This window comes from Rhizophagus irregularis, chromosome 7 (genome assembly GCF_026210795.1).
Source record: "Rhizophagus irregularis chromosome 7, complete sequence".
NCBI lineage: Eukaryota > Fungi > Glomeromycota > Glomeromycetes > Glomerales > Glomeraceae > Rhizophagus > Rhizophagus irregularis.
This window is the reverse complement of record NC_089435.1, coordinates 3,104,857-3,221,336: the sequence shown is the minus strand read 5'-3', so window position 1 is coordinate 3,221,336 and position 116,480 is coordinate 3,104,857. Positions and strand designations below refer to the sequence as shown.

The window sequence follows — 116,480 nt, the reverse complement described above, 5'->3', positions numbered from 1 at the left end:
CAAGAACGTAACATGCCAATATGTCACCATGAATATTATGATATGCAAAGGTTATCTTATAGAAGTGATGAAAGTGCGCTCTCTCTTTCGATGATCACAAAAAAGAACTACAAATGTGATAAAATCTTTGGATTGTTTTAACTTTTATCACGCAATTTTGCTCAAGTCCAACATATAGTGCAGTTGTTTTTGGTCAAATTGTGCACCCTCTCTTTTGATGATCACAAGAAAGACTACGGACGTGATAAAACCTTTGGACTGTTTTTCTTAGCCTTTATCACGCAACTTAACATATGTGGGTGTTTTAGTCACAATTTTTTTAAAATTTTCGCAATACAACCATTTTAATTGATTACTATGAAACGCTCTCGAACGAACAATCTGTATTGTAAGGTACAAATGATCTTCTCATGGATTAGCTGCTACAGCTTATAATATTTACCGTGGCGTAAATTTTTTTTCATTTATTAAAGAGATTCATTAGAAAGAATATGTCATTATGAATATTATAATATGCAAATCCTATCTATAGAAAATGAGGGCGTTAAAAAATTAATTTAATTTAGCCATTAAAGAAAATTAAGATAAAAAGAATTTTTTTTTTCTCAAAAAAGAAAAAAGGTCCCTTATCGTTCCTCCCCATAAAACATTTATCCTGTGACATATTCCGTAAATGCAAATTCATTTACCGAATAATTAATATAAGAAAAAAAATCTTCAAATCGTTATAATGACAAACCTAATTGTGGTAATATAATACCGGATTTTAACCAACAATAAAAATAATAATTTTTATTTTTATTTTTTTTCTTGAACCTATCTCTTACAAATAGTTCTTTCTTTTTTTCAAATTTCCTCTTTTCTCTTTCGAAACACCTTTCTCTTTTCCTTTTTTTTTTCTTTTAAAAATTTTTCGTTTTTTTTCCTCTTTTTTTTTTTGTTTTTTTTCATTCTTTCACCGTTTAGATTTTGGTTTTTTTTTCCAAAACCAAAAAATAATTATTATTTTCTTTTTTTATTAAATAATCTTTTAAGACATATATTATTTTTTTTCGGTCTTTTTTTCTTAGATCATAATATTTTCAGAATTTTTTTCGGTAAACCGATTTCTTTCTTTATCCTTTTTCTTTTTCCCCAATTTTTTTTTCTTTTCTTTCAAATTTTTTTTATTTTTTATTTTTTCCTCTTTGTCTCTCCCCGCAAAATTTTTTTTTCGTTTTTATTTTTTCGGTTATTTTCCGGTTGGCTTTTTTTTCCAATCCGAAAATTTTTTATCCCCTTTTCCTTTTTCGGTTTGACTTTTTTCCTTTCAAACCGAATTTCTTGGTGATCAGATCAGCCACGACAATTGCCCTTTTTCCCGATTCTTTATTATTAATAATATTTTTTTGTATCAAGCTCAATAATATACTAACATAATTACTTATTTATTTATTTTTTGTAACAATAGATCGTTATAATTAATTTCTGGGGAATATTTTTTTTTTCATGACAATAGATTGCTATAATGAATTTCTTTGAGATATGGTAACAATATATATATATTTTTTTCAACAGAGGATGTAATTTTTAATTTTTTTTTTAATGCTACAATATTTTTTAAGATAAAAAAAAAAAAGATTTTTTTTTGTAACAATGTAACAATAAACTACTTATATAAAATTGTTTTTGTAATGAATTTGTAAATTTCACAGTACTGCAACATTTGTTTTGTATGATAAATAAAATTTACATTTAATAATAATATTTCATTTACTGTATAACACTTGCACACAATTCATTGTTATTTGTATAATCATATAAATTGTGTAATTTATTATATTTATTTCCTACTAATGCCATCATAATAAATAGTAAAAAATTAAGACTTATTCACACTGCATGGCAAATAAAATATAAGTGTGTTATTATTACTCTCTTACTTGATGGGCAAGTATCATCCCCGGCGACGGGTTACCCCTAGTAAAATATTAAAATAATTTATTTTATTTTATTTTATTTACGAAGGATGGTAATATGATAGATTAATTGGTGATCCGCGAGTCAAGTAGCGAAAACGATAATAAAATTTGACGGAAATTTATTAATTAAAAGCCGCATTCCGAATGTGGGGTTGTTCATGAATTTCTCTAGCCAAATGTTTAAATAACGCCATTTTTCTTTAATGAAATAGTTTTCCACAGTTTTCCCACCAATCTCATGCAAAAAAAATCATAATGTAACATTGGAAAAAAGTCCAATTTCTAAGAGATCTGAGATTCGAAAGACAAAAACTAGTTTTATCATACCATATCACTTGTATAATGAGTGTGAAAAAGTCTTGAATTTGTCGAGTTAGAAGTTATTACAGCATAGTTTACTAATAAAATAAATCAAAAATAAAGCAATATGCATGAAAGTTTAGTGAAATATAAAAAAATTTCCATAATTTGTACTTTTAAAACCTTAGTTTACCTAATAACATAGTAAATGCCGCGTGCTTCCAAGGTAAACTTCGTCAAAAAAAAGTTTTACACTTTGTAGCTTTGAAAAATAAAAGTGTGACATTTACTTTATTGTTTGTGTTATTTTTAGTAAACTATGCTTATAGTTTTTGTTACATCAGAAATCATTAAAGTCGGCGTATTATGACAAATTAGTATATGATTTGCGTCAAATTTTATATGTAATTTCTCTAGTTGACTCGCGGATCGTCAATTAACATTTAAAAAAAGTAAATCAAGTAATTATGTAATAAATATTAAACACAACCAACCCACATAAATCTAACATATTAAAATAAAAAAAAGCAGGATTACGTTGAATATAAAGTTTTTAAATAAAAAATTATTTTGTTAACATATTAATGAAAAAAAAAATATGGAAATAAGTTAAAATAACAACGCGTTAATGTTTTTTTTTGCAGGTCAAGAAAAGAACATTTTTGTCATGCATAATCATTTTGACTGAGTCAAGAACGTAATTATACATTAATTTATACAGAATAATCTAAATATAGCCTAAAATATAATCTTCACTTCTAGAAGGCTTTCTAGGTGAAAGTTGTTGGTAAAAAAAATGACTTTATTTAATAAATAGAATAATTTTTATAAACTAGTTATTTCATTAGTTCAACTGTTCAAGAAGTCGAAATTATTTTTGTTGGTTTGTATCTACTAAAATGAGTAATTATGAACCACGTTCTCGATCTTTAAGTTTTTCTTTGTTTTAATTTTAAAAGTGTGAATTTACAGCAGAGAAATGTATTTTAGAATTGCCACGCATTTGTAATAACTGCCTTCATGAAATTTTGAAAGACAAGTTTTTGAGTTGGGGAAGTGGTAATGAATTAATTGATGGATTTATACAAACAACGCAGCTTTTATCCATATGGACGATATCCCGAATGGGTTTCATACAGCTCTTTGTCCCAAATGGGACAGATTGGCAGATTGGCGAAGGTGGGTTTGGTACGATATTTTCTGCAATATGGAGCTGGAGAATTAAAACGGAAGATAAATTTATGCATTATAGAACTGGTCCATACATGTAAAGTTGCTCTAAAGAAATTGAAAGGTGAAATGAAAATTACGGAAGCTTTTCTTTCAGAGGTATAATTTCAATAAATTATAATTACCATCTCTACGACATTAATTTGCTCATTACATATTTAGGTTCAAGCCCAATTCGATTTTTGTCATTTCGCTCCTCCTGTATACAATAACTTATAGAAGATGTTGGGATTCCGATTCTCAAGAAAAGCTCAGTAAAACAATATTATCTTCCTGTTTCGAAGTAACGTTAATAGTCATTAATAACAATAGAGAAGTGGATGTCATATTATTATCGTGTTGGACAATTTCACAAAGTGATCATATTAGATCTAAATGCACCTGGGTGTGAACAAAGTGAAGAAAATCTTACAGCAGAAAATCAGTCCATGAAATTGGAAGTGACTATTTAGATATGTCCTGTGGCTAGAGCAGTAAAACTAGATTCATGAAGCGAATCCTTCGGGATTCCATCTAGAACTGGAGAGATTAGGAACTAAGTTTGTACAGAAAAATGCTCACTAATCAATAACTAGAACATTTTGGAAATTTTCGTTAAGAGTCACGTGAAATGACTATGAACTTGTTTCCAAATACTAAATCACGTGTTACTGTGCCATATTGGCCTCATCGTTTTCGGCTAACTATTGTCACGGGATGATTTTTTTATTTTTTTTATTATTTGTTTATTTTTAGTATAGTTATTTTTAGTTATTTTTTTTTAGTGATCGCCACCAGATCGCCACAATTGGGCGGGAGGCAATTCTGTTCAGATGGCGATTCTGTTCGAAAAGACAGTGTCGTATCAAAAATCTAACATTATAAAAAGGGACCGTCGTTGATAGTAGTAAAAGTTCAGTTTGAATTCGTTTAGAAAAAGTTTAGTTAGGTTTATTATCAGCCGATAATATACGGATATTACAGAGCGCCGATAGAGCAGTAATATCGTATTTTGTTTCATTGTTAATAAACCGCCGATCTGTTTCCGTATTGTACATTTTATATATTTTTTTTTTACACTGTTTATTATGTATAGCAAAAATCAACAAATGGTAATAAATGATAATGATAGTAAACGATAATAAACGATAATAAACGATAATAAACCATCGTTGATTTTCGTATACATCGTATAATTAATTGCTTTTATACACACACCACTTGATCTACCTTAATTTATCGCATCATTTATTATCGCTTATAATCGTTCATTATCGATTTTACCTTATCGATTGTTATATATTGTTATATTACCTTACCACTAATAAACCGATCCTTATTTTTCTTTCTGTTACTACCTACCGAACGTCAGAAACTGGTGGTAACACTATTATTTTTTTTTTACTTTACTTGCAACAGCAAGAACGTGACCCACTAGATTTCTTTTCATTCCTGAAAAATTTTTTACTACCATTATTGATAAATAAATCATTTGTAACATCACGTAAAACTTATAAAAAAAAATAAAAAATTAGCAATATTTATAATTATAAAACCAAAAAAACCCCATTATGTTCATTTTTACTGGCTTACCTCCCGAAGAACATATCCATGTTATCGTAAAGTCACCACGTAAGTTAAATACCCCAGAGAGCATGGAATTTTCTTTGAGAATATAAACTCAACTCGGTTTTCTTTTTCAATTCTAGAAGCGTTATCCTAGTTGCGCTACGTCAAAGACCACTACGAAAGTTAATGGGGGACCACCATCAAAGTACTCCTTTGGAGAAACCTTTTCGATCAAGTTAATAGTTACCGCTTCGACCAGCCAAACTTTGAGAGTCCAAAATTTGTAGTGAAAGAGATAGTAAATGAAGAGGATGTTCATGTTGCTATATTTGTATGAGTAATACGGAAACCAGTGGTGTAGGGTCAACCTCACGTGTGGTGTATTACATAAAATTTCATGTGTATGATTTGTAAGGAGTAAGGACCGATGTGTATTGCTATTTGCTAGTAACTTTGTATGAAATAATAATGTGATAATCATGACATCACAAAATAATAAAAAAAATTTTTTCTTTTTTTCTTTACGCGTTACGCATTTCACGTTAAAACCTTTAAACATCTCAATAGTATTGTAATAAAATCAAGCTCTTTCATACTCTTTTATATAAACTTTTATTATAACTTAAAAATGTCATCTATAGATATTAATGAAGTGGATATTATATATGAAGAAGATTTAACTATGGAGGTCCAACAAGTGAAAATGGAGTTGCAATAATCTATTACTTTTAATTTAAATAACCAACTTATTTACATAAAATTATTTACATCTTTAGCAAATGTGCAAGTCAAAAAATCTTTAAAATCAGTTCCTATCAAGCGTAAACAAAATGCACAGTCGAGTAGTAGTAAGAAACGGTCCAAGAAAGCTATTGTGATTAATTCTTATACTGAAGATCATGATGATAATGATGATAAAATAGATAAGGAAAATAAATCATTCTCCAAACTTAATGAACTCGAATATCAAGAGCGAGTTCTTGCTCTTAAAGAACGCAAAATTGCTTTAAGAGAACGGGAAGCTGATATTCGTATCATGGAGTAATAAAAATAAATATTTCGCGACTCCATTAGTTATAAATATTATTATATATTTTTACTGACAAAAATTTTAGTTAGTTTAATTAGTTTCGTTCAAACATAATACTATTATTTTTATTTACTTATCAAAATAAATGATATTAGCAACATTTTGAAATGTTATAAACGCCATGAAATTGTTTTTTTTAAATAAATAACTGAAGGAGCGAAGGTTTTTTAAAAAAAAAGCTTAAAAAAGCAGTTGTGTATAAAATATTATACACCACATACTTTAAACGCTAATATATATATATAATATTAACAAAGATAAGTGTGGTGTATTTTATACACGGGTCATTTTTTCGTCATACACCACACAAGTGGTTGATCCTACACCACTGGTTTTCGTCTTACCTATTTGTATGTTCCTGAGTGGTCTTATACGCCATTCGAGGTTGCCTAAGTGTTTCCGATTTCACATGCTTTATCTTGCAATTTATTGGTCTTGACGATGACGATAGAAGTAAAGAGGAAACACATTTTACAAGAGATTGGGCCGGGGAAATACCCTTCCCAAGTTTTATCGAAAGAACGAAAAGGCCAGAACGGTAGTTCAACAGATCTTCAATTACATGGGGGAAAATAACCTCAAATATAGTGTCCTCTCTACGTACGACAACTATTGGTTTTTAAAATGAAGCTTTGGATCGTAGAATTCTTAAGCTTTATAAATTTAATGATGACGCATCAAAAATGCAAAAATAAAAGCAATTGTAACAAAAATCCTTCAATTTTGAATAATCTTCGTTTTTACTTTTTAAATAGAGAAAATTATGACAACTAGGATAATTTATTTCATGATCCTTGTTTATTAATAATAAAATTATAAAAAAATAAATACCAATTTAAACTAAGATTACAACCAAATACTAAAAATATGATAAAATAAACTGAATAAATTTCTACATAGCTAATGATCATCTGACAACAATAACTCTAACATCCTCGTTTGATCCTCTTCTTCTTGTATATCCGAAGCATTTGCGCGATATTCTAGTTTTTGTTCTAAAACAAGCTCCCAATTTGATTTAATATACTTTTTACAGTAATCTCTTAATCGAGTTGCTTTGGAATCCTTTGACCATACTAAACATTCACAAACATTGATGATACTAATATATGATCCATTTATAATTTTGCTTTCTACTTCATCTTTGAGTTTAACACCATGATAATCCGAGATTTTTAGAAGATTTAACAAAGATGTTAAATAGTAAGATTCATAACTTTCTTCTTCCGAGGTAAAATTTTCACGCTTGCATAAAACAGATTTTGCTGCATCCTCAAAAGATTGCCCGTACAACCATTGAAGTAATATCCAGAATGTATCTGGTTCAAATTCCTCTAATGGAATTTCAACATCTCTCATTGTCGACTCTCTTAAACCACCACAAAACATCTTCTTAAAATGCTTTGAAACAGCTATATAAAATAGAAATTTAAAACAAATATTAATAAAGAATACATATTATTTAATAAATTAAAAACAATTTAACGTACCCGAAAGCACATATCTGCTAGCACCAATTTTTACTTTCTCTTCACCAACAACAAAAACAACATCATTACATTGACATTCAATATCGGACTGACTTATAAGCTTGTCCAGCAAAGATTTAAGCACCACTTCTTTTTGATCATCAGGATCAGGAGCTGGAACTGGAACTGGAGGTGGTCTTATTGTACGGGCCCCAAGAATAATCAATAATTCCTCATAATCTATCAAGCAGTTATTAACTTTATACATTCCCACTTTGATATCTTCTTGTATTCCAAGTATAAGTTCTCCTCCTGCTACCCAGCTTTTTTCATCGCTTTTTTCATCGAACGGATCATCTCCATTTAATAATATCTCCTTTTTAGGGCCAATTTTCGTTTTAATCAACAAAATATGACTTTTATTTTTACAAAGTTTATTCAATATTTCATAAATTTCATTAATTACATTTTTTAGTTCCCTCTTGTTATCTTTACTCCATTTTTTTTCTTTAGACATTGCCACGATAGCAAACAAATGATCAATAATATTTTCTGTAGTTGGAAATCCGATTTCTGAATGCTTCTCACTAAAACTAGTAGTTGGTTCAACATCATCATCAAATAGTGGACATTGAGTCCAGCATATTTTCTTATATTTATGAGAACAAAGATCTTCAAATGATTCAAACCCTGAAGTCTCTTTTTGTCCTTGATAAAATTGATTTTGAATATTTTGATGATTCTTTTCTGATGGAACAAATTTGATTCCTAGAATTTTGTTCCATTGTTCAGTATTGAAGTTCAAGGAATTAGTATGTTCATATAAATATCTTACTAAAAATTTTGCACGATCTTTAACCACATTTTCTTGAAACATATTATACTGAATCTGTGATTTCTGTGATTCAATTTCTAATGCACATTCGACAAATTTGTCATAATCTACTTCACGTTTAAGACCCATTCTTCCTAGAGCTTCTAAACAAGCAGGATTGTTTTGTAATTCTGGCGGTAAAAATTTGTCTGTGTTGGCAAAGATTCTGCGAAACAACGGATTATTCGCGTCATATAAAGTATCGGCCCTTACTAAAGAAGAAACTGACTGTTCAGTGCCTGGTTGGTTTGGTACTGCTTGATACAATCTAAGACATTGTTCAATTTCACGATTTCTTAAAGATAAAACACTCTGCAAGAAATTAATATATTCTTCGGAAGGTTCTGGAAATTGTGTAGTGAGTACTGGTACTATATAATGTCTAATGTATTCTAATTCATCTACAGGATTGGCACCCAATTTAGTAAGTACATTGAAATCCGACTCGTTATTACATCTATAGAAATTTGTATCTTGATTAAAGGAAAAAAATGGAAGCTTGTAAGTAAGAAGATTTCCAGATATGGCATCATTGAACCTATTTTCGGAAGAATGCATTGGCCATATGGGTAAAGATTTTAAAGTATCCATAAAACTTCGATCTTTTTGTCCATGCTCTATTAAGATAATAAAAAGGTAAGTATATAAAATATTAAAATACAAAATTTTTTAATCGTTCCTTTAAACTCACCGATCAAGGTATCAATTTCCGCTTTAATAAATGCTCTAAGCTTTTCATAGTCCACATCTTCCAGATCATTCTTATAAAACAATTGTTCCATATCCGAAAATGAAGAAGCACATGCTCTCTTCAAAGCATTAATTATGTTTATAGGAGTGTATTTTTCGACACATTTTTGAAGGTTTTCGTGAGCATTTTCATGAAATGACATGTTAGTAAAACGCACTTCTAGTTTTACTAATGTTGGATATAAAACATGTCCATTCTCAGGAATGTGTAAAAGTGGATCATCCATGTCAAGGCGAATAAGCATATTGGAAGGGTTAACCATCGGTAAAAGAGGATATCTAGAAAGTTCATTGAAATCTAATTTTTCCGCTGATTTGTTCAATATTGACCAGATTTTATCAAGCCAAATCTTATTCGGGATAGATTCTCCATCGGGATCCCACTCAAGTTCTTTTACGAGCTGTAATTCATCCATTAAGAGATCTACAACAACCGAGGCATCAAACTTTTTGATATTTGTACATGAAATAAATTCATCATCATTAAAAATTTTCTTTAGATTCTCCGGTAATTCGATGGAGATAAATTTTGATGTTCCACTTTTTGGGAACAATTTTAAATGTTTGTCTTTCCCGATATAATAAACTTCACCAAATTTACCGACTGATCCGTCATTCAATGGAACTAATGGTAATCCGGCAAGATTTTTAAAAGAACTTTTATCTTGAAGAATAAAATCAAGTAATTGGAATAATGAATCGTCGGTATTAAAAGAAGGCAACTTAAATTTCCTCATTTGTAATTCATTACAAATTAATTTTCCGTTTATAGGTTCATAAGGAAATCTTGGATTGTTCATGGATTTAATTTCATCAAGTTGTTCAATTTTATCTTTATCAAGTTTCACAGCTGAAATTCCTGATTTAACCAACATATCTACAATTATTGCTTTCTCTTTCTCAAAAATTCTAGCATCTTTTAATGAAATAAATTGACCTTGATTAACTCCGGTCCAGAAGATTTTGCTTTTAAGGCCTAATTTTCTAATAACGTTTAATCCATAGCTTTTGTATGCCATGATCGAATTTTCCCTAGCAGGAATGGGCCAAAGATTATTCATGGTATGTGATATAAAATCTGTTTTCTTTTTTGTCTCTTTGTACCGAGCTTCTTCAAGCTCCACAATATATTCAATTAATTTAACGTGTAAATCGGATAAAACGTCATGCATAATATATTTATTCCATTTTGCATCATCACAATCGGCTAGTAAAAATTCGTTGTCAGACTGTAGAACGCCACTTCTTGCACTAGATAATGAAAAGTCCCCATTTAGGTGAACCCCCAAATTGCTAGTTATTGATAGAGATAAATATGAATAAATTTTTCCTATAAGATCGGGAGGATTTGGAAACTATAATGCAAAAATTAATTGGGTTAATACTTGATAGGCAAATATTACAAAGAAAGAAAAAATTTTACCGAATCATCTCTTAATTCCTTCAATGTTTTTTCATTAGATTGAGCAAGCAAAGCTGCAACTCCACCTCTTGGCTTTATTAAATAAATAAAAAAATATGAATAAAATTTGATAAAATATTATTTAATGTTATGAGAATGAAAATGAAATAGTGTATAATTCGTTTACCTTCAGTCGTTTTTCCTCTGAAAATTTTTTAAGCTTTCCTTCAAGTTCCCTTGACTCCGGCTTGACCTTGTTATGTCCTCCCGTACATACAGCCCATATCTCCGAAACTTTTTTGTTTTGTACATAATTAGATTTATCAATATTCAATTGATAGATTTGTTCTTTGTCAATAACTTTTCGACGAAATTGACGGTGTTCTTTTGTCGTAATTTCCTCTTCCCAGAGCAATTCAGGTTTTCTACCTTTCATGCGATATAGACCACACGATTCTATATTTCTTAAAAATAGCATCTCATTATTATCCTGAATATTACTGAATAGTTCCATAACTTTATGAGTACTAATAACTTTGGTTGATATATCACTATCTTTTGCTAATTTATGAGTTCTGAGTGGGAGTCTAAATAAGGTTCCCTCGAATTCTCCTGAAAAATCACAACCTCCTGTTTTGTATTTATCTGGAAATTTATTCTTAATAAAATTAAATATCGCTTCATATGGGTAGCATTGGTCTGGACAATTTTCTTTTAAATTCTTGGCAACGAAATCAAATCGAGTACCTTTTGGTCTTTTAAGAGGAAATCCTGTGGGAGGAAGATATTTTGCATGCGGATCTAAAAATGCAATATATTGTCCGCTCAAGACGCTAGGTAAATCTGTGAAATGATACGCACAATTGAATCCTATCCCGAATTTTCCAATTTTCGTGTCATCATTAGATTTCCCTCCAATGCCAAGATTGCGCAAAGATTTAAAGTCATCATTAGGAGCAACAGAAGAAAATACTGCAGAATTATAAATCCATATCGCAGGACCTTGCCAATCTTCCATTTTTTTTGAAATGAATTCTTTATTAGGAAAGTTAAATTGTCTTTCGTCTATGATTACCAAAAAATGTTCTGCTTTAGCGTCATCTGCATTCTACATTTGAAAAGTTATTTTCCAATATTAATTTAATTTTGTTTATTTCAGAAGTATTAAAATTACCATATAACTTACTTGAAGAAATTCTCTAAATAGATAGCCCATCCAATAGTCCTACTCATGCCAAATACAATATTTAGTAAATTAATATTTAATGCGAATGAAATAGTAATTAAAGGTTACCTTGAGAATATTTTTTATTCTGGTAGTCAATGACTCGTCTTGTTCAAAGATTTCCCAGTCAGAATTACCTAGAAATTAATATTAAAATTAGTAAATTATTACATAATCTATATTCACTAATATTAATTTGAATATTATAGTTTATTGAGATTACCATATATTTCTCCTATTAAAGTTTGAATTTCTAATTTCGTAGCAATATCCGAAGTTATATTGTAATGAGCAATATGTTTAATAGAATATTCGTTTAGTTCGTTTAGTCCGTTCAGTCTACCTTCCATATCATCAAAATGAATTTCATGAAAGTCAACAAGTACATTTTTATCGCTTGGAATCAACAATCCCTCCAATTCTTCCGTATCATTTTCATTTCCTTCTCTCCTATTATCCTTTCGTATCCTGGCGATTTGTTCAAGGATCATAATAACGCTGTCTACTTCATGTGTATCTAAGGCTCTATTTTTATCTTCCTTGACCATATTTTTAATAAAATTAACCAAATCTTTGACTCCAATTTCGTCTCGAACTCCCATATGTTTAAATAAATCTTTGAATCTATAATACTCCATAGGTAGTTTAACAATTAAAGAATCATTATCCTGAAATCTATTAGGAAGATTGATGACAACTTTATCACTTGAACGAAATTTATCTCCGCATAAAATCCATGATTCATTTTTTAAAGATTTATTGATAAAATTAAATCTTTCTTTTGATGTCTCGTCATTTGCTTGAAAAGCTTCATTCATATATTCATAAATAGCGTTACAAATAGATCTTAATTCCTTTGGTGGTCTTTTATTATTCACATCACTACGACAAAATTCCAATTGTTTTAGGACAATTCCAACATCGGGACAAGTGTCCCACTTTAAATATTTTAATAAGTTACGATTTCTAAGATTATATTCTAATACAGGTGCAGCCAAACAAACTAGATATTTATATTTTTTACCATAACATTCTCTAGGTTTCGAAAAAAACTTTTTTCCAGATTCGTCAACTGTAGGTATCCATTCTTTTTCTAAAAGAGCTTCCAAGGACGCATTACTATTTTTAGTTATCTGATCCCATTTATCATCAATATACTTTAAAAGCCTATCTGCCTTGATACGAACGAGTTCTTCATTGGTAGTTTCTCTTCGTTTTATAATAGCATCGATTCGAGAAATAATATCATTTGGGGTAAGAACTGATTTAATTCCTAACAACTTCAAATTTGGAAGGTACTTTTGCGGGCTACCATATCTACCGGCAGGAAAAAGTTGCTCATCTTCAAAAAATAGATCAGTCACTGTCTTTGCTTTTGGATCAAAAAGTTCCATTGGTTTGGCCAAAATTATAACATTAGGCGTTTGTTGTTGTTGCGACATTCTAATTGTACCAACGGGTACAAAAGATCTTCTTCCAAGATCATCCTTTAAGCTAGCATCAACATCAAGTAAAGATGTTAATCGATCAAAAAGTTTGTCAACAACTATATCTATGTCTCCCGGTATTTGTGATTCAAGAAATGGTATTACATATCTTCTCCAATAATCATTTACAGTTAATCGAGGAATTTTAATAATATCTTCCAATATATAACACATATTTTGTGAGATAGTATTAATAAATCCTCCCTTATCACTTGGATAAATAATTTTACCATATGATTTTTCTTCTTCACGAGGTAAAAGATACCAACTTTTGTTTTCAGGTTGTAATGGTAACAATGGAATTGGTGAAGTATGGTCAACTTCGATAAAAATAGGAAGATGTTTAATAACATCAATATGATTTCGTATTAGATTAGATTTATTAGCAAGCCGTAAATAATTAGATAAATGTTCAACGAGCGCTGTTGCTTCGCTACTCTGTAAATTTATTTTCAAATTATCTGGATATGATGCATTAGCACGGAAGGAATCCAAAACCGATATAATGTTATCAGGCTTAATAATATATGGAGATATTCTGATTATATAAAAAAAGTTTTTAGTTATTTTTTTTTTTAAAAAAAGATGTAAAAATTTATTTATAAAAAAATACTTACTTATTCCATTCTGAAATTTGTCTATCAAATTCACTGTCAACGAAAACAGCACCAAATTTTTCGAAAATAGAAATTAAAGAATTGTTTGAGATATTTTTACCCGAAAAAGTCTTTCTAGGAGTCTTCAACTTTCTAAGAGTAGAATGATTTGTCGGAATTAAATGAATATCTTCAAATTTAGTTAAATCCCAATTTCTAAATTTTAGGTTATCCCATAATTGATAAATCCATTCATAATTATTTGGCATTGGTATTTCTTCAGAATCTTGTGTATTCTCTGTATAATTCAATGAATATCTAATCATATCACCAACAGCAAATTCATCCAATATTTTTATATTTAAAATCCATTTTGCTTTTGCATTTTCATGTAAGCAGTGATATAGTGTATAATTGTTAATCGATTTATCAATGAACTTATTCAGTTGATCTTTGAAAATATTACATTCATCGTTTTTATGAGTTTTAAGAATTTCATCTGGGCCAATATACGCGTAAGAATTACCAGATTGTGTTAAAGTACCAAGCGTACCATCTGCAAGCGGAATCATTTTAAAACCTTCTAATTCATCAAACTTTTTGTCCTCTAATATATATTCAAATAAATATAAGATTTCTTTTCTTGATATTACACCTTCCTGCCATCTATCACTATTACACCTTAAATAATTACGAATGGTGGCAGGAGTAAAAAAATGGAGGGAATCTTCGTGTTTAGTAGATTTTTTTAAGGCGTTGAGGATGGTAGGTAAGGTTGATATGAATGGAAACCCAATACTTCCAATTATTTTAGGTAATTCATAAATTCGCGATTTTTCATCCTCCAAATAGCCATTTAAAAGAGAAAGCCAATGAAATTCGGATTCTTGAAATAAGGGTGTATCATACGAATCTGCTGAAGCTTTAGATACTACTCCAATGGTATTTGATGAAGGAGGTCCTCTGAATACACGATCATCAATATTAAGATTTTCTATGACATTTTGTAATAGATCCTTACAAAAAGAACTAATGCTAGAAGTTCCTTCATTATCTCTTGGCCAGAATTTATGTAAATCACCTGATCGAAGATTAGAAACTTTAAGCGGAAGTTCATTAAGAAATTTTGCCCAAGCTTTAGGTAAGACTTTTTCAAATAAATATTTATTCCATTCAACTTTCAAACGCGCTAACGCATCAACCGCCTAAAAAATTTACGTTTAATATTTAATAGTTTAGAAATATATATACAAATATTAAAAAAACAAATTGCGTATTTATGAAGTTGATTATTTACTAGGTCTTCATTGTCGGCAGGCGACCATAAGGTACGTCGATTGGTGCTAACCTGTTAACCAAACAAAAAAAGGTATTATTTTATTATTCATCATAACAATATCAAAACTTTATTGATTCTTACCGCAAAGTATCCATGTACGGAAACGAGAAAGGGCATATCAATAGGAAGAGGTAAAAAACAGAATAATCTTCCAACAGCATCCGGATTATTCAAAGGAACAGCTAAACCAACATTAGGAATAAATTTATAATCTCCTATATATTTATTAAAGTTCTCATAAAAATATTTTTCGACTTCAAGTAAGTCATCAAGATAATTTAAAATTAACCATGAGCTAATTTCTATAGAATCATCTTTTCGCTTTCGAGAAAATGATGCAACATAAGAAGTATCTAACTGATTATTTCCGTTAAGTTCTCCTAATTTTAATGATTTCATCATTGGTACAATTTTTTCAACTATTAACCGACGTTGTTGTCGAATGTGGTCATCAATATTTTCCAACTGAATTGTGTAAAGTAATTCAGGTTCAGTAGCACCTTCTTTCAATTCATAGAATTGAATACGTTCAATATATTTTAAAAACAATAAACAATTTACGCTTTCTTTTTCATAAAATTTATGAAACATCTCTAAAATTTCATCAGGTTTATATACTTTATCAGAAATTTTCGAATCAATAGAATCTTCATCAGTACGGAGAGGATAACGAAAGAGGGTGCCTTTAAATGATCTATCACATGGAATTCCGAAGGGAGCGAATTGATCCGGGTATTCTTCGGCCAAATTATCATCGACAAAGTTGAATTTGACACCACCATCAAAATACCATTCGTGTGGATCAAGAATGACATAATTTTCACCAGTAATAAAAGAAGGTGAATCGGTAATATGATAAATCGAATTAAAGCCGACACCCATTACTAAATTTACATGAAAATGACAGAAAGTTAATAGACAATATCAATATTATTTTAATCATATAAGGTAAATAAAAAAAAATTTTTTTACCTCCAATCTTATCAAATTGATCTTGTTTCTCACTATCAGCTAATTTCAGCAAAGATTCAAAATCCCTTTCCTCGAAAATAGTATTATTCTTAGCTAAAAGTGCTGGACCTTGATATCTATCAAGTTTTAGATTTGTTCTTTCATAGCTATCCTCCTCTGGTTCAAGTAAACTATTTGATGGATATGTATTATGATCCAAAATAAAAATTTGTTCGGTACTCTTGGAATCATCGGAATTCTGAAGAATTTCACGAAGAACCTGTGAACCATCAGGATATTCATCGAGAATTTTACGTAAACGATTAGTGTAAGGTTCTTTTGGTTTGAATCCTTTTCCTTTTTTTCTTCTTTTAGTAGCGTTAGAACTATTCATTTTACGTTTTAAAAAAATTATCTAGCTCAAGAACGATTTATATTGATATTGAGCGGCTATTAAATGAATTAGCAAAAAAAAAATTTTTTTTTATTTAGATAAAATTCAACAAAATAAAAATAAATAGTTTTTGATTGTAAAATTTTAGTTTTAAATGATGCATAAAGTAATTTATAGGATTTTAAAAAACTTTGTTTTGTTATTTTGTTCTAAATGATTATTTAGAATGGTTAGGAACTTATAACCTAATAAAGCTCACAAAAGTGCACTATCTTTCAAATCAGGCACAAGATAACGCAAAATCGGAAATGAAAGTCCGAAGCAATCAATCTCAGTATACAAGTGTTACTTAACATATTTTATGAATATTGACAATTAATAAAATTTTTATGAAAAAAATTTCGACATTTAGAAGTTTCATTTAGCAAAATAATTCTTGATGATTCCTGATTGGATAATGTGACGTATCAATATCATTGAGTTATTAACAAAGTTAATTGTTTAATAGAATGATGTTTATGTTTATCACAAACATTGTACAAAGGATAAATAACTTTATCTTTGAACTTTCGGTAATACCCATTAAACATTGTACCACATCAAATATTATTATTAAATTTTATTTAGTTAAAAGAAATAAAAGAAATTAATTTTTAATTGTTCAAATAATAATATTATATTAACCATCATAATAAATAATAATGTATTGTTTTGTTTTATTAAAGAATCGAATTTTTAGTCGGAATTAAAAATGCGAAGAAAAAATTTCAATTTTGGTCGAAAAAGGCTTCAAATATTTAGTTAGAAAAATAATTAAATAATTAAAATATCATCATATTATCACCGCAGTATGAATGGACAAGTAATTTTATTGTACACAAAATTAGCTTAATATTGAGCAGATCTTCCGTATAATCCTACTTTGGAATAATTTTTGTGCTATTAATAGAAAACCTTAGCTTATTAGCTTATTGATCATTCTTGTGGAATCTTCTATTTATTATTATTTTTTTTTTTTTAACTAATCTAACCAGGTTATGTCATCATAAGGCTTTTTTTTGGAAACTCTTGTATATATCGGATTTGTATATATATGCTTAATATAAATGCGTCCTACCTGATTTTCGAAAATTTTATTTTTTTTTTATTTTTTTTTTTAAAAAAAAACATGCAAGATAAAGCAGAGTTTAATAATACTTCATTACATCCTATAAATAATATTATTCCTACCTCAGAAAATTTAGTCAACCTACCGCTTCCGAGTAAAAATCAACAACTTGGAAAAAAAATCGTTAAAACATTATTGATTGAAAGTGAAAATGTCGTATCGAGCACTCAATTCAATGCTCGTCCTAAAAATGACGATAATGGTGATATGACAATTACGACAACTTCGAAAGACCTAAATGATGATTCTGATAAAGTTCGTTAAATTCAATTTTCACATATTTATCACTCATATATTACATTGATGTTATAAATTATATATACCTTTTTTATAAAAAATTATATATATATATTAATAATAATTATTTCTTCTATTTTTGTAGTCAAATCCAACAGGTTTAAGACGTGTGATTACAGTCGTTAATTATGAGAATCGACAGGCTTCAGTTAATGTAGGAGAATTTGAGAGTAAACTTCTTGGTTCTCCTAATACTGGATCAATAGAACAAATGACATGCGCGTCCATGTTTGGAAAACAATATTTATTAATTGGAAATGAGAATGGATTAAGTGTGATCGATTTTTCCGTTAATTCTGAATTAATTAAACCTAAACTATTAATTCGAGGATGTTCTTTTAGAAAAATTCAGATTTTAGATGAATATGGAATCATGATTGCAATTGCTGGAAAAAAACAAATGATTCGAATTTATCAATTAGATTCTTTATTACATTTAATTAAATTTATGTTACAATCGAAATCAGATAGACCCGTAGATTTTTCAAAGACACCCAACTTTTTGAAAAAAATTACTGATTCACTACAAAGATGTGATGTTTGTGGAAATCCATTAGAGGAAAATATTAATTCAGAAGGGCAAAAAAGCGGAAAGACAATATGTAAAAATTGTAAAGAGCTCAAACGAAGATCAGCCACAAGTATTATTTCTACAAGTTCAGAATCTAATTCTTCAACATCAGGGAATTCGTTATTTCCAGGAAAATTACATCAACGTACTTTATCAAATTTTACGTCACAATTAACGGATTATATTCAGCAACATCTTTCAAATTCTTTAGATAGTGTTGATATTAGCGCGGAAGAAAAAATAAATGCATGGAATTGGGCCACTGATTATGTTAAATTGGACGCCGCTAAAGATTGTACTACTTTTGATGTAAAAGAGACGAAAAGTTATATTTATTTAACGGTTGTAACGCTACATAATATGGTTCATCTATTTCATTGTGAGGTTAGCGCAAAAAATACTCCAGATTTTAAATTTGAATTGGCTAAAACTTTTTGGGTTCCAGAAACTCCAGATTTTATTAGTGTAGCAAGAGATCCTTTTGTAATTAACAAGATATTTACTTGTATGAATGGTAAAGCGGCATCTATCGACGCTCACTCAAGTGTAGTGACGGAGATCACCATGCCAAAAGTTCTTGTTCCTAGATATGTTGAAAATCCAGTTTGGCGAAGTTTTACTCCTCTTCCACATACATGTTCATTAGAATTTCTTATTGAAGATCCCGTGGAATTTGATACGCAAATTTCCGTTATCCCTTTATCACTGAATTTTGATGCTCCACCTCTTCCTAATTCATACCTTCCTAAGTCACCACCTACATCACCGACAGCATCGATACCTCCAGATTTAACAAATCATGCAAAGTTTGTTAACGAATTAAGAAGTAATCCATTAAGAAGATCAACATTCAGGAATCGTAAAAGTATTTCTTCTTCTAATGACCTTCAATCAAGTGGTACAAATTCTTACAAAAAATCACGTAGAAAATCAATTGTGACAGATGATACTATAAATTCAGTAAATTCTCCATTAGGTTCTGTAGCTTCTATGGTGTCTCAACAGGAAGATGGACAAGAACAATTAATAAATAATGAATTTATTTCGCCACCAATTTCACCCACTTATACTAATTTATCTAGTATTTTGGCACATCGCGAAATTGTACCAATTATGCAACAATTACCACCAATGATGGCTCAATTAGATTATGTCTCATTTCCTGCTTCTCATGCTTCGTATGCTTCTCATGCATCTGAATCTTCTGGATCTCCCGGATCTCCTGGATCTTCTGGATCTGAATCATCATCACAATTCTTTCACCTTCACAACCCCTACAATCCCCAAAATAATAAGATAAACCCAACTTCTTCAGAAAACAAACAAAAAACCCCAATAGAAGTACCATCCCCATCAAATCTGTTTCTTGCGACTATCTGTAATGTTTCTCATTTAGTAAATAACAAAGGTGAACCGTATAAATACAATCGTCCGATACGATGGTCCTTACCTCCAAATGAAATTTCATTATTACCTAGTTTCAATGATATTTACATAGTAGGATTTCAAAACACTATTATTGAACTAGCTTCAATGAAATCTGGCAAAGTTATAAAAAAGATTACAAGTGGTTGCCCCGTTAAGTTTTTAGGTGAGTCATGGATAAAGAAAAATTTTAATAATAAGATGGGGAAAGACATTAGAGAAAAAGATAAAAAAGAATTTGACAGTGGAATGAAGAGGAATATTTTTTGGTCGTGTGAATTAGGTGAAGAATATTATTTTTATCGTGGTAGAATTCATAATACGTAGGAATATATAATTTTTGTAAAATATTTTAAAAGCATATTATATACTTTATATAGTTGATATACATATATATATATATATATATATATTCACCAAAAAAAAAATTTTTTTTTCATTATCAATCAAATTTTGTGTCTTTTTGTATTATATGTTACACATCATACATCATCTTCAATAAATAAATATATTTCGTTATTTAAGTTGGTAATTATGACAAAAATCACTAGATTATGACAAAAATGATTAGATTATTACGCGTTTTCGGAAAAAATTAATTACGTAATATAAGATCTACAGCTCATATATAAATACCCTACTACCTCAACTTGTTTTTTTCGTTTGTTCATAAAGTCCCTTCTCTAACGATTGTTTGTTAAATAAAATTCGTTAAATATATTTTTTTTTTAAAAAAAAAAAAAGAAAATGGGTTCAAAAAAAAATAAAAGTTCAAAAAAGAAAAATTCAAAGAAAAACGTAGTAAAAAACGGTAAGTATTTTTTATAGATCACGCTTGAATTAAAAGACAAATTCTAAATCACGTACTTAAACAGACAAATCCTCGTATCATAAAAATGAAAATTTCAATAACAAATCGATTGAAGATCAAAATAAAAGTATAACCAGTCAAGATTATTCATGTGACACAAACGAAACTCTAATTTCTTTCAAATCAATTTCAATAGATACTGCTAGTTCCATCGAGATTAATACACAAATTCGACAACCGCATAATATTACAATGATTTCAAAAAGCAATCTTGATAGCGAAAGACAATCGGACAACTTGAATGAAACAGATGATAAATCCGATGACCTCAAATTTAACGAATTATATAAAAACACGTTAAGGAAGTCTAAAATTGTATCTGAAGCATCTATTTCAAGTGATATTGATCATAAAGATTTACAATCTATAAGTGAAACAAAAAGTTTTGATATCGAAAAGATAGTGGATATACAAAGAGATGATTCTGCACTAAGATCATGTGTACGCAATAGTAGATCATCGCAAGACGAAAATAGTTCAACATCAAAATCAAAAAGCGGTCGAAAAAAAGTAGTCAAACATCCGACTATTGACACTTTGAAAGAGGTGGACATTAATGATGATAATTCACAATTCGATTCTTTAAAAAACCAAAAAAATGAAAGTTTACAAAAGATTAAGAAGGGTTATATAGGAAGGGAAAAGATAAAGCATCAACTTTTAAGACCTGAAGGATTACATAGAAGTGAGTTTTGGCATAGCTATGTGAATGAACCAAGATCCCCTGTTTATATATTATGCAGATTTCAAATTAAAGAAAGGAAGATATCTCAGGTAAAAGAAAGGAAGACGTAAAATTTCTTAATTTAATAATTTTTCTTCTGGGATATTAATTTATTTATTATAATACAGGAGAGATCGAAAAAGACTTTAATTAAAAAGGTTCGTTTCTACAAATTTGTCGAAGTGAAACAAGTTACCGGTGATTCCAAAGATAGAAAAGGTAATATAAAATTAAAGACTCAAAATCAGGCAGTAAAAATATGGTTTACTGGGATAACAAGAACGAATACAACAAATAATAAAAAACCAGAGGTATTAAATTAATAATTTGTTTAGAAACATTTACGTCTTCTGAATTGTTATTGATACTCTGTTTGTTATTAGGGAAATCCGGTCGTCACAAATATAGTATGCGAAGACAGAACTTGTGATATTCATGTATTTGATCCATTTTCTATTGAAGAATGAAAAATGTGTATATATAAATCTCATGTTTACATAATTCTTAATCTGTTTTACGTAAATTTTTTGTTGAACTAAATTGTTTAAATTAAATAAAAAAATCACATTCATACATGAAAACGGCGCAGTGTTTATACAATAACACCAATAATACTTCAATCATCATCAAATTGTTGACAATACATCATTTTATTTACCATGGGTAAATACGGATATAATATATCGGGTAGAGTTCTAAAAAAATATCCTGTTGGGGCGTTTTGTATATTTGTATTTTTTAATAATATATACAAATTAAATATTATATTTACTCTTTTTTAAATATACGCTTATATATAAATATTTTTTATTTATTTTATTTACATAAATAATTGAACATCTTTGTTATTGATACTTTTTTTAAAGATAATGAAAATATATACTTATATATATATTTTTTTATACCGCGATATAAAAAATATTTTTTAATGTAACCAAATATATTATTCGTCATCAGATTAGCAGCAAATATCTTTCACAATCTAGAAAAAAAAAGGATTGTATGAATCAAATAATAATATCAATGATTTGGGAAAATATTAATAAAGTAATAAAGTATTACCTTTCCGTAACACAAACATCATTCACCTTATTTTATACCACAAAGGTAAAAAAATTTTCTTTCACATTCAATAGTAAATTGACTAAACTTTCAAAGGCAAATGTTAACGGATAAAATTCATCTGTCACGTGTTTCATATAAACTCCGGTATAAACAAATTGAAAATCATATACAAATTAGGTAAATTTGATATTAGTAGTAACTATTATAAAATAAACCTGTAATGATTTGTTTTTTTCGCACACGAGTTATCTTAACTTATTATAATTCAAAAAACTTTTCCTTTCATGCTTTTTATGCATTTCATGCAGAGCTTTCCAATTTTCCAAAATATTTCATACTGAAAAATTTTCTCTTCCCCCTTTCATCAACTTTAATTATTATGGACCTCTCAACGTTATATTCGCATCGTTTATTAAATCGAAAAATTAAAGTTCATCCACAAAAATATACAGAAAACTATATTGAAAATGTTGAAACTAATAAAACCATTTCAAATACGCGTCCTACAAATTTTTTATCCCTAAATGAACAACATAAATCAAGTTATCTTTCTTATGAAGAAATTGTCTTTCCTTCTCGCTCAAGTTCCTTAAAACAATATCGGCAAGAGAACAAAAACGTTTCATCATGTGATTCATTAAATAATTCTATCACTCCAAGGTTGGAAGAGAATATTAATATTCGTCAACAGCAAAAAGACCTTTCGGAAAGGGTAGCAGTATCTAATGATACGACACCTCCCAAGGTGGCGCAGAAAGACCAGAAGAAAAATTTGTTTGAAGAAATAAAGAAGATTTGCTTTAAATTAATGGGAAAGATTGACGTATTTAAGATAATGACAAGAAATAGAATAGTGAAAGATCATTGGAAGGTAATTTCTTAAATAATGTACAGCTTTTTTTCAACTGTTTATAAAGTTTTCCTTTTCCAATGAGTTTTTTTTTTTATTTATTAGGAAGATAATACGACAAAATGCTGTAGTTTTTGTAATCGAAAATTCACAATATTTTTTAGAAAACATCATTGTAGAATGTGAGGTTTCATTTTTTCTTGTTTAAAACTTTTATCCTATTTCTAATAGAATTCTTATGACTTTTTTTAGATGTGGCAACATATATTGTTCATCATGTTCGTCTGGTAGAACACTTCTTGATCCAATTCTTGCAATTCCAGCACAATATGTTGCCGTTACGACTTCAAATAAAAACGTAAAATATAATCGTAATTCAGGAGGATTTGAATTCGATGGATTCGAATATAATTATCTTGATTATGAAGAGTTCGATCAAGAACAAGAACAAAGACATTATGGTCTAGAACATGATCAATACCGGGACTATCAACAACAACAAAATCAAAGGCACGAACTTGACTATGAATTTGACTACGGATCACGTCAAGATTATGATTATGAACAAGATCAATATGAGTCTGAACAAGAATTTGATGAAGAATTTGATGAAAATTATATAGGTGATATGAGTGAATATTCTGTTACGAATTGTTCAGATTATAACTCAGATTCTAGTTCACTTGTCGATTTAAATAATTGTACATGTGATATGATCTATAATGATGATGATTCTTTGACAGTGAATGATAATGACGACATCAATTACGTAAGCGAACCTGTACGTGAGAGAATTTGTATAAATTGTCATAAAATTTTCGAGTTGGATGAAAGAGATTGGCCTCGGTCGTGATCGTAGGCATAGTATCTCCTTAATATTATATTAAAAATTATTTTAATATGTGCAAGAAGAATATTGTAAATCAGAACTTTATCAATCGAACTTTATCAATCGAACTCTATTAAATCGAACTTTTTTTTAAATATAAAACTATGTACTGTATATAAGTAAAAAAAAAATCTATTCATCGAATAGCGATCAGTATATATAGATATAGTGCAAATTCAAACTTTTTTTTTTTTTACTTTTTCAATTATAATAAAATAAAGATGTTGCATCAGATACCTTAGATGTCGATGATTTGAACATTTTATATAAATTAATGTGTTTGTACCCATGTTTTTGACCTGTAATCCCAAAATGATAATTCGTGTTTTAAGATTGGCTTATCCCACGACCTGTCGACCTGTCCAATTATTCTTAGTGCATGTTCTTGCAGAATTCAATTTTTCTTTCGATCAGCGGATTTGATTAACACATGCTAACTTTCTTAAAATATCGCCCGCAGCATGTAAAATATGATGTCATCCGTTACCTTAAGTGCTTATAAGTACTTATCAATCAATACAACAAATAAACTGACACGAAATTTCATCACATCTATTACATCTATTACATAAATATAAAATACTAAGTATACTCTAAATCATTGTAATACAAAGTTTTATTGTTATTTAATACGGAACATAGCCAAAATAGTAATTTACCTTACGTTAAATAATTGTATAAATATAATTCGTTTTCAGATTTTCTTGTTTCTCTCCATTATCGATTAATTACTTTTTCTTTTATTAAACGGAGAGTATCTAAAGAAAAAAAAAGGAAATTTCAATGAAAATTTTGTTTTATTCTATTCCTCTTCTAAGGAAGGTCTTATTTAGGAAAGCAACTAAACAAGACCCTATTATTGTTAGGATTGAATTACTTGAAGAGTTTGATAACATTATGCTCGCCGTAAATGAAATAGAAGAATTTCATGATGTTCAATATGAAAGCCCAAAAGTAGACTCTTTCTCACAAACAAAATCATTTCCTAATCCTTTCGTTGAAGAGATTTCTACGCCTATTATCAAATTACCTAAAACGCGATTTCTTACTTGCGCAGTAAAAAATTTTAAATTACATGGTTACAGTAATTCATCCTTGACCGATATTGAATCACACTTGAATAATTCTTCTTATCTTTCCTCAGAAAATGAAATATTTCTTACTAATACTATTACTGATTCACAAGATCTTGGAGAGATTTCTTCACCTATTGTGAAATTACCTAAATCATATTTTCTTACTTATGCAATAAACAACTCCTCTGTCTCTACTAGTAGTAATTCAACTTTGACTGATACAATCTCCAATCCACAAGAAATTGAATTACAGTTGGATACTACTTCTATACAAAATGAAATATATTTGACTAGTTCTGTTATTGATTTACAAGAATTTGAAGTGACTACTCCTATTGTGAGATTACCAAAAACACAATTTTTTACTTATACAGCTGCCAACTCTTCTGTCATTGAAACACACACTACACACGCTGATAACTCATTTTTATCTAATATAATCTCTGAACCGCAAGATCAATTGAATGTTTCTTCTTCCAATTCTCCACGAAATGAAATACAATTGATTACTACTATTGATTCGCAAGACTCGCAAGACTCGCAAGACTTTGAAAAGATTTCTTCACCTATTGTGAAATTACCTAAAACGCGTTTTTCCGCTTGTGCAATAACCAATTCTTCAACCTCTGAAACACCTACTAGTAATTTATCTTTGGTTGATATAAATTCTGAAACACAAGATGTTGATTTACAGTTGAATGGTTTTTCTTCTAATTTCCAAAATGGTACCAATACTACAGATAATTTGCAAGATGATGAACTACAATTAAAAGATGATGAACATTTAACCACTTCTTCAGATTCTTTTTCGCAAACCAGCGAGGAGCAGACTGTCAAGTCTTCTTTATATGAATCAATAGTAAAAGAAGAGAATGTGTTAGATAATCACCAGGGAAAAAATGTATTGACACCATATTTAACGTCATTATATAACCACCAGGTACATTCTTCTTATGGATATTATAATCCCATTAATAATTATGTTGGATATGGCCTATATTATGACAGTTCTTTTGGTGGTTATTATCAACCTCAATATCAATCGATTGAGTCTAATTATCCAATTAAGAAAGGAGATTGGTTCTGTAATAAATGTTTTCAACACAATTTTGCAAAGAGAAATAGATGTTATTTTTGTCAAGTAGATAGAAGGGGTATAGTTATTAATGTGAAATGTGTCGGGTACTAAATTTATTATTCAACGGATTATTAATCAAATAATCGATTTTTGATAATATTATTACGCATTTATTTTGAACAGATAATTAATTTTTAGTGGATTTTGTATCTGGGATTATGTATTCATATTATTACTTAGCTAATAAACTATCTTTTTTTCGTTATAAATGAAATATACGTTTGACTTTCAAAATGTTTTTCGTTAATTCGCTTGAATTTTTACCGATGTTTATTTACAACGTAAAGTATGATATTTCTGATTTCGATTCTTAAATAAGTTAATAGAAATTATGTAATATATTCTTAACTAGGCTCTAGAAGCTAGCAGCACCGACAAAAATTCCATGATCACGTGATTGCGAAATTTTTGTCGGTGCCGCTGGACTACATACGTATTAGTCGTATTACGTATTACCAGTGTTAGACAAACGTCTATCGGGGATTTGTCCGGGATTCACAATTAATTTAAACCTGAATATTGTCAGGATATTCGATTAAAATAATAGGTATGATGTTCTAAATGTTATACAAAGAGTCAAATCAAAAAAACAAAATCGGTTAGGATATTTACAAAATAATATATTTATTTGTTCGCCTATTTTTTTTTTCTTCAATTCATTCATTTAATATCATGAAAATATTAAAAAATAAAATATTTAAATTTTTATTTAAAAAGAAAAGTTCATCTAAAGTTCCAAAAAATGAAGAAAATGATAAAAATGATGATATTAATGATATTAACGTTTCAACAAATGATAAAACCATTAATAATAAAAAAGATGATGATGATATTATTAAACAAATGGAAAAAATAATTGAAAATTATTCTAAATTCTTTACAATTGGAAAATTAAATAAAGATGTAATTATAGATTATTACAAAAAAAATGGAAATTTTAATACAAAAGGAATAGATCCATATGAAATGTCTAATATGTTTAAATTATTTGATAATTGTTTAGAATGTGGTAAAACAAATACTTATAAATATTGGTGTCAAGAATGTAATTCTCAAAGATTTCAAAAAGATTTTTCAAATTGGACGAGCGGAAATAAATTTATTGATAATTTTATTCAAAGAAGTCAATTACAAGCAAGAAATAATAATGAAGTTATGGAATGGATTCCATATAATCGATTTAAAGATATTAAATTTTTAGCTCAAGGTGGATTTAGTACGGTATTTGAAGCAATATGGTTGGACGGTGCGATAGAAAAATGGGATTATGAAAATCAACAATGGTGTAGACAAGTTCATCTTATTGATAATCCCGACCATCCTGATAGTGGTATTCCCGTAGTTTTTAAAAGCTTAGATAATTCGTCCGATATTAGTGAAGATTTTTTATATGAGGTAAACAAAATATTAAATCTTTTATTATTAAAATATTAAAATGAGTAATAATATTTATTATTTATTTAGTGGGAAACATGGTTAAAAGGTATTCATAAATCAATGAATGATACGACCCCATTTATTCAAATAGTTGGTATAACACAGGATCCTGATACATTAAATTATATGATCATAATGTTTCTTGCGCCACTCGGTAGTTTAAAAAGTAATTTAAAAATTAAAAAATATAATCCAAATGATAAATTTACTAATTTGTTTAATATTTCAAGACAGCTTAACGCTATTCATAAATTAGATTTAATTCATGGAGATTTTCATAATGGGAATATTCTTTTTTTTAATTATGAATATGGATTAATTAGTGATTTTGGATTATGTAGACCTGTTGAATCTGTTGCGAGTGATGATGTATTTGGTGTTCTTCCTTATATAGCACCTGAAGTTTTACGTGGTAAACCATATACAAAAGCTGCGGATATTTATAGTTTTGGTATTATTATGTGGGAAATGGTATCGGGGATTTCTGCATTTCATAATATTACTCATGATTTGAGTTTATCGTTGGAAATTTGTGAAGGTTTTAGACCAAAAATCGTGAAAGGAACTATGCCTGAATATGTAAAATTAATGAATAGATGTTGGAATAATAATCCTGATAAAAGACCAACAGCAGATGAATTATCAAAAATATTTGAAAAATGGTCCGACAAATTTCCAATCGAATTAGATGAAGAAAAAAGAAAACCAGTTCCAGGTATAAAGTTTTTTTTTTTCTTGATTTCAGAATATATTTATTTTATTTTATTTATTAATAATAATTATTTGATAGAAAATGAATCAGAAGTAATTTATCATCCCGAAGCCTATTATATTAGTAGGAAGATAGATTATACAAATAAAATTAATGAAATTTTGGCACAAAATGAATTAAGTGATAAAATTGAAATTTTAGATGATAATATTGATGATAATGACTCTTTAGGTATGTATAAAAAAAAAATACATCTATATACGAATTACGAAAAAAAAGAATATTGTATTTCCTTTTACTTATCATCATTGTTTTATTTTTATTAGAAAATTATATAATTGAAGATGATTATTATTAAATGAAAGTAGGGATTGGAACCGATTCTGAAAAAAAATAGTAAAATCGATTCGATTCAACATGTAGCGGCATTGTAGCGCTGATCATTTTGCTAAAATCGGGAACAGATTTTTGACGCCAGGCTGACCGTCTATGGAAAAAAAAAAAGATTCGATAATCGATTTCAATCCTTAAATGAAAGGAATTAGTATGTCTCTAATCATTATTAAGTTAAGAAATTTCGTTAGATTTGTTATATAAATTTATAATTTTAACTATCCAATAAAAGGAATTATTAATAAGGATAACTTCAGAATACTGATGGTCATTTGTATTATTGTATTCTAACCTAAAACCGATTATCATACGCTGTCGCATTTTTTTTACTAGAGATTTTAGATAAATTGGAATATCTACCTATTTCTAGTGAATTTTAAATGAATATTGGGTTTGTAGCGTATTCATCTAAAAATAAAATAATTTTAATAAATTAAAATATTTCACTGTTAAAAATCGAAAATGAATAAAAATTTAAAATTGACGTTTAGAACACGTGATTTTTCTTTTGCTAGTAAAATTAAATATGTACATGGGCCGATAATTTAGATGTGCGAAAATTTCGTATGTTTGATTGTACATCAAAAATATGCCGTAAAGAAAATTAATGAAATTTAAAGCATTAGTTTCATTTTATTATGATTATTATGAATGATTCCCAGTAAAATTAATTAGAGTAAGTAGTAAAATTTATCGTAAGGAAGTTTGTTTAACTTTGCATTGAAGTAATAAAGTTCGTTTAACTTCGCGTCGAAGTAAAATTATTTATTATTACTTAATTTTCAATTTTTAAAAGTTAATTTTTCATGAAAGTTATACTTTATTTTATGATGCTTGCAACATAGAATAAATTTAAGTAAAATTATGATTAAAATTCAAGATATTTAATACATTATATTTATTATAGTAGGTTATTGTTTATTAACACTTATAAGTTATTGCGTGCTTGGAAAAGACGGTCTTCACGGTCTTTTGGTGTTGCTATTAATAAAAGCAAATAATAATATTTTATTAATTATAATCAAAAAAAAGAAATTAAACGAATTAAGATTTTTGTTACTTACTACAAGTGATGGAAGTGCCACGTTTAAGAACTAAAGGTAATGCGAAACATTCCAAAGTAGTACCACAAGGGAAAAGTACGAATTTATTGACAACTTTGCCATCTTCTATTGTTGGAGCACACATAGCAAAATCTTTATTAATACAGGCTAAATCATTAACTTGACAATCTTTATCCGGGGTAAATGATGCGAATTCCTCTTGTAATTTTTCGGCTTCATCAGCATTAGCTTTACGAATTGTGGCAATATCATCTGAATTTTCTTGTCTAATAACTAAAGAGGAAGAAAGGGTGGCGAAAGCCAAAATTGCAATAATAGCTGTAATTACGATGATTTTCATTTTTAATTGAAACATGTTCAATTGGTTGGTTTATGAATTTATGAAAAAAAAAGAAAAAAAATGTTTTTTAAACTTTAGTGTTATTAAAGCAAATCTTTTTTTTTTTTTTTGTGAAAAGGATAAAATTATTGATCTTCTTAAAGAGTCGACTCTTTTATAAAAAATGGTTTAATTCATGCGTGAAGTAAAAAGACTTGGCTTGTTATATCATACGATTAAATGACAATCAATACCCCTTTTTTTTGCAATATGAAACTTTTTTTGAAAAAGACCTTTATTAACGGATGCTTTTTTGTGGTTGTAAATTGAAAATTTTGAATTATCATATGCATGATAATTTTATATGTTAGAATTTATTATTGGTGATTTTTTTATTATAATTTCTATTTTAAACAATGATTGACTTATTACCTATAAAATTATTGCTGAGATTAATTAATTGACGACTTATTATGAACAAATCTACATCCCCCGTAAAATCCCCCGCAAAAAAAAATTAATAAAAATAAAGTGATATTGTACTTTTTGTATCAAAGTAATTGAATTGATCAAATGATTTTTGAAGGGGGAATAAGAACACTTTTAAAGAGGCGCAGCGTTCACACTTTATTTAATAAATTGTGTATATTATTATAAATTTATGATGAAGAACAAAATAATATTGTTAAAAAATTACTTCTGGTAATTTTTACCTTTGTTAAGTACACTATAAAATCATCTATTATAATATATATTTAACATATCGTATACTATTTTATTGCCATATAACAATATTAAATATAAACTAAAAATTTAAAATAAGAAATTGATATTATTTTTATTCTTTATAATTACTAATTAAAAAGGAAATTCTTATGTTTATACCACTCACCCCATATAACTCTCTCTCTCCTTCACGTGACTAGCATAGTTTTGTTGTCATGGTGTCATGGTGTGATGTCTTACGCTGACTAGCCATAAAATAAATAAATAAATAAATGGTGTGATGTCTTACGAATAGTTCGTCATTGTAATTTTTATCGTGAAAAAAAAATGGTGTGATGGGTTAAAATTAAAAATTTAAAATAAGAAATTGTGATTATTTTTATTTTTTAAAAATTACTAATGAAAAAGGAGATTCTTATATTTATACCACTCACCTCAAATAACTACCTCTCTCTCCTTCACGTGATTAGCATAGTTTGTCAAATGTGGTGTCATGGTGTGATGGCTTACGAATAGCTCGTCCTTGTAATCTTTATCGTGAAAAAAATGGTGTGATGGGTTAAAATTAAAAATTCGAAATAAGAAATTGGGATTATTTTTATTTTTTAGAATTACTAATGAAAAAGGAGATTCTTATATTCATATAACTACCTATCTCGCCTTCACGTGATTAGCATAGTTTGTGTCATGTATAATATGTCACACCAACAAAATTGCCGAAATGACAAATTTGGTTCAATTCGGAACTATGTTAATTCACTAAATTAACTCGGCATGTATTGCCTAATTACTATGTTAATTCGCCCATGTGTATACTCACCAAATTCTTTTTATACTTTGTTTATCACCGCTCATCCTCACTCATTTAGTAGTAGAAATAAATTTAAATGAAATACGAAACAAACTAAGAAAAAGAAAAGCGAAAAGAAAAATAGTTTTACCCTTCAAATTCACAAGAGTTATTATGAAATTGATAAAAGGATACCAATTTTTTTTTTAAAAAAAAAAACAAGAAAGAATTGTTTTTTTCAGATTGTATAATAATTTACCGTAATAAAAGAAAAAGAGGAATTTAAAGAAAGAACAAAAAAAAAACTATAATATCTTTGTCTTTTCAAATAACTTTCCAGACTATAGGGAAAAGCTGGATGCTATTTTTTATTTTTCAGAACCAAAGATTTTCTAGAATTAAACTATAATTCTTCCGCCTACAACACGGGATCACGGGGATTTCCCCTAAACGCATTTTGAAAAAATTTAGAAAATTTGAATCCCGAAATTAAAAAGTATTCATCAATTAAAATAGTTAGACCATGTAAAGCGAAGGCGTATTGTACCAATTAGGATCTGTTATGGTCAAACTCGAACTATAGGGCAGCCATGCAAGCAGATCTCTCCAATTAAATTTATCACATTAAACCTTAATTTGCGCAACATTATATACTTGCCTCAATTTTTACATGCTTTGTTTCATTGTACCCTTGTTTTACCATTTATGCCGGATAATAGGTTAATACTTTTAATACTTTTAATACTGTGCCACGAAAAAATCACACCTTTTTAATCTTAATTAGGAAAAGCAATTTCGTAACCACATGAATCTACAAACAGTTGTATCTAACATGCATGCTAAACTTTATTAATGTTGCGCAATTTGGAAATATTGATAAAGCATAAATGTAATACTTTTTTTTTACCGAGAAATAAATTTTAATACTGTGAATATATGGATTTTTGGTGATTAGTTCTTCAATTAAGAAAAATAAAGATTTGTAATAGAATTTGACTAGTTAAATATCTTGGCATTCCTAGTACAGTAATTCTTATCGAGAAATTATCTCATGAAATTATGACAACGTTGGTCAACAATTTAAAAATTACCATATGCCAATTATGCCAAGACCAATGACTTCACTCATTAATGTATTACAAAAAATAAATTAATTTTATGTGCGTGAAGTAATATTTTATAATTCTTTTCAGAAAAATCCTTTTTTTTTAAATATTTAATAAATAAAATAATATATCAAAGTACAATATAAATTATTTATTTATAATTTAATATTCATTTTATAATTAAAAATGCATTTATCAAACACACTTCAAAAAGCTCCGAAACTCTTTTCGTCTTAGTGAAACTCTGTAAGACGTAAATTTAATTCAGGTGATACTTTTAAATAAAATTAATATAAACAGTATAAGCCGAATAGAATTAAAGTGGGAATATATTATGTATATCTAGAATTATGCATTTTAACCGTTTTTAGGTCTTCACAATTAATCAACAAGGTCGTTTATTGCCGAATTAGACGTTCGGTTATAATCCTAATACGAAAAAGAAAATAATTTGTGACACAAAATAATAATTATTGTCATAGGCTCTAATGCAGATTAATCGGCCGGATTATTTTTTTTTATTTTTGTTCTCTTTTCCCTCTTCCCCCATTTTCCTTTAATAAACTTCACTCTCTCTTACCTCCTCCCTCCATCGTCTCTTTACTTTCTTTCCTCACCTGTAGAGTGAAGGATATCCTTCTCTCTAATATTACCATAATTGGTCTACTCCTTTCCTTTTTAAATTATCCTTTTCAATACTATTCCCCTGAAATTTATATATATTTTTTTTTTTTTTTTTTTTTTTTTTTTTTTTTTTTTTTTTTTTTTTTTAATTTTTTTTTTTTTTGGAATCTCTCTGGCAGTTTTTCCAGTTTTTCCTTGACCAATTTTTTATAGTTTGTAGATAAAAAACAAATTTATTAATTATAATTCTAGTGTTAATATAATCTTCTTTTTAGTATTAATAATATAATACAATATGTCAGGTTATCCAGATTATTATCCGAATAATAATAATAATAATTATGCTCCCCCTCAACGTCAACGAACGTTTGATAATGTACCAAGAGGACTTCCTTCACATCCGAAAAATGCCTACAATAATAATACTCGTGGTGTAGATTTCAATTCTCCTCCTCAAAGACAACAAACTATGCCACTTCAACGTCAAGTTTCCCCTACTTCTTATAATGCTCCTCCTTATCCACCCGCTAATCAATATAATGATTATTATGAGGCGCCTCCTGAATCTAATGATTATTATTATGATAAAGCTCCTTTAGTTGGTCAAGAAAGTTATAATAATGCTCAATATGGTCAATGGAATGATCATGAAGCTTTGGATTTTAATGAAAAAGCCAATAAAAGAAGAGTAAGTTCGTGCCCAAAGTATTAATTCATCACGTGTTTATATTTATTTTTATTAATTTATTTTTTCTTTCTTCCTTATCTTCGGTATATTAGTCCGTTCGTCATGTAGAATTAACAAACGGAAATTTGATATTGGATTGTCCAGTACCAGATAAAGTTCTTAAGAACGTTAAATATACATCAGGAGAAGAATATACACATATGAGATATACAGCAGTAACGTGTGATCCAGACGCTTTTGTTCAAAATGGATATTTTTTAAGACCTTATCTTTATAACAGAACTACTGAATTAATGATCGTAATGACAATGTACAATGAAGATGATAAATTATTCATTAAGACAATGTCATCAGCCATCAAAAATGTTGCTCATTTATGTACTCGAGGTCGATCAAAAACTTGGGGTGAAGAAGGTTGGAAAAAAGTTGTAGTTGTTGTAGTAGCTGATGGACGTAATAAAGTTAATAAAAGAGTTCTTAAAGTACTTGGAGCAATGGGTGTTTATCAAGATGGAATCATGCAAGATGATGTAGCAGGTAAACCTGTTACGGGTCATTTATTTGAATATACATCACAATTGATGGTAGATTCAAGTTTTGATATAAGAGGTTCCGATAGATCAATTCCACCTGTTCAAATATTATTTTGTTTAAAAGAGAAAAATGCCAAAAAATTAAATAGTCATAGATGGTTCTTTAACGCTTTTGCTGCACAATTAAATCCAAATGTATGTGTTTTATTGGATGTTGGTACAAAACCATCAAATACATCAATTTATCATTTATGGAAAGCTTTTGATAGAGAACCTAATATTGGAGGTGCTTGTGGTGAAATTAAAGCAGAACTTGGAAAAGGTTGGAAAAATTTACTTAATCCAATGGTAGCATCACAAAATTTCGAATATAAGATGTCAAATATTTTGGATAAACCGTTAGAATCAGTATTTGGTTATATTTCAGTATTACCTGGAGCTTTCTCAGCTTATCGTTATAAAGCATTACAAAATTCATCTCCTGATAAAGGACCTTTAGCATCATATTTTAAGGGAGAAAAATTGCATGGTAGTGGAGATGCTGGTATATTTGAAGCAAATATGTATTTAGCAGAAGATCGTATTTTATGTTTTGAATTAGTAACCAAAAAACATGAAGCATGGAAATTAAAATATGTAAAATCCGCAAAAGCTGAAACTGATGTACCTGATAACGTACCTGAATTTATCTCTCAACGTCGTAGATGGTTAAATGGATCTTTCTTCGCAGCATTTTATTCAATCGCTCATTTTACACGTATTTTTAGTTCAGGACAACCATTTTATCGTCAAATATTACTTGCAATTGAATTCATTTATAATGCTATTCAATTATTATTCAATTGGTTTGCTTTAGGAAACTTTTATTTGGCTTTCTTTTTCTTGACTTCTGCTACAACAGCAAATCCGGCTACTGATCCATTTAAAGGTTATGGTAGTAACTTATTTGATGTAGCTAGATCACTTTATATTATGGTTATTGTCACAATTTTTATTAGTTCAATGGGAAATCGTCCTCAAGGTTCAAAATGGATGTATACAGGATGTATTATTTTATTCGCTATTATTATGGCTACAATGTTATATTGTGCAGGATATACCGTATATTTATCATTACAACAAGCGAAAAATATTAAATTTAATTCATTCGCCAATATAAAAAAAGCGCTTGATACGGCACAATTTAGGGATATAGTGATTTCATTAGCTTCAACTTATGGTCTTTATATATTTACTAGTTTGATTCATGGGGAACCATGGCACATGATCACATGTTTAGTACAATATATTTTATTAGTACCATTTTATGTTAATATTTTAATGGTTTACGCATTTTGTAATACTCATGATGTTTCTTGGGGTACAAAAGGTGACAATGGTAATTCTGGTGGTGGTAATGGAGCTCAACCTGTTGATGGTAAAGATGGTAAAAAATTAATGCAAGTTCAAGTTCCAACTGAAAGACAAGACATCAACGCTATTTATGATAATTTGGTTGGTGAATTAAAAGTTAAACAATATGAAGTTAAAGAACATAGAGATGCTGCTACCAAAAAAGATGATTATTATAAATTATTCAGAACCAATCTTGTGTTATCTTGGATGTTTTCAAATGCCGTTTTAATTGTTTTCTTTACTTCTAATACTTGGAATGAATATATTAAGAGAAATTCTATTGATTCTTCGTATAATCCTTATTTGACATTTGGTAAGTATATATGTTTACATGAATAATTATGATTTTTTTATTTTTATTATTATTATTATTTATTAATTAATTATATACATATTTTTTTTTTGTTAGTTTTCTGGTCCGTCGCTGCTTTATCAGCATTTAGGGCATTCGGTAGTGTCTTGTATTTGATCTCCAGACTATTGTTCGGATAATCGTCTCAAAAAGTCTTGAAATATGTTGTTTTTGAGAAATAATGTATATTGTTAAAAAATTTGATCATTTGATCAATTACCCTTTAAAATAAAAAAAAGAATCCATCATAAATTCCGCTCATCATCCTCTTTTAAAAAAAATTAAAAAATTACACACTTGATCAAAACAAATATCACCATCTAATTCCTCCTATTATTTCCTCATCATACATATTTTCGTTTATAGATGTTTCATTTGTGTACATTTTATTTTTTTTAATAATTCTTCCTCACGCATTTTTTCTTTAATTTATTTATTTATTTTCATTTTTTCTTGCTTGTTTATATATTACATTTTATATACAATTGTTTCTAGATTTGTTTTTTTTTCTTCAATAAAACTGAAAAATATCTTTTCAAAAAAAAAAAAAAAAAAAGATTGCAAATAAATTCTTTCTTTTCTTTATTAAAATCCTTTCATCTAGATTAAATAATAAATTCTTTACATGATCAAGAAAATAATATTACAGCATTATTCTAATTTTTTTTTTGTAAGTATCGTTAACGATTAATAAATTAAATTTTCATCAATATTAATATTAACGTTATTCAACCATTCTAACCTACTCTTTAATTTTAAATCATCTAAGTCTTTAAAACATTGTGGCATTTTCATCAATTCCTTTACATCATCACCAAAATTCTTTTCGGTATACCTTATCCAATCTTTTACTATATCAGATTTTGCTCCTTTAACAATCGCTTTTGCAATATCAATCCTCATTTGAACTTTACCATGATCTTTCTTAATTTCATCTTGATTTTCTCCTTCTTGAATATTCCAAAATACGAATCCATTCAAGTGATGTATGACAATCCAATATAAGAATGGAGTTTTTTCACTTGTCAATTTAAGATGTATAATAGAATTTACATACGATTGTATCAACGCTTTATTATTTTCCAAAGGCCAAAAATAACTATTTAATCCTTCATTAAATGAAGGATTTAAACATATTACTTCTTCATATTTAATATTAATCGTACCTAAAACCTCAAATAAATCACCCCATACTAACAATTTAAAATCGAAAGGATAAATTGTTGATAAAGGAACAATTATACATTGTGCAAAAGATTTGTGTCCAAATGATTCAGCTGCGTATATAGCAGAAAAATCCGTAAAAAACGTATAAAACGGTACTGTCAAAACATCTTTAGCTGCATCTTCGAGCGAATAAGAATCTTCTGGTAAATCTACAATCGCGTCTCGTTCTTTTTCTGACCCATACCCAAATGTATATCGTGAAAGAATTCTATCAATCCACACTTCAATATTAGAATTCCTATATAATTCCCCTTCTAACAAGAAAATCTTCATAATTGATAGTACAACAATTGCGGGATTCATAACCAATCTTTCAACATTACGATCAATAACGTCACTTGACCTTGCAACGTCTTGACATGTTTCCATAATTTCCCATCCAAATTCTAAACAATCTCTTACAACTTCAAATCTAACCTCTTCATCCATTATAACATCTGATCTCTTACTATATAATACGTCAATCGGAGTCCATACCCATGCTCTTGATAAAGGTAATCCGCCATGACTATTATTTCTTGTCAAATTCCATAATAAGGTGGGATCCTCTTCTTGTTGTCCCGAAAAAGAATATATTTCTTCTTTAGTATTGCTTGTAATAATACGATTCTTATAAAAAGACCTAAGCGATTTCTTGATTCCTTCGGCTCTTTTAGGATCTGGTGACAAAGCCGTTATTCCATCAAATATTCTATTAAGTATATTTAAACTGATATTTTCGTCCCCAGGCAACAAATGTGACATTATAATCAATGCTACCTGCAATAGTTTCTTTGAAAATTGTGATTGAAACTTATCATCACCTATTTTATCAATAAGCGAACTAATAGCACACATCCATTCATATAATAAATAAGTGCGTGTTCTATCAAAAAAATCAAGCCAGTTTCTTTTAGGTGGGAACTTAATAATGTGATGTTTTATGAGATCTATAGGAACAAATGTTGTAATAACGCTTAATGAATTAATAGAAAATTCCTTGTCGCCTGAAAATAAATTACTTATTTGATGAATCAAGGATATGTAAGACAAGTACAAATCATATAACACCGACATTGTTATAGATTTTGAAATATGCTCGAATGTAATGGGGTAATAAGCACCAGGTAAATTGGATAATTGCCAAATGTCTTTCTTAGAAACATAATAAGCGTTCAAACAGGCTGGCAAACGATTTGATAGATATATACCAATTTTTGAGGATTGCCACGAATCAAACTTTAATCTTTCCCATATTTTCTTAATCTGACTGGTATCTTTTAATGGATAATCACCTAAATATTGATACCAAGACGCAATATATCTTGCTATACTTGAAATCAAAATTAGAGCTTTTTCAAATTCTCTAGAATTTTCAATCTTATTATCAATTTCAAATGGAAATGAACTAACGAACTTATCCATTAATTCTACCGAGTCATTAATAAATTCACTTGGTTGAGCCCCAGATTCAACATCTGTACCAGTATCTTTTTTAGAGGTCCGAATCCAAATCTCCAAAAGTCTGAAGAATGATATAGCAATATCTAGTTTATGCTTCATTTGTGGAATATTGTCACCTTTCCATTGCCATGGAGGAGAAAGAGAATATATTATTTCCTTCGATAAATATCCACCGAAAACCGAATATGCTTGAGAAAGAATTCCATGATAAAGTCCATGTGCCGCAAGAGTTTGATAAATTCTCAAAGTTTCTTGTAAAATTTTGTAACCAAGATTCATCTCAAATTCATTCGATATGGTTGAAGGATTTACTACAATATATCTTAAAAACGTCTCGATATAATTTTGGATAATACTTTGACTAATTTTTCCAGATGATTGGCATAGTAAACGGAAAAGTTTCACGGCTGACAAACTTGGAAATTGTGAGAGTGCATCATCACCATTATTATATATGACAGGCCAAGCTACACACAAAAATTTTTTATGTATGACATCAACAAGCTGAGGACATTCAAATATAAACATTGCACTTTTATGAGAATGGCGTGCGAAACGAATAAGCATTAAAATGATTTGTTCGTTTGTAATATATGGTAATCTCAATTTTTCCAAAAGATAACGAAATCGATATAGAATATCCATCGAAATTAAGCCTGCAATTAAGTCTTTTGATGCGAGTCTAACATGATACTCGGTTGTATTCACGTCTTCTTCGTTTTCATCTTGTAAAGCAATATCCATTCCAAAATGTTTCTTGACTTTGGTTTCAGGAACATCCTGAAGAGCAACGCTTTCGTATCCACGATATAATCTACCAGAACGATCCCAAATTTCTTCCTCAACATCTAAACCTTCTGTCCCGCCGATAATCAAGGCAGATATCGCATCAACAGCAGCTACAATTACTGATTCTGCTGTATCATCTAATGCTGTTCTCAAATATATAGGCAACTTCATTTTAATCATCCATTCGGTAATTCCCTTACATTTCTCAATTCCATAATGTCCTTTCCTAACCTTTCTCATAATTCTACCAATAACATTTAAAGGTATAATTCTTTGACTTGAAACTCTGCTTCTTGACAAATGAAGCAGTTCACTCGATGTATACCCAGCTTGATCAGGATTATCCCCATGATGATGAAGACCCATATAAGTAGGAACGTCTGCATCCTTCTCCATAATATTCCCATGAAAATCAAATCTATAAAATGCGGCAGGTGGATCTGATGATTTAGGGATATATGGGCTAGAATAATCTTTAACCATACCTTGATCTTTAGTCGTTGTTGATTCATCTTTTTTGAACTCAACGCCCATCCATTCAATTTTTTCAGGTTCGATTGGTACGTTTGGAAAATATTTTTCCTTCATTTTAAGCGGTAATGAATCATCATCTTCTTCTTCATAGTTCATCTTATTCTCTTCAAAATGTACGTGCTTAATTTCTTTTTCCTCTGTACCATTAAATCCTTCATTTGATTCCTCGGGTATCCTTTCGACCAAAGGCTTATTTTTTGAAAGTTTTTCTACTAATTTAGGACTTAAAGTTTGACGTAGCATTTCAACAGTTTTTAATATTTCTTCTTCAGACATGTTTGAAATTTTCTCAACATTTTCACGATCAATTTCCAAATAATCTGAATTAAATATTTTAGTATCTTTATTTAAAGTATTTAATGATGTTGATGAAACAGCTGTTGTTGTAGGTAAATTTTTAATATCTTTTGTTGTATTTTCATTATTGATTTGTTGATTTTGCAAATTATCTATGTTTGATTTTGATTCTTCATCTAAAGCCTGTCTTCTTCGTTTAAATAAACTTCGATGAACAGGTTTGGGAAATCCCCCATCTGATGATGTATCATTATTATTAGTAATATTAGGCGGTAATACGGGTTCAGTTGCAAATTTTTCAGTAACCATTCCAACAGCTCCCGTTTGATAAGAATGCATATCTAATACTTTTTTTACTGCGGGTACATGTTCTTCTTGTTCTGTGGTATTTTCAATCTCTTGATCTAAATCAATTTCAAATCTTTGTGCGCCACCATCACTTTCAAGTGATTTTTTTCGGTTAGAAGATAATAATGATTTCTTTTTCTTACTTTTAGTTTTTCCTTTTATTGAATTTGATGATGTTTTTACATTATCATCCAAAGTGACTATATCTTTTTCAACGACATTAACATTATTGTTCTCAAATTGAGACGAAGAGGATATAACAGTAGGTGGTTTACTTTTTCTAATCACAGTCGCAGCAGCTTTCGGTTTATTCGCCAAAAATTCTTCTTGAAGTTTTAAAAGTTCCTCTTCAGTTTCAGCCCTATCTCTCATTCGAACATTATCTTTCGTTTGCGACATTTTTAATAAGAGAAAAAAGATTATCAAATTAAAAAAAAAGAAAAAAAGCGGTATAATGATATTATTTGAACAATGTAACACAATTACGCAATGATCTATTTTGATCGACAGATTATAACACGTTCGCTCGTATAATACAGTATAATGAATATATTATTTTATTAGGAATAAAATTAACGAATTATTACATATAAAAAAAAAAGCGATTAAGATCTTCGATAGATGTTAATAGCGATCACTTTTCCTGAAAATTACAATGGATCAAATTCATCTAATATCGTTTTATCAAAAGTAGAAGACTAGAAAAAAAAAAGAAATTGCAAAAAAAAAAAAATCAAAAATTTTTTTATGTTAAACTTTTTAAAATTTAAAAAAATTTTCAAAAGTTCGATCACGATCATTATTTACGTTTTGATTTAAATTTTGAATTTTTGTAATCCTGGATTCTTCTAACATCATTTGTTTGGTAAAATCATCCCAATTAATTTGTTTTAAATCTTCAATTGCACTATATGATGAATTGTTTTGATGTTGAAAAGTAGGTTGATACCAAAAATTATTTTGATTTGATTGTTCCGGAGAGAGAATAGACTATGATAAAATAAATATAAATTATAAAATCAATCTCTCGATGAAAAATAAGAGAGGCTTATTATAATAAAATACTGTAACTTTACCAGTTGATTAGGTACAGAAGTAATTTCCTAAAAAAAAAAAATATAATAATAATTGAAATATCAATAAATACAAAAAGAATTGATATTCGACATGTAAATACTTACTGAAGATCCATTTTTAATAATATCGATTTTATTTAAGGAAGCAGCGTTCCAAGGACGAAATTGGGTATGATCAATTTCAAATATTTGATATTCATCAATATCCATTGCATCAAAAGAAGTATAAGATCCAGGATCATATGTTGCATCAAAAGAAGTATAAGATCCAGGGTCATATGTTGGTTCTGAGATAGGTTTACCAAGCGCGGCGGCGTTCCAAGGTCGATAAGATTCTGTTCGGTTTGCTCTACCTTTTCCTCTATAACTACTTCCTCTTTTCATTTTGTATGACGACGACATATTTTAATAGGTTAAAGTAAAAAAATAAAAGTTGAATAATAATTTTTTGTGAATTTATTAACGAGAAAGAAACATGAACGATTTTTTTTAATTCATGAATTTATTAGATTATAAATTAAATAGTTTTTCCAGTAATATGACATAATGTCATATTCCAAAAAATGATGTATATTACTTTATCGGGTAAATTAATAAGCTGAAGCGCCGTGGTTATTTAACACGGGGTGACGCCGGTGATGGAGTGTAAAAAAATCACGTTATTATTATTTTGTGATTTTAGGTTGAGTTAGGTTAGACATGATTTAATTATTATTTGACGAATCGAGCAATTCGATTAGCAATTGTTAAGTACTGTATAAGGGGGACAATGGTACCCCGGGTATGATACAAATTTCGGGGTTGACCCTCAGTTTTTATTAGTAATGGAGGACAATTGAGGTCTTATACATGTAGCACCTGGGATGTAATGAGATTTCCTACTTGTTTTTTGCAGGGTACTGTGACATGGGGGGATTCTGTGACGCAAAATACGGTATTTATTTATAAATGGTCATAAAGAATATCGATATATTTTATTTAAGTTTAATAAATTGATTATGCGGTATTTTATAAATTAAATAATATATAACAAATTAATAATCCTTAATATATTTCTGCTAATTATTAATTATGTCTTTCAAATTAATCAAATTCTCCATTTCTTTCTTTGAAAAATACTTATCCTTAAAAGCTTCTGGAATATTTGGATATAATTTATGTATTGGTAAGAAATGTCCCATTTTAGTAGCATAAATCGTTTGTCTTTCAGATGTTACGAATTGAACATAATCTATTTGCTTTAATTAAGAATATTAAATTATTAATTAATAATGGCGAATCGGCGATAATCGTAATATTCTGATTTTCATTAAAAAAAAAGCATACCATAATGATCGAATGATTTTTCATATCAATTGAAGGTTGTATCCATTCCATATTGTTATCTGTTAATATTGAAAATGGAAGTGTATATTCAATCCAACCTATTCCTTCAAGTTTTAAAATATCATCATATTTTAATACATGTTCACGCGATAACGTATTCGAGTTCTATATTAAATTCATATGTTAAATAAAACATTTATAAAAAAAGTCGGAATTAAGAGTAGTTACGCTTACATCGTTATCGTTTCCCTCTATAATGGTGAATTTCACAAAGCATTCTTCAGATAATATCTTCTTGATATTTATTTTCCAAGTTATGAAATGCGAAGATAATTTTTTGTTATTGAAAAGTTTGGGAAAACCGATAGAAGGCATTTCACCTTTAAAAGTAATTGCCTTTTCTGACGAACTTTGGTTTCTTAAAATTTATATTAATTATATTAGTTAAAGTTATTGTAAGTATTACTATACAAAAATCTTACCCGCTATCTGAATCGTTTTCTAGAAACTTGGAAAATTTCTTATTAGAATTTAAAAGATTTGAAATCAAGTAAACTTTCTTTTCTATAATTCAATAAATTAAAATATTTAATTAATTAATTTCATTTTTTCAAAATAATCATTTCTTGCGGTCTCACCATTATATAAATAATTATTAAATTCATCAATAATTCCAAATTTTGCAGATTCCTCGTTATTTATTCCATGATAATTACATAAATATGACCAAAAATCGGAATATTCTTGTAATAAATAAATAAATGATATATTATTATTTAATTCAAATAATCTATTTAAATCCCTATTTGCTTCATAATAATTTTTCAATTTAATATATGCTTTACATCTTATAAGAAGTAATAAATTATTACTATTAATATATGAAAATTGGTTGATTTTTAAAAGAATTTCATTATTCCAATTTTCAAAATTGTTATCATCCAATAAATCTTTTAAATAATAAAATAACATATTTGCCAAATCATCATTAAAATCCAATTCCATGAATTTTTCCAAAGTAATCATGGCATTACTATATTTTTCCATCATATAATATGTTAACCCTTTGTAATAATATGCTATACTATTTAAAGGATCCATCCGTATAACTTTTTCAAGATTCAATAAAGCTAAATCATATTTTTGAATAATATAATAAGTAATAGCTTGTTTAATTAAAATATGAATATTTTCAGGATCTAAATTAGATGCTTTTGTAAAAATTATTAATGATTCATTATATCTTTTTAAATCATTAAGAATTTCTCCATAATAACATAAAAATAATGAATCATCCTGATTAATACCTAATAATTTATCCAACATTTCTAAAGTATTTAAATACTTTTCTTGACATTCATAAATATATGCACAATTCTTAAGACATATATAATTATTTGGATTATTTTGTAATGCAATATTATAATTTTTCAATGCATGATTATAACATGATATTGTATAATCATTTTTTTCTTGAGACTTTTCTCCTTCAAGTAAATTGCTATTACCTAATAATATATATACATTATTTACTTTAAGCTTATATGATATTGAGATATTTAAATCAAATATTGCATATTCATATATACTTTGTTTGAAAAAAATTTCTCCACGAATACAATATGCAATTGGATTTTTTCTTTTTAATTTAATAGCTTCATTTAAGTATAAAAAAGCTAATTTATAACTGTTAAGATTTCTATAAGCATAAGCTAAAATACATCTCATAGTATAACTTCTAGGAAAATTTCCTAAATATTTTTTACATATTAATACAGCTTTTCCATATTTTTTTTCTTCTAATACTTTTATAACTTCCTGATAAGTTAAATTTTTTGATTTTGTAATTTGAAATATTGATTGTATTAATGTAAATCTATTTGAATTAAGTTTTATTTCTTTAATCAATTTCTTATTTTTAGTTAACATAAGATCAACTTCTGAATTATTAGAATCATTCTCATATAGATTATTTGATGAATCTTCAAATTCAATTGAAGGTAAAATATATCCAGCATCATAAAGATAAGAATATAAATTTTTATATATAGCATTTTGTGGTAAATATCTAATATCATTATCTTCAACTTTTTCTCTACATTTTGGACATTTCTTTTGTTTTAATTTTTTTAAATTATTTAATGATAATACATGTTGACATTTTAATATACATAATTGATTTGTTGGTTCATTACTAATTGGACATGTTATTTCATTTGCTATAATATCTAAAATTGTTGAAGGTAATATTTCTTCTTTTTTAAATATTGTATTTTGTTCCAAACTTTTTCCTTTTCCTTTTCCTAATAATATATCACCATTTAATAAATTAAAATCTTGTTGACATTTTTCTTTAACAAATATTAATAAATTTTGAAATTTTATTAATGAATCATTTTTATCCAATTTTGCTGCATATTGATTAAAATCAATTTCTATCATCGAAAATAATTCATTATTAATATTATTCAAGTATAATAATATTTCAATTGCCTTAAATTGAATGAAACTACTTGGTGCCATATTAAGTGATTCAATTGCTAAATAATAACAAAGACCATATGTAGCCGTATGAGTGGACCTTTGAATAAGATTTTGTGCAAGATCTAAAATTCCAAACCATAATGTATCTGGTAATGCAAGAGGTTCACTTCCATTAATAAGATCATTTAAAAAATTTCCTGTATTTATTAATGCTTTATTGAGTTTATTTGATACTTCATCAAATTTTGTTTGAGAATCTAACATGGTTTTATCAAAAATATTAATCCATTCTCTTTCCAAATAACTCCATAAATGTTCCATTATAATCATTTCTCCGAATTTTTTACTAATTATATTTTTATCACTTTCTGACCAATTAATAACATTATGTTGAATTATTAACATAATTCTCCAATCTACATAATAAGAAGCTACTGGATATTTGAAGGTTAAACCTTGACGTAATTGAGAAAGCATTTGAAGTATTGAACTATCATTTGAAATGGTAATTCCAGGTGCCACAATCGATAATACTCCTGGACTAATATTTAATAAAGCTTTTAATATATCTTTTGTCCTTCTTAAAATTTCCTGAAACCAAGTTTCATCATCACGAAGGCTATGTAATGTATCTCTTAAGTGAACTAATAAAAAATCAATATTATAATTACGCTTATTAATGATATTATTATCATTATTATTATTATCCTTTTGTTGATTAAATTGATTGAAACTTGATCTAAAATTATTATCAATTCCTATTTCAATAACTTGTGTTGTCTTTCGATGAATTTCAACAAATTTTGTTAAAGAATTATAAATTTTATCTCGAAGTTCTTTACTAAGAATTATTGGGGAAAAACATATTCTTTCTAATACTATTACCAAGGTTCTTAAATGTAATTCTAATCTAATTATACTTTCTTTTGAATAATAATCAAATTGAGTAGGATCTGATAATGCTTTTAATGAATTTATTAAAATTTGTGATGAAAAATTATTTTGAAAATTTTCGAAAAGTAATTTTAAAGAAAATAAATATTTTATTTCTGTCAATTCTTTTAAAAGTTCTTTTACTTTTTCATCTGGAGTAATAAATCCTTCCTTTTCTAATTTAAGAAGTAATTCATTTTCATAAATATATGCGTTCATGGTTTTTTTATCATCAAAGTATGAATATTTTTTTGTGTTCAATGTGTTAGAAATGTAGATTTTAGTGTTACAAACTATATAAGTATAAATATACGTTATTTATCTGTTTTTTAAAAATAAAAAAAAGAAAAAAAAGCGAGCATGTGGTTTATGTATGTGTAACCGGTGTAAACTTTAAATTTCGAACTCGTGGCGCAGTATACTCTACTGCGCCATGAACACTGAAATCGTGTACTCCCCTTATTATTAATTTGTGAAACTCGACACCAAAAAATTTCTTCCAATTAATAAAATGTCCTGATATTTATAGAACATAGAGGACGTTATTTAAAAGACCAAATACGCACAAAGCAGGAAAACCTTTGTTGAAGTAGCTTCAGTAGGAAATACATTTATTTTTTTTATTAATCACTCAAGCTGCATTTTTTAACATTTTAAGTCACAGTGATTTTATTTACAACATTTCATTACGCAATATATGAGTTTACGTAAGTTAATTGCTTTGAATTCATATTTACGGTATTAACAAAATTTGAACTCAAGAACTACATTGATTGATATTAAATTGTTGAGACTAAAGCCTGTAACGAATCAACTGCCTGAGATTTATGAGATTTATCAAAGCGAGTTATCTTCAACGATGATATTTAAAAACCTCTTACCCTTGCACTAATCCTCTTACCCTAATCCCTTACCCTAATTATCACCCCCTAATTATCCCTAATTCCTCCTATAAATTAATCTTTTTATTTTTCTAAAGAGATTCATTCCTAAAAAAAGAAGTTATTCTAAAATAAATAGATATTTTATTCTGGTTATAATTTTTGTAGTCGTAACTATTGTTATTCTTATATATTTGATTTTTCAATACGATCTCTTCCATCAAAAAAAAAAAAAATCTTACACAATTGAAATATTCCCTAAGAGAAATTATATTATTATTATTTTGATTGGAACACGCAATAGTTGGGTGGTCAGTCAACCAATTATGTGCGTGTCAACATAAAATAACGAAAAATGTAAACTGAACTTTCCGCTCATGTCATTCTACAGGTCCCTATAAATTAACATTGAAACCTTATGTTAGTTCTAGATCATTCACTTCAGGCCATAATATTGAATACCAAAATGGTATTGTAAACAGTAACCATTTTGACAGGTGGTTGTACACCATAAACCAACTACCTTAGGGATAAGCATACACTTCAGGAGTGACTATATATATCATGGTATCCTTTACCACCATCTATGTTCTCTATTATGACGACCATCAGATCCTTTGCAAGAGTGACTCCAGAGCGCTTTACAGACCAACTACTATATCTTCAAGACGGTGAATTTGAACCTGATGATTTATATTCAGGTACCTTAACCAAGGCTCCACTTTCAATGATATAACCTTGAGGTGAGTTCTCGTATGATGGGCCCAGTCATCTATTTGCAACCCTTTAAAGTCGTTCGGTCAGCCCTCATAAACCTTCGCACGTTGCTTACGCGGTGTGCAGTCAAGGATTATGGCCAGTGGGTAATAAAATACTCTTTACCCACCTCTTTAAAAATTCCAGTAAACAGTAACATTGTTAGACAGTAGGCTTTAAAGTTTAATTTCTTCAAGAGTGCTGAAAGTGATCGTCTCATAAAATTTGAATCTTTTCGGGTTAGGAGTTAGTATCCAAAAACTTTTTCATTAAACATTATTATCCATAAAAAGCCTTTTGTTGTTCGTATGGACCACCCCGGCATCTTTTTTTTTTGTTTAATAGGAAAGTTTAGAACTCGGAAACAACATTATTATTAACCTTTTGTTCACATGACCATCCTTTTTTATTAGGTAGGCTAGGACCGTGATATGTCTATTGTTCAGGATGTTATAATTACTCACAGTATTCAAATACTGTTATGTATAAATAAATGGGCGCGTCGCGTCTCACTTAAAAGAACAAGTGTAAATTTTGTAAATTTTACGCGCTAAGCTCCTAAGCTCTTAAGCTCTGTTTACATTGTTTACATAGTAAAATCATCATAATCGTGAAATCAAATCAGTTTGTGCATAATCAATACGCGATTAAACTATATATACCTCAAAATTTTTTTTTACTTTTGTTTATTCTTTTCGTCACTTCTTTTTTTTTTGACGAAAAAAATAATTAATGAACTCTCATGTCCTGGTAAGTTTATATTATCTGGGAAAATTGTTATTACAAAAATCATCTAGATGCGACTGATAATGAATGTCACAAAGCCTTGAAAAACGATATAAATCGAATCACTTGTGTTTATGACAAGAATGACAATAAAAGTCTGAAGTTGAAATTCTTTAGGAATAAATTGAAACAGGTTAGTTCTCTTTGTGCAGACTAGTAGAATTTGTAGAACTGGAAGCACCTCGTGGCTACAGTTTGCGAAAGCTTCCAGTCAGGTAACCAGACCTGGCGTACGGAAAGCGGCCTACTGTAAACGTCCTTCTATAGTTCTACTAGTTTTGTCTGAGGAGTCGAAAACACTCTGTTAGTGATTATGACATAAACCCAAGTGTTGGGCTTTGCCGGCAAGTTGAGCACTTGGACTGAGATGGGGTGCATCCACAACTGGGGTTGTCGCGTGTGCCATTCGTCGCTGGCGAGCCAAATCTTTGTGGTAATCACGAAGCAGTTATCATCCCAATTGGTCGCTGTGCCATTGGTGGCATGGTGCCTTACGGAGCCATGCCCAGTCTCCCCAGACTTTGGCTGTTGGTATGTGCGTTTCATCTAACTCAATTATATTGACTTCGTTTTATCTATTTAAAGCTGAAAACGTGTGAGGCGAGTACTTCCGTCATCACAATCGTGTAAACAATCACAGTCATGCATGTGACGATACTTCATCACAATCGTGTGACGACCCTATAAAAAAAAAATTCTTTAAAATGTACTTAAAATATACTTATGTATTTTTTTAAAATATACTTAAAATATACTTATATATTTTTAAAATATACCTAAAATATACTTAACATTTTAAAATATACTTAAAATATACTTAAAATTGCACTTAAATTATACTTAAATTATATTTAAATTGCAATTAAGTATATTTTAAATGTAATTTAAGTATAAAATTTTATACTTTAAATATACTTAAAATTGCAATTTTAAGTATATTATAAGTACATTTAAAAATTTTAAGTACATTTTAGATATATTTTAAAATATATAAGTACATTTTAAGTATATTTTAAAGAAATTTTTTTTCATAGGGCGATATTATAAATGAAGCTGAGGATGAAGATTTTGATGAGCCAAAGTCTGTAAATCTCCACAAACGAAAAAGGAAATGCACTATCCAAGAGTATAATAATGTATTTGTCAGGAACTCGGAATTAAATGATTATTGCAAGAAGCTTTCAGATTTGCAGTCACATCATATCGAAGAAGACTCACAACGTGTCTGCCACTTTTTGCAATGCTGAGGTTTTCTGTAGTCAACTTCGAAATTTTTTTGGGAGCAAGTAGACAAAACACGGTCAACATTTCAATACCACAGTCGCGCTCAATCTTTTATCTACTATTTTTGAAGAGCACCCTAATGAAGAGCTTCGATCAATAGCTAGGACGTTGCAATCACTTAAAAATAAAGGTTGAATCTGCACTAGTGATTGCAACATTATAATTGCAGCTTTCCGTTGGGTATTTTAGAATTCCCAAAAAATTCCTTATTATTATATAAAAGTTTTAACTGCATCTTTCGCAATTACAGCAGTTATTTCGTACGTAGCCACGCCATCACGTGGATTGGTAGCAATCCATCTGAAAGTCACGTCAAAGCTTCGCACTACATCAGATCATTATTAAGCCCCGTACAATAACAATATTATAATTTGGACTAGAATGATCCATCATATTAAACTTCATAAGGTATAAACGTTTAAGTCAAATAGTATGTACAGACGAGAATACGAGAGAGATTAAAGATAGGTATAAAATTAACAAGGCAGAGCACAAAATCGATAGATTGCTTAAAGGACAGCGATACAGTTTCTAAGAAAAATAATAAAATGATTACGTGGAACGATAACGATGGAGCTATATTTTGTAAATATAAGCGGAAATCCAAGAGTAAAACATTTAATAGTATAGGTTTTTATTATAAGATGGAAGGTTCGATGGTTGGCAATGATAATGGCGCTCCATTGTTAAAGAAATGTTCGGAATGCAGTAAGAATATTGCCAGAAACAAAGAGGAAGATAACTGTTTAATACACTGTAATATTGGGGACGGATTAAATAGAGAAATTAAAGTAAGAAAAATAATATAGATAAAAATAATATTTTGATTATCAATAAAGATAAGGAAATGAATGAATTAAAAAGAATGGGAATGGAAGAGTTAGAAGAGGTGAACTTTTTGATATGGTTAGACTATATTTGCACAAATAAAGAAAATTTTATTTGGAGAAATTTAAACATTTTGATTGGTAATTGGAAAGATATTAAGAAAATAACAATTACGGCAGCGTCAATGGTTAAATATAATAACGATAAAGTTAAAAAAAACAAACGCTAGGAAGTGTAGAGTTCAATATATAAAAAAATAGAAGCAATAGTTTTAAATTTAGTATGGAGGAAGATAAATGAGATTAAAAGCATTTTGATTACATTAATTATAGCTTTGGGGTTATTATCGAAATTAACAAGTATGTTGTCGAGTTAGAAAATTTTAGAAACGAGATGAGTAATAGGGAAAAAATAGATTTCAACAATTATACGTTGCTCAAGTTTTTATATCAAATAATTGCGGAAAAGAATCTGCGAGTTGAATTTATTTGCGACGTATTGGAGGAGACGTCAGCGTTCAACGTTAAGATTGAAGCAATGAAGAAAGATTTAATAGATAACGCGTCGACAATGTCAGATATTAGTATATTATGGAATAATTTACTAGTTGATGAATTTAATTTACGTTGGAAGAATTTTGTTATAGAGGGTTGCTACAGAAAGTGGACAAAGACCTTAGTTATCTTAATAATAAGGCGGAACTTATGCTGCTAAAGCAGTTAGAAAATTTATTCGTGACCAATATAAGTTACGATATTAATTGTCCAATTTTTTTTATGATAATTCGTAACGAAGTCAGTGTATGGATACACATATTAGAGCATTTAGAATAAAGAACTTTCTTCAATCACTACAATCAGAAGTACTATATCAGCGTAAAGTGTTTGGAATTTCTTCAAATAGATGTATCAGGTGTAACTAAGGAGTAGAATCATGGGATCATGTTTGGAACTGTAATCGAAATAAATTTTGTTTATATGATTTATGGAAGGAAGTAGTCAGCGAAATAATAGAAGATAAGAAAGAAAGGGAAAAGTGTTATAACATTGTTACACTAAAGTCACGTTTACTTCCTTTAGAGAATTTATTATACGAGATCACGCGTGGACTTATTAACGTGAAGATTTGGAAAAACAAACAATACAAGAAATCTGATTCGAAATGTGATTTATATTTGTCATATATTTATGAAAGAATTTGGAAATTGAGATGTGAAGAGGTAGTTAGATTTGAGAAGTCTCAAGGTATGGGTAAAATAGATAAATGAAAAAGAGTTTCTAGTATAGAGGAGAATAAAATTACTACTATTCATTCAAAAAAAAAAAAAGATAATGTAAAGTATAACTATAATAATAAAACAGAACAAGCTTAACAAAGCTATAGTTTTAATTTTCTATAAAATGTTTTTTTGTAGCAATTCAAAGTTAGAATATTTTACTATTAAATATTTTGGCCACTTTACTCTGACCAAAATTACTTTTAGCTATATAAATCTGGCTAAAATTATATTTAAGTCGGGCCAGAATTAAGAATTATAATCTAAACTATATAAATCTAGCCAATAAAATTGCAAGTTTAACGTATCACGTGATATAAATTGATATTTAAATTAGAGTTTCGATCCGTAGCGGTTTTATCCGGTTTTGATTTCAAGCAAAATCCTAAGAATAGAAAAAGGAAGTGCCTCTGATACTTGTACGACTAATATACTAATTTCATGCAGCTTTTTTCTTTAATTCATTTATAGGTTCCCACGTTGAAGTTATTGGGTGAATTAAAAAGGAGTGAATAGTTGAATTTGTAGGTAGTTGTAGTGCGATAGTTCTTAGGTTTTTTTTTAGCTTTAGCTTTTTTTCCTTCCCCCCGTTTTTTTTATTCCTATTTAGTCATATTCCTATTACCCAGTGCGTTATTTTTTTATTTTTTTTATTTCGTTTCATTTTTCTAGCTTTAGCAGTAGCGTAGTTTTACTGTTGAAGTAGTTCTTAATTGGGCCTGCTTGCGGGATGTTGATACTTAAAATAGTTAGTCTTTTCTACTTTGTAGTTAGCGCTTCTATTAAATACATTTGTAATACTTGTCTCTACTGAAATAAAAAAAAAAAAGTTTTATCCGGTTTTTATCCGGATACCGGCTCGGTTAATTTAGGCTGGGACCACCAAAATTAATAAAAATTTATGGAATAATATTATTTTAATTCTGGCCGAAATTATAATCCACTCAAAGCCGAAATTTGTAACCTTTTTTAATCATTACTTATTTGTTGTTCATCTTGTTCATCTTCAGGTATATCATCAAATTATCCTGGTACATAATTAGGAGTATAAATTACATCTGGCATATTCTGAAATCGTGTGAAAAGTTGAAAAGGTTAGAAAAATAATTTTTTTTTTGTTGATCATATATTAATGATCTTTTTTTTTGAATATACTGTATGTACATATTTTTTTTTATCGAAGTAGTTGTCACGAATTCATTTTTATTAACCTTTCAGTTAGTTCTCATGGTAATGTAAAATTCATTAATTAATTCATGATAATATAAAAATTCATTAATTAATTGCCTATTTTATTTGCAAAAATCTGGGGAAATTTGTCACATACAATAAAACACTTTAGGAGATAATAATAAAGGATTGTTCTATTGTATACAGATATGAAAAAAATTTAGCTAAATAGAGATCGAAAACCCCTAATTAATATTCTAGTCTAAATTGACAGATCAGTTACCTATAGAATGAAAGAAATCATGATGATAATATTAAAATTACTGATTAATCTAATTGATAACTAAATCTATTTAGAAATACGAAACTATAAGATTATACAATGTCAGTTACCTTGAAAAAAATGAGTTAATTATGAATCGAGCAAAGTAAATTAACGTTTATCTAAATTGAACAATAATCAATATTGAGATAAACGGGCATATAATATAGAATCTAGTTTGAAGAAGAAATAAAATTCACGGAATGTTGCTGGATTGAAAATTAATTCTTCCTGTTAATCATTACGTGTTTTATAAAGTTTTTTTTTTAAAAAAATTTCTTTATTAATATGTAAACAATTTACAGATCTAAAAATAATATTCTTCTAGAGAATATTATCTTTATAACTAAAATTTATTATCTAAAAATCTATAACTATTTCTATTGAATCTGCGTAAAAACCAAATCCCTGTAAAAAACCTATAGAAAAGAAACCTGTTAGAGTTTTTTCGGGTTATAGATAGATCCAATTTACTGTATGTTACTAAGCTGTGATTTCATTTAATCCAGGAAAGTAAAATCGGATCACGTCAAAATCCATCCACTGATACCATACATCCAAAAACTAGCAATAAAATTACGTACTGAACCTACCATCCATCCCGTATATAAGACACTAACTAAATCTACGACCTGTATTCTATCTAAAATCTATCTATATAATTGCAAACAAATAATAAAATAAAGTTAAAACCTTTTTTAAAATTTATCATTGGAAAAATTTTTAGTTTTATAAAGTCACGATATAAACTTTTCAAAACTAATGATCGTTATTAGCCAATTATGCGCAGATTCTGACTCGAACATGTCACGTTTTGGAATGAACAGCACAAATGTATGGCGATGGCGTACCGTATAATTACACAAGTGACTTGTTATGAAACAACTTGTCTCGTTGTTTTTCATGTTACAATGATTTCCATTTATGGAAATCAAATCTTTTGGATTCCATATATAGCGCCTTACCGATTATTTGATAGAAAATTTTTTTTAACAAGGAGAATTTTTTTTTTTGATAAAGAATTTTTAAAGAATTTTTTTTTAATAGGAAGGAGCTTCTCTTAGTAAAGAATTTCTTTTTGAGTATTTTTTTTTTAATAGGCAAAAATATTTTTTGGTGGTAGAGAATTTTTTTTAATGGGAGGATTTGTTTTTAATAGAGAATTTCGTAATTAATTTTGCTGAGAATCTTTTTTTTTTTTTGATAGAAATTTCATGATTGTAGAATTTTTTTTTAATGGAAAAGATTTTTTTTTTTTGATAGATCATTTCGTTAGTAAATTTTTTAACAAGGGAGATTTTTTTTTTTTTGTAAATTTACGAAAGGTGTGTTCAGATCACTGTATCACGAAAATCACCCAATCACACCTTTTTGAAAACAAGCTAGTATAATAGGATTGATATAAAAATTCTTTTGAGAATTTTTTTTAATAGGTTAAAAATTTTTTGAATAGGAAAGATTTTCGTTAGAAAATTTTCATTTGTTTGGTTAAAAAGTTTTTTTATAGGTGAGTCTTTTTTTTTGATAAAGAATTTCTTTTAGAAGTCTTTTTTAATAAAAATTTATTGTAAATAATTTTTTTTAATAGGAGTATTGAGAATTTTGGCATGAAATTTTTTTTAAAAAAAAATTGGGAAATTTTTTATTAAATTTTACAATTATAATAAATTTATAAAATTATTTTTTTTTTCGATTGAGTATGTATAACCTCTGAGGTTGTATAATATATAAAAAAAATCATTTATAATAAAATAACCAATTCAGCTTAAGTGATTTATTATCTATAAAATAGAAAAATAGAAATATGAGTGTTAAAATTTTCATAATTTATCACCTAATAATCCTGAATGACATATTGGACGCGTCCTGTTCTCTAATAAAAGAAAAAAAATGAAACATTAAAATGTTTCTTTAAGTAAAATCCAAATCAAATCTTCTATTGCAACGTACCCAAGTTCTTCAAGCAATATTGTTCTTAACCTGTACCTTTCAAGGTGTTCAAATAGGAGGTTACTACGGTTAAAAGAAAACGAAAGAAATATTAGTAAAGGTCCTACTAACGTCTCCTAACTCCCAATTCCAAATGCTTATCTTTCATTCGGAATCAAAGGCCAAAATCTTCGTTCAGACGTTCAAGTAGGTACCTACAAAGTCAAATGTTCCTTAAATCCTGCTCTACATGCTCAACTCTCACCTAATTGTGAGATTTTGGCTTCAAAGTGGTGTTCTAGTCCGGTAGTGCTTAAACTTTTCTTTAAAAAAAGAAGTTTTTAATAAAAAAAATAAAAATAAACAAAAAAAAATTATTTTTCTTTGTCATCGGCTTAAAAAAACAAAAAAAATTCAAAAATAAAAATTATTTTTTTTAAAAAAATGATCGATAAAATTTATCGATCTAAAATGGTTGGATCAAGTTTTTATATCCACTATTAAAAAAGTTACAAAATATAGAAAATATAGTTATTATAAATGTATAGTTAGTACCACACTTTATACTAGCACCGGAGGTTATATCATACATATCATACTTAATAACTATATTATCTAACTATACTGTATATATAGATGATGATAAATGGTAAAAGAACAAAAAAAAGAATGAAAATTACAATAATTACAAAAAAATAATAGTAGAAATATTCATGGCACAAAATGCCTAAAGTTAGTTTACAGATAATTAAAGTCAGTTATAGGGTATATATGTACTTAGTATCACTATCTATCTCTATGTATTTCTTTTATTTAATTATATAATCTATATTATATATAAATTTTTAATTAATAAAGAAATCGTTACTAATTAAAAATATATATATATATGTTGTGCCTCAGATTGATTCTTGCCTCAGATTAAAACTACCAATAGGATGTGACGAATTATGTATATACACGTGATGATCTACATAGTAAAATTACCATATATGTAATGCACGTGATCTGGTGTTGATCTCACGCAGCGTGAGTTTTAATCTGAGGCAAGAATCAATCTGAGGCACAACATATATACTGTGTAGATTTTCATCAACTACATCAAAAACCTTCCCTATTATTAAGAAAGGATTCTTTACCGAAATTCTATCAAAAAAAAAATCCCCTCTGTTAAAAAATTTACTAACGAACTATCAAAAAAAATAATTTCTTTTCTATTAAAAAAAAAATTCCACAATGTAATTTCTATAAAAAGATTCTCAGCAATATTATTTATCTCCCTATTAAAGAAAAATTCTTTAATGAAATTCTCTATCAAAAATAAATCTCTCCTGTTAAAAAAATTCTTAATGAAAGTCTTTATCAAAAAAAAAATATCCCTGCTAAAATAATTTTCTAAAAAAATTATCTATCAAGAAAAAAAATTCTTCCCTATTAAAAAATTCTCAATGAAATTCTCTATCAAAAATAAATCTCTCCTGTTAAAAAAATTCTTAATGAAAGTCTTTATCAAAAAAAAAATATCCCTGCTAAAATAATTTTCTAAAAAAATTATCTATCAAGAAAAAAAATTCTTCCCTATTAAAAAATTCTCAATGAAATTCTCTATAAAAAATAAATCTCTCCTGTTAAAAAAAAAATTCCAAAGAAATTATCTGTCAAAAAAAATCTCCTTATTAAAAATTCTTTAACAAAATTATCCATAAAAAAAAACTCCTCTATTAAAGGAAATTTCCCTCATCAATAAAAAAAATTCTCGAACGAAATATTTTATCAAAAAAAAAATTCTTTTCTATTAAAGAAAATTACTCAAAGAAATTGCCATCAAAGAAGAGCTTTACCTATATTAAAAAAAACACCAAAATTTTATTTTATAAAAAATCTAATAAAAAAAAAAGAAAAAATTCTCCACGAACATTTTCTAATAAAATTTAAAAGACAAAAAAATTTTTTTTAAATCCGTTGACAATTTTTCAACTCTACTATTTGGTGAATGGAACATGTGATCTTTTTGATACTGCGGTTGATAAAAATCAATTTATTTTATGTCTATATAATTTCATATACTGCCACCTATTTTCGGTTGTGTAATGCTAATACATATAATTGTATTAACTAAATATAAATATTAATATCATAATAATCAAATATTAATTCACAACAATTTTTTTTATGATTTAGTATTTAATTTTAATTGTATTTCTCGCGAATGCTTAAGTCATGGTCATGATGTCAGAATTACAGATCAAAAATATGGTCAAAAAAAAAAAATCAATGATAATATTCCTTTTAGTGACTCTCACTTGAATGATCGAAAAAAAAATTTCGTCTATATTTTTTCGTCTAAAATAAATTTTTCCCAGTAAAATATCTCTTAAAAATAATTCAATGGAAGCCGAAATATATTTAAATGAAGTAAATTACCTTACTTTATTGGTATTTACAACTTAATTTATTACATTTTTATTACATTTTTATTAATATTAAGAACCATCAAAATTATTTTTATTTAAAAATATTCATTGTAGATATAACTTAAAATACATTGGGAAGTATCTAAGTTTGGAGGATTAAAGCTTTATGGTAACTAAGAAGCTAAAGAATTTATGATGACTAAACAATTTACTGAGGGTTTGAGAAGTATTCTTCAAATAATTTCTTGAATATGTTATATTATCAGGATATTTCCGTAGGGATTTCATAGTGGAATATCCTACAAATTCATACTACTGCTTTATCTCTCATTTCAGAAGACTTTGGATTATATGGACCAGCAAATGAACAAAACTTAGATGATAAAGTGTATGGAGTATTGCTATATATTGCACCAGAAGTCTTAAACGGTGAACCATATAAATTATCTGCTGTGGCTGAATTATCATCTGGAAAATCACCTTTAAGTTTAGCATTAGCCATATGTAATGGGATTAAGCCAGAATTTGGGTAAGGAACTCCCGAATTTTATAAGAAATTAGCTTATAAATGTATGAGTGCTAATTCAAATGAATATTTAAATAATATTAAAAATAAAAGTCAACAAATATAAATAAGTACAATCAAGCTATTAGAATAAGTATAAAAAATTTTACATTATCATTAGAAATGGTTTTATATTATTATTTTGATAATTTATATTTCATAATTGGAAAAGTTATAAAAAAAAAGATTTTATTTAAATTACAAACTAAGAAACTTGTAAAATATTTACTACTCTAGTCTTAGTGTTTAAATAAATTTAAGTATAATAAAAAAAATACATAAGCTAAAAAAAAAGAATTATTTAAATTACAAACTAAGAAACTTGTAAAATATTTTGCTACTCTAGCCTTAGTGTTAAATAAATTTAAAAAGAATAAAATAAAAAACAATTTCTTTTGAATGTGTAATATCAAATATCATTTAAAAAAACTATAAATTTTTTTAAAACAAACAATGATTAGTTAATTTTCATTTGCTTTAATATCTAAATAAATTAAATATTAAATAAAATTAATTTCACATAAATAATTTACAAGATTAATTCTTTTATATATCATAGTACATACCTAATGACCCCAGACCCTTAATTATATAATCATTCAAATCTTCACTTACTAGCATTTCATTTGCTTTTACACTAGCTTGTGAATTTTCACTTTCAGGAATTTCATTCAACTTTTTACTAGTATTCTCATCTGAATAATTAAATAAATTAATTAATTTCATATAAATAATTTGCAAGATTAATTTTTTATATATTATAGTATATACCTAATGACATCAAATCTCCTCTAATTACACAATCATTCAAATCTGAATGACTTGCATGAGATGCTTGTGTATTTTCATTTTCAAGAATTTCATTCAATTTTTTACTAGTAAAATCAAGTAAGCGACTTGTAAAACATGCTTTAGGATGAGATTTAGTAGCAAGATTGTTATGCCCAATTGGTGCATTTATAAATTCCATAATGTTGCTTTCTAATTCTTCATTAATTTCATCATCATCAGGACGGAAAATCCATTTTTCAATAATTTCTAATACTTCTTTAGAAGATGGTCTTTTTGATGAATCTTCATTCCAACATTCTTTCATTAAATCTACATAACATTGTGGAGTATTTTCAATAATTTCAGGACGTTCACCTTTACAAATACTCAAACTAAGTTGAATATCATGTGCTCTATTATTAAATGGTGGTACCCCAGATGTAAGTTCCCACATAATCATAGAAAAACTATATATATCACTAGCTGGAGTATAAGATTTGCCTCTTAAAACTTCAGGAGCCATAAATGATATAACACCATAAATATCATATTTTTCCAAAAATGATTTTATAGGTTGGCATAATCCTAAATCACTAATATAAATTTTATCCTTATCCTTATTACTATGATTTAAAATATTACCATCATGAAAATCACAATGAATAAGATTTTTTTCATGTATCTTACTAAGTCCAGAAATAATTTCGTACAACATATATAATTTTTGATTCCAATTATTTTTGACTATACTTGTTAAATTTTCTCTTAAATTACCTTTATTTGCATAATCCATTACTACCATATATTTCGATGTATTTGGATCTTTTGTGAATCCATAAATATCTATAATATTGATTGAACTTAAAACACTTGTATGATATTCCCACTATAAAATAATAATAATAATTTATTATTATAAATAAATTTTAATTTAAATTAAAAATAGAAAATAATATACTATCATACTTCTTTCAAAAATTCATTTAAATTTTCATTTAAATTCTTGTGACATTTAAGTATTACTTCTCCAACTCCATTTGACCAATTAGCTTTGTATATAGTACCAAATCCTCCTTCATTAAGATATTCAACATTTTTAAATTTGTTATAAGGAATCCATTTTAATCGTTTTTTAAGAACAAAATCATCTATAATTGTATTTCCACTTTTCCCAAATCTATAAATTTAAATAGTTAAAATTATATTGTAGATTATATTATAATTTATACAAAATAAATTATTACTTACTCTAAAATTTAAATAGGGATTTAATGAAATATAAGTCTTAATTTTTAGATAAATACATATAATAACCTATGACTTACAACTTACCGACTAAAGTAACAGATATTTTTCAAATAAAAGAATTCAGTTAACCAATAAATATTATATAAAATATATAACAATAGAGACACTTACAAGCTAGATCATAAATAATTTTTTAAATAAAGAAATTAGTTAGTTACATTATATGTAAATAATATAATAATAAGTAATAATAGAATTAAATAAATAACTTATGACTTACCAACTAAAATAATTACAAAATAATTTTTTAAATAAAGAAATTAGTTAGTTTAAATTATATGTAAATATTATAACAATAAGTAATAATAGAATTAAATAAATAACTTACTCTCTATATTATTTAATAATTTTTTAAATAAAGAAATTAGTTAATTTAAATCATATGTAAATACTATAACAATAAGTAATAATAAAATTAAATAAATAACTTACGCCCTATATTATTTAATAATTTTTTAAATAAAGAAATTAGTTAGTTTATAACAATAAGTAATAATAGAATTAAATAAATAACTTACACTCTATTATTTGATAATTTTTTAAATAAAGAAATTAGTTAATTTAAATTATATGTAAATACTATAACAATAAGTAATAATAAAATTAAATAAATAACTTACGCCCTATATTATTTAATAATTTTTTAAATAAAAAAATTAGTTAGTTTAAATTATATGTAAATATTATAACAATAAGTAATAATAAAATTAAATAAATAACTTACGCCCTATATTATTTAATAATTTTTTAAATAAAGAAATTAGTTAGTTTATAACAATAAGTAATAATAGAATTAAATAAATAACTTACACTCTATATTATTTGATAATTTTTAAATAAAGAAATTAGTTAGTTACATTATATGTAAATAATATAATAATAAGTAATAATAGAATTAAATAAATAACTTACTCTCTATATTATTTAATAATTTTTTAAATAAAGAAATTAGTTAGTTTAAATTATATGTAATTATTATAACAATAAGTAATAATAGAATTAAATAAATAACTTACTCTCTATATTATTTGATAATTTTTAAATAAAGAAATTAATTAGTTTAAATTATATGTAAATATTATAACAATAAGAATAATAGAATTAAATAAATAACTTACTCTCTATATTATTTAATAATTTTTTAAATAAAGAAATTAGATAGTTTAAATTATATGTAAATATTATATCAATAAGTAATAATAGAATTAAATAAATAACTTACTCTCTATATTATTTAATAATTTTTTAAATAAAGAAATTAGTTAGTTTAAATTATATGTAAATATTATAACAATAAGTAATAATAGAATTAAATAAATAACTTATGACTTACCAACTAAAATAATTACAAAATAATTTTTTAAATAAAGAAATTAGTTAGTTTAAATTATATGTAAATATTATAACAATAAGTAATAATAAAATTAAATAAATAACTTACTCTCTATATTATTAAATAATTTATTAAATAAAGAAATTAGTTAGTTTAAACTATACGTAAATATTATAACAATAAGTAATAATAGAATTAAATAAATAACTTATGACTTACCAACTAAAATAATTACAAAATAATTTTTTAAATAAAGAAATTAGTTAGTTTAAATTATATGTAAATATTATAACAATAAGTGATAATAGAATTAAATAAATAACTTACGAACTATATCATTTAATAATTTTTTAGATAAAGAAATTAGTTAGTTTAAATTATATGTAAATATTATAACAATAAGTAATAATAGAATTAAATAAATAACTTACGAACTATATTATTTAATAATTTTTTAAATAAAGAAATTAGTTAGTTTAAATCATATGTAAATATTATAACAATAAGTAATAATAGTATTAAATAAATAACTTACGAGCTATATTATTAAATAATGTTTTTAAATATAAAGAGATTAGTTAGTTTAAATTATATGTAAATATTATAACAATATGTAATAATAGAATTAAATAAATAACTTACGAACTATATTATTTAATAATTTTTTAAATAAAGAAATTAGTTAGTTTAAATTATATGTAAATATTATATCAATAAGTAATAATAAAATTAAATAAATAACTTACGAGCTATATTATTTAATAATTTTTTAAATAAAGAAATTAGTTAGTTTAAATTATATGTAAATATTATAACAATAAGTAATAATAGAATTAAATAAATTAACTTACGAACTATATTATTTAATAATTTTTTAAATAAAGAAATTAGATAGTTTAAATTATATGTAAATATTATAACAATAAGTAATAATAGAATATAGAATTAAATAAATAACTTACTCTCTATATTATTTAATAATTTTTTAAATAAAGAAATTAGTTAGTTTAAATTATATGTAAATATTATAACAATAAGTAATAATAGAATTAAATAAATAACTTACGAACTATATTATTTAATAATTTTTTAAATAAAGAAATTAGTTAGTTTAAATTATATGTAAATATTATATCAATAAGTAATAATAAAATTAAATAAATAACTTACGAGCTATATTATTTAATAATTTTTTAAATAAAGAAATTAGTTAGTTTAAATTATATGTAAATATTATAACAATAAGTAATAATAGAATTAAATAAATTAACTTACGAACTATATTATTTAATAATTTTTTAAATAAAGAAATTAGATAGTTTAAATTATATGTAAATATTATAACAATAAGTAATAATAGAATATAGAATTAAATAAATAACTTACTCTCTATATTATTTAATAATTTTTTAAATAAAGAAATTAGTTAGTTTAAATTATATGTAAATATTATAACAATAAGTAATAATAGAATTAAATAAATAACTTACGAACTATATTATTTAATAATTTTTTAAATAAAGAAATTAGTTAGTTTAAATTATATGTAAATACTATAACAATAAGTAATAATAAAATTAAATAAATAACTTACGCCCTACATTATTTAATAATTTTTTAAATAAAGAAATTAGTTAGTTTAAATTATGTAAATATTATAACAATAAGTAATAATAGAATTAAATAAATAACTTACGAACTAATAAAGAAATTAGATAGTTTAAATTATATGTAAATATTATAACAATAAGAATAATAGAATTAAATAAATAACTTACTCTCTATATTATTTAATAATTTTTAAATAAAGAAATTAGTTAGTTTAAATTATATGTAAATATTATATCAATAAGTAATAATAGAATTAAATAAATAACTTACGAGCTATATTATTTAATAATTTTTTAAATAAAGAAATTAGTTAGTTGAAAACTTTAAATCATATGTAAATATTATAACAATATGTAATAATAAAATTAAATAAATAACTTACGAGCTATATTATTTAATAATTTTTTAAGAAATTAGTTAGTCTAAATTATATGTAAATATTATAACAATAAGTAATGATAGAATTAAATAAATAACTTACGAACTATATTATTTAATAATTTTTTAAATAAAGAAATTAGTTAGTATAAATTATATGTAAATATTATAACAATAAGTAATAATAGAATTAAATAAATTAACTTACGAACTAATAAAGAAATTAGTTAGTTTAAATTATATGTAAATATTATAACAATAAGTAATAATAAAAAACTTACGAACTATATTATTTAATAATTTTTTAAATAAAGAAATTAGTTAGTCTAAATTATATGTAAATATTATAACAATAAGTAATAATAGAATTAAATAAATAACTTACACCCTATATTATTTAATAATTTTTAAATAAAGAAATTTGTTAAATTATATAAATAATATCAATATAGACATCATATAACTTACACCCTGTAGTATTATTAATTATTAATTAGTTAAATATAAAGATAATATAAAAGTATTTACTGTATATTATATATATTACTTACAATCTAGTTATTTAAATTAAGAATATAATTAGTTGAATTATATAAAATATTAAACAAATAAATATAATATATATATTGTAACTTACTATCTGTAATATAATTAATAATTAAATAGTTATTTAAACAAAGAATTTAGTTATTTGAATGTTATGTTAGAATAAATAAAGTAGTAAAGGACTAAAGGTTTAAATAACTGATAACTTATTGTATATGTTCTATGTAAGCACTGGACATTTTTCACGTATGTTATTGATCACTTTATAATAGTGATACACAAATTTTGGTCACTTTATAATTAGTGATATACAAAATTTTGATCACATTATTATAAAATAATAAATAAGATACGCGAAAAAGGTCTCAGTTGCTTTACGTCATACATATCCAATAACTTTATTATCAGTCATGTTTATGATAACTGATTTACACTAGGATGCTACTCTATCATGCGGCCTTCGGTCATATGATATACATAGCAATCCTAGTGGTAAATCAGTTATCATCTACAACATGACCGATAACAATTACTTACCAACTACAGTATTATTAATCATTAAATAAATTATTTAGTTATATGGAATACAATAAAAATAATGAGTAATTCATTATATTAACTTACAAGCTAAATATTTAATATAATTTTTATATAAAATAGTTAGCCTAGATAGTATTTGAATTGTTTATAAATAAAAATTTAATATTTTAGCTTGTTTGATATACCTTTAGATTCTCCAGTGCCACTTTCTTCAAATTTCTCAATGCTACTTCTTTCAAATTCTTCAGTGCCACTTTCTTCAAATTCTTCAATATTACTGGAAACTAGTTTTATTATATTGCAAATTTGGTTTAATATATTTGATTATTTATAATTAAGTTTTTTTAATAAATAAAAATCTTAATATTTCAATTTTGTTTTGTATATTATATTTACCTTTGGGTTCTTTGGTATCACACAAAACTAGTTTTATTATATTGCAAGTTTGTTTTAATAATTTTGAATAATTCTAATTTATATTATTATTCATGTTATATGCTTTACCTTTACCAATACATTGGTCCATTGCTATATCAAAATTCTCCCTAATTGAAAAAGACAAAGTAAATATTTTTTTTTCTTTTTTTTTTAATAATATTTATGCAAAATACATTATGTGCAAAGGCGTTGATCACAAGTACAAGCATTGCATCATTGTATATATGACAAACAAATTTTGCATAACCAGAATGTATATGTAATACTTATATGGCCCGCCGTAGCTACAAACAGAAAATTATTTTATTATTATCTAATCCTATTGTTTCGGTCTTTTAAAGACCGATTTTTTTTATATTACCGTATTGTTATTTTTTTTAGTTTTTTTTTTTCACTCTTTTTGGACCGAATTATTGTCCCTTTTTTTCAGAATTTTTTCGGTACTTATTTTTTTTCAGGTTCCTTTTTTTCTCCCTTTTTTAAACCGATTTCTTTTTTTATTCTTTTTCATTTCCCCAATTTTTTTTTATTTTGTTTTATTATTAAATAAAGAAATATAAATATATTTACAAAAATTATTATTTTTTAAAAAAAAATCAAGTAACATATAGGAAATTAACCAACATTGATAGAAAGATAATTAAGGTTTTTTCAATTAAATTGAACGCTGGATAAATAGTTTGATTTTTAAATTCATAAATATCAAAAAAAATATTTTATAATTAGTTAATTGAAGAAATTGTTGATTTAATAATAGATTATTATAATCAAATCCATATCCGAAATTTTTTAAATAATCACCAGATTTTTGAATAAAAATTTTAATTCAAATGGTTTAAAATGAATATCAAAAGAATAATAATAAATGAAATGAAATAACAGATTCTAATACATTTAATTGTTCGAAACTTCGAATATTTTTCCTAAGTTGGTTATAAGTTTAAGATTGACGTAATATAAAATAATAATAAGAAATAATTATAAAATTTATAATTAATTAACAATAATATTTGTAGTATTTTCATAATATCGAAAATACTTTTGATAATTATTTTTCACAATTTCTTAATTAATTCGAATTTCATTCTACACTCAAACGTCAAATCATTAATATAAATAGTTACATTATTGTAAATATAATTGGGAATTGTTAAACATCGCCGGGGGTTTTTTTTCCAAATATGTCACATGATGTACAATATATAAAGAATCAACTTAGCTAATTTTTGATCGGCTAAACTTAAAATTTTATCGCAAAAGATATTTTAAAAAAAAAATTTTTGCAAACATATTTATTTAAAATAATCTTATCTAATGAAATTTATTTGCAAATATTAAAATTTAAATCACACGTTTTCGATTTTAAAGCAAAAAATCACCATTTATTTTTAATGAAGTGATACAATAAAAGAAAGATATTAAGTAAATTTCAATGATCAAGAAGAAAGATGCTAATAAAAAAATGAAATAACAATGAAGTAATGGAAAGTAATAGAAGATGAAAGGGAGTAAAAAAGAGTAATGTGAATTGATAGGAAACAAAAGGAGAAATAGGACATGATGGGAGATGAAAAGGAGTTATAGGAAGATGAAGAAAAGTGATGGGAGACGAAAAGGAGTGATGGGAGATGAAAAGGAGCGATGGGAAGATGAAGAGGAATAATGAGAAGATGAAGAAGAGTGATGGGAGACGAAAAGGAGTGATGGGTAGATGAAGAGGAATGATGGGAGACGAAAAGGAGTGATGGGAGATGAAAGGGAGCAATGGGAAGATGAAGAGGAATAATGAGAAGATGAAGAGGAGTGATGGGAGACGAAAAGGAGTGATGGGAAGATGAAGAGGAGTGATGGGAGACGAAAAGAAGTGACGAGAGACAAAAAAAGTTATGGGAAAATGAAGAGGAGTGATGGGAGACGAAAAGGAGTTATGAGAGACAAAAAGAAATGATGGGAAGTAAACAGGAGAGAAAAAGAAATAATGGAAAATGAAAAGATGTAATAGAAATAATGGGAGACGAAAAGGATGGAATAATGAGAAGTAATAGGAGGTGAAAAATGATGAGAGACAAAAAATAAAAAAAGATCATGATAAAATTTTATAAGGTGGCAAGGTGGCAACAAAAAATACGTCAATTACTACAGATCACCGGATCACGTGCATTCGAGTGTTTTTTTCACGTAGTAAAAATAGTTCAAACAATGGTAAATTTCCCATATCGGTTAGGGTATCCGATCAAAATCTCATAGAAGGTTGGGTAGCAAAAGATAATGATAGGAAACCAGGTAAAAAATAAACCATAAAGTGAAGTTAGTAAGAAACGAAATATAAGATAGAAACAAAAAAAAAATAAATAAAAAAAAAATACCTTTATTAATTGTAGAACCGAAAGAACTAAAAGATCTAAAAAAAAATGAAATAAAATTAGTTAAAAATGAAATATGAACCAGAAACAAAAAAAAAAATAAAAAATAAGAAACGAAATGTAAAGTGAAAAACAACTGTACCTTAATTGCAGAACCGGAAGGACTAAATAATGAAATAGAGTTAGTAAGAAACAAAGTGTAAGAATGTAAGTTAGTAATAAAAATAAAAGAAAAAAGAAAAATACCTTGAGACCGAAAGAACCAAGGAAACGAACCTCGAGCCTACAATTAAAGTGATCATGTGGCAAATCTGGCCAATCAAAAGTATTAAATCTGCCACGTGATCGACCCAGGCGAAGTTTACCAATTCCCAATTAATATCATTCTAATATTATAATTATAATTTAATACATATTATTTTATTAATTTTTGTTAACTAATTATTACCTATATAAATTCCTAATTATAAACAAAACAAACTCATTGGAAGCAACGGGTAACTGCTAGTATGTACTCTATATTTAATGATAAAGCTGTGCCACAATTTAGAGTAACATGCGTGGTAATTGGTATCGTATCCTTACTATAATATCGTTATTCGTTTTCTCTAACTAATGACTTAAAATTTGAACGAACATTTTTAACTATAAATGTCTTTTTTGGCTTATTACATGACTCTTCTTTTAAATATGAGTTTATAAAAAAGTTATAGTGAAGAGTTGATTATTTATCTAATTGATTAAACTTACATGCTTGACGCTAGTCAAATTTAATATTAACAATAGTCAAATTTAGTCTATAAATATATTATTTATTATTAGTCAGAAGCTCTAAATTTTGTTAAATGTTAAAAATAAAAATAAAAATAAAAAAAGGAGAATATTAAAAGATTAGTCCAATGATTTTATTTGAACCATATCATTGCTGACTACTAGAGTATGTTTGTGGGCTATCAAATGTTCAAGTAAAAAAACTGTATATTAATGAATACGTGATTTAAAAAAGTTGCCGATAAAAACGTTAATTTGAAAATTAATTCATGCACACCACATGATTATCCTTCTGCTAATTCCCAAAAGTTTACCAATATTTTTTATTTTTATTATAAAGAGGTGTAAACATATACTGTAAATGCTAGAATATAAAAAACTAGCCTGAAAAACTCAGACATGTGATCAATTGCCAATCCGCGAAAATTTTATGACTAATCCAATCCAGTTGTAGTAGGAATTTTGTAACGCTAACGGAAAAGTTAACGATGCGCTGCAATAAAAAATTTTTTTTTTGATTTCCTTTTTCACAGTTTATGAAAACCGTATTTTATTAAAAGTTTTTTTTTTGTTCTCCTCAGTTTTGTTTTAACCCGGATTTTTTAAAAAATTTTTTCTCTTCCCTCCGGTTTTTTTAAGACCGGAGGATTTTTTTAATAATATTTTAGTTTGATGCTGCAATGCTATGGTGAGTGCCTTTTTTTCTCTTTTTTTTTTCTTTTACCGAAATTTCTTTTTTTTGCTTTACCTTTTAGGTTTGAATCAGTGAATCAAAATAAATACATTTTGAAATGAATAATAAAACTAAATTTTTTTTTATTTTTGGTTTTTTAGCTCAACGTCATCGGATGTAAAAAATACTTTATATGGCGTTTTCCTTTTGAGAATGTTTTATCTGTGGTTTTAATATCTATTCTTATAATCTTTTTTTTTTATTTTTTTTCAGCTCAACCCAAAAACAAAATTAGCTTTTTTTTTATTTTTGACTATTTTTATTATTATTATTATACATTTATTGAATAGCACTAATAATAGAAATGACTTTTTTTGCTACTATTTTTTTTTTTACAGGGTTCGTCTTACTTTTAAATATTTTATTTTATATAATTAAAAATTTACTACAGCTTATACAGCTTATATTAGCTTATGTTAGAGGATGGAGAATGGAGATAACAAAAAAATTACAATAAAAAAATGAACAGTAACAGAAAAAGGAAAAAGCTCATTTATAGAGCAGCATATTAATATGAATTAATCTGTTGCAACGCAACAGACTACAGCTAGTAGACTATTTAAATTAAAAAAAAAATAAGAGTAAAATCTAAAGTAAAATAAATGTTATTAAATTGTTTTATAGTTAATATAAATTACGATCCATCCAAATAATTTGACGTTGCGAGCCCCATAAGGGCACGTGTTAAGATCACGTGTAGCCATTACACTAACGCTACAATTACTTTTAGTGTGGTTATGCTTTAACCTATTTTTACCAATAGTTAAATCATAAACTACGATAAGCTATAAAAAATAAAATTAGTATAACTAAATAAAACAATTAAGCATATTTGGTTAGAAATAATTTAATATTGCTAGAGTTGCCGTTTGAACAGATACACAATGAGAGTGTTAGAAGATTAGGTAAACCGAGCTCACCATCAACATCAACATCACAAGAAGCGTCTTCAACTTCTTCTTCAAAGCAACCTAAGCATCCCTCTGGAGAATTATCTTCAAAAGTCGCCATAAATTCCAAGGAAATGCCGAGACCGGCAACGTCGAACCTCCTACTATCTCTAGGTCAGTCACGCCTACCCTCCCTTCTTTTTCGCAAAGTGCTAATGCCATTAATATGACTATCAATAATAATTACGATGGATCAGATGAGTAAGAGGATTAGGATTTTTTTTTTCCATTAATATATTATGAAAGCGCTGATGCTAATACAAACCTAGCTATTATTTTTTTTCATATCTGTAAAATGCTAAAATATATCTCCCGTATTATTCATTAATATCACTTGTAAATGCACACGTTTAAAAAATTCAAAATAAAATTCTTTATTATAACTTTGTAAAGTAATACGTGAGAAAGTGCCGGTTAAAAAATGATTGGAGTAGATCTCGTTTAAAGGGAGAAAGAGTATTTAAACAAATTTGGTAGAGATAAAATAATAATAAAATTATTAAAAAATAAAATAAAACATGCTTTCATAAATACACAAACAAATATTCCATCAATAAAAATATCCAAAACTTTATTCCGATGGTGCAACCAGTACAGGCGTTCCTTTATCATTTCCCGCTCTAGGATCAAAATTTATAGCTACAGCATAAGCTGTTATTTTAAGATTGCTGCCTGGAATGAAACAGTATTTGATCCTTTCAGTATTTCTATAATCATGGAAATCTTTAGTGATATTGTGTTTATAAAAGTTAGATTCAACTACTTGTTCTGACAAAAACGTCTGCAGTTCATACACTTCCGCTGGATTCCCATCTCCATCATACGTATTCACTCCGGTATGCAAATCTCCTCCTTGAATGTATGCTGTATCAGATGAACAGGAAAGTTTATTATATTCAATACTAGTCCATGTTCTGATATATAGCTTTTCCATACAAACTGACTGATGATTTTCATTAGCATCATTATAATCAATACAAACTTCGTCCTTTTTACATGATTTATTAAAAGTGATGAGTTTACCATCAGGATGTTGACAATGAACAATTATTTTTCTTAATTTGTCACAATATGAATCAATGAGTACATCGTTCCCATCTAAACACTCGACAAGTTGAAATCGCTTATTCAAATGTCCACGACGACTCAGAGACTGCTGATTCAGTGTTCCATACTTTTCCAATTGAGCACGGCGACTAGTCAATTTTGATGATACCTCTAGAGGTACTCCTATGGTTATAGTTGTGATCGCAATTAAAGAGAAAGCGTATATACACAATTTAGCAAACATACTCTACTTGTGCTTTAAGTTGTTTTTGTAGAAGGATGTAAATGTAGGAGATCACACTATTTATACACTCTTATTACGTATATCAATATGGTATAGGCTAGTTATTTGCGCAAATCTTATTCTTTATTAAGCTTTTTTAAATATCATTTCGAAATTTGAAATTCTTTCTATGATTCTGAGATCGGAAATAAATCGTATTATTTACATTTTGTCTCAGATTCATAAAGAGTTTTGGTGCACTTAATTTCAGAAATCGTTTACTATCTGCTGTAGGTTGACTATTCTGATCATCAGACTAACCGTGAAAATAAGTGTTTTTGTCTCATGTAATTTCCAATTAACAAAACTATGGGATAAAATTAAAAAATTATCAGGATTTTGATTTTTTCTGGAATTCGTAATGCAACCTCATTCATGTAATTTTTAATTATTTTATACCCTATAAAAAAAATTTTATCCGTTATTTCTGTAAATACTCCGTAAAAATGAGCTTTTCACGGATCCATTCACGGAAAATGTAAATAATTCGATAAATTCCGTGATATAAGGTTATTAATTCCGGAATATAAGCCTTTTACAGAAAAAAGATTGCGTATAAAAAACGGATCGACAGGGTATCATATGATGATACGACAGATACGTGCATCATTTTTACTTAATTAACGTATAGTATAATTTTGTTTCCATGTAGATTGTAGATGTTTGTATCATGTGATCATCAATTAAGCGTGTCTAGACTGTCTAGTGTCTACAGTCAGTCAGTCAGTATCATTACATTGATTCCACATTTCCACGTAACAATCGTAATATGTGAAGTTAGATTATCGTAAAAAACTTTATTTAGTCAGTCATTTTACGTGAAAAATTTTTTGATCCTGTCACTAATAACTAATATAATTATGATTATTCATGTTTACAGTAAAAAAAGTGAATTTGATATTACATTGTAATGACTTAAATAATATTGAATAAAATTTGCAAAGTTGAAGTCAGTGATTTAGGTAATTTAAAAGAGCACGTTGAACAGTCTTCATATACAAATCAATTTATTATAAGAATATTTTTATTTTTTGTTTATTGGGTAATTTTGTTGATTGTTTAAATGTAAAACTGTAATATGTAATATATTAATGTTACAACTAATGTTTTACGGATTGGCAACTTAATTTTAAAATCCAATAATTTACCATAAAACACGTAACTAATAATCTGAAATTTATTATAACGAACTGATAATCATATCTGAAATGCATTAATCATTTTTAGTATTTTATGTATTAGATTCACATTTTTCATTATATTGTATATTGTTAGTATAGAATAATTTGATCAACAACCGAAAATTAGGAATGTAAGTAAATCTGAAGTTATCTGTTCAATTACAAACTGATTTTATTTATATAAAAAATATAAAAAATAAAATTTACATGTACTCTATAATCAGTGTTGTACATAAATAAATAAATATATATGATAAATAATATAATGCTATAAGATAATATAACCTATACTAAAAATAAATTTGATTCATTTTATTCATTTGTATCATCCATGAATGATAATCTGTATAAAGAATTGATTTTAGATTAGATAAATTCAATTATAATATTTATTAAAAATAAAAATTATAAGACTTACTTTGTAAAATCACTGTATTATTATCAAATTTTGGGATATTTTTTGTAAAAGGATTAAGTAACCGAGATTTATAAACAGCTTGTGGATGAGTACTTTCACCAAAAGCAATAGGTTTTGATCTTCTGTATTCTTCTGCTTCTTTAAATTGTTTTTCAATTTCATATTCCTTTTCAAACTCCATGAATCCTTTAAAGGATGGTCACATCATACATATATGAGATCCAAAATAATGTAATTAATTCAAAAATTTTATCTGCTTCTGGTCTATTATTTGGATTCGAATCCCAACACTGTTTCATCAAATCAATATAACATATAGGTGTATTTGGTTGGCTGAAGAAGCATTAATAAAAATAGTCTATTGCATTTAATTTATATTACATGTTATTTTATTTTTTTTGTGAGACAACTTATCACAATCATTCATAGAATATTTTCTCAAAGTAAATTTTTTAGCTAACACTAATTTAATAAAAAAGAATATTAATTGTAGCAAATTATTGTAAAATACTATTTAATTGTAAAATACATTGTAAATTTAATTGTCAAATGTAAAATTGTTAACATTTATTCTCCTAACTGAATTTTTGATCATACAATATCAAAAACCTGCATCCAACAGATAAAAGAATTGTAGTTATTATATTACCTATTTTCTCTCTCTTCCAGTTATTCCGCTAGTTCTTCCTATTTTTTAGTAATTACTTAACGAAATACACTTCCAATTTTACAGAAGATTTATTTGTCTTCATTTAAATTTCTCTGCATACTCTCTTCCCTCCTTGTGATCAAGTTTCTTCTCTCCACTTCCTTTCTTTGTGCAGTCACTTTGCATTCATTTTTCTTACATCATTTATCTCTTTTTGATTTAGACACCAGTACTATCAAGGAAAAACAGAAAAACTCTGCGTGAAGAAACCACTGAGAAAAAAAGAACAAAGTGTGAGTAACTGTTCGTTAATACAAATAAATCAAAGAAAAAAAACTTATTGAAATACAATACATCCAAAGTGATCCAGAGAGACCCAAAAAGCTGGCTTCCTAAAAAAGAAATAATCCAACTAAATTCCACGTGTCTATACCCAACTAGAAAAAGCAAAACGAAACGTTAGTAAGCATTTCGTTAAAAAATAGTTCAAAGAAAAGAAAAGTTACTGAATTCCCATGCAACAAATACCTGAAGAACAATCTGTCTTAAAAAGAGAGAAGCAATCAAGGAATAATTTAAAATAAAAATAGTAATCCCACTAAATTAATGCGAATTTTAAATTAATAAAAATGTAAAACGTTTTTAAAATATTCAAAAACTTATCCGATTCTTCCATATTCGAGTTGGAGTCAAAGTTCTTACGAAAAAAGCAAAAAAAAAAGTTAAACCCCGTTTTTTTAAAGGTCCGAAAATTTTTTTTGAAACTAAAGATTGAAGCGTTAATGAACGTTTTGTTAAAATAAATGGCTCAAAGAAAAACCCACTACCAAATTCTCACACATCTAAAGAAATCTGCAGTATCAATGCGAGAACTTCTCTATTGTAATATGATACCGTGGATTACATTGCGATAGCTGGAAATCATAAACGAAAGTGGATTCTGGGACAATTATAAATTCTTATGTGAGAAATTTCGGGACACGCATCTACTATTCTACTATGATAATAATTTATTGATTAACAGTTAATGTTATCATCATCCAAATCATGAAGTTCTATACACCTAACAAGCTTTCCATATTCACGTTGTTTAACGTGATTTTTTTCACCAACTGTTGCGTTCACAAACAGGACAATATGTTTAGGATACTCTCGAGGGACAAAAAGGTATATTTATATACAGTTACAGGAGAAGGAGGGAGATCCCAAACTTAATGTGTACTTTGATTTGATAATAATATCAAAGTACATAGTTATTTTTTACTAAATAAATTGCTTATTTACTTTATAAAAACAATATATATATATATATAAAGATTAGTCCATTGATTCTAATTACATCATTGCTGACTACTAGAATATGTTTGTGGGCTATCAAATATTCAAGTAAAAAATATATGTATTAATGAATGCGTGATTTAAATGAAAAAAGTTACCGATAAAAACGTTAATGTGAAAATTTAATTCAACATTAAACTCATTAAGCTATAGAAATTTTTTTTAAAAAAAACCAAAATGTAAAAATAATTCATGCGGGTAACCACGAGTATTGTTGAACACATATTAAAACAAACGTAACATGAAAATCTGCAATAAATATTATTTTTTTCTTTCCTTTTTTACAGTTTTTGAAAACCGTATTTTTTATTTTTATAACTAGAAATCATACCCTCCAAAAAACATAAACATATCTAAAAAATAGTTTATTTTTTATTGTAAAAATTTAGAAAATCGTTATAACTTAAAATATTTATTGTAATATTAAAATTTTATCTCTGAAAAATTTCTGGAAAAATATTTGGTAGTTTAATATGTGCTAAAGCTCTATCACTATTGATAAAATTTTTCGGACTTAAGGTGAACGAAAATTTGTAATATATTCATTTGAGAGAAATATCTTTACGTAAAGCTACTACAAATTTCAATTAAATTAAGAAAATATTTCATAAATTTATTAATTTACTGCCTATAAATCACTTCTGTTTATTATGATCTTTCCAAGTGCATGGATTTGTAATCTGTCTTTCATACTTATTATTAATTTCTTTTTTTGCAAATTATTCCACTCCCTTTTAAATCTTTTCACCATGAAAGTTTTTCCCAACCACATAAATATTTATTATATTGTTGTTGATGATGTGGAATTAAACGAGTAAGAAGAATATAAATTACCAAATCAAGACATGGTCGAATAAATTTTTGAAACATTGCAATTAAAATCTACTCTACTAGTTAAATATTCATTAGTGTTGATTTCTAAAATTCTTTCAAATAGTTGTTTTGACATTTCTTCTAGAGTTAAAAGTCCTACCTCTGTGTTAGATTGATTAGATTGTTTATATTGCAAAGTAGCTTTATGACGACATATATTACAAGTTTTAATTTGCTGAGTATTTTCATTAATGAAAGCTTCTAGAGGTAAATTTTTTTGACATTTTTTACATTTTTGTAAATTACCAGTAGTTACAATATCCATATTGAAAGTAATAAAGTTATTTAATTAATTATTATTTATGTAAACTTTAATCTCAATCATGTGATATGTGATGATCACATGATTTACGCAGAATTTTTTGGGGTGCTCTTGGGGTAGTTGGTCAGAACAACTAGGTACGATTATCAAAATAATAATATGAATGTCAATTTAATACTTCATATTTTTATGTTAGAAAGTTAGGAGTCAACTACTTGTTTTTTTTTTCACTGCAATACATAATAGACACATACGCTACCAACCTTGTAATCATATAATATAGTTGGGCTAATTTTTAACATTAAAAAAATATATTACGTTTGACCATCAAATAAAATATTTTCTTATTAGTGAATTATCAAACTCTTTATTTGCACAAAAATCATATTATAAATAAATAATTATAAAAGTATACGTTTTGCAATTCAAAATAAATTCGCGAAAATTATTATACATTAAATAAAGACAAATTATTTTGTGCTCACATTGAGCCAATAAAAAATATATTTATACAAAACCTTTAAAGTGGCGTGAGTATCTAACGTAAAATTTATGTCATTTGTGAAAAAAAAAATAAGGTTTTGTTTACGAATACATAAAAAGAAAATTCGTTCTATTTGCTATATTAAATACATATACATATAACTAATATTCAACTATTAAATTAAAAAAAAATGGAGAAAAGAAAAACTAACCCAAACTTTTATAATGTAAGGTTAGACTACACTACAACCACAAGTTAATATAAAAATTAATACTATAAATTTGACTCATCAATATTATTAATATCTATATCAAATTCCTTGGTAACATATTCTATTTTTATAAATTAAAAAAAAATTAAAACTATTATTTATATATTTTTAAAAGAAAAACAGAGTATTTACTCACCGTTATGTTGTTGTTGACTCATATTTGCGTTAATATCTAATTCGATTTCTTTCGTAAGATAATCTAAAGAAGAATTTAAATCTATTTAAAGTTAAGAATTTACATAATAATAAAAATGTTATTTATCTAAAAATAGAATTTGCTTACCATAATTTTCATTCTCAAATAATTTTCTCCTTTTAATACTTTGATCTAAATTGTATTTTTAAAAAAAATTCGTAAATGAAAATTAAAATAATTGAAGACACAATAAAATATATAGGGTTATCAATTTTTATTAGATAATTATGCATGGAATCTAACTTTATCATACCGTTGATATTACTGTCTTCAACCGAACCTTTATCAACCTTTCTTTTATCTTTAAAATTATAATATTATTAATATTAATACAAACGTCACATTAAACGAAACCCGAGTAATTACCAGCAGAAGATGCCTTGCTATTTTTCTGATAATAATAAAATGGATCTAATGGATCTAAATAATTATTAAAAAAAAAGTCAGAATTTTTCTGCAGTATTCAGTATAATAAAATTATTTACCGATAGATTGACTTCTTGAACTCCTTAATGACATTGCAGATTGAATCATGTGACTTAAAGGTCTACTCTTATAAACGGCGCCTAGATTATTTATTGTTACAGGTCCAATATCTGATGATTTTATAATTTTAGTTAAACTTGTACTATCATTTTCATTTATAAACATTGCCCAAATTTTGCCAGATATATTATTAACATTTGGTCTTTGTTCTGGATCAGAATGCCAGCATTCTTTCATTAATTCAATATATTCTTTAGGTGCATTTGTAACAATTGATGGTCGTAAACCATCACATATTTTGATTATAAGTTCAATATCATGATTTTCATTCCAAAAAGGCCTTCTACCTGTCATAAATTCCCACATAATCATCCCATAACTATATATATCCGAAGCTTCTGTATATTTTTGCCCTTGAAAAATAACTGGTGCCATATAAGGAATAATACCATAATTCTCATTGCTATCTTCTGTACATTCAATTGCAGATTTACTTATTCCAAGATCACCTATATGCGCAGTATGTCCATCGAAGAAGATATTTCCACTATGTAAATCCCTGTGAACAATTTTTGCTTTGTGTATATTATTAAGTCCAATTGCTATATAACATAATTTATTCAACTTTGTTCCCCAATTAATATTATAAAATTCGTTACTTATATAATGTATCAAATCACCTGAATTATAATATGGCATAATAATTATAATATCTTTGGTAATAGGATCTTGAGTAATTCCAAAATAATTACTAATATAACTTTTATGTGCATTCTTATCTGAATAAATCTGATAAAATATCTTGAACTAATTAATTTATCATCATCATATTGAAGATTTAAAACATATAGAATTTGCCATACCTCATTCAGTTCCTTGGGTGTAATGTTTTTAGAATTGTTAAGCTTTTTGAGAACAACGGTATAATTTTTTCTACGAGTAATATTCCAATAATCATCTTTAATCCTATTCCAATTATTGATAGGACCATCAACCCAAGTAGCTTTATAAATTTTACTAAATCCTCCTTCAGCAATAAATTCTATATTGGTGAATTGATCATAAGGAATAAGCTCCATTTTACCATCTTCTATAAAAGCATAATTACTTTGAGTATATCTGATAAAATCGTCAACAACTTTGTTTCCACTTTGTTTAGGCTTAAGTATAGTCTTTATATTGTAACACACGTGACAAATCTCGTGACTTTTATCAAAAATTTTTCTTTTTCTATTACATTCATTACATTTCTTATATATGTTTTGTGAGTTTTGTGTCGGCTGAATTGAAGGCGTGTTGTCCGATATTAAAAAGTCAATTTTATGTTTATAATATACTGGTTGCTCCATTACTTCAAATTATCTAAAATAAAAATTTCATTTATTTGTAACGTTCAAGTAAACTTTCTAGTATATATATATGTAGTAAAATTTAACACGGAATTTTTTTCCAAATTTCCATGAAAAATTCTATGCATTCATTCCTTGCGAGTAAATAATCTAGAAGCTTATTTTGGAATGAAATTTAACAAGAATTCCATCAAAGAATAAATAAATTCTATAGGTATCGAAGTAACGGAACTTTGCAATATATAAATAGGTAACAAGAGATTGGCACTCATTCACTATTAGCTCTATGTATCTCTTCAGGGAATGACATAATGCCGCCTGTCATTAACAAAAAGGAAGGATCTACACTTTATTTGGGTTACCTTTCTATGTATTGCTCGGCTCCTTCTTGCAGAAAATTCACGTGGGGACAATAATATGGCGCAGTTGCATTAACTTAGCGTGAAAATAATAAAATTTTTTTTTTGACTTTCTTAATCAATTAATATATAAATTATATGACCCATAAAACCTTTTTAAAAAGCCTTTGTTGTCCGAGAATGTAGAGGAACAATAAAAAAACAATGATTACTACGCAGAGATTTCCGTTGTGCAAATATCAAACATAATTAATTATAAATTTAATGTGCACACAATTCTAAAAAAAAAAACATTTCGTTCAATAAGATAGGATTTCTAATTTTTATGGTAAGCTTCTACAAATTTTAAGTCACTTTCGTAAATTTACATTTAATTTAAGAATTATAATTAGAACGTAACTAATTTTTTTATTAATTCATTGATAAAGGAATATAATATTTTAGATTTAAATCTTGGATTTTGCAGAGAACTATGAGAATGATAAACCAACTGCGAAAATTATTAATGACAAAGGGTGAAATATTCAATTAAATTGGACAAGCAAAGTCTTGATAGATATCTTAAAATAAACCATTTACCGGATTAAAAAAAACAATGTTACAGTAATAAAGTAATATGGCACCTAATTACCTATATTTAGAGTCTATTAATTAGGCTTTCATTAAAATTTAAAATTTTCTTTATAATAAAACATAAATAACTTTCTACAGTAATGAATTTATCTAGTTTAATGAGCTAATGTATTTACTAATTATTAATATATAATGGTTAGAGCATTATTATTTTATTTAACTTTTACAATCATGTAGATTTGTATTTAATATAATACTGAACATACAGTAGTTATATTTACAATATGATTATTATATTAAGTATTATAGAATTTATGGTTTATTCAGACTCGAATAATTAATTGTTCCAAAAAAAAATATAAATTTCTCATCAAGAATATTATCATACGAATGTATTATTACAGAAGATTATATCATAGTAATATATTTAAAAAAAATTTATATCAAAAAAAAATTCCCATTATCAAATCTATTGTTACAAAAAAAAAATATTCTTATCACCAAAACTTATTGTTATTACTAAAAAAAATTGATAGAACTATTACTTAATAATATTAAAATGACGCCAGTTACCGGGAAGCAAAAAAAAAAGTAAATTTTTTTTATAATAGTGTTAATCGAATAATCACATGACCGGCGATCATGTTACGAATGTTACGAATGTTACGAATGTTGCAAATGTTACGAATGTTTAATATGTTTAACATGTTAAACATATGCAACATATTAAATATATAACACATATTTAACATATTACATTTGTTAAATATATAGCATTTATTTAATATTCTTAACATGATTAGCATAGAATTTATTGTTATAAATACATGCGTTCTAAATCAATGTAATAATAGATAATTCTGTTATATTTTAATAAAGCATTTATTAAATAAATTATCTCATTGTTTATTTTATAGTTTGTTATATTTGTGAGTCAGTATTTGCGTCTGAGTGTATATGCCCGTGTGTGCAATACCGTATTCGCATTTGACTGAAATTTCATTTTATTTTATTGTGTAACCTTCGTAAATCGATCGACAGTGATACATTTACTAATAATTTCATATAGTTTATTTCACTTTGCGTTCATTAACATTATTTAATATTTATTTTATTCATAATCCTTCTGCTTAACATACACCCATACGCTTATTTTTATAAGCATACAAGAACTGGCATAACAATAGGGAATTAACTATTAATTAATATTAGTAAATGTCAGTTACCAAAGGGCAAAGTCCGATCTATTGTTGGAAAAAAAATTTGATTCTAGAAAAAAAAAATAAATAAAAACGATCTATTATTAAAATAAATAAATGAAAATTACTAAATGATTCTGTTGTTAAAAAAAATAAAAAAATTAACTAAACGATCTATTAAGAAAATAAAAAAAAAGTTACTAAACGATCTATTAAAAAAAAATAATAATAAAAATTAAAAAAATTAAAAAAATTTACCAAATGATCTATCGTTAAAAAAAGATAAATTGTTTAATAAAAAAAATTACTAAATGAAAACAATTCTGATTGTAAAAAAAAAAAAATTAAAAAATTACTATTATGGTTATTAAAAAAAATAAATTAAAAAAATTACTAATCATAAAAAGAAGAGCAACTACAGGAGATCATCATGCAAAGATAGCTTATAAAGGCACGTGTTAGGAATCACGTGTAGTCATTATACCAACGCTTCTACAAATACTTTTGGTGTGGTTATTTTCGTAACGCTTTGTTATTTGTGAAATCTGAGAACATGTCAGCTTCTGTCGTTGGAGAACCAGATTTTGTCATAGTTGATAATAATATTTAATTACTCTTACCTTGGGAATCCAAAACTTAAATTTTTCTATTTCTCTTACTAGTAAGACAAAGTAAATCTTGATGCCAAACTTTTCATTCAAGATATTCTTTATTGCTCTCAATCCATCTTGCTTTATATTATGCTTCTTAAAAATGGTCACAGTATGCACTTCGGTTGTATAGATTTTTCACCAATAACCAATCCGAGTATAATTTGATTTCTTTTCGAATATAATCACATGATAAAATTTCAGTGACGGTTGTTCAAGATCAGTTAATTTCTGGCAGGATCAGTTGTTTAATCTTCTACATTGTCAATAAAAATACTTATCATAATTTGGGTAACCACTGCCACCATCTCTATAATACTTAATAAATTCACTCACATACTACGAAGTGACGAAGTGTAGAAAAATCGAATCCAGAAAATACCGGATCTCAGGCTAAAGCTTGAGAAATAAACCCTGCAGTTGCTGTGGAATGTACAAAATATTATTGTGAAAAAAGTTATCTAGCGTCAGAATTGCAATACAAACATGGACAGAGATATCGAGTATCTTACTTCGGGCGTTGCTTGATGGAGCCGTGCATTTGCATGCATGAAATAATAGACACTGTTAGTGATAGTATGTTTGTTATTGATAACAAAATCCATCCGATTAATGCATGTATTCATATGTAACAAAAATAGCAGTATAATTATTGTGTATATTACACGACTATATAATTTATTCAATAAAATAAATCGTTGCCAAAAGCAACAACTAATACATAAAAAATTGCGAATATACCGCCATTACAGTGCAATGTGCAAAATGACAAATATTTTTTTTGCAACTTCATATATTCTCCTTGTCTTTCTTCATAACTATTTACGAGGATACTACGGGTGTACTCTTTGTATCATTGAATTTTATATATTACATAAACTCTTGAGTTAACCCTAATGTTATTTTGTCCTATAAATGATAGCTCCTATAAGTTGTTTATCAACATGCTTTGTCAATTTTCTACCTTTAAGTGCCAACTGATTTTTGCTAGAAGATGGTCGAGGTGTTGCTCGTTTATTCTTTATCAAAATGTTAACATTTTCTGCTTGGGGACCATATACTGAGAAGTGATCATCAGCTTCGTTAAATTTCCCGTCACGAGAGTTTCGCACCACACGCTTCCATTTCTCAAGATCTTGACTTAGATCAAGGTGATCGTGTTTTAGCAGTAATTCAGCAGGAATGTCATACACCAATATTACACATGAATTTGGGTTCAGAAAACGTTTTCGCCCCCACTCGGCTGCCCATCTAAATTCGTCATTAAGGTGAAATGATGCAGATCTACCAAAGTCCTGATTTCCATGACACTTGCTCACATCAATGCCATCTTTGATAATAGATTCAGAAGACCTCCGGTCAGTGGTGTGAAAGTAATAGGTATGATTATCAGAGGACTGGTATGATTTCTCAGACAAAAGTAAATTAAGCTCCTCATCATCACCATTTGCTGGTATTTTATTTACAACAAAAAGATTTGGTAATCCTCCATATGAAACCAAGGTATTTTCAGGTGCACTTTCAATGAAAGAATTAAATTCGCATGAAAGAGGGTTAGTTTGTTGTGAAATCCATTCATTAATCCAGTATTGGGGTGTTTGATTTTGCAAAAAACCTTCTGAAACACTATTGACAATGGTATCAGCTGTTTCTGGGGTGATTGCAAAACAAGATGATAACCAAGCACTTGGTGAGATGTTTTCATTCCAGATATTGGTCTCCATTTCGGAAACATAGGAAAGAAGCCAATATTCGAGCGTCTGGGTTTCTAATATATCATCCGAAATAAATGAAAGCCATTGAACGAATTTATCTCGAATAAAACCAAGCAGAACAGCTTGATTCGTAATATATTCTTTTTCTTCCATATTCTCTGACGTTGTAGACACACTTTCATGCGATGATCCAGATTTTTCTAGATGTACCATATAGTGGGTTAATAATAGATAGATAATTCTCATTTTAATATTTAAACGTGATAAAGTTTCCGAACCTGTTACATTTAATTCGTTCATTTTTTCAGGCAAATATTCATTCAGGTTTAGTTCTTGCTTCAGCATTTCGTAAGATCTATCTCCGATAAAAAATTTGAAACGTTGTTTTTGAAATGAAGAATGATTTATCTGTGGCGAGCATGCAATTAGTACAATTGAAGTCATTGAACACCCCATTTATTAAAATTAGCAAATACCTTAAGATATGCCTTCATAAACTTATTGAAACTAAGAAATATTTTTTTATTATATTTTATATATGCTATTCCATTGCGCGCACATAATTTGGCAAGAGATTCTTTCTCATTTGTTGATTTCCAGAATGTAATCTCATCGTTTTCACGAACAAGACTATTGCAGAACGCACGTTGTAGCATCAATTTTCCTGCTAGAGACTTAGATGAGTATTTCATCAAACTTTTTTAATAATAAGAAAATTTTTCGGACTTGATTTTCACCTATTCTTTTTTTAATAAATTTAATTTGTGTCAAGACATTGCCGAGTCCTAACTTTGAAAAATGTTCAGGTTCCTCGAACATTAATTCTTCTCCGGTAATATTGGCCTCCTCCAATTTGGCAGCTTGGTTGGAATCAATGTGGATGCCACAGTGTTCTAATCTGTCCTTAATATCTATTGGTGATTTCACTCGACAAATTTTTTCCCAATTTCTCTCTTCATTAATCTTCTCAATCAACTCTTCTATTTTTTTAGCTTGTTCATGCATAAGTTTGAACGAATTCCTAAGTTCTTCATATTTCAAGTGAAGAAGCGTATGGCCATCGATGTTTTTCCGGTAGAAAATTTGAGAATCTTCTCCACTTATACAGTGTTCTTTTTGTAAATATGAAACAACATTGTACGCATTAAAATCATAAATTTCTTCAAAAGATTTTTGAGTTAATAGCATGATAAAGGATAACAGGTAAAAAGCTTACATGAAAAAAAAAGAATGTTAGCAGAAAGTTTAATTTGTACATAACCCATGAAATGTGCGACATACACATCGAGGACACTGCCAAAATTCCAGACATAAGATTTTGATTATCAATTGATATTTTCACCCCAGCCAAATAATCAACATAGTTTATAAGCTGGAGTTTTGAAACTACCCATGGGCATATACAGCCCACAGGCTCTGATTGGTCTAAAAGTAAGGATATTATTGTCCATAATAATGGACTATACTGGACCTCACCATCAAGGACATTATCATTCTCATATTGAGGACAATAGACCATGTTAGTCCTCATTATGAAGGACATTATTGTCCTTACTATGTAGGAGAACATTATTGTCCGCACATTATTGGAGGACCATGATGGTCCTCACCATGGAGGACATTATTGTCCACGCATTATTGGAGGACCATGATGGTCCTCACTATAGAGGACACTATTATTGTCCTCACATTACATTATTGGGGGACCATGATAGGACATTATTGTCCTCACATTACATTATTGATTGTTCTCACATTATTAAAGGACTATGATGGTTCTATAAAGAACATTTGTTTTCATATTAAAAAATTATTTAATAATAAAAAATAATAAACATTTAAATTTAAAAAAATTACATATTGGCATAAAGTTATAATCATACAAAATATAATAAAATACCTGAATTTATCACTAGTAATTATTAGTACCATTAATTTTAAAAAAATCCATTTAAATTAATTTTCTTATTGATGTATAATAATGATTAAAAAATTTTTTATTTTATATTATATGCTACTTTATAATGATAAAAAAATAAAAATACCAATTATTACATAGTATGATTTTATAAAAAACTAAATAATAAAATTTTTAAACATCTTCTAAATGTAGTTTTTATACAATTTGATAAAATGGTAAAATTATACTCTGAAATTGATTTAAACAAAAAAAATTAGGACATAAAAATACCAATTATTACATATGATTTTATAAAAAACAAAATAATAAAATTTTTAAACATCTTCTAAATGTAGTTTTTATACAATTTGATAAAATGGTAAAATTATACTCTGAAGTTGATTTAAACAAAAAAAATTAGGACTAAGTATTAATAAAAGTAATGAAAAACATAAAAAATATTAAAAACAAACAAAAAATCTTATAGTAAATATACATGAACTGATTTGTTTTTTGTTTTTTGTTTTTTTATTAGTGATAAATGTAAAGATCAATACATATGGGAAGTCTAATGACTTATACATAGGAAGGCAGGCAATATGGTGAACTAAAACGAAAACTATTCAACTAGTTTCTATATAAGTTCTATCTAATACCTACACTATAGTGTCATAATCCTCAATTTGGGAAAATGACCTATATCCTCCGCCCTATAAACCTGACTAGAATAAAATTAGTTTTTTATTTATCGCACCAAGTAAAATATAATAATAAATTTGTGAAACCTAAATTAATCTAAACTAAATTAATTTACGCAAAACATCTATAATTTCCGTAAGACCTTTGATCTCGATACTTTACGAAATTTGTCTTTTTTATCCTTCTTGGATTTTTTATCAGACTTCGTCTCTTGTGGTTTCTTTTTAGAATTCTTTGAAGAATTCTGCTGTTTTTTCTGGGTCTGTTGACTTCCTGAAGTTCTTTGGTTCTTGTTAGTATTATTACCTTGTGACCTTGTTGGTTGCTTTGGAGGTACGTGTTGATTTCAAGACAGGTTCACTTGTTCCCAAGTATATTGATTATCTAATGTTGTGCGCATATCAACCCACTTTTCAAAATAAACAATAAACTTACAATCCCTTAACTGTTTGTATAATTTTAAAACTTTTCAAACCTTTTACGGCAGAAAGGAATGAATGTGGGCAGCTATCTTTCCATAAAGTTGCTAACGTCATAAAATCTGGAATGTTTCTAATCGTAGCTTGGAACTTCTTGCGTTGTTTTCTTTCTTTGAGAGTCCACTTAGCTGGAAACTACCATACAGATATCCTCCCTAAATCTGTAGTTTACACAGGATTTCATTAACTTCGAATTGGGCTAAATGGAAGGTACTCAATTCTATTGACAAACGAACTGTCTGGTATTTTCTTTGTTATTTCATTTGCATACTAATAGTTTTTCCCCATAGAGTTAATTGTTTTAGAATTTCCTCTGGCGTCCAGGATACCAGAATATCATATACCAAAATGTCTCTGACTCGCAATGTACCCTCATCAGTTGGTATATGACCTGTAATAGCTTGTTGAACTAAATTTTTATTTGACTTTTTCTTTTTATTTGAAGATTTTGTCAAATCCATTATGATGTTCTGTGATTGAGAAATTGCCTGCAGCATGGGCGTTTTTTCAATCTGTTTCATAATTGGTGTATCCGTGACGATTTCCATTTTTGATGATTGATCAACATTTGGGCTGTTATCAAGATTAATTCCAGATTTGATCATCTTCATTGGATCTACAATTGGTTGGTCAATTGAGATAATCTCATCAGCAGCTTTCTCCATCAGTTCATTAATTGTTTGATCTAATAGATCATCAGAATCACTCCCATATTGGTAAGTGAAATCTGAATCAGAATCATGGTGTTGGGTTTTTTTCTTTTTTTTCTTATCTTTTTTGAACCTGTGCTTTATTCCCGTCTTAGATTTTTCCTTTTCAGGAGTACACTCCAAATAACGCTTTTTTGCTTTTTGGATCTCTTCTATTTTTTGCTGTTTCAAATCCATAGAAGTCACATGTTCTGCTATTGATGTTGCCAACATATTTCTTTTATCAGCCGTTGAATGCTCTGCTGTGGCAAAACCCTCTACAGCAGAATATATAGCAGTGTGTAAAAAAAAAGCAAACTTTCTGGAGTCATTTGATAACGAGAGGCCCTTGGTCCCCAACTATTTATGTCTTCGTCTGTTAAACTGAAATTATTCTGTAATATATTATGTTGAACTTCTATATCTCTTCCAGTAAAAAACTGAGCGGCAAGACCTTCACTAAAATTTAAATAATTTATATATGTGGTTCGTAAAAAAATTTGTTGTTCTGTGCCTTCAATAAGTGGAAACTTATTTTCAGCTATTTGTATATTTCGTTTATCTTCCATTTTTTTAAAAACTAAGCAAAATAAAATTTTACTGCAGAATTGTTATGTTTTTTTAAAATTTTGGGGAAGAAAGCTATCTATATGGGCTATATGGGCTGATTTGTTTACTCTGCATTAAAAAGAGTTATTGATTGATTTTCGCAATTTTTGTTACTCAAAATTGTTTTGTAATACCAAAAAATCATCTGATTGATGATCACTTGACTAAATAATAAGTTGAACAAAATTTATATTTGTGAAACTTAAATTATTAAATGTAAAAGAGCTGTAAAAAAACCCATTTCACTAATAAAAAACCCATTTCTCATATATATGGAATTTTTAACATATATTATTAAAAAGTAAGTATATTTTAATAAAATATAAAGTAAAATAAAAATTTATATAGCCTTAGTAGCTATAAATGTTTATAAAAGTATAATAAAAATATCATATAAAAGATGGTATCATAATAGATATTTTCAAACAATAAAAATAATTATTTTATGTCAGAGTTTGTATTACCATCTTTAAATGCAAATATATCAAGATTTACTTATCCGTTTTCTATAATTTTAGGCTCGTTGGAAAGCCCTTGTTCTGGACTTTATAGGCGAAAAAAGAGCTCGCCGATTGAATCATTAGATCCGGAGATATTTACGTTTAAAGTTGAGGTATGAACTTTTTAACATGCTTAAATGCAAATATCTTGGGATCCACTGATCCATTTTTTTATAAATTTAGGCTCTTTGGAAAGCCTTTGATCTGGTCTATATGAACGAAAAAAGAGCTTGCCGATTGGATCACTGTATCTGGAGATATTTACGTTTTAAGTTGAGATACAAATTTTTAACATATATAGTAAGTACTAAGAATTATATTAATTTAAAAGAAATATTTACCAAATTATAGTATAATAACATTAAATAAAAATTTTTAATACTCATTTCCAATTTACTGTATATTATATAGTATTTTGTATAATAAAAATGTAATAAAATTAATATTTTAATTAAAGGTAGACAAATCAGGCCATATGTATTATATGGTTATTTTTAGTAAAAAAAAACTAAAAAAAAATAAAAACAAAAAAATAATAACAAAAAATAAAAATAAAAATAAAAATAAAAATAAAAAAATAAGAAAATAAATAAAATAAATAATAAAATTAAAATAAAGGAAAATAATAAAGTTTTTAAAATAAAAAAGTTGGAAAAGAGAGAAAAATAAATTTAAATATGATAGAGGTGAAAAAAAATGATCATTTTAATTTAAAATAATGTAAATTTTAAGTTTATAAGTGATCAATTGTCATGATCATGCAAATCATTTACTGTATGTAATGATTGGTTTTTTATTTTTCTTTTTTCTTTTCCTTTTTTTTTTATTTTTTTGTTATTGTTATTTTTTTTTTTTTGTTATTGTTATTTTTTATTGTTATTTTTTTTTTTTGTTATTGTTATTTTTTTTTTATTGTTATTTTTTTTATTGTTATTTTTTTTTGTTATTGTTAATTTTTTTTGTTATTGTTATTTTTTTTTTTTTGTTATTGTTGTTTTTTTTTTGTTATTGTTATTTTTATTTTTTTTTGTTATTGTTTTTTTTTTGTTATTTTTTTTTTTTTGTTATTGTTATTTTTTTTTTATTATTGTTATTTTTTTTTGTTATTGTTGTTTTTTTTTTTATTATTTTTTTTGTTATTGTTATTTTTTTTTTTATTGTTGTTTTTTTTTTTTTGTTATTGTTGTTTTTTTTTTGTTATTGTTGTTTTTTTTTTTTGTTATTGTTATTTTTTTTTTTGTTATTGTTTTTTTTTTGTTATTGTTTTTTTTTTTGTTATTGTTGTTTTTTTTGTTATTATTGTTATTTTTTTTTGTTATTGTTATTTTTTTTTATTGTTATTTTTTTTTGTTATTGTTATTTTTTTTTGTTTTTATTTATTTTTTTTATGGTCACATAATATATATTTATATTTACTATTAAGAGTATTGCTAATCTTAACCGGGGGGATAATTCCTCCCCCCTTAAAAATTTAAAAAAAATAAACTTTTTTTATGAAATATATAAAATAAATATAAGTGGATATTAATCGCATAAAAATTTGGCAATTTTTGGTTTTAAAAAAAATTTTTATCATGAAAAATACAATTTAACTATAAAATCAAAATTATGTAATTTTCTCAAAAACCATCTGAACAACTACCCTTTTTAACTTAATAAAACCTTTTCTTTTCATAAATTTACATATAATCTTATTCTTAAATTACTATACAAGTCAATATTTTAATTAAAAATTGAAATAAAGGGAAATTCCCCCAGGTTAAGTTTAGTAATTCTCTACTATTAATATATTTTTATTATGCTATTACTTAATTTTTACAAGTATATTTATAGAAAAAATTATGATTTATTTTTTTGCTTACTAATTTAGAGTATAATTTCATTATTTTAGTCAAATGAAATGGTCATTTTATATTTAAGCAAAGTTATTAAGCAAGGTTAAAACTACTTAAATTTCAGTTTTTATAAGGCAGGTATAATATTGGAGGAAAAAATATGTTTTTTGTAATAATACTAATTTCTAATTTTTTTTTTCTATTTCAAATTAATTTCAAAATGTAATTTCATCATTTTGGTCAAATAAATCATCTTTTGTTATTTATATGGAAAGCTACTTAAATATTAATTTAGAAGCAATTTAAAATTTTACAATTTGGTTTTTTATAAAATCATGTGTAATAAAATTTATTGGCATTTTTTATTTTTTATTATTATTATAAAATAAGTGGTAAATACAGGTATTCTATTATATTTTGTATGATTAGAACTTTATGCCAACTGAATATGTAATTTTTTTAAATTTACAAATTACATATTTATCATTTTTTACTATTTATTAGTCCTTCAATTATTCATAGAATAAGAACTATCATGATCCTCCAATAATGTGAGGACAATGATGTCCTACATGGTGAGGACCATCATGGTCCTCCAATAATGCAAGGACAATAATGTCTTCCATGATGAGGACCATCATGGTCCTCCAATAATGTAATGTGAGGACAATAATGTCCTCCATGGTGAGGACCATCATGATCCTCCAATAATGTAATGTGAGGACAATAATGTCCTCCATGGTGAGGACCATCATGGTCCTCCAATAATGTAATGTGAGGACAATAATGTCCTCCATGGTGAGGACCATCATGGTCCTCCAATAATGCGCGGACAATAATGTCCTCCAGGACCACCATGGTCTTACAAAGTGAGGACAATAATGTCCTTCATTATGGACAATAATATCCTTACTTTTAGACAAATCAGAACCCGTGGGCTGTATATGCCCATGGATAGTTTATAAGCTAGGATTTGGTGCGCAAAACTCCAGCTTATAAACTATGTTGATCATTTTGCTGGTTGGATGTTTTGCATCATTTAACATATATGGTTAGTTGATTAAAAGTAACATTGCATTTCAGAAAACAGAAGATTTTACACATGACAGGTTCTTCCTTTTTATAATATTATTCAAATTATGATGCCTTAATAGTTAATAGGGCCCTTGAAATTGCTAACAAGCAAGTCCTTCTCAATACCAACAGGAAATATGTTTGCGAATTTATCTCCATTTGCAAAATGACGACTTATATACTTTTTTTTACGAAATGTTATTAGCTGGCTGTATATGAGACAAGAGGAAAAAAAAATCCAATGTCTACTAATACACGAGAAATTTTTTTTTACACAAATTATGCCTTGTGTAAGATAGCTGTAGTGATCCAAGACCGGTTACAAAAACTGAAACTGGCTTCAAACTGGTGAACCAGTGTTTTGTTTAAGGTAAGTTATAAGTACCAGACCAGAGTGTAATTTAAAACTGTATTTAATTTGAATTTTTCAAAAAAACCAGTATTATTTATTTTTTTTTGTACTTTATTAACATGAGCAGATGTACAGTCGCCTCGGAAAGTATTGCCCGATTTAAAATTTATACCAAAAATAGCCAAATTTTATTGATTTTTATTAAACTTTACGTAAAAAAATAATTTCTAAAATAACTAATAATGTGTTGGCCCTTCTCTTGCTTCTAACACTGCATTGATTATTTGTGGCATCGAAGCAACAACCTCTTCAAAAATGGAACAATCCAAATTTTCCCATTCTTCACTTAGTGCAACTTTAAGTTTACTCACAGTTCTTGGAAAGGTCTTACGGGCCTGGATATTGTCTTTTAATTGTTTCCAGATGTTCTCTATTGGGTTTAAATCAGGAGAATTTGCTGGCCAATCAATAATTGCAATTTTATTCTTTTTCAACCAATTTTTGGTTATTTTCGCGGTATGAATAGGTGCATTATCCTGTTGGAAAATTGCAGCTCTTCCTGTTAATTCGCAAACTGTATGTTGAAATGGATATAAATGTGAATTTAAGATTCTAATGTAAGTGTTTGAATTGATTTTTTCATCTCCTTCTTTATTTTCATCACAAAAAATTAATGGTCCTTTTATTCCTCCAGGAAACATCCCCAAACCATAACTGATTTTTGACCACTTTTAAAAGTAGGTGTCAAACATTCAATGTTAAACCTTTCCCCTGTATGTCTCCAAACTCTTATCTGTCTTGACTGCTTGCCAATCTCAACACTTGATTCATCAGAGAAAATAACTTGGTTCCAATCCTGGATTGTTTTTTCTTTATATTTCTCACACCAACTAACACGAGCTAATGCATGCTTTTTTGATACAAAAGGTTTTTTTGCTGCAACATGGGAATGGATTCCAGCATCATATAGTGTCTGTCTAGCAGTTGTTAGACTGCAACTTAAGCCCAATGTATTAATAATTTCATGTAAAGGTTCGCGTCTATTCTTCTTAACTTCATTTATAAGTGCATTTTTCTCATTATTATTGAGAGCAGGTGGCCATCCTGATCGTGGTAAATTTTCAGTCACCCCTGTCTTCTTGTATTTGTCAATAAATCTACGTATTGTGGTAGGGTCACGCCCCATTTTTCTTGCTATTTGTGCAGGGTTAAAATTTTCCATATATGCTAGTATTTTTCCTTTCTCCAGAGGAGATAATTCGGTATAATGTGACATAATTTTTTTAACTGTGCAACGTGTTCATCAGGTCATAAAATTATGAGGAAAACATTTAAAATAATAAAAATAGGGGTATAAATAATTTAAATTGGGTGTATCATTACACAACGAAAAATTGGGCGATACTTTCCGAGGCGACTGTACAATCAGCTAGTTGTGTTCGTACAACCTATTATGATCAGATAATTTTTTTTTCAGACGTGTCGGCTTCTTTAGCAATATTCTTTTTTTCTTTAGGTCTTTCGTCCACATTTCAGAAAGGTATACTAAGGGTTAGCTTTTAAAAAAAATGATTTTTTTTTGTCTTTTGTGGTAACTTTCATTTTTTACTAACCTTTATTTTTTTCTTCAGGTAGTGTGCTCTTCCAAACAAGGAGTCTGAAGGAGACTGGTAAATGAAGTGATATTTTTTTCTTTAATTTTGTTTTACCTTCGTATTATTACTAATCCTACCATTTTATTTCTTAGATCTTTAATTTTTTCTGTTTTTGTTTTTGCTTTGTTTCTTATATTTCGTCTCTATTTTCCTTCTTTTTTTATAGGTCGTCAACTTTTATTTTCTTAGATTTTTAAGTTGCAGTCAAAGGTACTTTTTTCTTTTTCTTTTTTGTTTTTGTTTCTTATATTTCATTTCTTACTAACTTTTATTCATCCTTTTTTTTGTGGGGTTTGTCATTTTTCATTTTATTTTACCTTTTTGTTCTTTAAACTTTATGGTCTTGTCATTAATCTTATGGATTCGTGCTCGATCTTTCATTGATCTTTCCTTATTTTTATGGGTTTTGTCCTTGATCTTCACCCTCTTTATTTTTGTCCCTTCTTTATCCATTTCTTACCCTTACCATTCATCATCATCTATTCTTATTCATCATATCCTCTTTCTTTATTTCCATTCTTCTATATCTCCTTTATTTTTTTTTTACTCTCATTTATTCTCTTTATCCTTTATTTATCAGTACATTTTCACCATTGTAATTCTTTTTTATTTTTATTATTAGATTACCTTCATTGTGTTGTTTACTGCTAGTCACGTTAAAATAAAATTTTTGATTTTGAATTTATTAATCAATCTCTTTAATAAACATAAAATAAACTCACATCACTATAAAGTATACTTTTGCTTTTAGTTTAACAGTGTATTTAATATAATAAATTTCAATAAATAAGATTATCTTGCGAAAAAATTTTTGTTAAAAAAATTATAATATTTGAATCACGTGATCCAATTTTAAGCTGTACTAATTTTTTTTGTACAGTACAACACTTATATATTATATGCACTGTACTGTACTGCATGAGCTTTTTCTTAATTCAATCGGTTTCAGTACAGTTTATCTATGATCTATCTACCTATAAAATAATTTATTTTTATTTTTATCATGAAGACGGAAACCGGGATTACAAGCAACTGTTAGAAGAACGAATTACAAAAACAAAACTAAACTAAGCACCTATAAAATAAATGTATTATGATTTATGTTAGTTATATTATAAACGTGATTAGTCATGTGATACTATAAGTCACGTGCATATTATGATTTGTTGTATGATTTGAATTTTTTTTAAAAAAAGTAGTTGAAATAACTGTATTTAATCACAAAATTAATACACGAGTTTTTTGTAACAAATAATAAAAGGCTATTTATATAAGTTATGAAATGTCTAATTAAACCGGTCTCTATACAAACCGATTTAAATATTCAAACCGGGTTTATGTTAGAAACTGGTCACCGGATTTTTCTCGGTCTCCGGACCGATACGAGCTCCAACTCTTTATAAATATAGAACTATATGTATCATCGACAATTAGTTTAGCTAAATTTAGTTAATATAAGATGTCAATACAATACTTTTGGACATTACTTTTACAGTGTCGAGCAATGCAACGTAACGTAGTAATCGCATGATTGAATAACATATAAAAAAGGTATCATTTTGTTTTTTATTCTGAAATATAACTCTGAATGAGTTCTGAAATGGATCCTGAAATAGATGTTCGACATCCAGTTAGTATCCTCTTAATGGGAAAAACAGGCAAGTCTTTTTTACTTTCTTGCTTCTCGTTAATTATAAGAGCTATTCCTTATAGGGACAGGGAAAGTACATTAGGTAACTACACTAGGTAACCTGCTTCTCCGGCATAATGAACTTTTTGAAGTTTCAGACGGATGGGTAAGTGATATTCTTGAAATTTATTTTTTATCAGTATTAAGAAAGGAAATGATAAAAATAACTAAATATATAGGATTCGAAAACGAAAAAATATTAACGTTGTCAATTAACGGCAATATGTGGCACACCTGGGCTTTTCGGCACTCATATAAAGATGACTCTCTTAAGGAAATTGCCGAATTCGCCCATAAATACACCTATGGGGTCAAGACAATCAATTTTTCTTGTTGTGAGATAATAAGTATGCAGCAAATACATTATCGCAATGCAAAGCTGACGTATGGTCTTTTAATTAAAGGAATAATATTAGTCAATGTAAAATAGACAATATGGTAATATATGAACGACAAAGCATTTTAAATGAAAGTGATTAAATTCATTTTCTTGTTCTATAGCATTTTATTGTTCATTTTATCATTCTTTATATAATTTGTTAAACAAATGGTTTTATATAATATATCGCAACTATAAACACTAGTTATGATATGTACTGTATAACTATATATATATAATTTGGGCAAAATTATTTCAAAGCTGCTTATTCAATAATTATGTAAAAGTAGTGTCAAAATTTCCTAATAATATTAAATAGTTCTATTATTAACATAATGAATCACGCTACACTTTTAAAATAACGTGATATTTTTTGGAATAAATAATTTCACATTTAAAATCCTCTATCCTTTTTGTAATTGATTTAATCTCTAGTTTATAGTATTTTATTACTTATAATTTTTTTTTTGTATTTATTAAGTAATCTACTCGAGTTCGACTAATAGTAGTTAGAGGAACTTGTCTAATCATATATCAATATATATAGTGTTTTACGCATAATTTTAATAAATTGCATATTCTTATTACATTTAATTTTTTAAAATAAAAGTAAGAAATGATGTATTAATATTTTTAAATATTAATATTTCATATATTTATACTTATTTGAATTTCTGAAGAGGGTAAATTATATTTATTAACGCAATTTCTTAACGAAATTTCCTTTTTTCTTAATAAATATACTAGCAGTCGCCCGTTGCTTCGCACCGGGACCAATGAGTTTGTTTAAATAGAAAAATTAGTATTATAATGTAATACTAAGTTAATTAAAGATGTTTATAGTAGTTTTTTGTTTTTAAATTATATTTATAATATTAGAATGATATAAATTATATTTACTATAATATAGCTTATATTAATGATTTGACGTTTGCGATTTAATAATTTTTCACCTAGGGTGATTGAACCTATATAATTTACCCGGTGATATGACCTCATTATTAAATTTGTACATTAAATTTTATTGGCTAATTAATGAGCTGATCATTTTATATTTGTGAATTCATTTTTTTTGGTCTTTCGGTTCTTCTTTGTAACTACTAAGGTATGTTTTTTATTTTTTTGTTTTTGTTTATTTATTACATGTAATTTCCGTTCCCTACTAACTTTATTTTTTCTTTTAGTTTTATGCAAACTATTTGTCCAGCGTTCAATTTAATTGAAAAAATCTTACTACGTTGGTCAATTTTCCTATATCTAATATGTTATGTTGATTTTTTTTAAAAAAATAATAATTTTGTAAATATATATTTAATATAGTATTTTATTTTTTATTTAATAATAATAAAAAATTGAAAGAAAAAGAAAAAAAATTTAAAAAAAATTTGGGGGAAGAAAAAGGATAAAGAAAGAAATCAGTTTAAAAAAAAGGGAAATTTCCGAAAAAAAAGGAATCCGAAAAAAAAATAAAGTACGAAAAAATTCTGAAAAAAAAGGACAATAATTCGATCCAAAAGAGTGAAAAAAAAAAATTTTTTTTTTAAAAAAATAACAATACGGTCTAAAAAAAAAGATCAAAATAAAATAAAATAAAATAAATTGGTCTTAAAAGACCAAAACAATGAGGATTATTTAATAAAAAACTGAAATAAAAGGGAGAAAAAATTTTTTTCGGTTTGAAAAGTTTAAAAAAAAAGGAACCAAAAAAAGTTAAAAATATTTGAAAAAAAAAATCGAACAAAAAAAATTAATAATCGAATAGTTTTTGACCATAAATAATTATATGGCATGGAATTTCAAGTTACACAATTCAAATTATTTATACGGAGACAAATCCAAACGTCAGACAAATTTTTTTTGTTATATAGATAAGTAGATGTGTTATATAGATGGAAATTTGATGCAAATCTTATTATTACACGAAGGAGATGTTGCAGTATTGTAGAATTTATTATTTATTTATGTGTTTACAAATACATTATTTATTGATATAAAAACAAAAATACCATCATAATGTTCTATTGTTAAAAAAATCTATATTAATCTATATAATTGAAAAATACATCTCAAAAAAAAACACCTGTTATAGGGATCTATCATTATTGCTAAAGATAGTTAGAAAAATGTCAGTTACCGATCAAAAAATTTATTTTTCTATATTAAAATTTATTTATTATATAGAATATAGATTATACTGATCTATTGTTATTCCTATAAAAGTTAATTACCTATCATTTATAAGTATTAGTGAAAGGGTGATTACCGAGAATAAAAATTAATTCTTACGTACATTAGTAAATTAGAATGAATTTGCCGATCAAGTGGTCTTAACTATTAAGCGTAGATCAGGCGCGATAGATCATATTAAATGTTACACAACATTAGTAATTAAACATTGTATATATCGATCAGAACGTAATAGGTCAGGTGCAGAGGCGCAGATGAACAACACATTGGATAATCCTATAGGCTAATCTAAACGTTAATCACATCAAACACAATTTTTTTTAATTATATAGATATATATTTATTAATTAACATAACTGATAATATAATTAAGGGTGGTCTGCCAAGAGATTTGTGTTACCTTAAAAATGAAATTTTATATATATTTATCATCTTTAGTGTAATAAACAATTTCCTTTTTCCAAAAAAATCACCTTTGTTAGAAATTTGTGCGACCTAAATGACTGTTCATTATTATTATATATATATTTAGTATCTGATTCAGTATCTGATTCTGATTCTGATACTGATACCGAAGAGGCCTGTAATTTTTTCTACGAATTAAAGTTATTTAAATAAAAAAAAAAGAATGGCAGATCACCCGGGAATTGTGGCTGATTTGGAAAAATTTGTAGATCAGCATATTTACCGATGACATTTGTTTTTTGCCAATTTTTTTAATTAACCAATTTTATTTTAAACAATTTTTTTCTAATTAACTAACAATCTTCCATTTAACAATATTATTATTTTTTTGTTTGAATATTATCAATCAAGCCACTTCTTTTTCTACCATATTATGTTTATTTTTGTGGCTTTGAAATGACTGAAATAGAACAATACTAATAGATCACATTGGCAATTTAGTTTACTAACTAAAAACAATTCATCTTGAATTGGAATAGTATGATAGTTCAAATAAACAATATTAATTACTGACTAATAGCAACTTTTTCCGATTTTAATAATCAGTTTTTAACCAGATTTTGGCAAATTTTTTTATAAAAAATCTAACCAGTAGTTTATAATTTTTAATTATTCATTTTATATTTGCTATTATTTTATTTTAAAACTATTTATAGTTTTTGAAATTACAATTTTTTTTAAAATAATCATATGAACAAAGGTAAAATAAAACGTCGATCATGTAATACAAGTAATACAAGTCCTTTTTTTTCCTTTTCTTTTTTTTAAAAAAATTTTTTTTTTCTTTTTAAAAAAAAATGTCCTTTGAATATTTTCAGGAACTTGCTGATGATTATGAAAATTTACTTAAAACTGATGAAGAATATAACGTTATTATCTACGCCGGTGAAAATAAAAATGTAGAAGAAATACATTCACATTCAATTATTTTATGTATCAGGTCTCAATATTTTCGTACGGCTTTTTCTAAAGAATTGACCAAGAAAAAGGATGGAAAATATATTTTTAATTTTCCTAACATTTCTCCTCAATTTTTTAAAATTATTTTAAGGTAATAAAAAACAAGTAATAATAAAGTTAAAAGTAAACATAATATTATATACAGTCTATGTCAAAATTAATGACGCAATATTCATTTAATATTTAGGTTTATTTATTGTGGAAAGATAGATTTGGAGAAATTGCCGGGACCAGATATTCTAAAGCTTTTGGCGACAGCGGATGAACTTAAAATCCAAAGACTAGTGATTTGTATTCAGGAATATTTTATTAAACATCAACATGAATTTTTACAACAAAATCCTACCGAAATTCTTGAAACAATCTATTTACATGAAACTTTTACAGATTTATGGAATTATTGTCTTGAAGTAATTTGTACTAAACCAGATTTATTATTTAAATCTGATAAATTCATCAATTTAAAAGCACCTTTATTAGAATTACTTTTAAAAAGAGATGATTTGTCATTGGATGAAATTATTATATGGAATAGCTTGATTAAGTGGTGTTTTTCTCAGCATCCTACTATTCAACAAGATGTTAATAAATGGAATAAAGAAGAAATTGTAATTATGGAAAGAACCATTCATAGATTTATTCCGTTAATAAGATTTTATCAAATCCCCTCAGCAGATTTTGTTACTAAAGTATATCCTTTTAAAGAAATATTGCCAAAGGATATAGTTAATAGTATACTTGTATTTCACATGGCACCAGATGAGAAATTGAATGTGGATTTACAATCTCCCAGGAAACCAAAATGTGTTTATGATTCTGTTATCGTTGGTAACAAACATTTTGCTATTTTTTCTAGCTGGATTGAAAAGAAAAATGAGTCATACTATGATGTAAAGAATGTTCCTTATAATTTCAATTTACTTTATCGTGCTAGTAGGGATGGTAATACAATTGCGACATTTCATGCTAAATGTGATAATAAAGGAGCTACTATAGTTATAGTAAAGATTGCAAATTCGGAGCAAATAGTTGGAGGATACAATCTTCTTTATGGGGATTCAAATAGTGCATGGAAGTCTACAAGAGATAGCTTTATTTTCTCATTTGCAAATAAAGATAACCTACAAAGCGCAAAAGTAGGATATAGTAATGGTGATGAGTTTTCTATCTATGGTGGGAATATTAACTATGGTCCGTTGTTTGGTAGTGGAAATGATTTAGGTTTGTCTGTTAACAATGGATGGTATAGGAGTTATAGCAGTTCTTATCCTGATGTAGGTATACCGTTAAATAAATTTAAAACGGATGATTATGAAGTTTTTCTAGTTGTTAAGAAATAATCAAATTTGTGTATTCACGGTATACTTATAGGAAACTTTAATAATAAAGATTTTGATTTATGAATAACTAAATGGGTTGTTTACACACTAAAAACGCTAAGCGTTAAGTGACTTCATATTGAAATTATAATTTAATTATAAATTAATCATTCTTCTGATAATAAGAACAAATTTTGAATTTTTATTTATTTATTATTGAACTCGTTTCTTTGTATATTCATGATAATTTAATATGATGTGAATTTTTTTTTTTAGAATTTGTCTATGATAATAAAGGTTATAAATACCAAATCGAACCTGTGTCTCGTAGAGACTAGTATTCTTTATTATTCTAAAAAAAAAAATATTTTATCCCTATATTGGCCTGAATACGTAATAATTCGTGAGGTTTAAGATGACATTTTAACTTCTTTACAATATGTATACGGAAAGGATACGTTTTGTATACATTTTATGTACGTTTCTATAGATTCCGTATACAAATTTCGTATATTTAATAAGCAATTCATTTTTAAAAAAACTAATGTATACGAAATGTATACGGAAAAAATTAATCATACGGAATGTATACGGGATTTTTAAACTTTATTTATTTATTTATTTATTGTGAAGTTTGGATAGACAATTAAACAGGATATATACCCTCGAAAGGGATTTTATCCTACTTCTTGCTATCATCCATTACAGAACAGACCCGAACTTCTATATAAAAGGTATCTAGTCTAATCCTATGCTACTACCAACATGGGAATAGTGTCCATAAACAATTAGATGTCACGCACCAATCCGTATTTTCCTTTCAACCTAGCAGGTTGCCACCTGTGAATACTGTAAGAGGTGGAATGATTTACACTATTTTGAGTTGTTTAGTTACAAATCTCGTATCATAACACGAGATCACGTGATTGTTTATTGTTTGTTATGGTACGTTATAAACCCTTACTTTGATGAGTTTGATCTTCCGATCTTCCTTTCTTCCTTCCCTTTTCTCTTGTCTTATTTTTGTTATTTTTTCTAAATTTTTTTTTCTTTTTTCGTCACCCCCCCTTTTAAAAAAAAATTTTTTTTTTCGTACCTCACTTTAAAATTTTTTTTTTTCATCACTCTTTAAAAAAAAATTTTTTTTCGTCACTCCCTTAAAAAAAAATTTTTTTTTGATTTTTATTCTTTTATTCCCACTCTTCTTTTTTTCTAAAAAAAATTTTCTTCTTTCTATTTCTATTTCCTCTTTATAAAAATTTTTATTTTTCTAACTTTGACGTCCTCCCTTTAAAAAAAAATTTTTTTTAACTTTCCTAACTTCGTTACTCTCTTTTAAAAAATATATTTTTTTTTGATTTATTCTTTATTCCCCTTTCTTTTTTATTTATATTTATCCCTTTTTTTATTTCATAGGCCAGCAGATTTTTTTTTGTGAGAAGATTCAGTTTCTTTTTTCTTTTTTTTTTTTTGTAAGTTGGGTTCGGATTCTTTTCTTTTTGTAGGTTGTTTCAGTTTTGTTGCTTTAGAGTCTTCTTTTTTTGTAGGTCAGTTTTGATTTATTTTGTTGTTTTGGTTTCTTTTTCATCAGATGCTTCATAATTCTTTTCTTTTATGTAGGTCAGACATTCTGGAGTTCTCTTTCTTTTTTTGTAGGAATGCTGACCTTTGGTGACTTGGACGATTGCAGATACTATATGAAGGGGGGGTTTTGTTTCCAATTAAGTTAGACGTTCTTATGTTTCTTTTTTTTGCTTTTTTTTAGGTTGTTTGACTCCAAATGAACCTGAACTTATAGAGCAATAGTTGTTTTAATAAGGAGGGAATTTTCATAATGTATTTGTATTTTGTTTATTTTTTATTTTTTATTTAATTTAATAAAGTAAAATTAGATTTATGTAAATATAATTATAGTAAACTGTAATACAAATAGTAAATTCAGTGACCAAATCGTATAAATTTCGTGATAAAATCAGTGATCAAATCATGTAAATTCCATATGAATTCCGTGCAAATTCCGTATCCAAACCATATTTTTAGTGATACGGAATTGTGCATTTTTCCGTATCCTATTATGATACGTTATTTCTAAGGAAAAAAATCGTATAAAAACTTTATAAAAAACGTATCCAATTTTTTTATAGGGCTATAATGTCATAAATTATACACAAATTGCTTAAATGTTACACCGGAATTTTTTTTAAATTCACTATCTAATTTTTACTGTAAGGTATAAACAGCAGAGGTTAAAGTCTCACTGAAAATAAAAAAATACTGACTTCTGGTAACAAATGTTTAATTTCATATGCAAGCTTTTAAATTCATGTATAATCATATTGAACGAGAAAAAAACTATAATTAATGGATTATATAATCCTGTTTCTTGAAATATAAATAAAATATTTATTGAATAATTCAAAATGGATATTATAAGTTTGTAACGAATAAAAATTTTATTCGATAATCACGAGCAAGTTTTAATTTCTTTATTAGGATCAAAGCACTACAAAATACTAATTTGACTAGTCTATGAAACGCCATAATAATAATAACTGATTTAAATCATTTAATTTAACCTACCAAGTAAACTTTTTAGTATAATCTTGCATCGCATTATTTTCATAATCATTAAATTTCTGATTTTGACTTAACATTTTGTATTTCATAAACAAGTCGGACTAATTTCAAGATCGAAAAAGTTGAAATTCCATTTAATAGCACGCAGAAATATTGTTTTTTTTCAAGACGTAATCTGGTAAGTGAACCTGAAGTTCAAACCATTCGGGATTTGATATGTATTGCTTATTAATTTTTTCAAGAAAATTTGTTGAGTCTATCAATTAACCTTTTCTGTGTTAGCCTTGTTACAATGAGTAAAAACAGACGTGATATAATTCATAGATCGGAGATCTAAGATACCAAGGTACAGCTTTCCAATTATTTCTTATCGCGAGCTTGTATAGCGCCCAATGCTGAACGATTAAAACCAAAATTCCAAAATTGTTTAACAAAATGAAATTATTGGAGTTATAACAGGAATAATGAAAAGGGCATAAATCTTACGAATAACAAATAAAACAGCTCACGATAGAACCATTTTTTCCTAGTCTCATCATCAGAGGCAACAATTGGATCTGAAAATCCAAGTGACTTTATGACGGAATATGAATTATAGAAAACTCCTTGTAATATGATTTTGATTATTTCTTTTTTCATATATAATTTTTAAATGGAATGAAATGTCATTTAAATATAGATACGACCGCGATATAATATGTAATTTTCACCTATCATGTCCTTCCGTTTTTCACTATTGCATTCTGGGAACGGAATTTTTTTCGATTTGAGAGTTCTATTTGCTACCTAATATTTTCACAACTGACGTTTGTTTTCTAATGCTGTAATACTACTTGTCAAAGATTACGTGATCAAACCCGATTTTATAGACATCTCATTTATAGAAACAAATAAGATAACCTTTTAATGTCGTTTAAATCAGTTCCTAATTTGTTCCTTTCATTTTCTCCATTTGATTCTTCAATGATTTAACGCTTAATCATTCCATTTTTCCAAATGATTTATTTAAATGGATTGATTATCCATATGTAGATATAAATAACCTTTTTTTTAATATCATAACTCTATCAATCTCCTAATTTGCTTTTTCCATTTTTCTATATTTGTTCTTGATGGATTACTAAAAGACGCCATGCTGTTTTTGACAAATAAAGAACAAAAAGTCGCATTGTGTAAAACTAACGATTATTTGCAGCTTGTTGATTTACATGCAGCGAATGTTACCAAAATTTTTGCTTAAATAGGATTATTTATTTATTTATTTATTTATTTATTTTATTACTAGAAGAGAAGTACATCCAAAACTATTACAAATAGAAGTGAGAAGACATTTTCATGTTTGACAACTAATATACGTGTATAGAATTTTGGAAGTTAATCCCCTACGGGACCTCACACTTCGGACTGTCTATTCAAAAAGCTAGGACTACGCTAACCTTTCAAATGGGAAAAATGGAATACGCTGATAGCGGTATTAGATAGGATTATTTAAAATTATTGTTAGGGTTACCCATGAAGATCGAACAAGTCACATGATGCAGTGCGCAGAAATCCCATCATGACTGAGTTTATTACAATATGAAACATTTCTTATATATATTTTAGTTTTATTAGTTACTTACATTAATTAACCACTTTTAGTATTATTATTACTTTTGACTCATAAATATTCAATTATAAGTATCAGTTTAATTATTATAACATTAGTAAAATTGCTTTATTAGTTAGCTAGAGAAGTTTCTTGAGATTTACATAGTTGATGAATCATATAGACTTATGGAACTTATACAAAATGGTAATAGAAAGGTTTTTACAGATAATTGCAATGAGAAAAGAACAATTGATTGATAATCATATTAGTATAATAGGATAATATTGATAAGTTCAAACTGTCATGTATGAAAATGTAAACATATATAGGGCAATATTTTCTTTTGAATAAAGGTTGTCAACACCTGAGTAGATCTAACAGAGAGTTTAGATTGTGTTATCCGAAGTATTATTTGATTTGATTGTTAGTTTCTTTTTTTCAGTATTAAACTTTTCGCGTGTTTTACTTGTTTTACCTTTGTATTTTGTCGTTATTTGTTTGATAGATTTTTATCCTTAAGAAACTCTTACATTATTTTACCAGAATTACATTTTTATTACTAATTTTCTATTGGGAATTATTAGTGATACATATATATTTTGTTACAATATTATTGAAACACCTACAGTATAAATCTTGATTGTTTGACTTTTTGCCATAACTAATCGGCTTGACATCTCCGACGTTAGTTATCATTCCAAACCAAATTAGTGATAACACAGCGTTTATTTCAAGGTATTCCCTATAAAAAAGAATGTCCGGAAATTGTCCAGTAAATGTCTAAATGCCTAGAAAAATATCCTGTTAAAAATTAAGCAAATTGTAGGCGGAAGATGTTCTCAAAAACGAGTCATTTTCTAGACGCAAATTTTCATGACAATTTCCAGATATATTCTGGACACCAGAATATTTTTTCCCAATGATGTCAAAGTTCGGATGATTTATAATGCAACCTTTTAAGCACTAACGTCATCATAAAAGGTTTTACTCTATTCACGTTTTTCTTGTAAAATCAATTTACATATTAAAACTACATTAACAATTATGAAATATAACAATGTTTAATGATGGTGATAAAATTAATTTTTCTCCTCAAGTATTTAAAATTATTCAAGATAAAGTTATAAATATTGTAATTCATTCTTTTTTGCAACTACTATTCAATCCTTTGACGATAGTAATGAACCTAGTATCATCCGTCAAAGTCTTCAAATTTATTAATTTTTTAATAAAATAACCCAAAATATAAATTAAAATATCGTTTAATTAATAATTGTGTAACAAAATTCAATGTTCCAGCTGATAAATTTCGTCATGTGATTCGTCATTACAAAATAAAACGTCGATCATGGTATACAAGGTTTTTTTTTAAAAAAAAAAATTCTCTCTTAAAAAAACAAATGTCTTTTGAATATTCTCAGGAACTTGCTAATGATTATGAAAAATTATTTGAAACTGATGAAGGATATGATGTTATTATTTACGCCGGTGACAATGAAAATGTAAAAGAAATACATGCGTTTTCAAATATTTTACGTATTAGGTCTCAATATTTTCGTACGGTACTTTCTAATGAATTGACCAATAAAAAGGATGGAAATTTTATTTTTAATTTTCCTAATATTACTCCTCAATTTTTTGAAATTATTTTAAGGTAATGAAAAAAAAGTAATAATAAAAGTAAACGTATATACTGTCTATAACTCTATATATATCGAAATTAACGACACAAAGTTCTTTTAATATAATAGGTTTATTTATTGAAATTACAAGGACTAGATATTCTAAAGCTTTTATCAGCAGTGGATGAATTTAAAATCCAAAGATTAATAATTTGTATTCAAGAATATTTGACCAAACATCAACATGAATGTTTGCAAAATAACCCTGTGGAAATTCTTGAAACAGTTTACCAACGTGAAACTTTCACAGATTTATGGAATTATTATGTTGAAAAAATTTGTGACAAACCAGATGTGTTATTAAATCTGATAAATTTATCAATTTAAATGCAACTTTATTAGAATTACTTTTAAAACGAAATGATTTTGTCATTGGATGAAATTGATATATGGAATAACTTGATTAAGTGGTGTTTTTCTCAACATCCTACTATTCAACAAGATGTTAATAAATGGAATAAAGAAGAAATTACAATCATGGAGAGAACTATTTATAGATTTATTCCGTTGATAAGATTTTATCATATACCTTCAGCAAATTTTGTCACCTAAAGTATATCCTTATAAAGAAATATTACCAAAAGAATTAATTAATAATATACTTGTATTTCATATGGCTCCATACGATTAAATGTTGATATTCAATTTCCTAGGAAACAACAATGTGTTTATGATTCTGTCATCATCTATAACAAACATTTTGATATTTTTTCTGGCTGGATTGAAAAGAAAATTCAGTTTTATTATAATTTAAAGAATATTCCTTATAATTTCAATTTACTTTATCGTGCTAGTAGGGATGGTAATACAACTTCAGACTTTTATACTAAATGTGATAATAAAGGTGCTACTATAGTTATAGCAAAAATTACAAATTCGAATCAAATAGTTGGAGGATATATTTCACTTCAGTGGGATTTAACTGATAAGTGGAAGTCTACAAAAGATTGCTTTATATTCTCATTTGCAAATAAAGATATCCTTTAAAGTGCAAAAGTAGGATATAGTAATGATGTGTATTCTGTACTTTGTCGTTGTGACTTTGGTCCAATATTTGGTTTGGGAGGTGATTTAATTTTTAAAAACAACAGATGTTGTAGGGATCGTAGCAGTTCTTATCCTGATGTAGATATACCGGTAGGCAAATTTGAAACGATGATTGATTATGAAGTTTTTCAAGTTGTTGTTAAGAAATGTTCAAATTAGCGTATCTATATTGTTTGTACACTAGGTATTAAGTGGCGGAATTTTTATTGTCAGAAGAAATGTTTAATTTGTTATTACGAATGGAATATTTATTACGAAATTTTTATTTATTCATTATTAATAATTGTTGAACTCTTTCCACTTTCTTTGTATATTCATGACACGTTATAATATATTTATTATTGTAAAACGACTAAACAATATGACCATTTATTTTTTTAATTCGAAATTGATGTAGCAGGAAATACAGAAATTACATTTTCGACAGGTAGTAGAAAATACTTTTGCATTGATTTTGTAAAATTAAATGCAGTATCTATGATAATATTTTTTATTGTGAAAAGATTTTTTTGATTTCGTCTATGATAAAATAATGTTATAATATTTGGAGATTGTAGTACAAATCACTCGTTTAAACTACGCATTAAATGTATTCCAAAATTTGCAAAGTTTCATTCTACATTTCTTTTAAAATTCAAAGATAAAATTAAAAAACATTATATTTTTAAAGATGAATTATATCTGCCATATTCATTATTTTCCATTTTTAGATTCGTCTATTGCAAAAAAATTTAAATTATAAGGCCTAAAACTACTCGAACTTTTGATTATAGCAATGGAATTTAGTGTCCAAGTACTAATCACTTAATATATTCGTGATATATAATTAGTCAATAATATAAGTTACTAGAAGCAATTTATGTTAAATTTATTAACATGATACATTGCAAATTTACCGTTCTTGAAACAATTTGCGAAATCTTGTTACTTTAAATAATTGCCAATTGATTTACTTATCTTATATAATGATATTGTTACCGAAATATATCGGCAAGTAAAGGTCGACGGTTGGTTAAAATAAGTCGTATAAACACCAGGTTATCAACGGGATTCTTACTCAACACTACTTATCCGGTATTGTTCATTAAGAATCGTCAAGATAAACACCTACAAAATACGATAATGATAACACATGTCGAGTAATAAATGAATAATATATCAAAACATACAGAAACAATAATTAACAATACGATGTATAACAGTTTTTATTAATAACGTTATGAAGGGATAGGATTAAGGGTTTACAACAAAGCGATAATAAATGATAAAAAGTGATAGGGAAAAGGATTTCTACTATAGCTGGTAAAATACAATCTTTGGTCCTCTCTACTTTTATCAACGAGTTGGTGAAAGGTATTTATATCTATTCTCCATCTCTTTTTCCAACACCATCTATTATCATATCAAAATCTAATCTACCGATAGGTTCTAAACACATAACGGAATATGTTTCATGGTAATATGGCTAATTACTATAATAGTGATAAAAATAACCATTATAAGCCCTCCTTTTGATAAGTTACGAATGACAAATTCTATCAGTTGATTATTATTAATCAAATTATCCTTCATTAACTCTTATTATAGATCTTATACATCAACATACATCAATAATCTTTTAAATTACAATTATAGACAATAAATAATATAATATAATAATAATACAAACAATATTGTAATATATGATTATTCTATCGCTACATATGTAAAACTAATAATAAAAATAATAATAAAATTGATAAAATAAAGAATATTATCTATATGGCTAATTTAATGTACACAACCTGCGGTCATAAATTGTTATGTAATGATAGAAATCGACATGGACACAAATTATATCAGATCGTCATATAAACATCGAATAACGTCAAACATCGGATGTGCATTTTATTGCGTAACATCATCCTCCATCGAAACGTGAGCTCCCGCAAACGAGAACATTACTGAATATTATCTATCATTTCGGATGGTCTACTAACGTAAGGCCGTATTTGGTCAGCATGCACCCATTTCTTACGAATCTTTCCATCTATTGTTCGTAACTGATAAGTTCCGTTATTACGATAGTCATGTATGTAATATGGTCCATTCCATTTCGTGTCCAGCTTCTTCAGTCAGAAATTCTTCAACAATACTTGTTCTCCAATAGCATATTGTCTAGGACGAATTTGAGCATCATATCGTTGTTTTTGTTTTTCTTGACTAGTATGCACATTACTTCTAGCTAACTGACGATTGTCTTCTAAGGATCCTATCAACATCCGAATCCTTTGGTAAAATTGTTCCTGAAAATCTTCAACTTGTTGATCTTGTTGAACATCCGATCTGTTAACAGTAGGATCACTAGACAACTTCAATTCAATCGGTAAAGTTGCTTCCCTTCTGTAAGTAAGGTAGAAAGGTTCAAATCGGGTGGTTTGTTGTCGGATGGTTCTATATGCAAACAACGCAGAAGGCAGATATAGGTCCCAGTTTGATTGATCCTCCATAGAATATTTTGCCAAAGTCTCACATAATGTTCGATTGAATCGTTCAGTCAACCCGTTAGTTTGTGGTCGATATGCGGTTGACAAGTGATGTTTAACACCTAGTCGAGTACATAACGAATCTAAAAGTTCATTTACGAAATGTGTCCCTTGGTCGGTCAAAAGAACTTTCGGACATCCATGCCTACAGATAACGTCTTCATAAAAGAAGGACACAACAGATGTGGCTTTAGCATCTGGTAATGCTCGAGCTTCGGGCCACTTCGTTAAGTATTCGGTTAATACAACAATATACTTATTTCCACGAGTGGTAATAGGTAATGGGCCAACAATGTCCATCCCAACACGGTCGAAGGGTTGTCCGATCTTTATAGGGTGAAGAGGCTCATTTCTTAATGGTCTTTTTCGTCGTTGGCATATATCACATGATTGGACATATCTTCTAATATCGTTTCCCATCTGTAGCCAAAAATATTATAAACTAATAGCACGATAGGTTTCAGAAAATCCAAAATGTCCTGCAAGTGGATCTTCGTGAAAGCTATATAACACAGAAGCTAATTCACTTTTCTTTAGTACACGTAGAGGTCGAGTAGGGCTTTCCTTATTCTTCTTATACAATAGGCCATCTATCGAAACATAATAATGGGCCTTTCATTTAAATGCGCGTCGTTGGGCAGAGTCAATATTATCGGGTAATTCTAAAGTTTCCAAATAACGTAAAATATTCAAATATAAATTGAAATCCATTGGTTGGGTTAAAAATCAGTGGGTTATCCAAAAATCGGCGTCAAAAAAAAAATATGTTAAAGAGTGGTAATAAAAATAAGAGATTTATATCTAGATTCTAATCCGAGATAGACTATTGACGTTAAGATGTTTCTTGCCAGAGCGATGTGTGGTTTCAAAATCATACATTTGGAGCTTCATGACCCAACGGGCCAATCTTCCGATAGGAGTAGCCGTATTAAACAAATGACATAACGCTGCGTGGTCAGTAACCAGTTTGAATCGTTGCCCATAGATATACGCATGGAAATGTTTTACGGCCCAGACCACCGCAAGACACTCCAATTCAGTCGCGGAATAATTACTTTCTGCCTTATTACAGGTATGACTAGCGTACGCGATTACACGATCATTTCCATCTTCATCCAATTGAGATAATATCGCGCCCAACCCAAAGGTCGAAGCATCCGTTAATAATATGAACTGTTTGTCAAAATCCGGAAAGACTAATATAGGAGCAGTTATCAATGCTTGTTTTAACCATTCGAAAGCGAACTGTTGATCCTTAGTCCACTTATAAGCAGTTCCTTTCTTCAATAACTTATTTAGAGGCGTTGCAGCACGAGAAAATTTAGGTACAAATCGTCGATAGTAAGAAGCCAGTCCGAGAAAACCTCGTAACTGAGTAATATTTGTTGGCACAGGAAAATCTTTTACTTTCTGTATCTTAGCAGGGTCGGTCCTTATCCCCTTGTTGCTAACGATATGTCCTAAAAACTCCAGCTCTTCTTTTACGAACGAGCATTTATCGGGATTCAGTTTTAACCCAGCGTCCTCTAATCGGTCAAATATCATTTTGAGATGTTCCAAATGTTGATCGAAGGTGTCGGAATAAATAATAACATCGTCTAAATATACCATTACAAACTTCCAGAGATATCCTCGTAAAACTTCGTCCATCAGACGTTGAAAGGTAGCCGGCGCGTTACATAAACCAAATGGCATTACTTTGAACTGGTAAGTGCCGAACTGAGTGATAAAAGTGGTTTTAGGTCTATCTTCAGGTTTCATCTCCACCTGCCAATAACCACTGGCTAAATCAAGGGATGTAAACCACTGGGCTTTTCCAAATGAGTCGAGCATGTCATCTATCCTAGGAAGAGGATAAGCATCTTTTATCGTAATACTATTCAACTCTCGATAATCAACACAAAAACGTAACTTTCCATTTTTCTTCCAAACTAGGACTACCGGAGCAGCCCACGGACCAGTGGATCTTTCAATTAACCCTTCTAATAACATCCGTTGGATTTCTTCCTCAATAAAATTCCGCTCATTTCTTGACGTCCGATACCAGTGTTTTCGCACTGCCTTATTATTACCAGTATCGATCGAATGTTGGATCAAATTGGTTCGTCCCAACTCGGAGGAATCCCACGCAAAGCTACCGTGGCGTTGAACTAAAAAGCGAAGTAACGGTAACTCCAAATCAATAGGAAGGACTCCGACTTTCATCTTAACGGTAATAGGAGTAGTTTCCACTTCAGATCCTATTTCCGTATGATAATATTCGACTTCTTTGGTAATCTGCTCATACTCCAGATGTGTCTTCTGCCCACAGTGATAGCATAACTGTCAGTCATTTTCAGCGGCAACCTTCTCCATGGTTAGTTGATTATAATGTTGATTGGTTAATGCAAATTCTCGTTGTTCCTCGGAAGGTACAACTCCATCATCACATCGTCCTCTACTCAATTCTTTTAAGATGATTGGTGAGAGTCGGCATACTGATTGATAGGTTATTAAATCATCTTGGCAGAAATAACAGGCGTCTTCCGGGGAGTATAATGAATTTTGACACCAACATTTAGCTTTCGGCCCCTTCCAATCATATACCCAAGTTGCTTTCTTAGGAGGCATCATCTTGAACTTCTGATCCAAATGTTGAAAATGTCCCCACGTATGGAAACATTGACCAAGGTAAATCCCTTCGTTAGTTAATACGAAATCTTCACATGGATATATGGCGTCTATAACAACGTTAGCGAACTTGCAGTCTAATATAACTGAAGATTCCGGAAGTGAATTACGCTTCTGAACTTCAGCTTTCCTTTTACTATTGCGATACCGATTATGCATCAGTCGTTTAGGTTTTTCAAACTGCATAGTGAAAAACACTCGTTCTTCAGGTTCATCGTCTTCAAACTCCTCCTCTTCTTCTTTAATGGAATCATCGTCAGTTTCTTCTTCGTCGGTATCGTCTGTATCTGATTCTTCTTTTGACTGAGCGTTAGAATCGACAAGTTCTTGTAACTTCCGTTTCTCTTGAGGCATCAGACGATATTCAACCGGTACTTCAACAGTCTGTTTATCCCAAATGAAGTTCATTGTGGATGTTTCGTAATCAATGTTAGCTTTTACTTTACTCAACCAATCGTTTCCAACAATGGCAGCATAAGATTCCGCTTCAGTGACTACAACATTAATCGGGATGGTAACATCTCGAATAGTGATGGGAAAATTTAACACTTTGCCTAATGGTCATTTCCTTTCACCGTTCACATTTATCATCATGGTAGTAGAGGGTCTATCAATAGGTATCTTGAGGTCTTTTAGTAACTGACACGACACAATACTTCCAGCAGCACCACTGTCGATAATTAGGGGAATTTCAGTTCCTTTTATCGTTGCATCACAATATAACGCAGTCGCCGTTTCTCCTATCTCTTGTTCTCCAAGATTCATTTTTCGAACTGTTGGTTTCCGTATCCCTTGTATTAACTCTGAACGACACTTCGGCACTACTTCCAATAATTGTCCAAAGGTTATACGAGCTTGTTGATTTTTAATGTCATCTACCATCGAGTAAGGAGGTACGTGTAGTGATATCAAGGGTTGAAGATTCGTCTTCTTTTTCTTTTTAATCATAGGAGCTTTCTTTTTCTTGGTCGTGGTACTGATGTTATTAACATTAGTTCTTTCAGCAAATCGGGATGATGGTTCCGCTACATCAGCAGCTACAGTTGGTTCAGCAGATCTAGGTATTTCATGTGGAACGGGTGGAATATTGATAGGTTTTGATGGCTCTTTTTCTTCCGATTTTTCTTCCGAATCAACTGGTCTAGGATATGGTTCGGCTCTTCACGTTTGACTCTTTCGCTGAGCAGGGTAAGCTTCGAACAGGGTATTCAACGATACAGAGGATTTATCAGGTTTCGCATCTACACCTCCCGTAGATACACCACTTAGTTTAAAGACGATTGTTGTCCATTATTAGCGGTCATATTACTTGCCGTATTCAGCTGTTTCAATATCTCTTGGACTAAACTCTGCGTATCATTAGTAGTCGAAATAAGCGGAGCAGTGGTTACAGCAGATGCAATTACAGGATTAGTTCCACTAGTAGTAGTCGTTGGGTTATTCGGACACCTGCGACTCACGTGCCCAGGCTCTCCACAGGTATAACAAACAATCGTTCGGTTGGGTCCCATAGGGACATTCGAACTTCTACCATCGCTTCGTGGTGGTGGTCGATTTCCTGTGACCTTCTTTCCTATCTCTGTGACTTGTTCAGTTAAAGCTGCAACTAGTTTTGTTAACTCCGTGATTTCCGACGTGGTTTGACCAGCGTAGTTTAATAACTTCATTTTTCCTGATCGTAAAGTAAGTTCACAACCTTTGGCTCTTCCTATCGCATCGGCTAATGTCTGATCCCCAAAAGGTTTTACCGCTATGTAAAGTTCAGGAATTAATCCAGAGACAAACTTTCGAGCTTGTAAGTTGTCGGGGTAGGCGAACGCTGCATCATTAACCCGCTGATAAAGTTCTTGAATGGACGAGGCATATTCATCTACGCTTTCATTCGGTTGTTGCTGCCTCTGGTCTAACTCTGTTGCCCACATTTTTACCATTGCTGCAGTCCGAAACTGAGTAAGGAAAGCATGTTGAAAATTATTAGCGTTGGCTGCTGCTGCCCAAGCGTTAATAGGCGCCAATACCGCTGCTTGATACCAAACAGCAGCTGGTCCTTTTAAATAAGCGGGGACAACTTGTAGTTTTCGTGCGTCGTTCCATCCATTAGCCGTCGCAGTTGCATTAAACTCGTTTAACCAGGTGATTGGATCTTGGTTTCCTCCGTTAAACGTCGGTACTTGCACAACGTTATGGTTTCGATTTTGTAAAGCATTGTTATTCACGGCTACCGTTGCATTTAACGTGTTCATTGCGTTTCCGAGATTATTAGGCGCTAACATTTGTCCTGTCAAAGCCTGTACGGCTGCTGTCAAGGCCTGTATATCTGCTTGGTTGACTTGAGGAGCTTGGTTGAACCGGTTAGGAGGTTGTCCTTGTCCTTGGTTATTCTGAAGATTCAACATATTTTCGTCTTCAAACAGAAGTTCTAGGTATAACGGTTCGTTAACAAAAAGAAGATTTCTGGGATATCGTAATATCGGAGAGGTTGGTGGTGTTATAAAGGACAGTTCGTATCCTAATGGTTTATCTTCATGCTGATAGTGGACAAAAGGGTCAAGATTAAAGTTCTGAAACCTTTCACGAGCAGTATATATCTTGATAGCTAATTTATCGTAAGAAAACGAGGCGTTTTGATATCGAATACTTGATATCAATTTCCGAATAAGATATTGTTGTCTTAATATCGTTCATTGACTATATTCGTAAAAATATTGAACTGTTTTTGCGGAGTAAGATAACGTGGGAATCTCTAATGAATACCAGTTCCAAAATCGTAAGAAATATCGGTCTGGTATTGTGAGAACAGGATGACAAATACGACAAGAATCGTCAGCTAATTCAAATAAGGGAATATTAGGATATGTCCGGTGTAACTGATCGTGGCGTTTCAGGAGATTTCTATTGTTCATACAATAGGAAATATTATCCTTTGTTATCAAATCAATTTAGGGGTAATCGTACGGTCGGTTTTCTTTGTTAGTTTCTGGCAGAAGGCACCAATTGTTACCGAAATATATCGGCAAGTAAAGG

At 27.5% G+C, this 116,480-nt stretch overlaps 23 protein-coding genes across 23 annotated transcripts; 10 read left to right on the top strand and 13 right to left on the bottom strand.

Moving 5' to 3' along the window:
* Positions 1 to 5,667: 5,667 nt before the first annotated feature.
* On the top strand, positions 5,668 to 6,084 carry OCT59_027474 (uncharacterized protein; the record flags this gene model as incomplete). Its single annotated transcript, XM_066136995.1, has 2 exons — positions 5,668 to 5,727; positions 5,860 to 6,084. The coding sequence occupies 2 exons, from the start codon at positions 5,668 to 5,670 to the stop codon at positions 6,082 to 6,084; spliced, it is 285 nt and encodes a 94-aa protein (XP_065993425.1).
* Positions 6,085 to 6,892: 808 nt separating this feature from the next.
* On the bottom strand, positions 6,893 to 16,616 carry OCT59_027473 (uncharacterized protein; the record flags this gene model as incomplete). The annotated part of the gene is made up of 12 exons (XM_066136994.1): positions 6,893 to 7,541; positions 7,620 to 9,089; positions 9,164 to 10,577; positions 10,646 to 10,717; positions 10,812 to 11,732; positions 11,811 to 11,849; positions 11,919 to 11,986; positions 12,073 to 13,874; positions 13,954 to 15,137; positions 15,230 to 15,280; positions 15,353 to 16,155; positions 16,244 to 16,616. 12 exons carry the CDS (start codon positions 16,614 to 16,616, stop codon positions 7,030 to 7,032), a joined length of 8,709 nt encoding a protein of 2,902 aa, XP_065993424.1. The 3' UTR covers positions 6,893 to 7,029.
* A 1,158-nt stretch (positions 16,617 to 17,774) lies between these two features.
* On the top strand, positions 17,775 to 20,616 carry OCT59_027472 (uncharacterized protein). The gene is made up of 2 exons (XM_025320858.2): positions 17,775 to 18,039; positions 18,167 to 20,616. Exons 1-2 carry the CDS (start codon positions 17,785 to 17,787, stop codon positions 20,402 to 20,404), a joined length of 2,493 nt encoding a protein of 830 aa, XP_025170332.1. The 5' UTR covers positions 17,775 to 17,784; the 3' UTR covers positions 20,405 to 20,616.
* Positions 20,617 to 20,824: 208 nt separating this feature from the next.
* Positions 20,825 to 22,139, top strand: OCT59_027471 (uncharacterized protein; the record flags this gene model as incomplete). Its single annotated transcript, XM_066136993.1, has 5 exons — positions 20,825 to 20,888; positions 21,085 to 21,722; positions 21,801 to 21,830; positions 21,909 to 21,983; positions 22,056 to 22,139. 5 exons carry the CDS (start codon positions 20,825 to 20,827, stop codon positions 22,137 to 22,139), a joined length of 891 nt encoding a protein of 296 aa, XP_065993423.1.
* An 834-nt stretch (positions 22,140 to 22,973) lies between these two features.
* OCT59_027470 (uncharacterized protein) lies at positions 22,974 to 24,745 on the top strand. The gene is made up of 3 exons (XM_025320860.2): positions 22,974 to 23,608; positions 23,693 to 23,769; positions 23,840 to 24,745. The coding sequence occupies exons 1-3, from the start codon at positions 23,117 to 23,119 to the stop codon at positions 24,438 to 24,440; spliced, it is 1,170 nt and encodes a 389-aa protein (XP_025170334.1). The 5' UTR covers positions 22,974 to 23,116; the 3' UTR covers positions 24,441 to 24,745.
* A 514-nt stretch (positions 24,746 to 25,259) lies between these two features.
* On the top strand, positions 25,260 to 26,741 carry OCT59_027469 (uncharacterized protein; the record flags this gene model as incomplete). Its single annotated transcript, XM_025320861.2, has 1 exon — positions 25,260 to 26,741. One exon carries the CDS (start codon positions 25,260 to 25,262, stop codon positions 26,739 to 26,741), a length of 1,482 nt encoding a protein of 493 aa, XP_025170335.1.
* A 621-nt stretch (positions 26,742 to 27,362) lies between these two features.
* Positions 27,363 to 29,197, top strand: OCT59_027468 (uncharacterized protein; the record flags this gene model as incomplete). Its single annotated transcript, XM_025320862.2, has 6 exons — positions 27,363 to 27,735; positions 27,892 to 28,085; positions 28,155 to 28,293; positions 28,666 to 28,842; positions 28,918 to 29,070; positions 29,166 to 29,197. 6 exons carry the CDS (start codon positions 27,363 to 27,365, stop codon positions 29,195 to 29,197), a joined length of 1,068 nt encoding a protein of 355 aa, XP_025170336.2.
* Positions 29,198 to 30,160: 963 nt separating this feature from the next.
* Positions 30,161 to 30,636, bottom strand: OCT59_027467 (uncharacterized protein; the record flags this gene model as incomplete). The annotated part of the gene is made up of 2 exons (XM_025332560.2): positions 30,161 to 30,213; positions 30,297 to 30,636. The coding sequence occupies 2 exons, from the start codon at positions 30,634 to 30,636 to the stop codon at positions 30,161 to 30,163; spliced, it is 393 nt and encodes a 130-aa protein (XP_025170337.1).
* A 3,520-nt stretch (positions 30,637 to 34,156) lies between these two features.
* On the top strand, positions 34,157 to 37,366 carry OCT59_027466 (uncharacterized protein; the record flags this gene model as incomplete). The annotated part of the gene is made up of 3 exons (XM_025327628.2): positions 34,157 to 34,549; positions 34,642 to 36,790; positions 36,887 to 37,366. 3 exons carry the CDS (start codon positions 34,157 to 34,159, stop codon positions 36,967 to 36,969), a joined length of 2,625 nt encoding a protein of 874 aa, XP_025170338.1. The 3' UTR covers positions 36,970 to 37,366.
* Positions 37,367 to 37,415: 49 nt separating this feature from the next.
* On the bottom strand, positions 37,416 to 41,893 carry OCT59_027465 (uncharacterized protein). The gene has a single exon (XM_025320863.2). The coding sequence runs from the start codon at positions 41,864 to 41,866 to the stop codon at positions 37,517 to 37,519; it is 4,350 nt and encodes a 1,449-aa protein (XP_025170339.1). The 5' UTR covers positions 41,867 to 41,893; the 3' UTR covers positions 37,416 to 37,516.
* A 103-nt stretch (positions 41,894 to 41,996) lies between these two features.
* Positions 41,997 to 43,024, bottom strand: OCT59_027464 (uncharacterized protein). The gene is made up of 4 exons (XM_025320864.2): positions 42,649 to 43,024; positions 42,544 to 42,570; positions 42,275 to 42,457; positions 41,997 to 42,165 (listed from the first exon to the last, which is right to left on the bottom strand). The coding sequence occupies exons 1-4, from the start codon at positions 42,943 to 42,945 to the stop codon at positions 42,118 to 42,120; spliced, it is 555 nt and encodes a 184-aa protein (XP_025170340.2). The 5' UTR covers positions 42,946 to 43,024; the 3' UTR covers positions 41,997 to 42,117.
* A 577-nt stretch (positions 43,025 to 43,601) lies between these two features.
* On the bottom strand, positions 43,602 to 47,505 carry OCT59_027463 (uncharacterized protein; the record flags this gene model as incomplete). The annotated part of the gene is made up of 5 exons (XM_025332561.2): positions 43,602 to 43,781; positions 43,870 to 44,034; positions 44,104 to 44,287; positions 44,352 to 44,433; positions 44,508 to 47,505. The coding sequence occupies 5 exons, from the start codon at positions 47,503 to 47,505 to the stop codon at positions 43,602 to 43,604; spliced, it is 3,609 nt and encodes a 1,202-aa protein (XP_025170341.1).
* A 4,036-nt stretch (positions 47,506 to 51,541) lies between these two features.
* On the top strand, positions 51,542 to 52,050 carry OCT59_027462 (uncharacterized protein; the record flags this gene model as incomplete). The annotated part of the gene is made up of 2 exons (XM_066136992.1): positions 51,542 to 51,701; positions 51,833 to 52,050. 2 exons carry the CDS (start codon positions 51,542 to 51,544, stop codon positions 52,048 to 52,050), a joined length of 378 nt encoding a protein of 125 aa, XP_065993422.1.
* A 6,856-nt stretch (positions 52,051 to 58,906) lies between these two features.
* On the top strand, positions 58,907 to 59,465 carry OCT59_027461 (uncharacterized protein; the record flags this gene model as incomplete). The annotated part of the gene is made up of 2 exons (XM_066136991.1): positions 58,907 to 58,954; positions 59,223 to 59,465. 2 exons carry the CDS (start codon positions 58,907 to 58,909, stop codon positions 59,463 to 59,465), a joined length of 291 nt encoding a protein of 96 aa, XP_065993421.1.
* A 493-nt stretch (positions 59,466 to 59,958) lies between these two features.
* On the bottom strand, positions 59,959 to 61,362 carry OCT59_027460 (uncharacterized protein; the record flags this gene model as incomplete). Its single annotated transcript, XM_066136990.1, has 5 exons — positions 59,959 to 59,981; positions 60,064 to 60,192; positions 60,269 to 60,598; positions 61,043 to 61,154; positions 61,333 to 61,362. The coding sequence occupies 5 exons, from the start codon at positions 61,360 to 61,362 to the stop codon at positions 59,959 to 59,961; spliced, it is 624 nt and encodes a 207-aa protein (XP_065993420.1).
* A 9,535-nt stretch (positions 61,363 to 70,897) lies between these two features.
* On the bottom strand, positions 70,898 to 71,300 carry OCT59_027459 (uncharacterized protein; the record flags this gene model as incomplete). Its single annotated transcript, XM_066136989.1, has 2 exons — positions 70,898 to 71,064; positions 71,210 to 71,300. The coding sequence occupies 2 exons, from the start codon at positions 71,298 to 71,300 to the stop codon at positions 70,898 to 70,900; spliced, it is 258 nt and encodes an 85-aa protein (XP_065993419.1).
* Positions 71,301 to 71,810: 510 nt separating this feature from the next.
* On the bottom strand, positions 71,811 to 72,530 carry OCT59_027458 (uncharacterized protein; the record flags this gene model as incomplete). The annotated part of the gene is made up of 1 exon (XM_025311568.1): positions 71,811 to 72,530. The coding sequence occupies one exon, from the start codon at positions 72,528 to 72,530 to the stop codon at positions 71,811 to 71,813; it is 720 nt and encodes a 239-aa protein (XP_025170345.1).
* A 1,510-nt stretch (positions 72,531 to 74,040) lies between these two features.
* OCT59_027457 (uncharacterized protein) lies at positions 74,041 to 74,349 on the bottom strand (the record flags this gene model as incomplete). Its single annotated transcript, XM_066136988.1, has 2 exons — positions 74,041 to 74,093; positions 74,169 to 74,349. The coding sequence occupies 2 exons, from the start codon at positions 74,347 to 74,349 to the stop codon at positions 74,041 to 74,043; spliced, it is 234 nt and encodes a 77-aa protein (XP_065993418.1).
* A 2,644-nt stretch (positions 74,350 to 76,993) lies between these two features.
* Positions 76,994 to 77,293, bottom strand: OCT59_027456 (uncharacterized protein; the record flags this gene model as incomplete). Its single annotated transcript, XM_066136987.1, has 1 exon — positions 76,994 to 77,293. One exon carries the CDS (start codon positions 77,291 to 77,293, stop codon positions 76,994 to 76,996), a length of 300 nt encoding a protein of 99 aa, XP_065993417.1.
* Positions 77,294 to 78,047: 754 nt separating this feature from the next.
* Positions 78,048 to 80,076, bottom strand: OCT59_027455 (uncharacterized protein; the record flags this gene model as incomplete). Its single annotated transcript, XM_066136986.1, has 8 exons — positions 78,048 to 78,106; positions 78,182 to 78,262; positions 78,329 to 78,373; positions 78,495 to 78,542; positions 78,608 to 78,661; positions 78,727 to 78,957; positions 79,408 to 79,516; positions 79,591 to 80,076. 8 exons carry the CDS (start codon positions 80,074 to 80,076, stop codon positions 78,048 to 78,050), a joined length of 1,113 nt encoding a protein of 370 aa, XP_065993416.1.
* A 3,680-nt stretch (positions 80,077 to 83,756) lies between these two features.
* OCT59_027454 (uncharacterized protein) lies at positions 83,757 to 85,760 on the bottom strand (the record flags this gene model as incomplete). Its single annotated transcript, XM_025311569.2, has 3 exons — positions 83,757 to 84,980; positions 85,049 to 85,239; positions 85,310 to 85,760. 3 exons carry the CDS (start codon positions 85,758 to 85,760, stop codon positions 83,757 to 83,759), a joined length of 1,866 nt encoding a protein of 621 aa, XP_025170347.2.
* A 1,535-nt stretch (positions 85,761 to 87,295) lies between these two features.
* Positions 87,296 to 88,908, bottom strand: OCT59_027453 (uncharacterized protein; the record flags this gene model as incomplete). The annotated part of the gene is made up of 3 exons (XM_066136985.1): positions 87,296 to 87,496; positions 87,995 to 88,617; positions 88,680 to 88,908. 3 exons carry the CDS (start codon positions 88,906 to 88,908, stop codon positions 87,296 to 87,298), a joined length of 1,053 nt encoding a protein of 350 aa, XP_065993415.1.
* A 485-nt stretch (positions 88,909 to 89,393) lies between these two features.
* Positions 89,394 to 89,799, top strand: OCT59_027452 (uncharacterized protein; the record flags this gene model as incomplete). Its single annotated transcript, XM_066136984.1, has 2 exons — positions 89,394 to 89,561; positions 89,632 to 89,799. 2 exons carry the CDS (start codon positions 89,394 to 89,396, stop codon positions 89,797 to 89,799), a joined length of 336 nt encoding a protein of 111 aa, XP_065993414.1.
* Between the last annotated feature and the right edge of the window lie 26,681 nt (positions 89,800 to 116,480).

Bases quoted from the DNA above. Each gene is read 5' to 3' on its own strand.
- OCT59_027470 (XM_025320860.2), top strand. From the start codon at position 23,117: ATGGACCTCTCAACGTTATATTCGCATCGTTTATTAAATCGAAAAATT. The intron at 23,609-23,692 runs GTAATTTCTTAA...TTTATTTATTAG, and splicing joins TAGTGAAAGATCATTGGAAG to GAAGATAATACGACAAAATG. The intron at 23,770-23,839 runs GTGAGGTTTCAT...GACTTTTTTTAG, and splicing joins AGAAAACATCATTGTAGAAT to ATGTGGCAACATATATTGTT.
- OCT59_027465 (XM_025320863.2), bottom strand. From the start codon at position 41,866: ATGTCGCAAACGAAAGATAATGTTCGAATGAGAGATAGGGCTGAAACT.
- OCT59_027464 (XM_025320864.2), bottom strand. From the start codon at position 42,945: ATGTCGTCGTCATACAAAATGAAAAGAGGAAGTAGTTATAGAGGAAAA. The intron at 42,571-42,648 runs GTAAGTATTTAC...TTTTTTTTTTAG, and splicing joins TTATTAAAAATGGATCTTCA to GAAATTACTTCTGTACCTAA. The intron at 42,166-42,274 runs GTAAATAATGAT...TTTTTTTTCTAG, and splicing joins TTCAAAATTTAAATCAAAAC to TCTTCTACTTTTGATAAAAC.
- OCT59_027472 (XM_025320858.2), top strand. From the start codon at position 17,785: ATGCAAGATAAAGCAGAGTTTAATAATACTTCATTACATCCTATAAAT. The intron at 18,040-18,166 runs GTTCGTTAAATT...CTATTTTTGTAG, and splicing joins TAAATGATGATTCTGATAAA to TCAAATCCAACAGGTTTAAG.